This window comes from Dendrobates tinctorius, unplaced genomic scaffold (genome assembly GCF_039654945.1).
Source record: "Dendrobates tinctorius isolate UK_male_01 unplaced genomic scaffold, ASM3965494v1 ptg000028l, whole genome shotgun sequence".
Classification (NCBI taxonomy): domain Eukaryota; kingdom Metazoa; phylum Chordata; class Amphibia; order Anura; family Dendrobatidae; genus Dendrobates; species Dendrobates tinctorius.
The window spans coordinates 41,287,140-41,427,639 of record NW_027361696.1 but is presented as its reverse complement, the minus strand read 5'-3'; the positions used below and the strand labels follow the sequence as shown (position 1 = coordinate 41,427,639).

Below are 140,500 nucleotides of genomic sequence, written 5' to 3'. Positions count from 1 at the left end.
CTGCTAACAATCTTCCACAAGCTGCAGGGATTTATGTGTATCACACTTTTCAGTTCCACTTTGGAACTCGCAGCTCTCTGGCGCCCCCCTTACCCTCAGGTCAGTCAGGGAACTACACCTGGGATAATTGGTCGCCGGCCGGCTGCTTCAATGAGGTCTTGCCACCCGGCACGCTGCAGTGTGGGAATTATAAATGCTCTGGCCGCAGCCACCCAATTATCTTATAAAATCCCTTCCGTCACTCTCAGCAGTACCCAGGGCCCAGATCACACGTTGCAGCCACCAGCTCCAGAGTTTCTCTGATTAAGTTATAAACTTAATAGAGGGGTTCGAAGCCAGCCCAATTCAATAGCATAATTATCTTAAAGGCATGTAAGTTCGTTCTTAAAGCATGAAGACAGACTAATAAAGTTATAATTTATTCCCAAAAAGGTGGGCAGTGATTACACAGATAAAAGATGTTACACAGTTGAGACATTAGATATGTACAATGCAAATATAAAATAACAGGGATGAAAATAGAGGTTAACACTTACAGTTGCTTTGATGGTCTTAGGCTAGCCATGTGGGAAGAAGGTGGAGACACACCTCTCCACACATCTGGGGACCTATTGGCATGAGATCTCTTAGCTGGAATGACCTCCCAACTGAGTGAGTGTACTTTAAAGTTCTGGGTCATGACATCATAAAAGGGGCTGAGTTACCGGGGTCAACCCCTTTTCTCTAAGTTACACTTTTGGTTATGAAACCTTCTCAGCTATGTAACTGGGCTTGAGAACCTAGCATGGTCTCCCCAGACACAGCATTCATCTTCTCTTGAAATTAGCTTTCCAATGAGTCCACACACCAGCTGTCTATTTGCCTCCATCCCCAAGAAATTCATTGCTCAGCTTCTACTGGGGCTAGAACTTAGCAAGAGCCACCGTAGCGAAGCCAGATTGGAGTACGTAACCATATTCCAGTTTCATATTTGTAGCACAGACTACCGTCGCATTATGGCTCCTCTGTTGTGAGTTCATTTTTCCCTTCACCAGTGAGGTCTGATGAACTCCCTCTTCTGGCGAAGGAAGGTAGTGAGGCTGATTACCAAACAGCTGAGCAGGTAGATGATGACTGGGTCACAGGAACTGATGACTGGATATAAGGCAGCCGACGCCCTGCTGCCTTGCTGGTGATCTTCCTGCTGGATTCTTGGAGACCAGTCTGATTTCTGCTTCTCAAAGCTAAGTTTTGCTCTGCCTTTTGAACACTTTAGTTCTGGTTTTGTTTGCCTTGTTTTTTGGAGTTCAGCCATCCCCGGCCGGTGGTGAGCTGAATTCCATTTTTGTCTCTGATCTGTTGATCTCTGGCTCTGTCTTCAGAATATACCTGAGTGCTGATATAGTCTTTTTGAAGCCTAGCGACTTCAGGGCCTGTTTTTCCTATCAGTCTGTTGGTTCATTTTTGGATAGGGTTTTTGCGGATTGCAGACAGCAGCTTTTCTATCCTGTCCTATTTAGTTAGCTTGGGCCCCATCATTTGCTCAACCTATCTTTCTATCTGTGTTAGTGTTTTTCATCTTGCTTCACAGTCATTATATGTTGGGGGCTGCCTATTGCTTTGGGGTCTGCTCTGGGGCAGTTTAGATTTCCCCTTTCTGTCTTCAGGCTAATTTAGTTCTCCGGCTGTGATCGAGGGGTCTAGGGCACCGTAGGAACCCCCCATGGCTACTGCTAGTTGTTGTGGATAGGTTCAGGGGTCTGCAATCTGATAGCTTCCAACTTCTCTGGTTTTCTGGACTAAGCTTTATTTTTGTTTTTTCCTCCTTCGGTGACTCATCCATAACAGAATCACCAGCCATACCGCAGATCCTAGGGTACTCAATTGCAGGAAAGAATTGTTAAAAAAAAAAAAAGTGTCAGAATTTCTGTGTGTATATTTTTTTTTCCTCTATATCTCTGAGGCCGTAGGGGGAATTTCTTTTTCTCTCAATGGAGATTAAGCAATTGTCTGATCGTATGGAGCAGCTCGCTGCGGAAGTGCAGGGAATTTCCGCCTATCTTACTCATTCACATGCTGCTGAACCAAAGATCCCCACTCCTGATGTGTTTTTTGGGGATCGGTCTAAATTTTTGAATTTCAAGAATAATTGTAAATTATTTTTTGCCTTGAAGCCTAACTCGTTGGGGAGCTCCGCGCAGCGGGTTGAAATTGTCATCTCTTTGCTGCGCGGCGATCCCCAGGATTGGGCGTTTTCTTTGAAACCTGATGATCCTATTCTAAATAATGTGGATGCATTTTTTCAAGCCTTGGGGTTGTTGTATGATGAACCTAATGCTATTGATCAGGCTGAAAAGGCCCTGTTGGCATTGAGCCAAGGTCGGGATTCTGCAGAGTTGTACTGTCAAAAATTCCAAAAGTGGGCGGTCCTTACTACCTGGAATGATGATGCCTTGGCAGCTCTCTTTCGGAAAGGTTTGTCAGAAACCGTAAAAGATACTATGGTGGGATTTCCTGTTCCCTCTGGTCTTAACGATTCTATGTCATTAGCCATTCAGCTTGATCGGCGTTTGCGTGAACACAAGACCGCACGAGAGGTGTTGCCACCTGTTGAACAAATGTCTGAACCTATGCAATGTGATAGAGTTTTGTCCAGGGTGCAACATCAGGAGTTCAGAAGGCATAATAAGCTGTGTTTTTTTGTGGAGATGCCTCACATATTATTTCTGTCTGCCCTAAACGAGAGAAACGTTGTGCTCACACGTTTTCTGTGGGTGGTGTTCAACCTAAGTTTCTTCTGGCAATTACTCTGATCTGCTCCCTGTCCACATTTTCCGCCAAGGCTTTTGTGGATTCGGGAGCAGCTCTGAACCTGATGGACTTGGATTTTGCTAAACGTTGTGGATTTCCTATGACGCCTTTGCGGATGCCTATCCCCTTGAGGGGTATTGATGCGACTCCTTTGGCGAAAAATAAACCTCAGTTTTGGACCCAGGTGGTAATGCGGGTCGCCCCAGACCATCAAGAAAATTGCAGATTTTTGGTGTTGCATAATTTGCATGATACCATTGTTCTGGGGTTTCCCTGGTTGCAAATCCATAATCCAGTTTTGGATTGGAAATCTGTGTCTGTGCTGAGTTGGGGTTGTCGGTGTGCCCTTAGTGATGCTCCTGTTTTCTCCACCTCTCCCCAGTCGCATGATGTTCCTGACTATTTGGCTGACTTTTATGATGTATTTAGTGAGAATGAGTCTGTGTCTTTGCCTCCTCATAGGAGTTATGACTATGCAATTGAGCTGAGCCCGGGGTGTAAATTTCCCAAGGGTCGGCTTTTCAATTTATCTGTACCCGAGCACGAGGCTATGCGATCCTATATTAAAGAGTCGTTGGAAAAGGGTCATATTAGACCATCCTCTTCACCCTTAGGTGCTGGGTTTTTTTTTTCGTGGCTAAAAAAGATGGTTCATTAAGGCCTTGTATTGACTATCGTGCCCTCAACAAAATTACTGTTAAATATCAGTATCCGTTACCCCTGATTTCTGTTCCATTCTCCAGAGTTAAAGGTGATTGCTGGTTTACTAAGCTTGACCTCAGGGGGCGTATAATCTTATTCGCATTAAGCATGGCGATGAATGGAAGACGGCGTTTAATACTCCGGAGGGACATTTTGAGTACCTGGTGATGCCTTTTGGGCTCACTAATGCCCCTTCTGTCTTCCAATCCTTCATGAACGATATTTTCCGAGACTTTGTGGATACATTTTTGATTATCTATCTGGATGATATTTTGATCTTTTCCAAGGATTGGGACTCTCATGTGGAACATGTTCGGACTGTGTTCCGCATTGTGAGGGAGAATTCCCTGTATGTCAAGGGATCAAAATGCCTTTTTGGGGTACAGAGGATTTCATTTTTGGGATTCATTTTGTCTCCGTCAACTATTGAAATGGACCCGGCCAAGGTACAGGCCATTTATGATTGGGTTCAGCCCCCTTCTTTGAAGGCCCTCCAGAAGTTTTTGGGTTTTGCTAATTTTTATCGGAAATTTATAGCTAATTTTTCTAGTATTGCCAAGCCATTGACTGATTTGACTAAGAAGGGTGCTGAATTGGTCTCCGGAGGCTGTTTCTTCCTTTCAGGAGCTGAAGCGAAGATTCACTTCTGCTCCGGTTCTGCGGCAACCTGATGTCTCACTCCCATTTCAGGTAGAGGTGGACGCCTCTGAGATTGGTGCAGGAGCTGTTTTGTCCCTAAAAGATCATGTGACATCTAAAATGAATCCCTGTGCTTTCTTTTCCCGAAAGTTCTCCCCATCCGAACGTAACTATGATATGGGGAATCGGGAACTGTTGGCCATGAAATGGGCATTTGAGGAGTGGAGACATTGGTTGGAGGGAGCTAAACACCAGGTCGTGGTCCTTACTGACCACAAGAATTTGATTTACCTGGAGTCGGCCAAACGCTTGAATCCTAGACAGGCTAGGTGGGCCTTGTTTTTCACACGTTTCGATTTTGTGGTCTCTTTTCTTCCTGGCACTAAGAATGTCAAGGCAGGCACCCTCTCTAGGAGTTTCTTTGCCGATTCTCCTGTTGTGACCAAGCCTGCTACCATCTTAGGCGAGGGAGTAGTTCTTTCTGCCATCTCGCCCGATTTGAGACGTGCTCTGTGATCGAGGGGTCTAGGGCACCGTAGGAACCCCCACGGCTACTGCTAGTTGTTGTGGATAGGTTCAGGGGTCTGCAATCCGATAGCTTCCAACTTCTCTGATTTTCTTGACTTAGCTTTATTTTTGTTTTTCCCTCCTTCGGTGACTCATCCATAACAGAATCACCAGCCATACCGCAGATCCTAGGGTACTCAATTGCAGGAAAGAATTGTAAAAAAAAAAAAAAGGTGTCAGAATTTCTGTGTGTATATTTTTTCCTCTATATCTCTGAGGCCGTAGGGGGAATTTCTTTTTCTCTCAGTGGAGATGAAGCAATTGTCTGATCATGTGGAGCAGCTCGCTGCAGAGGTGCAGGTAATTTCCACCTATCTTACTCATTCACATGCTGCTGAACCAAAGATCCCCACTTCTGATGTGTTTTTTGGGGATCAGTCTAAATTTTTGTATTTCAAGAATAATTGTAAATTATTTTTTGCCTTGAAGCCTAACTCATTGGGGAGCTCCGCGCAGCGGGTTAAAATTGTCATCTCTTTGCTGCGCGGCGATCCCCAGGATTGGGCGTTTTCTTTGAAACCTGATGATCCTATTCTAAATAATGTGGATGCATTTTTTCAAGCCTTGGGGTTGTTGTATGATGAACCTAATGCTATTGATCAGGCTGAAAAGGCCCTGTTGGCATTGAGCCAAGGTCGGGATTCTGCAGAGTTGTACTGTCAAAAATTCCGATAACTTTCTAACCTCTCTGGTTTTCTGGACTTAGCTTTATTTTTGTTTTTTCCTCCTTCGATGACTCATCCATAACACTCCTCTAATATCTCCCATTCATATGCTTCCCCGCATGGCTCAAACAAAGAGCATTCCTTAGCAGTGAGGAGAAGAGGAGAGGGACAGGAACGACCTGGTGTAGGGTTACAAGCAGGCAAAGGAGACACACACAGCTGCAGCTGACAGGCTGAGGAGAGGAATGGGGGTCAAATCTACAGAGTGTGTGAGTGTGAATAGAAGCTTGAAGAGAATGGAAGATGCTGGAATGTTCGGGAAAAGTCTTACATTACCATTACATGCAGTGATATGGAAAATTATTTCGGGAGACTGCCCCTGAGGGAATACTTCAATGATACAAAAGATTCATAACCTACTCAGACTGAAGGAGGAGGGATCTTGACAACCAAGAAGTTAGACTGGACACCTCCACCTGTACACAACCCTCGTTTGGATAAAGATATAGACTCCTTCAGACATTTGACAAAAATCCACCATTGTAGACACAAACAGGAGACAAGCATCCAAAATCAGTTCCCAGGAGAGAAAGGCCTTACTGTCTTTGAAAACCAACAAAGAAATCATCATAAAACATGCTGACAAGGGTGGGGTGATAGCCATGATGAACACAGCAGACTACGTGCAGGAAGCAAGCAAACATCAGTTGGACACACGCTACTACAAAAAATTTAAGTCTAACCCTACACAGGACTATTAAGAATAACTAGATAAGTTGGTATCTTGTCCGCCTGACAAATCCAGAAAAGCCGATGACCCGAAAGCAGAGAGTTCAAGAATAGGGATATCATGCTTCCCAAAATCCACAAAACTGAAAATCCAGGAAGATCAATTATTTCATCTGTGGGCACCCTTACTAATAAGGTCTCTGGATGGGTAGAGTACTTTCTAAAACCCAGGCAAAGTATAAACCCAGTTACACTAAGGACTAGATTTGAGCGAATGTGTGCAGAATCGTTCACTGAATCTGAATTTGCCATATTCTTGCCAAATTGATACACTATTTGTTCCTAATTTATGTTTGATGATCGGTTCAGAACATATTCGGTAATTTCTACTTCCATTGACTCCAATGATATTCGGCTGTGTTTGGCAAATAATGCAAATACAATATTCGCCAACGATCGAATTTTGAAAAATTCAGTCAACACTACTCAGGACACAACTGACTTATTGAATAAATTATTAGCAATAGGTCCTCTGTCAGAAGGAACCATCCTGGCCACCATGAATGTGGAATCTTTGCAATAATAATAATAATAATAATAATCTTTATTTATATAGCGCCAACAAATTCCGCAGTGCTTTACAGTTAAACAGTTTCAAACACAACAGTCATAAGTAAACAACGTTAACAATAATATAATGACAAAAGCAAAATAAACTCTCTAAGGCCTCTTTCACACATCAGGTTTTCGCCGTCAGGCGCGATCCGGCGCTTTTCACAGAAACCGGATCCGGCGAAATGCAATGCCGGATCCGGTTTCCCCCCCATTGACTTACATTTGCGCCGGATTGCGCCGGATGGCCATGCGTTTCATCCGGTTTTCGCCGGATCCGGCAATGTGTCGCGATCCGGCGTCTGGAAAAAACGGCTACTGTAACGTTTTTTGTCTCCGGCGAAAAAGCCGGACACGCCGGATCCGGCGCGTCCGGCTTTTTCACACAATGAAAGCCTATGAGCGCCGCAATGCGCCTGATCCGGCAAAAGCCGGATCCGGTGGCCGGATCCGGTTTTTTTGGTCTGAGCATGCTCAGTAGCTCTGCCCACAAGACATATATAAAAGCAAGACAGTGGGACCCACAGCCACACCCAACATGCCACCCAAGAAAGCAACCAAGCGCAGCAGGAGAAGGCAGGAGACCACTGCAGCACCATCAGCACCACCACCACCCCAAATGGAGCAGCAAATGGAACATGCTGAGGAGGGGAGTCCAGCAGCAGATGAGAGACGGTAATTATCAAATCCCCCATTCCTCCAAACTAGGGCCATGGAATATCAAGATATTCATTGGCCCTTTGTTTCTCTTTATTCAACAGCCGCCAAAGAGATGCAGCAGCAGCAGCAGAAATGGCATCACTGGCAGCAGCAACAGCAGCAGCAATACCCACAGCCATGGAGTCTGGCCATCAACAGGACAGCACATCTTCTTCTGGGAGCCCTCCCTCGCATCGTCAGCGTTTGACGGTAAGTTTTTATTTCCAAAATCCATCATCTCTGTAATATATGTCTATTCATTGCCTTTTATTTCAAAACAGGAATCACAAGATGAAGAGGAGCTCCCAGAAGAAGAAGGAAGGGGTGGACAGACACCTGGAGTGGGCTCACAATTGGTAAGTTTTTTGCATCAAACGCAGAAACACAACATCACACTACACACAACACATAGAAAACAATGTTCTGCAGACCACACACAGCAAACAAATGCCTACATCCAAAGACATAACATTTTTTGTTTTCTTCTCTAGTCTTCCCAATCTGGTGCTCGGCCAAGAGGTCCTCGCAGTGCCTCCCAGGGTCGTCGGCGACAGCAACGCGGCGGTCACCAGCGTGTAAGTATAAATATTTTTGCTTTGTTTTTTTGCACTTTTTATTTCATTTCTTTTGTGGAGGCTAATTATGTTATTTTTGTCTTTTTCTTTAACAGCCTTCACAGCGTGCTCCCGACTCTGACGGTGAGGATGGAGGACTCGATGTGGACCACCTCATCGATCTCGTCAGAGAAAGGGAGCCGCTCTGGAATATGGCTGACCGCCGCCACGCTGACCTTATCGTTACCCGACGACTCTGGGAGGAAATCTGTTCGCTCCTTGTGGGCCGCTGGGAGGACCTCGATGTTCGGGCCCAGATTAAAGAGCATAAGTATATACAGTACCGGTTGCTTGATGTAAACCAGTGTTTCCCGAACTCCAGTCCTCGTGGTCCCCACGGATCATGTGTTCAGGATTTCTATTTACTATGGAAATCCTGAAAACATGACCCCTGGGGACCATGAGGACTGGAGTTTGTGAAACACTGATGTTGTATACTAACCACTCCTTTCTCATTTCAGGGAACAGAATTGTGAATCGGTGGCGGTCTGTGAGGGATCGTTTCAAGAAGGAGTTCAATAAAGAGATGCGGGCCCCGAGTGGATCTGGAGGACGCAGGAGCAAGTACAAGTACGCACAAGCCCTGTCGTTCCTCCGGGAGACGATGCTCACCAGAAGGTAAATATTACACACCACATGTGACAAAAAAATGTTTAGATGTAACTTTTTTTTTTCAGCCAGGGCCATACCATGTCACTATTTTAATTGTTTTTTTTTCTCTTTATTCCACAGCACGGTGAGCAGCACTCGGGAGCCTGCACGATTGGACCCTTCTGAGGCGATCCCTGAGGAGACCGGCACCGAGGGACACTTCGACCGCCCCGGTACATCTGCACCTTCCCAACCTTCCCACACATTCGACCCATCTGTCCCATCCACCAGCACAGGAGCATCGTGGCCGCCTACATTACATGAAGCTGCTGGTGAGGAGATCGCTTTCCCTTTACCCCACCCTTCTGCCCCTGCCACCTCTAGTACACCTGCGGGTACTGGGCGACAGCGGCAGAGGGGTCAGGAAAAGAGTTATGCACAAGAGTTGTTGCATCTGAATGCATCTTTCCAGAACTGTCTAAAAGTCTTGTCAGAGCAAATCTCCGCAGGCTTTCAGCAGATCAACTCCAGCATTCTGGAGGTGAAGACACTTCTGCAAACCATGCATTCAGAAGCAAGATCTTCGCCAAACCACACTTTTTTCAGGTCTGTTGTGGAGCGCATGGCAACACTATCTCCAACCCAGCAGATGCATGTAATGCATTCGTGCCACGGTGCTCTACAGCAGGTTACCTCCCAACCTCCACCTCCCACCACTGTAGTTCCTCCACCTGCACCCCCTCCAGCCACTTTCCATCCTCCGCCTCCTATTACATCTGCACCCCCTCCAGCCACTTTCCATCCTCCCCCTCCTATTACATCTGCACCCCCTCCAGCCACTTTCCATCCTCCCCCTCCTATTACATACCAGCAACCTCCCCAGTACCAGACATCTCCCCACTTCCAGCAACCTGCCCCGTACCAAACTCCTTCCCCGTACCAAACTCCTTCCCCGTACCAAACTCCTTCCCCATACAACTTTCCATCAACATCATCTGCTCCTACAGTCCCTGCCCAACCCTCCACTCCACCGCCCACCACCTCTTCTGCCTCCCACATGTCCACCCATTCTGTAGCTTTTTCCACACCTTCACCTCTAACTGTTCCTTCCCCACCACGATCCCAGTCCTCTCTCCACACACCCAGTGTCGAAGTGTCCCGCAGCCCCTCCAGCAGTATTTCCACCCCACACTACACAGATTTGTAATGTGTGTTTTTTAATAAAAATGCCCATTGGGTTTAAAACCTTTATTAAAAAATTTTTTTGCACTTTAAAAACATTTTACAAAAAAAAAAAAATTTTAAATAAAAGTTAAATTATCGTTTCACAATGGTTGTCTGTCATTTCTTTCTGCGGCGAACTATGTTTAAAAAAAAGGTTAAATACAGGGTATTTCAAAGGTAAAAAGGTATTCAAAACCAGGTATATAACTGTGGGTAAATTTTAGCTTTTTGCCACAGTTGTGTTCCTGGTTGTGTTTGAAGCAAAGTATTTCACCTAAAAAATTGTGTTTATTGTTGGTGATTTCCTAACAATGTACACAACTTTTGTTAAAAGGTGAAATACTTTGCATAAAACACAACCAGGTACACACCTGTGGCCTAAAGCTAAAAATAGTAAGACCATGACAAGATAGCCAACTTTGGTTGGCAAAGGTATATACTGTTGGTCCAGAAGGTACACAAGTTTGGTTAGGGCACAAATCTTTCACACTCTGTCATCCTGCCAGTGTACTCTGCCTTGAGGTGACATAAAGTATAGTGCAAAATTGTCCCTCATTACTGAAACCGTCACAGAACTTCTAGTGGTAATGTCATGGTAATCTTGCAAGGTGGTTTCTTCAGAGGTGTCCTCAATGGAAATGGGTTCCTTGCAGATAACAAAATTGTGGAGTACCACGCACGCTTTGATCACCTCGTCCACAGTTTCTGTCTTGAGGTTGATCGCAGTCAATAGGACCCGCCATTTGGCTGTCAGAATACCAAAGGTACATTCAACCATTCTTCTTGCTCTTGTGAGGCGGTAATTAAAAATGCGTTTTGGTCTTGTCAATCCTCTGCTAGAGTACGGTTTCAAAAGGTGTTCTGACAGCTGGAAGGCTTCATCCCCTACACAGACAAATGGCATAGGTGGACCAGATGTTTGCGGCAGCGGTCTAGGTGGTGGGAACTGGAAGGTGTTTCCATACAGTTTACGCCCCATGGCAGACAGTTTGAAAACTTGAGAGTCATTGGAGCGGCCATAGGCCCCAATATCAACCGCAATAAATTTGTATTCCGCGTCAGCGATGGCCATGAGGACAATTGAAAAATATTTCTTGTAATTGAAATATTCCGATCCCGATCCAGCTGGCTTTACAATGCGGATATGTTTCCCGTCCACAGCGCCCAAGCAGTTTGGAAACTGACATATCTGTTGAAACTTGTCAGCAATTTCAATCCACCTCTCTGTTGTGGGCTCTGGTAAAAACTCTTCAGCTAAGGAGTCCCACAGTGCACGGCATGTGTACTTCACAATTCCAGATATGGTGGAAATCCCGAGTCTGTACTGGAAATGCTGTGACGAAAGGGATTCTCCAGTTGCAAGAAATCTGTGGGGAATTAAAAAACAATAAATTAGTTTTAAATCACAGCATTACATACCAAAACTGACCTATAACACTTGGAGATACAAACTACCACCAACAAGATTGCAGTGAAAGTGTGCTCTGATGCGAGCATATCCAATAAATGTGGCTTACCTTAAAGTCACCATCAGACGCTCTGCGGGTGAAACAGAGAAGCGGCAATAGGTGTCCGCTTTTCTTATGAGGTGTGCAATGCGCTCCACCAAGTAATCAAAATTCTCCATTTTCATCCGCACATATCCAAAAAATTTATCCGGGTTTCGTCTAAGGTCCATGCAGAGTGTAGAATAGACCCCACGCGTCATTCTCTTGGCTGTGATGGGGTGGATCCACAAACGTCATCTACGATGCCTGATGCGCTGCTGTCTCGCTCTCTCCTTCTCCAGAACAATCACCCTCAAACGATTCGCCTCCGCTATAAAATCCGCCAAATTCTTCAAAATATTTCCAATGACAACATCCATCTTCGCCAGTAACTTGCTCTTCTCTCCAACCTGCACTTTCTCCTCTACAACCTGTCAAAGAAGGGCTGTAGGAACATGCTATATATAGTTTTCCAGTAGCCAATCCCGTTCGGAAGGCCACAAGGGTCAATTTTAAAAACCGGATCCGGCGTAATCCGTCGAAAAACGGATAGAAAAACGGATGAACCGGATGAGACGGATCCGGTTTTGTCTGTCAAGAAAAAGACGGATCCGGCAGAAAACCGGATCCGTCACATCCGGTTTTACGAAACATTTGCCGGATCCGGCGTTCCGGCACGACGCCGGATCGCGCCTGATGCCGAAAACCTGATGTGTGAAAGTAGCCTAATACTGTATTCTATTGTATTTTGTGCTACTATGCCACACCAGGATGAATTAAATGCCTGTAAAGTCTTCATGGAGATTACAAGAATTAATGCTGATTCTGCGGTGAAACTTACAAAATTCACCCTCACCTACAATTACTTTGATTTTGATGATAAGATATATCTACAGGAGATTGGTACAGCAATGGGAAGTAAACTGGCTCCAAAGGACACAAATCTTTTCATGACCAAGCTTGAAAGTGACTTTTTGTCCTCATGTCCCATCAGGCCTTTGGCCTGCTACCGTTACATTGACGATATTTTAATCATTTGGACGGAGTCTTAGCAACAACTAAAGATGTCCCATGAACAGTTTAATCAATTTCATCCCACCATCAACTTAATGGCCCCGTTACACACATCAATGTCCCAGCGAAACCACCAACGAACCGACATGGATGGGATCGCTGGGACATAGTTAGACAGACTCACCAGCTATCAGGACCAGTGAGTAAACTGGTATCCAAGGTAAACAGCGGGTGTCTAAGAGCCACACGGCTCTTAGACACCTGCTGTTTACCTTGGAAACCAGCTTGACACTGGTTTCCAGCGTCGCTGATCGCTGGCTCCCGCTGACACACGCAGTGAAGCATGCTGGCCAGTGGGAGACCAACGATCAAAAAATGGCCCAGGACCATCAAGCATGATCAGTAGTGTTGAGCATTCCGATACTGCAAATATCGGGTATCGGCTGATATTCGCTGTATCAGAATTCCAATACTGAGTACCGATATTTTTTCAATATCGGATACCGGAATCGGAAGTCCCCATAGTGCAATGAGCCACTGTTGTGGCTGTGATTGGCTGCTGAATTGATGTCATCATGATGCGCGGTCTGTGCGCATCATGATGCGCGGTCTGTGCCGACTGCGGGGGTCTGTGCCGACTGTCGGGGGTCTGTGCCGGCTGCCGGTGGTCTGTACGGGCCTCTCGGGGGCCTGTGTCGGCTGCTGGTGGTCTGTACGGGCCTGTCGGGGGGCCTGTGTCGGCTGCCGGTGGTCTGTACGGGCCTCTCGGGGGTCTGTACAGGCCTGTCGGGGGCCTGTGCCGGCTGCCGGTGGTCTGTACGGGCCTCTCGGGGGCCTGTGCCGGCTGTCGGTGGTCTGTGCCGGCTGCCGGTGGTCTGTGCGGGCCTGCCGGGGGTCTTGTGTGTGTGCAGGCATCGTCCGATGGGACTACAAGTCCCATCAGGCGATGCCTGCTACAATGACAGTGATTGACACATTAGCCAATGATGGGACAGTAGTAGTCCCATAATCCGGCTAATGTGTTGAATGTAAACAAAAAAAAAAAGCTACATACATACTACATATATACTACATTCACACAACATACATACATACTACATACATGCTACATATATACTACATTCATACAACATACATACATACTACATACATGCTACATATATACTACATTCATACAACATACTACATATATACTAAATTCATACAACATACATACATGCTACATATATACTACATTCATACAACATACATACATACTACATACATGCTACATATATACTACATTCATACAACATACATACATACTACATACATACTACATACATACTACATTCATACTACATTCATACTACATTCATACAACATTCATACAACATACTACATCCATGCTACATATATACTACATTCATACAACATACATACTACATACTACATACATGCTTCATATATACTACATTCATACAACATACATACATCGTACATACTACATACATGCTTCATATATACTACATTCATACAACATACATACATAGTACATACTACATATATACAACATGCTTCATATATACTACATTCATACAACATACATACATAGTACATACTACATATATACAACATGCTACAGACATACTACATACATACATACTGCATACATACTACATACAATACATTCATGCAATGCATACATAGACATACAGTACATATAACATAGAGAACATACTCACCATCACTTGTCACTTTGATCCCCGAAGCCAGTGTCATCTATGAAAAAATATGAAAATAACAAACAAGCCATATACTCCCTGATTCGCAGAAATCCACGAGGGTCCCACGCTGATCTCCCGTGGAGAACAGCAGCATCAGCTGATGCGACCGCTCTCTACGGGGCTCCAGGAATCCAATGATGGGAGGTAGGTATCCTTCCGCACTGTATTCTTCCACCACTGTAAAAAAATACAGTGGCGGCAGCCGGCACAGGCCCCCGGTAGCCCGCACAGACCACCGACAGCCGGCACAGGGCCCCGAGAGGCCTGTACAGACCCCCCGAGAGGCCCGTACAGACCACCGGTAGCCGGCACAGGCCCCCGACAGTCGGCACAGACCCCCGAGAGGCCCGTACAGACCACCGGCAGCCGGCACATGCCCCCGACAGTTGGCACAGACCCCCGAGAGGCCCGCACAGACCCCGCCCGCACACACAGACATGCACAGTGTCCACCCACGCACCGCCCACACTCTTCCCCCTCCCGAACAGGATGTACAAGGCAAGAAAGGGGTTTTCTTAATTCCGATATTTCTGTCCCATTGATGTGAAGCAAATGTTCAACTGGGGTTTGTATGTAGGGGAAACAGCGCAAAAACTCTGAACAAGGATGAATTCTCATTGCCAAACAATAACAGAAAAAAGAAGAGGTCTACCTGTGGCCAAACATTTTTGTATCCCTGATAACAGCACCATGGAGATGAAATTACTAGTATTATAAGGAAACTTCAAATCTCAGAGAGGCAGAAGGATCTGGGAGTTCAAACTTATGACAACCTTTGACACACTCAGTGCAGGAATGTGTTGCATGGATTTATATCTTTCTTTATCAACTAAGTAATGTGCTCCTCAGACCTTGTGGGGGCATCACATTCATGGACCAGACCTCAATCACAGGACAATAAAATTTTCACACTCCTTATCTATGAACTGATCCAATATTTACAGCCACAGCTGTTTTTCCCTCTCTTGTAATGATAGTTCTGCTTCACATCACTAATCTTATCTATTGCATTATTTCTGTGTCCCATTGTGCATAAATATATGACTCTTCAGATTTTGTGATATTCTATGCCTGATGAAGAGACCATAGTACTCTCGAAAGCTTGCAATTTGTTACCATCTTTTCAGTTAGCCAGTGAAAGGTATCAACCACTGAATACTCTTAAGTAGAGTTGAGCGAAACGGGTCGAAAAATTTCAAAAGTCGCCGACTTTTGACAAAGTCGGGTTTCATGAAACGAAACCCGACCCTAGGATGAGGTCGGCCACGAGGTCGGCGACTTACGCGCCAAAGTCGCGTTTCAAAAGTTTGTTTTGCGCTCTTTTTCAGCCAATCAGGATCCACGGACACTGTGGGCAACGTGATGACATAGGCAGGGGTCACCACCATCTTTCAGAAGGGCATGCAAGTGATTGGCTTGCTTTGGTGGGCGTCACAGGGGGTATAAAAGGGCGTGCACGCCGACCGCCATCTTACTTCTGCTGATCTCAGTATAGGCAGAGGTTGCTGCTGATTCTGTAGGGAGAGCGTTAGGCAGGGAAGAAGACAAAAAAACTGCTTCTGCTGCTAGCGATTTGGCCTGCACAACACACCAGTCACTGTGTGTGCAGTGCAAGGGGAGGCTATATAGTGGTGTATCAGTGGTGTTGGTTGTTGGGCTGCCTTCTAAGGCTTCCTGACATTCCTGCATTGCTGTTTACCCACTGCTCCGCAAACTGCTTTTTTAAAAGCAATCTCAATTTTTTTTTTGTCCTGCTGAGAAGAAAAAAAAACTGCTTCTGCTGCTAGCAATTTGGCCTGCACAACACGCCAGTCACTGTGTGTGCAGTGCAAGGGGAGGCTATATTGTGGTGTATCAGTGGTGTTGGTTGTTGGGCTGCCTTTTAAGGCTTCCTGACAGGCTGGCATTGCTGTTTACCCACTGCTCTGCAAACTGCTTTTTTAAAAGCAATCCAATCTCCCTTATCCTCTAGTCACTTTTGTCACAGCTGTGCCATCGAGCCTGTGACATAGCGCTCAGATATCAGTGGGCCTCACACAATCCAAAAGTGTCCAGTGTCCAAAAGTGTGTGCAGAGATTCAAAATCTCCCTTATCCTCTAGTCACTTTGGTCACAGCTGTGCCATCGAGCCTGTCACATAGCGCTCAGATATTCATTGGGCCTCACACAATCCAAAAGTGTCCAGTGTCCAAAAGTGTGTGCAGAGATTCAAAATCTCCCTTATCCTCTAGTCACTTTGGTCACAGCTGTGCCATCGAGCCTGTCACATAGCGCTCAGATATTCATTGGGCCTCACACAATCCAAAAGTGTCCAGTGTCCAAAAGTGTGTGCAGAGATTCAAAATCTCCCTTATCCTCTAGTCACTTTGGTCACAGCTGTGCCATCGAGCCTGTCACATAGCGCTCAGATATTCATTGGGCCTCACACAATCCAAAAGTGTCCAGTGTCCAAAAGTGTGTGCAGAGATTCAAAATCTCCCTTATCCTCTAGTCACTTTGGTCACAGCTGTGCCATCGAGCCTGTCACATAGCGCTTAGATATTCATTGGGCCTCACACAATCCAAAAGTGTCCAGTGTCCACAAGTGTCTGCAGAAATTCAAAATCTCCCTTATCCTCTAGTCACTTTGGTCACAGCTGTGCCATCGAGCCTGTCACATAGCGCTCAGATATTCATTGGGCCTCACACAATCCAGAAGTGTCCAGTGTCCACAAGTGTGTGCAGAAATTCAAAATCTCCCTTATCCTCTAGTCACTTTGGTCACAGCTGTGCCATCGAGCCTGTGACATAGCGCTCAGATATCAGTGGGCCTCACACAATCCAAAAGTGTCCAGTGTCCACAAGTGTCTGCAGAAATTCAAAATCCCCCTGTCCTATAGACACCTTGTACCTTGTTTTACATTACTATATAGTTTGTTGGATTTTGTCTACATTTCTACCAAAAATGAGGAAGGTTGGTGGAAGAGGCTGTGGAATTGGGCGGGGGTTGGCAGCTGGTAATGATGGTGTTGGTGGTGGATCTGATGGTAGTGGCAAGAGCAAAATAGGACCGAATGCAGGAGGTGTTGAGCCTGCGTCATCGTCTGGCTACATAAGGCCTCGAACGCTTAGTTTTCTAGGAGTTGGCAAACCACTTTTAAAGCCAGAGCATCAGGAAAAAGTTTTGTCTTACATTGCTGACTCAGCCTCCAGCTCTATCGCCTCCTCTTCTTCAGTTGTAAAAAGTAAAAGCACTGAGTCTTCATTGGAGGCTCATGTTCATGAACCACACCTTTCCTTGTGTCCTTCACCCCAACCAAGATTGAAGGATGACGCAGGCCATACTACTGATTACTCCATGGAGCTGTTTTCACATACCATGCCTGGATTATCAAGTGAAATGGTGAATTACCCAGGCCAAGATGAATCTGACATGGAGTGCACTGATGCACAGCCGCTGATGGATGATTCTGCTGGTACATTCACTCAGAGCACTACATTGTCCTCGCAGTGTACAGAGCCAGATTCTGACCCTGATGAGACTCAGGTGCCCCTTCCCGCACACTATACCACCATACACGGTGACACAGAGGAAGGTGCACATGACATAGAAGAGGAGGTGATGGATGACCCAGTTGTTGACCCAGATTGGCATCCATTGGGGGAAGAGGGTGCTGCTTCCAATAGCTCAGATGAGCAGCATCCACAGCAGACATCGACATCACAACAGCTGTTATCTGGCAGGCCCGGAGCACTCCAAAGACAGGTTCCAAACATCAAGAGAGTTGCTGGACAGCTTGTCCAGAGGGTCAAAAGATCACAGCATGCTAGGCCACAAAATGTCTGCCAAAGTAGGAAGAGTGCAGTGTGGCACTTTTTTGAACAAAATCCTCATGATCAGGCCTAGGTTATCTGTAAGAAGTGAGCAAAGACCTTTAGCTGAGGGAAAAATCTGAAAAATTTGAATACCAGTTGCATGCTTAGACATTTAACCAGCATGCACTTGCAAGCGTGGACACAACACCAAACCTCAAGTGCCACATGTGCAACTGATCACAACGAAGGTAGTCAGCAACGCTACATTGTTTCCCCCACTGTAAGCCCACCGGTTAGCACAGCAGCAAATGTTGAGGTGTCGTTGCAAGGCCACACCAGTCAGGGAATCCCACTGTTATATCAACGAAAGACTGATTCTAGGCCATCAGAAAGAACACCAACTCCATCACCATCATCAACCCTCTCTCAGTCCGCCCTGTCCACCGCTACTTCCACCATATGCAGCTCTCAAGTCCAGCTCACCCTCCCAGACACTATGAGTAGGTCAAGAAAGTACTCAGTCTCTCATCCGCGTACACTGGGTTTGAACGCCCACATTGCCAAACTAATCTCGTTTGAGATGATGCCCTTTCGGTTGGTGGAAAGCACAGCTTTCCGCGAACTCATGGCCTATGCAGTACCACGCTATGACCTACCCAGTCGCCACTTCTTCTCTCGCAAAGCCATCCCAGCCCTCCACCATCATGTGAAAGACCGCATTGTCCATGCACTCAAGCAGTCAGTGAGCGGAAAGGTGCACCTCACAACTGATGCATGGTCCAGTCGGCATGGCCAGGGCCGTTACGTGTCCATCACTGCGCACTGGGTTAATGTGGTGAATGCAGGGTCCACAGGGGACAGCGGTGGTGGGACAGTGCTGCCTAGCCCACGGTATAGGAAACAGTTGGCTGTAGGCGTTCGACCCTCCTCCTCCAGAAGCGAAAGCTCGTCCACAGAGCGCAGTCGTACGAGCACTCCATCTGCAGCTGCCACTGTTGCACACGATGTGTCCCCCTATCGAGCAGCTAGTGGAAAGCGTCAGCAGGCTGTGTTGCAGATGATGTGTTTGGGCAACAGACACACCTCCGAGGTGCTGGCCGAGTACTTGAAGCGACAAACTGAGTCATGGCTGGGCAGTGTACATCTTGAGGCAGGCAAGGTAGTTAGTGATAACGGCCGTAATTTTGTGGCAGCCATAGCCCTTTCAAAACTCAGCCATATACCTTGCTTGGCTCACACCTTGAACCTGGTGGTGCAGTGCTTCCTCAAAAATTATCCGGAGTTAACAGCCCTGCTCCAGAAGGTGCGAAGACTGTGCGCGCACATCCGCCGGTCGCCTGTACACTCCGTTCGTATGCAGAAGCTGCAGCGATTGCTCCACCTTCCCAACCACCGCCTCATTATCGACATTGCAACAAAGTGGAACTCCATCCTGCACATGGTGGAGCGGCTGTGCGAGCAGAGGCAGGCCATAATGCATTTGTGGGAGGATACACGGCCAGGCACTTTGAGAGCAGACATGGAGTTGACAGGTGTGCAGTGGTCGAAGCTGAAAGACCTCTGTAAAGTCCTTCAGTGTTTTGAGGAATGCACACGGCTTGTAAGCGCAGACGACGCCATCCTAAGCATGAGCATCCCACTTATGCGTCTGCTCATGCAAACTTTGACGCACCTTAAGGAGCAGGCGTCTGCAGCCAATGTTGATGAGGAGGAAGAGGAGGAGGGAATCCTTGATGACATTCAGCCATTGTCTGCTCAGGGACCTCTCCTGGACGAGGTGGAGGAAGAAGAGGAGGAGGAGGAGGATGATGGGGATGATTACTTAGGGGAGGAGGATGCATCTCGTGGGGCAAGTGAAAATGTTGGCGTGGCAAGGTCTGGTACAGGGTTTTTGCGTGACTGGAGGGATGTGGATTTGCCAGAAAGTGCTCCTCCAACCAGCACTCGCAGTGCATCATTGACACCGGGAACATTGGCCCACATGTCAGATTATGCCTTGCAGATCCTAAAAAGGGACCCACGCATTGCCAAAATGATGAACGATGACGACTACTGGTTGGCCAGCATCCTGGATCCACGCTATAAAGGCAAATTACAAAACATCATGCCACAGGAGAACCTTGACCTAATATTGGCTAATAAACAAGCAACTCTGGTAAATCGGTTGCTTGAGGCATTCCCAGCACACAGCAGCGGTGATGGTTCTCACACGAGCCGTACGGGCCGGGGGCAGCTTGGCAGAGGTGTTCGTGGTGCACACAGCAGAAGTGGCGTTGGAGACAGGGGTTTCATGACAATGTTGTGGACTGATTTTTCAAGTACCGCTCACACAACTGGTAATACTGCATCGATGGAAAGTGACAGGAGACAGCAGTTGTCAACTATGGTTACAAACTACTTTTCCTCCCATATCGATGTTCTCCCACACAGGTCATTCCCCTTTGACTATTGGGCCGCTAAACTGGACACCTGGCCTGAATTGGCCCAATATGCCTTACAGGAGCTCGCTTGCCCAGCTGCAAGTGTGCTATCGGAAAGAGTCTTCAGTGCAGCTGGATCAATCCTGACAGAAAAAAGGACCCGTCTGTCAACCCAAAATGTGGATGATCTAACCTTCATTAAAATGAACCACGCATGGGTTTCCAAGGATTTTGTCCCACCTTCCTCTGATGACACATAGGGTGACAGAAAAATGGCTTGCTTTGGTCCACCTCTTCCTGGGACTTGACCTACTTCACCTTTTGCATCAGCTAAATGTCCAACATCAACATATGCCACTTTCTAAAACTCCCTAACTGTGCTGCCTCCCCCCCATGGCCGGGGTCACCACCTAGCGCACGACACCGTGCGAGTGCCGTTGCCCTGGACAAGTGGGTAGGCCGACTCTTGGGCGCGGGCACTGGTACAGGGTCCTTCATAGTGCAATCAAGTGTCTCTGACGGTGGTGGTGCACACCCGCCGTCAGACACACCGCCGTACTATGAGGGGCCCAGTGCCAGTACCGACGCCCACGAGTGGGCCCCCTCTTGCTTGGGCAGGGCCCCAGCATTTGCAATCTTTACCTCTCCCTGCTCCTCCGCTGTGTAGTCTGGGCCGTCAAATCCATACTGTGCCTGACACCGTCTGAGCCTGCCTCCTGATGTATAGACATATATTTTGAATGTGTACGCTATCCATACATGTTATCCGGGGATACGGTACCCTTTCTAACCTTTGTGCAATCACGTGCAATCCATACTGGGCCTAACACCGTCTGAGCCTGCCTCCTGAGACATATATTTTGAATGTGTACGCTATCCATACATGTTATCCGGGGATACGGTACCCTTTCTAACCTTTGTGCAATCACGTGCAATCCATACTGGGCCTAACACCGTCTGAGCCTGCCTCCTGAGACATATATTTTGAATGTGTACGCTATCCATACATGTTATCCGGGGAAACGGTACCCTTTCTAACCTTTGTGCAATCACGTGCAATCCATACTGGGCCTAACACCGTCTGAGCCTGCCTCCTGAGACATATATTTTGAATGTGTACGCTATCCATACATGTTATCTGGGGATACGGTACCCTTTCTAACCTTTGTGCAATCACGTGCAATCCATACTGGGCCTAACACCGTCTGAGCCTGCCTCCTGAGACATATATTTTGAATGTGTATGCTATCCATACATGTTATCCGGGGAAACGGTACCTTTTCTAACCATTGTGCAATCACGTGCAATCCATACTGGACCTAACACCGTTTGAGCCTGCCTCCTGAGACATACATTTTGAATATGTACGCTATCCATACATGTTATCCGGGGATACGGTACCCTTTCTAACCTTTGTGCAATCATGTGCAATCCATACTGGGCCTAACACCATCTGAGCCTGCCTCCTGAGAAATATATTTTGAATGTGTACGCTATCCATACATGTTATCCGGGGATACGGTACCCTTTCTAACCTTTGTGCAATCACGTGCAATCCATACTGGGCCTAACACCGTCTGAGCCTGCTTCCTGAGACATATATTTTGAATGTGTACGCTATCCATACATGTTATTCGGGGATACGGTACCCTTTCCCACCTTTGTGCAATCACGTGCAATCCATACTGGGCCTAACACCGTCTGAGCCTGCCTCCTGAGACATATATTATGAATGTGTACGCTATCCATACATGTTATCTGGGGATACGGTACCCTTTCTAACCTTTGTGAAATCACGTGCAATCCATACTGGGCCTAACACCGTCTGAGCCTGCCTCCTGAGACATATATTATGAATGTGTACGCTATCCATACATGTTATCTGGGGATACGGTACCCTTTCTAACCTTTGTGCAATCACGTGCAATCCATACTGGGCTTAACACCGTCTGAGCCTGCCTCCTGAGACATATATTTTGAATGTGTACGCTATCCATACATGTTATCCGGGGATACGGTACCCTTTCTAACCTTTGTGCAATCATGTGCAATCCATACTGGGCCTAACACCGTCTGAGCCTGCCTCCTGAGACATATATTTTGAATGTGTACGCTATCCATACATGTTATCTGGGGATACGGTACCCTTTCTAACCTTTGTGCAATCACGTGCAATCCATACTGGGCCTAACACCGTCTGAGCCTGCCTCCTGAGACATATATTTTGAATGTGTACGCTATCCATACATGTTATCCGGGGAAACGGTACCCTTTCTAACCTTTGTGCAATCACGTGCAATCCATACTGGGCCTAACACCGTCTGAGCCTGCCTCCTGAGACATATATTTTGAATGTGTACGCTATCCATATATGTTATCCGGGGAAACGGTACCTTTTCTAACCTTTGTGCAATCACGTGCAATCCATACTGGGCCTAACACCGTCTGAGCCTGCCTCCTGAGACATATATTTTGAATATGTACGCTATCCATACATGTTATCTGGGGATACGGTACCCTTTCTAACCTTTGTGCAATCATGTGCAATCCATACTGGGCCTAACACCGTCTGAGCCTGCCTCCTGAGACATATATTTTGAATGTGTACGCTATCCATACATGTTATCCGGGGATACGGTACCCTTTCTAACCTTTGTGCAATCACGTGCAATCCATACTGGGCCTAACACCGTCTGAGCCTGCTTCCTGAGACATATATTTTTAATGTGTACGCTATTCATACATGTTATCCGGGGATACGGTACCCTTTCTAACCTTCGTGCAATCACGTGCAATCCATACTGGGCCTAACACCGTCTGAGCCTGCCTCCTGAGACATATATTATGAATGTGTACGCTATCCATACATGTTATCTGGGGATACGGTACCCTTTCTAACCTTTGTGCAATCACGTGCAATCCATACTGGGCCTAACACCGTCTGAGCCTGCCTCCTGAGACATATATTTTGAATGTGTACGCTATCCATACATGTTATCCGGGGAAACGGTACCCTTTCTAACCTTTGTGCAATCACGTGCAATCCACACTGGGCCTAACACCGTCTGAGCCTGCCTCCTGAGACATATATTTTGAATGTGTACGCTATCCATACATGTTATCCGGGGAAACGGTACCTTTTCTAACCTTTGTGCAATCACGTGCAATCCATACTGGGCCTAACACCGTCTGAGCCTGCCTCCTGAGACATATATTTTGAATGTGTACGCTATCCATACATGTTATCCGGGGAAACGGTACCCTTTCTAACCTTTGTGCAATCACGTGCAATCCATACTGGGCCTAACACCGTCTGAGCCTGCCTCCTGAGACATATATTTTGAATGTGTACGCTATCCATACATGTTATCCGGGGAAACGGTACCTTTTCTAACCTTTGTGCAATCACGTGCAATCCATACTGGGCCTAACACCATCTGAGCCTGCCTCCCGAGACATATATTTTGAATATGTACGCTATCCATACATGTTATCCGGGGATATGGTACCCTTTCTAACCTTTGTGCAATCATGTGCAATCCATACTGGGCCTAACACCGTCTGAGCCTGCCTCCTGAGACATATTATGAATGTGTACGCTATCCATACATGTTATCTGGGGATACGGTACCCTTTCTAACCTTTGTGCAATCACGTGCAATCCATACTGGGCCTAACACCGTCTGAGCCTGCCTCCTTAGACATATATTTTGAATGTGTACGCTATCCATACATGTTATCCGGGGAAACGGTACCCTTTCTAACCTTTGTGCAATCACGTGCAATCCATACTGGGCCTAACACCGTCTGAGCCTGCCTCCTGAGACATATATTTTGAATGTGTACGCTATCCATACATGTTATCCGGGGAAACGGTACCTTTTCTAACCTTTGTGCAATCACGTGCAATCCATACTGGGCCTAACACCGTCTGAGCCTGCCTCCTGAGACATATATTTTGAATATGTACGCTATCCATACATGTTATCCGGGGATACGGTACCCTTTCTAACCTTTGTGCAATCACGTGCAATCCATACTGGGCCTAACACCGTCTGAGCCTGCCTCCTGATGTATAGACATATTTTTTGAATGTGTACGCTATCCATACATGTTATCTGGGGATACGGTACCCTTTCTCACCTTTGTGCAATCACGTGCAATCCATACTGGGCCCAACACCGTCTGAGCCTGCCTCCTGAGACATATTTTGAATGTGTACGCTATCCATACATGTTATCCGGGGATACGGTACCCTTTCTAACCTTTGTGCAATCACGTGCAATCCATACTGGGCCTAACACCGTCTGAGCCTGCCTCCTGAGACATATATTTTGAATGTGTACTCTATCCATACATGTTATCCGGGGAAACGGTACCCTTTCTAACCTTTGTGCAATCACGTGCAATCCATACTGGGCCTAACACCGTCTGAGCCTGCCTCCTGAGACATATATTTTGAATGTGTACGCTATCCATACATGTTATCCGGGGATACGGTACCCTTTCTAACCTTTGTGCATTCACGTGCAATCCATACTGGGCCTAACACCGTCTGAGCCTGCCTCCTGAGACATATATTTTGAATGTGTACGCTATCCATACATGTTATCCGGGGATACGGTACCCTTTCTAACCTTTGTGCAATCACGTGCAATCCATACTGGGCCTAACACCGTCTGAGCCTGCCTCCTGAGACATATATTTTGAATGTGTACGCTATCCATACATGTTATCCGGGGAAACGGTACCCTTTCTAACGTTTGTGCAATCACGTGCAATCCATACTGGGCCTAACACTGTCTGAGCCTGCCTCCTGAGACATATATTTTGAATGTGTACGCTATCCATACATGTTATCCGGGGATACGGTACCCTTTCTAACCTTTTGTGCAATCACGTGCAATCCATACTGGGCCTAACACCGTCTGAGCCTGCCTCCTGAGACATATATTTTGAATGTGTACGCTATCCATACATGTTATCCGGGGAAACGGTACCCTTTCTAACCTTTGTGCAATCACGTGCAATCCATACTGGGCCTAACACCGTCTGAGCCTGCCTCCTGAGACATATATTTTGAATGTGTACGCTATCCATACATGTTATCCGGGGAAACGGTACCCTTTCTAACCTTTGTGCAATCACGTGCAATCCATACTGGGCCTAACACCGTCTGAGCCTGCCTCCTGAGACATATATTTTGAATGTGTAAGCTATCCATACATGTTATCTGGGGATACGGTACCCTTTCTAACCTTTGTGCAATCACGTGCAATCCATACTGGGCCTAACACCGTCTGAGCCTGCCTCCTGATATATAGACATATATTTTGAATGTGTACGCTATCCATACATGTTATCTGGGGATACGGTACCCTTTCTCACCTTTGTGCAATCACGTGTAACCCATACTGGGCGTGAGAACGGCTGGCGAGCTGTTAAGCAAGCTACAGCACCTGTGGTTTGCACACGTAAGTTTTTCATTTTTTCAGGAATGACGGTTAGGCCTAATTCCGGAACTGCGGTTGACCTGCACTTACTGGGAAATCATTGTTCGCGGGTAATAATTGTAATCAGTGATCCCCATCACTAACGTTGTTCATCGGGTTATCTGCACCTGTAAGCGACAAACGCTGGCCTTTTCAGTGTAGCGCACATGCAGCCACGGACATGTAAGGGCATGACACACCAGTTATTGGCCAATCTCATGTGCCAGAGCCTCACGTGTCCCTCTAGTAAGCCGGACTCGGACCGCGGGGCATGACGGAGTCTCGTTCGTTAACGGAATTAAGCTTGCAATGTGTGCATCTGTTCTGTAGCTGGCATGGTTGAGGTTTCCCAGGTGGAGTCGAATTTAACCGTAGGCTCCACTCCTGGTGGTGCCCTTCTGGACATTCCTTTAACCCTCCGTCAGGCGCAATATAGATTCTCCTCAGTTCATGCGCAATGTGCCTGACAAGCACAGGTCAGAAAACCACCTATAGTAGCTACATATTTCAATTTCAGGACTATAGAAGTAGTCAGTGACCTTCATAGGAATGTATTAAAAGAGATTACACCAAATCAGATGCAAAAAAAAACATTTATTAACCATAATAATAATAATAATAATCTTTATTTATATAGCGCCAACATATTCCGCAGCGCTTTACAGTTGAACAGTTTCAAACACAACAGTCATAAGTAACAACGTTAGCAATACAATAATTAAAGCGAAATAAGACGACCCTGCTCGTGGAGCTTACAATCTACAATGAGGTGGGGGGGATACAAAGCACAGGTTTGTATTTACAATGATGTATTTACAATGACGGTCCAGCCATCTTCAGGGGGTGGGGGTTAGATGGAGATAGTGAATGGGCTACACACACACAAACATGACTTTGATTACTGAATGTGATAGGCCGCTCTGAACAAATGTGTTTTGAGCGAGCGCCTAAAACTATGCAAATTGTGGATGGTCCTAATATTTTGGGGTAGAGCATTCCAGAGGATTGGCGCAGCACGGGAGAAGTCTTGGAGTCGGGAGTGGGAGGTACGGATTAGGGCAGAGGTTAGTCGAAAGTCATTTGCAGAGCGCAGCGGTCGGTTAGGCCGATAGACAGAAATGAGGGAGGAGATGTAAGGGGGTGCCGCACTGTGGAGAGCTTTGTGGGTGAGAACAAGTACTTTGAATTGTACCCTGTAATGAATTGGCAGCCAGTGTAACGACTGGCGAAGAGCGGACGCGTCTGAGAAACGATTAGCCAGATGGACAACCCTGGCTGCTGCATTAAGGATAGACTGGAGAGGGGAGAGTCGAGTGAGAGGGAGGCCAATTAATAGAGCATTACAGTAGTCTAGGCGGGAGTGGATCAGGGCGACAGTGAGAGTTTTTGTTGTTTCCATGGTGAGAAAAGGGCGGATTCTAGAGATGTTCTTTAGGTGTAAGCGGCATGAGCGGGCAAGAGATTGTATATGGGAGGTGAAGGAGAGATCGGAGTCGAACATAACACCCAGACAGCGCACCTGCTGTCGGGGTGTTATTATGGTGCCACCCACAGAGAGGGAAATGTCAGATTTAGGGAGGTTAGTAGATGGTGGGAGCAGAAGAAGTTCAGTTTTGGAGAGGTTGAGTTTCAGATAGAGAGCAGACATGATGTTGGAGACTGCAGACAGACAGTCAGTGGCGTTCTGTAGTACAGCGGAGGTAAGGTCAGGGGATGATGTGTACAGTTGTGTGTCATCAGCATAAAGATGGTACTGAAAGCCAAATCTGCTGATGGTCTGTCCAATTGGGGCTGTATAGAGAGAGAAGAGAAGGGGGCCAAGGACTGAGCCCTGAGGTACCCCAACAGTGAGAGGAAGAGGAGATGAAGTGGAGCCAGAAAACAGAACACTGAAGGAGCGGTCGGAAAGATAGGAGGAGAACCAGGAAAGAGCAGTGTCCTTAATGCCTAGTGACTGGAGCCTAGAGAGTAGGAGAGGATGGTCAACAGTGTCGAAAGCTGCAGAAAGGTCGAGAAGAATGAGCAGAGAATGGTCACCATTACGTTTTGCTGTCAGAAGGTCATTGGTCACTTTGATGAGTGCAGTTTCTGTCGAATGTAGGGGGCGGAAACCGGACTGTGAAGGGTCTAGGAGGGAGTGAGTGGAGAGGTAACGGGTAAGGCGTGAGTATATCAGGCGCTCCAAGAGTTTAGAGATGAAGGGGAGATTGGAGACTAGTCTGTAGTTGTTTGTGCAGGATGGGTCAAGGGTGGGTTTCTTTAGTAATGGAGTAATGATAGAGTGTTTGAAGGAGGAGGGGAAAATGCCAGAGGAGAGGGAGAGATTAAAGATTGTAGTTATGTGAGTTGTGACGACTGGGGAGAGAGACTGGAGGAGATGTGAGGGAATGGGGTAGGTTGTGCATGTAGTTGGACGAGAAGAGGAGAGGAGCCTGGAGACTTCTTCTTCTGTGATGGGAGCAAATGTGGAGAGTGAGCCAGGGGAAATGCAGGGAGGGATGGGAGTCACTGAACTTGGTTATTGGGAGCGGATTTCCTGACGGATATTGTCTATTTTCTCTATGTAGTGGGAGGCCAGGTCATCAGCGCAAATGTCTGTGATAGGGGCTTGTGCTTTTGGCCTGAGGAGGGAGTGAAAGGTGTCAAAAAGTTTCTTGGGGTTGTTGGATAGTGAGGAGATCAGGGTGGTGAAGTAGGTCTGTTTGGCGAGGTGAAGGGCAGAGTTATATGTCCTTAACATAAATTTGAAGTGTATGAAGTCTTCTGGTGTGCGTGTTTTCCTCCATAAGCGTTCAGCACACCTAGAGCATCGCTGGAGAAATCGTAAACTTATTAAAACTAAAAGTACCACTTTTCGGTAGTACCGCCAAATAGGCTCCAGTTATCTTTACTAAACTATTGCTTAAATATAAAATTATGGAAAAAAACTTAAAGGATATTGCACTTAGATGTTACTTAATTATTTTCTACTCATCTTCAGTGGTTTCAATTGCAGCAGAAGCAGCACAGGTACACTTAGAAAAGCAAGGCTGGCAGACGAAAGTTGCATGGGAAAGGCAGATTGATTCTTTACATATTTTGCAGTCATATTTAGAAAGCCTTCTGAAACCAGATACAAATGAGCAGGTAGTACAACTGCGTCTTTTAGAAGGTGGTAGAGTCGGTGTTTGTTCTGGAACGTCCTTGGGACGTCCTTTGTATTTTTATCTTTGCCCAAATAATAAGCTAGATCTGTGTCTGTTTCCTCTGTATCAGTGTCATCACCATCCTGCTCTGTTCCAGAATCAGTGTTACATTCTTCTACCTCATCTTCAGATGAAATGTCACTAGATTCCTCTAAATCCTCAGTTACTGCTGGTTCTTCCTCATCATCTTCTAACAAAAAAATCTTCATTTCTTCTAAATGAAGGGGTTTAGATGAATCATACTGTTTTCTGGCCATTGCAGCAGAAAATCTGAAGCAAGAGAGAAAGAGTATGTGTTAGGGCGCAATGTGCCTTAGAAGCCACCCTCCTTTTGTCTAAGAAAACAGTACTTATGTACACTAACTTAGCATTAATCCTTCATAAAACAAGCTAAATACACAATCGTGATGAATAAAAAAAGAAAATACTAACCTTTCAATTTGTGTTGAAATCAGGCGCAATGTGCCTGAGAAGCCAAAGTGTTGATATCTGCTCACTAGAAGGTCTGCTGAGTCACTGTGATATCAGGTTTCACAGAGCCTGTAGAGTCAGGAGATAACTAGGAGGGGTGTGGTTTTCTGATAAGTGGGCAAGGAGAGAGAAGTGAAACTAATTACTGTGTGCCTCTCAGATCTATTGCGCCTGACGGAGGGTTCAGCTTTGCAACCATACTGCCCACGTAAAACAAACACTTTGCCTTCATGAACGCTGTTTGGAGGGTCATGACTCGTGGGAATAACGCCGCCCAATCAGTTAACCTGCTAGAGAGATCCTTCGTTGCTCCCAAGCATGACATCACACTTCCTAGGAAGAAGGTAATGCCACTGTGGCGACCGTACTCCTGGGGGCGACACAAGTGCACTGATGCCCAGCCACTGCTCGATGAATCTGCTGGTACATTGACCCAGACCACTATATTCCCCTCGCACGCTACACGACCTGAATCTGACCCTGATGAAACTCAGGTTACCCTTCCCATATACAGTTCCATGCAGAGGAAGCTGCAGATGAAAGTGCAGGTTCGGCCCACCCGCCATCAGACACACCACCGTACTATCAGGGGCCCTGTGCCAGTGCCGTCGCCAACGAGTGGGCCCCCCCTGCTTGCCCAGGATCACAGCACTTGCAAAGTTGAAATACTGTGCAGTGAGATGGAAGATGGGGACGACGAGGAATCCAGACAAGTACAGGGATTCCCTAGCGAGGAGACTTATTTGATTGTTTTCAATGTTGGGACAGCAATTTTTGGGGAGCACTATACTCTGGAGAATGATAGATGGGGCCCACCATACACTGGAACATTCCAAAGGTGGACATCAGACACTGGAGCAGCATTTACAGGGCCCATTATACACTAGAGCATTAGAAATGGGGCCCATTATGTTTGGAGCATTATTTGGGCCCATAAGACAGTGGAGCTTCATCCATGGGGGCCAACATATACTGTAGCATTATGTGGAGCTCATCATATACTGTTTCAAACATTATATGGGACCAATGATTCTGTATGGAGAAATAGATGGGCCTCGTCATGAGATGTAAAAAGTGAGGTATTTTTCATTGTACTATACCGCTATTTCTCTGCCGTATCGGAGCATGATGAGTTGTGGTATGTGTTAAAGGGGCGCTCTTTCGCCCAGGGCACATGAAAACCTGCAGCCAGCCCTCCCCCCCCACAACTTTAGCCAAATAACCCCCATTTTTCAGTGCGTAACTTGTATTATGAAGTTAATTAAGGTTGACAAGCTTAAGTAAGAAGAATTGATGCTTTTGGCATTCAAATGGGCACTGTAGGTGTGTTTCCTGTCCTCCTCTCACTGACGACTTTTATTCCCCATTGACTTACATTGGGTTTCGTGTTTCGGGACGACCCCGACTTTTCCCTATAATCGGACGATCTTGCTCGACCCGACTTTTGGAAAAGTCGGGTTTCACGAAACGAAACGCGACCCTAAAAAACCAAAAGTCGCTCAACTCTACTCTTAAGTCTTAAGATTTTTCTATATAAGTCATGGTGATGAAAGGGATAAGTAAAATGACACTTTTGACTTTCCTCTTGATACTTTTTTAACTGAAGGCAAAAGATATTATTGCTTAAATAAAAAACAAAAAAATTCTGAAAAATGTAGACTATAACCGGAAGGAAATTTACTGAGCATTCAAAAATGTTGTCTGAATATATCAAGGCATAGTCTATATATTTATTTGGATTGATATTTATAATTATTTTCTATAAAAAAATATTATGTTTGTAGAATTACAGTATCAATTTTTTGCAAAGCTTAAGAAAGGGGTATTTTTTAATTAAAATAAATAATTGTCCTAATCTCTATATATAAAATTGAATGTATGTGTGTAAGCGTGTATCACCAACCAATCACGAAGCATCTTTCATTTTAACAGAGCTGTTTAAAAGAAACTGAGCTGTGATTGGTTGCTATAAGCAACAGTTTTCCTTGAAACCAATCACTAAGCATCTTTCATTTCACCAGAGCTGTTTAAAAGAAGGTGAACTGTGATTGATTGCTATGAGCACCAGTTTTCCAACTCCATGACCATACCTCTGCAGACACTGACCAGGTGGGAGAAATCTAGCATCCCCAGGAACATAAGCTCCCAGCCATTGTCTGCCCACAGAAAGGAGCAGAGAGCACATGACAGAAATGAGTCACCCCCTCCCATGCCCATATACCAATCACACATCCTCCATCCCATAGTCCAGTGCCCATATACCCATCACACATCCTCCATTCTATAGACACATCTTCCTTCTTAAAGAGATCTCCAGTATTGCAGTTAGGGCAAATCCCTCAGCGCTCTGATTCTGAACCCAGGCTTCTATTAAAGGGATCATTGGTATGGAAGTTAGGGCAATTCCACTAAACACTCTGGTTCTGACCCCAGGCCCTTCTTAAAGGGATCCCCGGTATGGAAGTTAGGACCGTTCTACTCAGCTCTGTGGTTCTGACCCCAGGCCCCTCTTAAAGGGATCCCCGGTACGGAAGTGAAGGCAAATCCCTCAGCGCTCTGATTCTGATCCCAGGCTTCTATTAAAGGGATCATTGGTATGGAAGTCAGGTCAAATCCATCCAGCGCTTTGGTTCTTATCCCAGGCCTCTCTTAAAGGGATCCCCAGTATGGAAGTTAGGGCACTTCCACTCAGCATTCTGGTTCTGACCTCAGGCTCTCTAAAAGGGATCCCCGGTATGGAAGTCAGGGCAATTGCCTTCAAATCCATCCAGTGCTTTGGTACTGACCCCAGGCTCTTTTAAAGGGATTTCCTGTATGGAAGTTAGGGCAAATCCCTCAGTGCTCTGATTCTGACCCAAGTCTCTCTTAAAGGGTTCATTGGTATGGAAGTCAGGGCAAGTCCACTCAGCACTCTGGTTCTGATGCCAGGCCTCTCTTAAAGTGATCCCCAGTATGGAAGTTAGGACTGTTCCACTCAGCGCTCTGATTCTTACCCCAGGCTGATGTGGGATATTAGGGGTAGTAGTCCGGTGGCTTTGGCTGATGGGATGATGTGGGATATTAGGGGTAGTAGTTCGGTGGCTCTGATGGAATGATGTGGGATATTAGTGGCAGTAGTGCAGCGGCTGTGACGGGATGATGTGGGATACTATTGGTAGTTGTCCGGTGGCTCTGGCTGACGGGATGATGTGGGATATTAGGGGTAGTAGTCCGTTGGCTCTGGCTGACGGGATGATGTGGGATATTAGGGGTAGTAGTCCGGTGGCTCTGACGAGATGATGATGGGATGATGTGGGATATTAGTGGTAGTAGTCCAGCGGCTGTGACGGATGATGTGGGATATTAGAGGTAGTAGTCCGGTGGCTCTGGCTGACGGGATGATGTGGGATATTAGTGGTAGTAGTCCGGTGGCTCTGGCTGACGGGATGATGTGGGATATTAGTGGTATTAGTCCGGTGGCTCTGGCTGACGGGATGATTTGGGATATTAGGGGTAGTAGTCCGGTGGCTCTGACGGGATGATGTGGGATATTAGTGGTAGTAGCCCAGTGGCTCTGGCTGATGGAATGATGTGGGATATTATGGGTAGTAGTCCGGTGGCTCTGGCTGATGGGACAATGTGGGATATTATAGTGAATGTGGCTATGCGGAGTGGGCGGGGCTCTACACTCAGCTTTATATATATATATATATATAATCTTAGTATATTGAAAATAGATACAAGTGTATGAGAACTCTTTGTATAAAAATTCTTACAATGTAATGTCATGGACATTTATATTTTATGCTATCATAGAGGTGTGGTGCCCCCAGGAGTATGGTTGCCACAGTGGCATTACCTTCCTGCTAGGGAGTATGATGTCATGCTTGGAAGCAATGAAGGGTCTCTCTGTCAGTTAATCACAACACACAACACAGTTCCCACTCCAGGCCAGCAGAGGGAGCTCTGAACCAAAACTGGGGGAAGAGCTACTCTCTGGGGGCCAGGAAGGGGAAATTAGGAGTTTGTGAGGAGGGCAATGTGTGTGGACGTGGAGGAGAGGAGCTGGAAGATTAAGCAGAGTTGAGTGCTCACTTCTAGCTATAGCGCATGATCTGGAGCCGGTCTCCAAGGTTGTATGGATACTGATGTTCCTGCAGCAGAAACCGGAGGAATAGGAAGCTGTAAATGCTCTGTTCCCATATAAGACTCAGAGGCACAACAGCAACAGGTGAGCCAGAAGATGAAGGCTACAGCTCTCTGCCATACAAGGGAGTTCTAAATGAGAACAAGCAAGTGGAACTTAAGTGTAACACAGTACTGCAAGTACCTAAGATAAGCGCTAGAAAGGAGACTACACGACCCATCTGATAGAGAGATTCCTAAGTTGCTTCCAGGCCGACCAGCCTCTGTTCCATCTGTAATCTGGAATTCTGGACTGCATTTACCAAGCAAAGTAAAGATAAAAGAAACTGCACCCTTTTGTGTCCTTGCCTTCCTCCTGCAAACTCTCCAGTACTGCTACATCTTTGTGCCAGACACTACACCCTCTTCCTCAACACCTATGCTCTTCATCTACTCTGTTCTGGGACTGCAGCCCTACCTGTGGAGGGCTAAAACATCATTGCTGCACTGCACCATCTGTCCCAGAGGATCTGTTTGCAGCGTCGGCTTAACCCCTTTATTGCCGAGCACCACAGGTGGCGTCACGTATCATCCACTCATAAACTTTAACCAGCCACACTTTGACCCCTTTTTGCATGGACGCCCAGGGCCATGGACCTGGTCACCGCTACTGTAACACTTCCCTCTGAGATACCGGCCCAGTACTGAGTACCCCACTGCCCTGGCGAGCAACCCAGAGGCACTCAAGGGGACAGCTATAGGAGCCATGAACACAAAGGTGACCAAGTCAGTTTGCCCCATAATTTACTTATTTTTAAAAAGAGAGCATGTCAGACACTAAGTAGTCATCACCTTCTTCAAAAGTCATCCGTCACCAACTGATCCTACAGTAAGGGATAAGTGATGCTTAAGTAACACCAATTACCTAGGTATTTAAGAGAACGTGTGATTTATAGAAATAAAAAAAAACAATAAATTGAATTTCCAGCCATAAATTTAAATGATCTCTGTATTTTCCTACAATTTCATGTAATTTGATAAATATCAAACAGACAATCGGCAAATCAAGATTGTGCTTTCCTTTTGTGATGCCAACAGATAGGACACAGAGAATTGACTGGATATTTATTTCCCTACAAGAAGTGGGGACAAATCTTTGTCTTTCTACAGAAAGTGGGAACTGATCTTTATCTCTCTACAGGAAATGTGAATGGATTTTTATCTCCCTGCAGGAAGTGGAAATGGATTTTTATTTCTCTACAGGAAGTGGTGACAGATCTGTAGCTATTCACAGCAAGTGGGGATGGATCTTTATCTCCATACAGGAAGTGGGACGGATCTTCTTATTTCTACAGGAAGTGGAGACAGATCTTTATCTCTCTACAGGAAGTGGGGGCAGGTGTTTCACTCCCTGCAGGATGGGGGGCAGATCTTTTTATCCTTACAAGAAAGTAGGGGTGTACCTTTATCTCTCTACAGGAATTAGGGTCTGATTTGTTTCTTACTCCTGGGAGGGGGCAGATCTTTTTTTCTTTACAAGGAATTGGGATTATATCTTTATCTCTCTACAGGAAGTGGAGATGGATCTTTATCTCTCTCTAGGAATTGGGGACAGAGCTTTCACTCTCTACAGGAAGTGGGAGCAGGTGTTTCACTCCCTACAGGATGAAGGGCAGATCTTTTTATTTTTGCAAGAAAGTGTGGAAGTACCTTTATCTCTCTACGGGAAATCGGGGCTGATATTTATCTTACTATTGGAAGGGGCGGATCTTTTTCTCTTCACAAAGCAGTGGAAGTGTATCTTTATCTCTCTACAGGAAGTGGATCTTTATCTCTCTACAGGAAGTGGGGGCTGATCTTTATGTTACTACAGGAAGTAGAGGCGGATGTTTATCTTTCTGCAGTAAGTGTTGCCTGAGCTTTATCTTACTACATGAAGGTGATGGATCTTTACTTCTCTGCCAGAAAGATGGGTAGTCACTGATTCTTCACAGACAATAAGGGTTGATCTATATCTATCTGCAGTAAGTTGGGGCAGGTCTTTATCTGTCTACAAACAAGGGGTCTGTCTTTACAAACAACGGGTTGGGTTATTATCTCTCCTCAAGCAGTTGGGTGGGTTTTCATCACTGCAGAAAGTGAGGCTTGTTTTTCTGTCCTTATAATAAATGGAGGGTGAGTCTTTATCTCTATACAATAAATTGAGGTGTGTCTATGTCTCTTTACGGGAAGTGAATGTAGTCTTTTTGTCTCTACAGGCAATGGGGGTAGGTTTTTATTTCATAAGAAACAGCAGGGTTGAGTATTTTTCTCTACAGGAAACTTTGTCTGCAAGTATGAATCTGTGTCTCTCTTCCTCTGCTCTCCTATCTATCAAACTGCATGCAGGACTAAAAGAGCTGAAGGTTTTAATTTCATTTCAGGGCAAGCAAACTATTTGGTAATGACAATGATATGTGCAATGCATGCTAGGTAACAATTGAAGGGAAGGTTACAACAATCTTAATTCTGTCAGAATGCTGATAAAGAGAAACTGTTCACTCAAAAATTTTGGATGGCAAGTTAAAGAGCATGTGGATTTGAACTGTTCCTGAACATATTAGATTTGTATGTGCACCAAATGCAAATTTACATTATGGGGTGATGAGAGCAGTAAGTATATGCTTTAATAAAATGGCAGCACAGGGCTGTTTTAACAAAAAAATATGTAAACTTCTGTCTCTACATTACCTTTAATGTAACCTGGCACCACAGATCTACAGTACTTGTCATAGAGGCAGACCAAGTGAAGAAGGTTTGCCCCATCCCTGATTGTATTAGACGGAGTGAACCTTAGATGGTGCACAGGAACTGTAAGGGGTGTGGATGGGGAAGCAAACATCACGTTCTTCTGTCCTGTGCACCGTTATTTGGGGCAGCTTACTCTTGTCTATTAGTCATCCTATCTTCTATGTATGTCACGGTCCAGCACGAAACATTGCTGAAAACTTTGCACAAATCTTCTTGTGTCACATGCTTGTTCTTTGGCCATAACACCTTTATACTCTTTGGTGTGACTGTAACACTTAGCGTATCTCACACGCTATGTTTTAACTATGCTGCTACAGAAAAAAGTTACTTCCTGTTCCATGTGCCATTTCCTTTATACATTTCAGTGGTTCCTCAGTTTAGATAAATGTAGATAACAAGGACATCAAAAGACGGAAACACAAATGAAAAGTAGTCACAAGGTGATAGTTGTCCTTCCTATCAATATTGCTAAATATTGAGAGGACAGAGAAGGGACTGTGCAATTGTCAGCCACTATGCATTAATCAGTCTCATGTAGGCTGGACAACAGTATTACTAGGTATTGGATTTAGAGTGGAAGAGCATGGCTAAAGAAGGTCAGGGTGGCGACATGATTTTGCGCTAACAGGTGGCCATGGCTTAAGAATGGTGATACAAGAACTTGGACCTGGTAGAAGACCATTTTGTCTTGTCTGTCTGAATTTTGCTTGCCAGAGGTAAGCACTGAAGGTAAGTGTCTGTAACTGTCATGGAACAGATTGAGTGCCACCATCTTGACACTTTTTGCATAGTGATCTTATCTCGTCAGTGTCAACCTCACCGAGAAAGACATCCAACTGACCAGAACTCTCGAAAAGAGAGAGGAATTTGAACAGAAAGTCTGTGATAAGTTAGATTGATAGGTGTCTGGTTGGGCTTTGTGATAATGTGGGCTTAGGAGCACAGCCTGTGCCATGAGCATATAATATACTGTTTACCTGCTGCCACAACTGGAATTTACCTGATTAGATTTGACAGTCAATACTGTGATTTGCAGCATCTACCATATTCTCCAAAAATAAAACCTAGCTTGAAAATAGGCCCTTGCTTGATTTTACAGGATTTTTGAAGTATGCTTGAAATACAAGTCCTACTCCAAAAATAAGCACTAGTTACAGACTGGACTGGTATTTTTTTAGGGGGGGTTAGGCAGATTAGTCAATTGCCCAGGTCCCCCACTGTCTTAGGGATCCCTGGAATTTCTATTGTGAGGTTAAGACTGCTTAAAGAAGATGTTCACTACTTAGGTAACTTCTTCTCATACCCCTCGTTTGACCCTGATAACATAATAAAGCCTATACTCACCTCCCGTGACGCCGCTGATCCTGGTAGTCAATCGCTCTCCCCAATGCGGTTTTGAGTTGTTGTGACACATTACGCCGGCGCCCATTCAGTGCTGACGTCAACGTCTCAGCCTTTGGATGTTTTGAGCATGACATTGAAGTCAGAGATCAGCTGCAGCCCGGATTTCCTCTTCATGTTCAAAATGTCCGAAGGCAAAGACAGTAACGCCAGCTCTGATTAGGCGTCGCATCACATGTCACAACACCGCATGAGAGCCCCAGGGAGAGCAAGTGTCAACAGTGCAGGAATGGCACTAGGAATAAGATTTATTATTTTATGGGAGCAACTTCGGACTGGAGTAGTTTGGGCCCACCATGCTTAAGCGGTACTAACTGCAGAGTCTTCTCTTAGCTTCCATCTTGTCAAGCTGATAATCAGGGAATTTTTTCCAACCAAACAAGCACGCAAAGTGCTCATTGTTGGGTGCAATGCTTTTTATGCTTGATATAAAAACATCCTTATCGGCAGCAGATATTTTTGTGTAAACAAGTCAAGTGCTGCTGAAAACAATTATATTTTATAAGCACAGAAATATTGTATTAATTAGACATGGGCCACTGCCACATATACACACCAAACACATGCCATAGAAAATAGGGAAGTGCTACATTATGTACATATGTAATTTTGAAAAATTGTAAATGCAATATTGCTATAGGAAAATAAACACACCAGTCACACGCTAAACGCAGGACAGACGCACACCAGTCACACGCTAGACACAGGATTAGAGATAGGCAGACCTCTGTATATTTGGGTCCGGCCAAACAGTTAAAACAAAAGTTTGGGTTTGGGTACCAGAACAGTACCCAGACTTCATTCACTTGAAAGGGGGCCCAAACATCCAGTGTTTGCCATGCTGTCATCTGCATGACAACGCAGAAAACACTGCTTCTGGTCAGTGGTAAAATTGTAAATGACAGCTTGAGCCCGCAGTTGTGTTCATAAAGTTTAAAATTTACCTCCAGTCACTGGGGTGGGCTGATGGGACTACTGCAGTACCACGCTGTAAAATGACAGTGTGAGCCTGCAGCAGTGGTCATATGTACAAAGTTTACCTTTGGTCACTGGCGTCGGCTAATGGAACTACTGCTTCCATCATCCAATACCTGCTGCTGTTAATAACGGCGAGAGCAGGAGCAACTGATGGGAGTAATCATTAGCCTGCGCTCTAAATAAACAATTATGAAAAAAATGGCGTGGGTTCTTCTGTATTTTTGATAACCAGCCAGGCAAAATTGACAGCTGGGGGATGCAACCCTTTGCTGTCTGTGTTAGCAAGGCTGGTTATCAAGAATAGAGGGGTCACCGTGCTGTTTTTTTTAAATTATTTAAATAAATAATTGTAAAAAATGATGAGAACCCCAATCATTTTTGACATCCAGCCTTGTCAAATCAGACAGCTGGGGGTTGGTATTCTCAGGCTGGTAAGGGGCCATTGATATTGCCCCTTAACCTAAAAACAGCAAGTTACAGCCACCAAGAAAAGGTGCATCTATTATAATTGGCACTTTGCCCAGCTCTTCCCACTTGCCCTGTAGCGGTGGCAAGTGGGTTTCATATTAGTGGGGTTGATGTCACCTTTGTATTGTCCGGTGACATCAAGCCCATGTATTAGTAATGGAGAAGCGTCTATTAGACACCTATCCATTACTAATCCTATAATTGTATGGTAAATAAACACACAGCCAGAACAAAGTCTTTAAACTAAAAGAATGACACAGACTCCTTTAATGAATCTAAATTAAACCATACTCAAGTCATCGCCCATTCCACTGAAGCCACTGTCTCCTGTACTAAAACAAAAATAAAAAACAACCATATCCCTCACCTGTACATCATTCTGTCCCATCCTATAATTCATGTCTCGGGGATAAACAGCTTTCAACCTGGATGGTGCCAAGATGCGACCGTCCAGGCTGAGAGCCACTGATGAATGAGCTACTGTGAGCGCAGCATCAGTAACTGGCGGTGATGTCATCAAGGTTACCACAACTCACTGAGGCTGTGTTCTCAGTCGGGCTGAACTGCAGTGACCTCAGTGAGATCACAGGCAGCACCGTGAGAAAGTCTCATGGTGCAACACAGAGCTCAGAGAGTTCATTGCAGTTCAGTTTGAGAAATTTCTCCAGGTGAACTCAACACTGCACCTAAAGGCTTTTTCTCACTCTCCCCATTCTCCACACAGTCACTCATCATCACCCTGTTCTCCATACAGCCCCTCATCATCATCTTCCCTATGCAGCCCCAATCAAGTTACATCTACCCTTTCCAAAACACATCTTTAGAGTACTCACACTGAGTCCTGGGTCCTCATTCCTTTCTGTATGCTGGTCCAATATGCAGCTCCTCAGTCCTTTTCTCACACGGCTCCATGGTGCAGCCTGTCATTTCCCTCCTCTCCTCTCCAGCAGCCTAGCACATAACTGCTTCCTGCTATCAGGTCTTCACTGGACTGGAGAAGGCCCCGCCCATTCTGATGACATCAATCCCTCAAAAAATCAATTCCATTCTAGATGCTCCCGTGCTGTGTGTGTGCAGTCTCACTGATTGTGATTGAGCCGGCTTTGCTGTGTGCTCATTATTCCATATGCAGTGCCGACGGCCTCCTGCACTGCTCAGCAACAAGTGATGTGAAATGAGAGCTTTCTCATCACCTGGTGCTGAAGATTTCTATTGATCTCATTGAGCACTCTGCATCTGAGAGAGCGGTGAGTGCAATGAGATCAAGAGAAGCTGGCAGCAGAGGGTGATGAGCACTGACTTCACATCACTTGTTGCTGAGCAGTGCAGATGGCCCACCGGCATTAGGATACAATAATGCACTCACCGCTCGGTGCACCCAATCAGAATGTAGGCAGAGCAGGCAAATGAAGGAGGCAGGAGTTGTGGTGCTGGCCAGGGGGCGGGCCCACCGGAGGATTCTCCGGTTTCCCAATGGGCTTGTTCAAGCCTGTATGGGAGCCAAATATTTCAAGCAAGAAGGGGTTGTCCTAGTAATGGACAACCCCTTTAAGGACATTTGGGTAACATCACGGTCATGTACCATGAAATCACCAAAGATCCTTTAACTGCCAGAGTCTAAAGGAACTGAAGATGAGACAGGCTGTATGTACCATATGTGCAGTTTGTGTATATCTACATGTGTATATGCAGTGTGTATGTGTTTATACATGTGTATGTGAAGTGTGTATGTGTATATACATGGGGCAGCATGATGGTTCAGCATTGCAGCCTTGCAGCGCTGGAATCCTGGGTTTGAATCCCACCAAGGACAACATCTGCAAGGAGTTTGTATGTTCTCCCCGTATTTGCGTGGGTTTCCTCTGGGTACTCCGGTTTCCGCCCACATTCCAAAGACATACTGATAGGGGGAATTTAGATTGTGAGCCCCATCGGGGACAGTGATGATAATGTGTGCAAGAACTGTAAAGCGCTGCAGAATATGTTAGCGCTATATAAAAATAAAGCTTTATTTAATGATAATAATCTTTATTTTTATATAGCGCTAACTAGTGTTGAGCATTCCGATACCGCAAGTATCGGGTATCGGCCGATACTTGCTGTATCGGAATTCCGATACCGACTTCAGATATTTTTTCAATATCGGAAGTCGGCATCGGAATCGGAAGTTCAAAGTTGATTGACAGCCGAAATGACGTCATCATGATGCGCGGTGTGTGCGCATCATGATGCGCCGTCATTTCGGGCCTTCCGGGGGTCTCTGCCGGCCTGCCGGGGGGCTGTGTGGACTACCCGGGGTCTGTACCGGCCTGCCGGGGGGCTGTGCCGGCCTGCCGGTGGTCTGTGCACCCTGTGGGGGTCTGTACCGGCCTGCCGGGGGGCTGTGCCGGCCTGCCGGGGGGCTGTGCTGATGTCCGGGGGTCTGTGCAAGCATCGTCCGATGGGACTATAAGTCCCATCTGGCGATGCCTGCTACCATGACAGTGATTGACACATTAGCCAATGATGGGACAGTAGTAGTCCCATCATCCGGCTAATGTGTTAAATGTTAAAAAAAAAAAAAAAATACTACATACATACTACATGCATGCTACATACATACTACATGCTACATACATACTACATATATACTACATGCATGCTACATACATACTACATGCTACATACATACTACATATATACTACATACATACTACATACATACTACATACATGCTACATACATACTACATACATACTACATACATACCACATATATACTACATACATACTACATACATACTACATGCATGCTACATACAAACTACATACATGCTACATACATAACACATATATACTACATGCATGCTACATACATACTACATGCTACATACATACCACATACATACTACATACATACTACATGCATGCTACATACATACTACATGCTACATACATACTACATATATACTACATGCATGCTACATACATACTACATGCTACATACATACTACATATATACTACATACATACTACATACATACTACATGCATGCTACATACATACTACATGCTACATACATACCACATACATACTACATACATGCTACATGCTACATACATACTACATAAATACTACATGCATGCTACATACATACTACATGCTACATACATACCACATACATACTACATATATACTACATGCATGCTACATACATACTGCATGCTACATGCATGCTACATACATACTACATACATACTACATGCTACATACATACCACATATATACTACATACATACTACATACAATACATTCATACAATACATACATAGACATACAGTACATATAACATAGAGTAACATACTTACCAATACTGGCAGGCCGGCACAGCCCACCGGAGCCTGCACAGACCACCGGCAGGCCGGCACAGCCCCCCGGCAGGCCGGCACAGCCCACCGGAGCCTGCACAGACCACCGGCAGGCCGGCACAGCCCCCCGGCAGGCCGGCACAGCCCACCGGAGCCTGCACAGACCACCGGCAGGCCGGCACAGCCCCCCGGCAGGCCGGCACAGACCACCGGAGCCTGCACAGACCCCCTGGCAGGCCGGCACAGCCCCCCAAAAGGCCCGTACAGACCCCAGAGAGGCTGTACAAGGCAAAAACAGGGTTTTTCTTATTCCGATACCGGAAGTCCCATAGACTTGAATGGGACTTCCGGTATCGGAATCGGCGATACCGATACTTTTTTTTAAGATTGGCCGATCCATTCCGATCCGATACTTTGAAGTATCGGACGGTATCGCTCAACTCTAGCGCTAACATATTCCACAGCACTTTACAGTTTTGCACACATTTTTTCATCACTGTCCCCGATGGGGCTCACAATCTAAATTCCCTATCAGTATGTCTTTGGAGTGTGGGAGGAAACCCACGCAAACACCGGGAGAACATACAAACTCCTTGCAGATGTTGTCCTTGGTGGGATTTGAACCCAGGACCCCAAGGCTGCAGCGCTAACCACTGTGCAGTGTGTGTATATACTTGTGTATGTGCATGTACATATATATGTGAAGAGTGTATGTCATGACACATGACAATTATATTTGAATAAATATTTTTTTTTTCTTCAAGAATAAATGTGGATTGTTGTTAAAGGAAAAAAATAAGACATCCTCTGAAAATAAGTCCTAACCCATTTTTTCAGAGCAAAAAAAAACAATATAAAACCTTCTTTTCATTTCAGAGATACACAGTAAGTGGTGCCTCTGGGTTCTCCCAGCTATGGAGGTGTGAAGGCAATCACAGGAGCAGGATCCAATACCCTGCATGTTAGTATAAAACGGTCTTATAAAATAAATTACAGTCCCATAATGTAAGTAAAGAAAAAAGAAAAAAATGGAGTAGTATATTAGTGGTTTTGAACATGCGCTTTGGAAACCAGAAAATAATTCCAGTAAAAGTTGGGAGTCAATTGGCGCTTCCTACCTTTTGTGTCCTGCTGTGTGCCCATAGAATAGTGTAACACCACCCCCCTTTTCACCCCATTCAAAATAAAACAATAAAATAAACAAAATTCATATTGCTGCTTTCAGTATCGCCCAATCTATCAACATAACAAACAATTAACCCGACCGCTAAATGGTGCAACGAGAAAAATATTAAAAACAACAGAATTACGTTTTTTTATTCTTCGCTACATTGCAATAAAATGCAATAATGAGTGATCAAAACATTGTATCTACACCAAAATTGTATCAATGATTAAAACGTCAATTTGGCGCATAAAAAATAAGCCCTAATCCAGCTGTAAGAGGGTATGCTATATTACGGTTATACCTTTGCCTTTCTCATTTGTTCCCGTGTCGTATATTATCAGTGAATGTATATTTGTTAAATGTATAATGGTACTGCTACATGATTAAGTGTATTACCATTTCTCTACAATGGTACTGCTACACTGTTTAGTGCATTACCATTTCTTGCTAAAGATATTTATGTGTATAATGTTATACTGTTGTAATACTGCTATGTTTAATAGGGTAAGTGCAGTTATAGGATTGGCCACAAGATGGGGCACGTCATAGTTGCAGATTGAGTACTGTATATAGCAGCGATGGAGAACCTATGGCACGTGTGCCAGAGAGGGCAAGCAGAGCCCTCTCAGCTGGCATGCGGCATCGCCTCATCCTTGTTCTGGAGCTGCAGCTTCCTGCCTCACACATTGAGCGACGCGGCTGCGGCTGGATCACATCATCATTCAGCTCCGCGGCCGCTGTGCCAGTGAGAGGAAGGAAGCTGCCGGCACGCAGAGAGGTGAGTGTGGCCGCTGTCCCAGTGAAGCTGCTGTGGTGTGTGGGTGTGTGTGTGTGTGTGTCAATGATGGGGAGAGGGCCAATGAAGGGGAGTGATGGGGAGAGGGCCAGTGATGGGGAGAGGGGCAATGATTCGAGTGATGGGGAGAGGACCATTGATGGGAGTGATGGGGAGAGGGCCAATGAAGGGGAGTGATGGGGAGAGGGCCAGTGATGGGGAGAGGGCCAATGATGGGAGTGATGGGGAGAGGGCCAGTGATGGGAGTGATGGGGAGAGGGCCAATGATGGGAGTGATGGGGAGAGGGCCAATCATGGGAGTGATGGGGAGAGGGTGAATGAAGGGAGTGATGGGGAGAGGGCAAGTGATGGGGAGAGGGCCAATGATGGGAATGAAGGGGAGAGGGCCAATGATGGGAGTGATGGGGAGAGGGCCAATGATGGGAGTGATGGGGAGAGGGCCAATGATGGGAGTGATGGGGAGAGGGTGAATGAAGGGAGTGATGGGGAGAGGGCCAGTGATGGGGAGAGGGCCAATGATGGCGGTGATGGGGAGAGGGCCAATGATGGGAGTGATGGGGAGAGGGTGAATGAAGGGAGTGATGGGGAGAGGGCCAGTGATGGGTAGAAGGCCAATGATGGCGGTGATGGGGAGAGGAACAATGATGGGAGTGATGGGGAGAGGGCCAATGATAGGGAGAGGGCCAGTGATGGGGAGAAGGCCAATTAATGGAGTGATGGGGAGAGGTCCAATGATGGTGGTGATGGGGAGAGTGCTAATGATGGGAGTGATGGGGAGAGGGCCAATGATGGGAGTGATGGGGAGAGGGCCAATGATGGGAGTGATGGGGAGAGGGCCAATGAAGGGAGTGATGGGGAGAGGGCCAGTGATGGGGAGAGGGCCAATGATGGAGGTGATGGGGAGAGGGTCAATGATGGGAGTGATGGGGAGAGGGCAGCAATGGGGTGAGGGGGAGGAAGAAATGATGGAGGTGGTGGAATGGGTAATTTCTTCATTTCTACATGAAGGGGATCATGATGAGGCATATTTCTGCATGAAGGGGATCATGATGGGGCATATTTCTACATGAATGGGTTCATGATGGGGCATATTTCTGCATGAATGGGATAATGATGGGGCATATTTCTACATGAAGGGGATCATGATGGGGCATTTCTACAAAGGGGATCATGATGGGGCATATTTCTACATAAAGGGGATCATGATTGGGGCATATTTCTACATGAAGGGGATCATGATGGGGCATTTGGCACCTGGTGGCACTTTGTCATAAATAATTGTGTTTTAGGTTGCAGTTTGGGCACTCGGTCTCAGAAAGGTTCGCCATCACAGGTACTGTATATAGGATAGTAAGGAATAAGAAACCAGTATGTGAACAGTGAAACTGTAGCAGGGTCTCCTTTGTGGTAAGCAAGGAGAGATGCTACATTCAGGCCCCTGTCACACCCCTTTTCTGGCGTCAGTCACAATCCGTCGGATCGACGGATAAGTCTCAGATTGTGAAAAACTGATGCGATGGATCCATTTTTTCAACGGATTCGACTCACGGATCCGTCAAAAAAAGGATCCGTTTTGTCCATTTTTTAAGGATATATAGATAGATAGATAGATAGATAGATAGAATAGAATAGATGCATTACCTGCGGTAACCTCTTCCTTTGGATTTTCCCACGCTTCAGAGTTAACTCCAGGTCAGGCTGTGGGGGGGCGGAGCTTCAGTGATGTCAGCACTACTGAACCTCCACTCCCAGCATCTCATTTCTCAGTGCTTAGCAGCTGGGGTGGTTGCATTAGCACCACTCCTGGTTGTAGATATTTACCCCCCAGATATGGATTATGCCATAGGACTTGACTGTTTGCTGGACAGGTATGGGTATATTGTTGTTTTTTTATTTTTTATTTCTTTCAGGAGATCAAGGGCTTGGATGGGATTAGGAGAACAATAAAGATGGAAAACCTGTGTGTTTATTTATTTCATTAAAAGACTTTATTCTTATTGTGTGTGTTTATTTAACCCTTCAATAACTCTAGGATTAGTAAAAGAGAGGTATCTTATTGACACCTCTCCATTACTAACCCAGGCTTAATGTCATCTTACAATAGCAAGGTGACATTAACCCCTTATTACCCCTCTTGCCACCGCTACAGGGCAAATGGGAAGAGTCGGACAAAGCGCCAGAACTGGAGCATCTAATAGATGTGCCTTTTCTGGGTAGCTGCGGGCTGATATTTTTAGGCTGGCTCCCAAGATCAATGGCCCCTTACCAGCCTGAGAATATCAGCCGCCAGCTGTCTGCTTTAGCAAGGCTGGTTGTCAAAAATGGTGGGACCTCATGCCATTTTTTAAAATTATTTATTTAAATAATTTTAAAAAAAGCATGGGAACCCCTCTATTCTTGATAGCTAGCCTTGCTGAAGCTGACAGCTTAGGGTTGGAGCCCCCAGCTATGAGTTTCTTCTGGCTAGTTATCAAAAATAGGAGGAGATCCACGCCATTTTTTTTCCTCATTTATTTATATTCAGCGCAGGAGCGGCAGATGAATACTCCCATCTGCCGCTCCTGCTTTCACTGCAATTCGTGGTAGTAGGTGTCGGATGATGGGATCAGTTGTCCCATCAGCTGACACCTGTGACTAGAGATAAACTGGGCATGCTGTTAAAAAAACAGAATCCGTCACCAGATTCTGTTATGTGACGGGCTACGACAGATCCATCGTTCATAGGTGTCCATTCTAGCAGACGGCGACGGATCTGTCGCTGTCCGAATTTTCGACGGAGACGAAAAACGCTCCTTTGCACGTAGTCTCCGGCCGACGGTCAAAGAATTTCTGACAGATCTATCGAATGACGGACGAAACATGTGACAATCCTTTGCAATCCATCGTTAATACAAGTCAATGAGAAAAAAAATGGATCCAGCGGCATCAGTCGCTGGATCCGTTTTTTTCAAAATTCGACGGATTGTGACTGATGGCAAAAAACTGATGTGCGAAAGGGGCCTTAGTCAGAAGGGCCTGGGCACCCGAACCGTCCACAAGGGTCATAGGCCCAAGATGCCACAGCAGGCCCACAACATTAACCCTCCGTCAGGAAAAATATTTGCACTAACTCATAATGGAACAATGTGCCTGTCAAGCGCAGGCTAGAAAAATGCCTAGAATATCTAATTTTCTCAATTTCAGTTATCTAAAAGTGATCAGAGACCTTCATAGGGATGTAATAAGAGACTACACATTATCAGGTGCAAAACAAACCCATTTACTCAACATAAAAGTAATAACTTTGATATACACAAATTTCAAAACTCCCACCAAATAGCCCCCAATGATATCAAGTAACGGTTATTAAAAAGAGAAAATTTTGGCACAAAAACATTTTCTAGGCACCTAGAATAATATTACACACAGAATTAATCTGAATTAGATCCTGAAGGTTCCCCAGAAAAACACATTTGCAAAGCAAAGAGCAAGAATTGCAATACATTTTTGCATGTGTCAGGCAGATTGCATGATGACATATGAGACATTCATAATTAGAAAGCCTTCTGTTCCCGCTTTCCATGGTGCAGGTGGTGCATCTCCTTCTTTTGGGAGGTGGTACAGGTGTTGGATTTTCAGTATCAATATCTGGGCGGAATCTTTTGAGCCTAACTTGAAGGCCAGAGGGGATACCGATGGTTTTCATACTTCTCCTGCGTAGCTCTCCAAGCATTAGTTCATGGGCCAATTTTTTCAGGTATAATCGTCTACGGAGTGGTTCAAGCTGGTTTTCAAGGTAAATGATTCGTGAGTTTATACCACCCAAATTTAGCATAGCGAAAAATATGACCATTGACCAGCGCTTGGTGTTTCTGCTGACGCTGAAAGTTGAGCACATCTGATCAGCTGTATCAACACCCCCTTTGGTTTCATTATAAAATGTAGAAAAATATTCAGGATTGAGAGTCCTCAGTAGTTGATACCTTTTAATGGCTAACTGAAAAGATGGTAACACATTGCAAATTGCACATTGCATTACAAAATGTAATAATCTCTGGTTTTTGTTGTGCTTCAGATTTAGGATCGATGGCATCATCATTATGAAGCGTTGAGAGAAGAAGTACATTTTTTTTTTCGTGTGGTACATAGGAAACCAAAACCTTTCCATCATGGAATGCAAACATACTGCTGTACTGTTTTCTCCCTGTCACAGTAACAAGCTGTGGCGGCAATTCTTTTTTATTTTTTCTTACAGTTCCGACATATGAAAGCTTCTGCGTTTTTAGATAATCAATAAGATCACAATTTGAAAACCAATTATCAGCAGTTATATTGCGACCTGATCCAAATAAGGGCTCAGACATTCTTTTCACAACATCAGTGGGTTTGTTGCTGACACAGTAAGGACCATCTGGCTGTTTTCCAGCATAAATTTCAATGTTGTATGTGTAGGTCTTACTGGCATCAACAAGGGCATACATTTTTATTCCATATTTGCTAGGTTTTGATGGTATGTATTGACGAAATGCGCATCTGCCACGAAAACCAGGGAGCATTCCATCAATTGTGACATTTGCCCCAGAGCGATAGTTTATCTTACAGTTTTCCACAAATTTTTGGAATACATCGCGAATTGGAGCAAGCCGGTCATATGTTTTACGTTCGGTTCGGGTAGTTCTGTCATCAAACCGAAGGCAACGAATTAGAATCTTGAATCTTTTTAGAGACATAACAAGGCTAAATTTTTCAATTCCATCACTTTCTATACCCCAAAGTTCCTCCAAACTTTGCCGATTTGCCCTATAAGCTCCTGCAAGGTATAATAATCCAAAAAATGCACGCAGTTCGATTTCATCCGTGGGCTTCAGGATTCTGTCACAGATGAACACTTGTGCTTTATATTGTCTATATATTGATTAGTGTATATGACAATAGAGTCCAGAATGTCATCTGTGAAAAAAGTATTCCAGCATTCAGCTGCATTTTTTGCATTACGTGCTGTTCCCACAACTGCAGCATGGTGAGTGATAATGTTACGAGGTTCCATACGTTTTTTTATGGGTGGATTCTTGTTCCATTTTTTTTTTTTAATCTTTTCCCATATAATAAGATTCTATATCTTCTTCCTCCTCATCACTGTCACCATCTTTCTCTGTTTCAGAATTTAGTTCACAGACTTCCACCTTGTAATATCCACACGTTATGAAGAATTCAAGGTATTAAACTTTAGATATGTTTTATTCTTCGTCCTCCAGCACACAGCATAACACTTGCATTCCCATGCTACCAGAAGTGAAACTGAAACTTCCCTTCTCATCCCTCTTGTCTCCACCCTCCAAGTCCCATAAGTCTGGCTTGCTTAAAGAGACAGATCTAATTATTATACATTACATCATCCCCTTTTTTTTTTTTTTTTTTTTATAAATAATCTATATTACTGATAAATGCAACAACATGAAAACGTCCAAAGAAATCATATGTCCGTTTTGTCTTATTTGTTCAATTCTAAAACCAGAGAAACAAACAACAAAAAAAAAACAAAAAAAAAAAAACTGTAGTTACTAGTGTTGAGCATTCCGATACCGCAAGTATCGGGTATCGGCCGATACTTGCTGTATCGGAATTCCGATACCGACTTCCGATATTTTATCAATATCGGAAGTCGGCATCGGAATCGGAAGTTCAAAGTTGATTGACAGCCTGACGTCATCATGATGCGCGGTGTGTGCGCATCATGATGCGCCGTCATTTCGGGCCTTCCGGGGGTCTCTGCCGGCCTGCCGGGGGGCTGTGTGGACTGCCCGGGGTCTGTACCGGCCTGCCGGGTGGCTGTGCCGGCCTGCCGGTGGTCTGTGCACCCTGTGGGGGTCTGTACCGGCCTGCCAGGGGGCTGTGCCGGCCTGCTGGTGGTCTGTGCACCCTGTGGGGGTCTGTACCGGCCTGCCGGGGGGCTGTGCCGGCCTGCCGGGGGGCTGTGCTGATGTCCGGGGGTCTGTGCAAGCATCGTCCGATGGGACTATAAGTCCCATCTGGCGATGCCTGCTACCATGACAGTGATTGACACATTAGCCAATGATAGGACAGTAGTAGTCCCATCATCCGGCTAATGTGTTAAATGTTAAAAAAAAAAAAAAAAAAAATACTACATACATACTACATGCATGCTACATACATACTACATACATACTACATATATACTACATGCATGCTACATACATACTACATGCTACATACTTACTACATATATACTACATGCATGCTACATACATACTGCATGCTACATACATACTACATACATACTACATACATACCACATATATACTACATACATACTACATGCATGCTACATACATACTACATACATACTACATACATACTACATGCATGCTACATACATACTACATACATACTACATGCATGCTACATACATACTGCATGCTACATACATACTACATACATACTACATACATACTACATACATACCACATATATACTACATACATACTACATGCATGCTACATACATACTACATACATACTACATACATACTACATGCATGCTACATACATACTACATACATACTACATGCATGCTACATACATACTACATGCTACATACATACTACATATATACTACATACATACTACATACATACTACATGCATGCTACATACATACTACATGCTACATACATACTACATATATACTACATGCATGCTACATACATACTACATGCTACATACATACTACATATATACTACATACATACTACATACATACATACATACTACATACATACTGCATGCTACATACATACTACATACATACCACATATATACTACATACATACTACATGCATGCTACATACATACCACATACATACTACATGCATGCTACATACATAACACATATATACTACATGCATGCTACATACATACTACATACATACCACATACATACTACATACATACTACATACATACTACATGCATGCTACATACATACTACATGCTACATACATACTACATATATACTACATGCATGCTACATACATACTACATGCTACATACATACTACATATATACTACATACATACTACATACATACTACATGCTACATACATACCACATACATACTACATACATGCTACATGCTACATACATACTACATATATACTACATGCATGCTACATACATACTGCATGCTACATGCATGCTACATACATACTACATACATACTACATGCTACATACATACCACATATATACTACATACATACTACATACATACTACATACAATACATTCATACAATACATACATAGACATACAGTACATATAACATAGAGTAACATACTTACCAATACTTGTCACATTGTTCCCCGAAGCCATTGTCTTTTACGGAATAATTATTAACATAACAAACCACAAAAATACTCACCCACGATCCGAAGCAGTCCACGAGTGTGTCCCACGACGATCTTGGGTAGAGAACTGCAGCATCAGCTGATGCTGCCGTTCTCTACGGGCTGCAGGAATCCAATGACGGAAGGTAGGTATCCTTCCGCGCTGTATTCCTCCGCCACTTAAAAAAAAAAAGTCCTTAGTCTCACTTTATGCCATTGTTGCGTGGGAAATTCCCACACAGCAATGGCATAAAGTGAGACTAGGGACTTTTTTTTTTTAAGTGGCGGAGGAATACAGTGCGGAAGGATACCTACCTTCCGTCATTGGATTCCTGCAGCCCGTAGAGAACGGCAGCCATCAGCTGATGCTGCAGTTCTCTACCCAAGATCGTCGTGGGACACACTCGTGAACTGCTTCGGATCGTGGGTGAGTATTTTTGTGGTTTGTTATGTTAATATTTATTCCGTAAAAGACAATGGCTTCGGGGAACAATGTGAAAAGTATTGGTAAGTATGTTACTCTATGTTATATGTACTGTATGTCTATGTATGTATTGTATGAATGTATTGTATGTAGTATGTATGTAGTATATATGTGGTATGTATGTAGCATGTAGTATGTATGTAGTATGTATGTAGCATGCATGTAGCATGCAGTATGTATGTAGCATGCATGTAGTATATATGTAGTATGTATGTGGTATGTATGTAGCATGTAGTATGTATGTAGCATGCATGTAGTATATATGTAGTATGTATGTAGCATGTAGTATGTATGTAGCATGCATGTAGTATATATGTAGTATGTATGTAGCATGTAGTATGTATGTAGCATGCATGTAGTATGTATGTAGTATGTATGTAGTATGTATGTGGTATGTATGTGGCATGTAGTATGTATGTAGCATGCATGTAGTATATATGTGTTATGTATGTAGCATGTAGCATGCATGTAGTATGTATGTAGTATGTATGTAGTATGCATGTGGTATGTATGTAGCATGTAGCATGCATGTAGTATGTATGTAGTATATATGTGGTATGTATGTAGCATGTAGTATGTATGTAGCATGCAGTATGTATGTAGCATGCATGTAGTATATATGTAGTATGTATGTAGCATATATGTAGTATGTATGTAGCATATATGTAGTATGTATGTAGCATGCAGTATGTATGTAGCATGCATGTAGTATATATGTAGTATGTATGTAGCATATATGTAGTATGTATGTAGCATGTAGTATATATGTAGTATGCATGTTGCATGCATGTAGTATATATGTAGTATGTATGTTGCATGTAGTATATATGTAGTATGAATGTAGCATGTAGCATGTATGTAGTATGTAGTATGAATGTAGCATGTATGTAGTATGCATGTTGTATGTATGTAGCATGTATGTAGCATGTAATTTTTTTTTTTTTTTTACATTCAACACATTAGCCGGATGATGGGACTACTACTGTCTCATCATTGGCTAATGTGTCAATCACTGTCATGGTAGCAGGCATCGCCCGATGGGACTTGTAGTCCCATCGGACGATGCCTGCACAGACCCCCGAAGCCTGCACAGCCCCCCGGCAGGCCGGCACAGACCACCGGAGCCTGCACAGACCACCGGCAGGCCGGCACAGCCCCCCGGCAGGCCGGCACAGACCACCGGCAGGCCGGCACAGCCCCCCGGCAGGCCGGCACAGACCACCGGAGCCTGCACAGACCCCCTGGCAGGCCGGCACAGCCCCCCGAAAGGCCCGTACAGACCCCAGAGAGGCTGTACAAGGCAAAAACAGGGTTTTTCTTATTCCGATACCGGAAGTCCCGTAGACTTGAATGGGACTTCCGGTATCGGAATCGGCGATACCGATACTTTTTTTTTAAGATCGGCCGATCCATTCCGATCCGATACTTTGAAGTATCGGATGGTATCGCTCAACTCTAGTAGTTACACTTCTTCAATAAGCCTCAATGGAGCTCTTCTCTCTCGTGTAGGATAACGTCTGGGCTCATTGAGAGAGTCCATTGTTGATGGACCAGCTACCTCTTGTTGGTCCTCTCCACCATCGGATACCAAATCTTCCACCAAAGAGAGTTCATTGTCATCATTCTGCGGTATGACTTTAAAATATGAAGAATTTCGCGTTATGGAGTGTCCATCTCGTTCAGCTGTGATCATGCTGCCTTTCCTTTTGGTAACATAATATTTTGCAGGACCATATACAGGTGAGGTCTTGTTGGTTGGTCTTTGACGTACCACCACGACATCCCCTCTTTCGATGGCACTTGACTGTGTCCTTCGCCTTCTGTCTGCATAACGTTTCATGGCTTGTTTTTCATGGCAAGGTGTGATTTTCCTGTGATTGAATCCCAAGTATTCAGAAAATTGTGTAAACACATGTCCATTGAATGGAGGTCCATTGTCTGTTTTGACTACTTTTGGAATACCATATGCTGAGAAAATGTCGTCCAGCTCTGGTATGACATTATTAGCAGATGTTGAAGAGATAAATGAAATGACAGGGTATCGAGAATATTCATCAATTGTTACGAGAATGTATTGGCCATTTGGCAATGGTCCATATATATCGACTGCCACTTCCTCCCATACAGCAGTGGGTAACGGAGACATTTGTAATGGCTCTAAGTTTGATGATGGAGTGATTAATTGACAAGTAGAACAGCGTCTAATCTTTTCTTCCACCAAGTGATCCATATTTGGGAACCACACTTTTTCTCTGAGTAACTTCTTTGTGCCAACAATTCCTAAATGACCTTCATGTGCTATCTGTATGACTAAGTTACGCAAAGTCTTAGGTACGACTAGTTTGGTACCTCGAAGAATGAGGTGTTCTTCAGTGACTGATAATTCCTCACGTACGTTTGAGAATAGTTTTAACTCTTTCAGATCAATCTCAGAATCAGGAAATTTTTCTTTTTGAATTTCATGCCACCTTCGATTTTGGATGATTTGTATTAGGGCACAGAGTGTCTTGTCTTTTGTTGTTTCATTTATAAATTGATCAAGAGAAAGTGCTTTTGGCACGGCATGATCTGTAACAAAACATAGGTATTCTTCAATGGAGGAATGCACAGGTATATCATCATTAGTAGGATGTCTTGAAAGATAATCAGCCGGATTGCTGTATTTTCCAGGTTTGTGAACAATTTTATAGTTGTAGTCCTGTAGACGTAGGCCCCATCGTTCAATTCGTGCAGGCATTTTAGCTCTGGGATTTCCAAAAATTGTAAGAAGTGCTTGATGATCTGTGACAATGGTGAAGGGAGCTCCATAGAGAAATAAGTGAAAATGTTCACATCCCCAGACAACTGCCAAGCTTTCTTTTTCAGGTTGAGAATATTTTCTTTCAGTGTTTGTTAAGCTCTTACTTGCATAAGAAATGATGTGAGGATTTTGATTGTTATCCTTGTATTGCGCTAGAATAGCACCCAGTCCCACGGGACTGGCGTCCACAATCAGTTCAGTTCGAAGAGCTGGATCAAAATAAGCCATAGTGGTTGTCGAGCAGAGTTCATTTTTAATTGTTTCAAAAGAGGCCTGACAGCCTTGAGACCATTGAAAAATACAACTTTGTTTTGTAAGTTCCCGTAGTGGATTGCTGATTGTTGAAAAATTCGGAATATATCTAGCACAGTAACTTGCCATTCCAAGGAAAGAACGCACTTCACTAGCATCCTGTGGAATTGAGGCTGTTCTGATAGCTTCCACTTTCTTGGGGTCTGGTTGTACTCCTTTTGCCGAGAAAATGTGACCATAGAATTCTAATGAGCCCTTGTCAAACTCGCACTTTTCTTTGTTTAAAGTGAGTCCAGCAGAAAGCAGGCATTCGAAGATAGCATATAGAGCACGATTATGCTCAGCTTGAGTTTTACCAAAAACCAATATGTCATCACTGTAGTTAAAGGCATTTGGGATGTGTTGAATGACACTCCTTATTGCATCCTGAAAAATTTCTGCTGCTGAGCAGACTCCAAAAGTCAATCTTTTGTATCTTCTGAGGCCCACATGGGTGGAAAATGTGGTCAAATATCGGGACTCTGGACTCAGTTCTAATTGATGATATCCCTTATTGAGGTCGAGCTTTGAAAAGACGGTGGCTCCATTTAATAAATGAATAATGTCATCAATCGTAGGTGAGATATGTCTTTCCCTCTGGATAGCGGTGTTGGGCAGGCGCATGTCAACACACAGTCTCATTTGATCAGGAGTCTTTGGTTTTGGAACTACCACAAGTGGAGAGACCCACGGAGTGGGACCAGTAACAGTTTCAATAACGTCCTCATCCATGAGCAATTGGAGTTCCTTTTCTACCTTCTGTCTCAGGTGAAATGGAATACGCCTGTGAGGCTGGGCTACTGGACGAACATTGTCATCCACATGAAGGTGTACTTGAGAGTCCTTTAGTTTTCCCAAACCACTAAATAGGGAGGGAAAGCTGTTCACCATAGTTTGTACATCCATATCCGCAGGGTCAGTTATGGTATGAATAATCTGGATGAGCCCTAGCTCCAAGGCAGTGTGATAGCTGAGAAGACATCCTCCCGATCCTTGTAATGTGTGGAAAGTGGTTTTCTGCCTGTTTTCTTTATATTTAATTTCAGCATCAAATTGTCCCATTATAGCTAGAGGTGTTTTAGATCCATAAGGAAAGATTTTAGTCTGCACTTGTTGTAAGACTGGCCTTGTTTTCAATTGTTCATATGTAGTGCCATCTATGATATTCACTGAAGCTCCTGTATCTATTGTAAAGGTAATGTCAGTGTTGCAGATTGAGAGTGTAACACAGGGAGACTGTACTGAACCAGTGACAGAGGTAGTGAACACATAGTTCTCAGTCGCAGACATTTCTTCTGTGTCCTGATTTATCACTTTTACATCTGCAGATTTTGTCATAGGCAGCGGAGGCTTGTAGTGCGCTGATTTGCAAACAGCTGCAAAATGATTCCCTTTTCCACATTTACTGCAGGTTTGTCCCATAGCTGGACATTTGTTCTGGTGGTGAGGGAAATCCTGTCCACATCTATAACATTTCTTCTGTTTCTGGGCTTGTTTGTCTGGTAAATTTTTCTGTTTGAGATTATGCACATGTAATTTATCCCCATTCTCCATTACGGTAGCCTGATGATCTGCTATTTCTATAGCACGGGCCATTTTGAGCAAGTCATGTAGAGAGATATCCTGCAGCAGAGCCTTACGCCTTAGGTTATTAGACGAGCAGGTGACAATTATTTGAGTTAGGATTTCATCATCTACATCTGTAAAGGCACATCCATGTGTGACATAAGTGTCTATGGACTCTTCTGGAAGCTGCTTGGCAATCCTGAATTTATATCTTTCATATCTGATATTCTGTTTGGGGTTGAAATAGCCAGTGAGAGCTTTAGTGCAGTTGCTGTATGTGTCTGTTTCTGCTGCAGGTAACGTACTGTATATGTCATAGACTCCTGTGCCTGCACAATGCAGGAGCAAAGCTCTCTTTCTTTTCTCCTCCTTTATGTCCATGGCTTCTAGGAAATTCTCAAATCTGTTTAGCCATTTTCTCCAGTTATGGGAGAGATTAATGACATCAGTCATATCAAACTATGGGAATGTGTGCAAGTAGTCAGCCATGATATAGTCTCTCAGTGGTGCTGGCGTGTGAAGCGGTAAAATAGAGTCCGTACTCACAGCAGTAGGTGATTATATCCCATCCTCATCGCCAGTTGTAATATCCACACGTTATGAAGAATTCAAGGTATTAAACTTTAGATATGTTTTATTCTTCATCCTCCAGCACACAGCATAACACTTGCATTCCCATGCTACCAGAAGTGAATCTGAAACTTCCCTTCTCATCACTCTTGTCTCCACCCTCCAAGTCCCATAAGTCTGGCTTGCTTAAAGAGACAGATCTAATTATTATACATTACACACCTCATCATGAGAATCAATCTCACTTTCTTCAAAATCCTCATTCATTGTGGGGTCTGCATTATCATCATCATCTAACAGCATGTTTCCCACTTCCTCAACATGATGGGGTTTTGAAAGATCATACATTTTCTTCTCCATTTCAGAAGATAATCTGAAGCAAGAGAGAGAGTATGCGTTAGGGAGCAATGTGCCTGAAAAGCACACTTTCATTTGTAAGAAAATCTGCCTTATTTATATGAAATATCCACAAACCTTTCTCTATCCATTCATAAAACAAGCTAAATAAGCAATAGCAATGACTAAAACATTACATACCCACCTTATAAAGTGTGATGTGTTCGGGACCAATGAGCCTGAGAAGCCAGTACAGCTATATCTTCCTTCCTGAAGCTCTGCAGACCAACTGTGGTATCAGGTTTCACACAGCAGCTAGAGCCAGGAGACTATCTAGAGGGAGGGGGTTTCCTGAAAATCTGGTGAGAAGGGAGAAATGAAAGTAGAAAAGCTGCGCCTGTCAGATCCATTGTTCCTGACGGAGTGTTAACAAAGCAGTGAAGCCCAGACATCGGGGGATCCTTAGGACAGAAGCACAATATTGAGTATCAGTAAGCGGTCCAGGAAGAGTACAGGGCGCAGATTGTCCAAGATATGGCAGGTCATTGTGTGGGCTGATGCCTTTTGTTCCAGGGCAAAACAGACAAAGGGATCCCCAAATACAGTGAGTCTGGACAAGGAGGACACTGCAGTACCGCAAAAGGCGCCATTACCCCGTAATGTTCTGGAGGATGTGGAAAGTAGTGCAGGGAAAGATGAAGGAACATGTGATGTGCAACCTGTGGTTAATACTGTGAAATACTTGAATGTGCTGAGAAATAGAAACAGTAAAGATTTTCAGTTTCAAGTTGAAATGGACTGTGTCTCAATTCTTGTGAAATCATCTGCAGACAGCCTTCAGTGGCACAGAAAAGAACCTGACGATGCTGGACCTGGAGACACAGGTATGCTGACTAAGGGACAAAATTTTCATGTGAGGGGAAGCCATGGTGTGCTGGAGCAGAAGTCCTCAGCCATGACTACCACCCTGGCCGAACTTTACACAGCCCCAGATCTTGAAAAATGGAGATGCTAAAGGTCTTGGAAAATGGCACCTTTTTTTTCACTTTTTTGAACAAATCTTGGATTTAAATAAAAAAGACCTATAAATGTTTGGTGTCTGTGAACTTGCAATGCCATGTAAACTCATAATGGCATGTCACTATTAGCATTTTATGAACATGGTAAAAAAAAGCCAAAAAACAACTGTGGAGTTGCACTTTTTTGCAGTTTCACCACACTCGGAATTTTTTTTCCAGATTTCTAATGCATGATATGTTAAAATCAATGGTGTTTTTCAAAAGTATAAAATATTGGCCAAAAATTAAAAATGTTATGGCTCTGGGAAAAAGGGGAGTAAAAAGCAAAAATGCAAAAATGGAAAATGGCCCGGGGGTTAAGGGGTTAATAATGGCAGTAGATATCAAGTACAGTAGTTAGTAAAGGAGATGCGTCTATAAGACAGGTCCCATTACTTACCCCATAGTTAAAATTAAATAAAACCACACATAGAAAAAAGTCCTTTAATTGAAATAAACACAGAGAAAAACTCCTTTGTTTGAAATAAACACTTCCACCCTCTTTTACACATTTATTACTGTAGAATTCAAAATAATAAAACAACATATTCCTCACCTATCCGACAACAATCCATATGTTCCACAAGGAGGCCAACTCTGCTTCATCTTGATTGCATAGCTGAGCAACTGCATGATGCGACTGCTCAGTCCTTCATACAGGATACACTGAGCTGAGCGTGAGAACTTGTTTGCATGTGACCAGCAGTGACATCATTGAGGGTTCTATCGGTCACATGGAGCCGTATTCCCATGCTCTGCTCAATGTTTCATTGGATGATTCTCTTTCTTTGCAAGTGCCAGTGATGGACTGATTAACGACCGCAAATCCGACACTTGACATTTTGGAAGTCATCAGTCCGGCACTCAAGCTACCATGAGACCCGGTAGCTTTGAACTCAGGTAAACTTCATGGAATACTTTGAGAAACATTTTAAGGTTGCTGGAGTTTCCAGCTGCTGGAACACCTGGGGGCCCGTGAGCTAAGATTACATTGGGTGTGTATTTTACTGTATTTGTTAATAAAAAAAAAAAATCAATGAAAAAAATGGCTTAGGGTCCCCCACAATTTTCATAATCAGCTGAGGGAAAGTCAATGGCTGGGGGTTGATGTTAATATTCAAGGAAATGGCCAATAGCCCTAAAGGTTCCCAGGCTATCAATATCAGCTGACAGCTGTTTACTGGCTATGTTAGGGGAGTCCCCCCTATATTTACCCCTTCATGACAGAGTCTTTTTTGTTTTTGCATTTCTTATTTTCGCTCCCCTTCTTCCCAGAGCCATAACTTTTTTAAGTGTCCGCAAATATGGCTATGTGAGGGCTTGTTTTTTGCGGGACGACCAACGCTCATAGCAATCCGTCATTGACAACCATAGAGGTCTTCTGGAGACCTCTGGTTGTCATGCTGACCCATCAGTGACCTGCAATCACGTGACGGGCTCACTGCCAGAAGCATGTGTTAAATGCCACTGTCAGAGTTTGACAGTGGCATTTAATGGGTTAATAGCTGCGGGTGGATCGCGATTCCATGCACGGCTGTTCCGGGCACATGTCAGCTGTTCAAAACAGCTGAAATGTGCCCGGGAAAGATGTTGGCTCCTCGCCGGAGCCCACATCAAAGGGAGGGGCACGACATGTGCCGTACATGTACGGCGCATGTCGTGAAGGGGTTAATAACTAGCAAAGGCTTAAAAGACAGCAGAAGTCTGATATTAATAGGCTAGGAAGGGGCCATGAATATTGACCTCCTCTCAGACTGAGAACATCAGCTCTCAGCCACCTCAGAAATGGCGCATCCATAAGATGCGCCAAATCTGGTGCTTAGTCTCCGCTCTTCCCAGTTGCCCTGGTGAGGTAATAGGTTTGGGATTGATGTCAGCTATTTTATGGCCCTGATATCAAGTCCACAGGTTGCTAATGGAGAGGCATCTATAAGACACCCCCATTACTAACCCCATAAGTTTAAGATAAAAACATACACAAAAATGTTCTTTAATTAAAGTAAACACACAGAGAAACTTCTTAGTTTGAAGTAAACACTGCCCACCCACTTTTACCCATTTATTATTGCAAAATTAAAAATAATTAAGCACGATATTCCTCACCTGTCCGACGACAATCCGTTTGTGCCCCTTAAAAGTGAACTCTGCTATAGCTGGACTGCATAGCTGAGCGGTAGCATGATGCAACCACTCACCTGTGAAACTAGGAGACGCTGGTGCTTTATTATTTTAAATTTTACAGTAATACATGGGTAAAAGAAGGTGGGAGTGTTTATTTCAAATAAAGGAGTTTTTCTGTGTATTTATTTAAACTAAAGTACTTTTTATGTGTGTGCCTTTCTTTACGTTTCACTACGGAGAGAGTAATGAGATGTCTGATAGACACCTCTGCCTTTCTAACCCCTGGGCTATTTTTCATCTGAGGAGGGCCAATATCCATTGCCCTTTCCAAGCCTGTGGACACCAGCCCCCAGCTGTCAGTTTTAGCTTGGCTAGTTGTCAAAAATGGAGGGGACCCACGCCAGTTTTTTAAATTATTTATTGAACTAATTAAAAAAAAACATGTGAGGGCCCTATATTTTTTGTAAATCAGCTAATATAAAGCTGACAGCTGAGAGTCGCAGCTGGGCTCCTGAACTGCGGTGACCTGGTTGAGATCCCCGCTTGCACAGTAAGGCCGAGGTCACACTAAACGTATGAAAAATCAGTCCAAGTCTCCCTGCAGAGAGTCGCAGGAGTGTAATGCGAGTGTCATGTGAGTACAAGCCAATTTCTCACACCTAGCATCTGATTGACATCTGAATGCAGTGCGATTGCTCTCCGATTGCAATGTGTTTTTGACATGAGCTTTTACATACAGCAATTCTCTATGTCATTTACACATCGTTTTCAAAGGAAATATTCTTTAAAACACACACACACACATTTATACAGCTGTGGCAAAAATTAAGAGACCACCACATCAAAACCCTTTCATGGGCAGCCCATTCTCCAGACCTGAACCTCATTGAAAACCTCTGGAATGTAATCAAGAGGATGATGGCTAGTCACAAGTCATCAAACAAAGAAGAACTGCTTACATTTTTGCGCCAGAAGCAGTGTGAAAGACTGGTGGTAAGCATGCCAAGACACATGAACGCTGTGATTATAAATCATGGTTATTCCACAAAATATTGATTTCCGAATTCTTCCTGAGTTAAAACATTAATATTATGGTTTCTAAATGATTATGGACTTGTTTTCTTTGCATTATTTGAGGTCTGAAAGCACTGGAGTTTATTTTTTTCAATTTTGACCATTTCTCCTCTTCAGAAAAAAAAATATTGCTTGGAAATTTGAAGACATGTTGTCGGTAGTTTATAGAATAAAAGAGCAATTTATATTTTACTCAAAAATATAGAAAAAAAAACAAAAAAATGACCAGCACCTCCTAATGTGAACACGTGCAAGCTGCAAAAACTGCACAATATAGACAAAAAGAATACAGCAGCACATGTGCATGAATCTAGGCCATGTGAAAACACAGAAACACATAAAAACCTTACTTACAGTAAGATGAAAATGCAGGTTCTTAGTGCACAAATTGGCCAATTCATGTAAGCCCATCAACCACGGCAAGGTGACTTCCCCCTGATGGGTCCCTGCTCTACCGTACATAAGCCACTTCTGGGCCACCAGCCTACAATTTTGGACAAACATGTCACTACCAGGCTAAGCCTACAATTTATGGGCAGGTTGAGCTGATTGCGGCCACCTGCAAGGCCAATGGGAGGGGTGCAAGATCAGACTGGAGGCAGCTACCATCCAGCAACTAAATAGAATAAAAAAATAATAAATATATTTTGAGAAAAATATTTTTGAGGATCATTATCCAAATTGAATGGTTTTAATGTGTTTCTGTGTTTTCACATGGCCTAGATTCATGCACATGTGCTGCTATATTCTTTTTGTCTATATTGTGCAGTTTTTGCAGCTTGCATGTGTTCACATTAGGACATGCTGGTCGTTTTTTTTTGTTCTCTGTTTAGTTGCTGGATGCTAGCTGCCTCCAGTCTGATCTTGCACCCTTCCCATTGACCTTGCAGGTGGCCGCAATCAGCTCTACCTGCCCATAAATTGTAGGCTTAGCCCGGTAGTGACGTTTGTCCAAAATTGTAGGCTGGTGGCCCAGAAGTGGCTTATGTACGGTAGAGCAGGGACCCATCAGGGGGAGGTCACCTTGCTGTGGTTGATGGGCTTACATGAATTGGCCAATTTGTGCACTAAGAACCTTAATTTTTATCTTACTGTAAGTTTTAAAAAAATGTTTTGTAAAATTTTTTTTTGAGGATTATTATCCAAATTGAATGGTTTTAATGTGTTTCTGTGTTTTCACATGCCCTAGATTCATGCCCATGTGCTGCTGTATTCTTTTTGTCTACATTACTCAAAAATATAGCTGTAAAGAGAAAAATCAGACAAACTGAACATTTGGAAGTGGTCTCTTAATTTTTGCCAGAGCTGATTATGTGTGTCTCATTGATATCTATATATCTATCTATTTATATAATTGCCTTGTAATGTTTTCATTTCCTGTTCTGTCCAGATGTCACCATATCCCAGAATTCCAAGCAGAGGAAGTTCACCGACTGCCATATTGGGACTCCCAAGTGATGGGAGTGATGGGTGTCTCAATATGGAAACTGCTACTGGTACCAACCTATTGCACAGTATCACCAGTGGAACACCGATGCACCACACACACACATACACACACACACACACTCTATATGCCGTACGCACTACACACACACACACACTCATGCAGCCTCTTGTGCGGTACCACCAGTGGAACACCGTCTCGAATTCCACGTAGTGAATCATTCGGCTGATCCTGGCGGCAGATGCGCGTCATGTCTACAGGCAGAGGAAGCCTTTCACATTAAGGCTACTTTCACACATCAGGTTTTCGGCGTCAGGCGCGATCCGGCGTCGTGCTGGAACGCCGGATCCGGCAAATGTTTCGTAAAACCGGATGTGACGGATCCGGTTTTCTGCCGGATCCGTCTTTTTCTTGACAGACAAAACCGGATCCGTCTCATCCGGTTCATCCGTTTTTCTATCCGTTTTTCGACGGATTACGCCAGATCCGGTTTATAAAATTGACCCTTGTGGCCTTCCGAACGGGATTGGCTACTGGAAAACTATATATAGCATGTTCCTACAGCCCTTCTTTGACAGGTTGTAGAGGAGAAAGTGCAGGTTGGAGAGAAGAGCAAGTTACTGGCGAAGATGGATGTTGTCATTGGAAATATTTTGAAGAATTTGGCGGATTTTATAGCGGAGGCGAATCGTTTGAGGGTGATTGTTCTGGAGAAGGAGAGAGCGAGACAGCAGCGCATCAGGCATCGTAGACGACGTTTGTGGATCCACCCCATCACAGCCAAGAGAATGACGCGTGGGGTCTATTCTACACTCTGCATGGACCTTAGACGAAACCCGGATAAATTTTTTGGATATGTGCGGATGAAAATGGAGAATTTTGATTACTTGGTGGAGCGCATTGCACACCTCATAAGAAAAGCGGACACCTATTGCCGCTTCTCTGTTTCACCCGCAGAGCGTCTGATGGTGACTTTAAGGTAAGCCACATTTATTGGATATGCTCGCATCAGAGCACACTTTCACTGCAATCTTGTTGGTGGTAGTTTGTATCTCCAAGAGTTATAGGTCAGTTTTGGTATGTAATGCTGTGATTTAAAACTAATTTATTGTTTTTTAATTCCCCACAGATTTCTTGCAACTGGAGAATCCCTTTCATCACTGCATTTCCAGTACAGACTCGGGATTTCCACCATATCTGGAATTGTGAAGTACACATGCCGTGCACTGTGGGACTCCTTAGCTGAAGAGTTTTTACCAGAGCCCACAACAGAGAGGTGGATTGAAATTGCTGACAAGTTTCAACAGATATGTCAGTTTCCCAACTGCTTGGGCGCTGTGGACCGGAAACATATCCGCATTGCAAAGCCAGCTGGATCGGGATCGGAATATTTCAATTACAAGAAATATTTTTCAATTGTCCTCATGGCCATCGCTGACGCGGAATACAAATTTATTGCGGTTGATATTGGGGCCTATGGCCGCTCCAATGACTCTCAAGTTTTCAAACTGTCTGCCATGGGGCGTAAACTGTATGGAAACACCTTCCAGTTCCCACCACCTAGACCGCTGCCGCAAACATCTGGTCCACCTATGCCATTTGTCTGTGTAGGGGATGAAGCCTTCCAGCTGTCAGAACACCTTTTGAAACAATACTCTAGCAGAGGATTGACAAGACCAAAACGCATTTTTAATTACCGCCTCACAAGAGCAAGAAGAATGGTTGAATGTACCTTTGGTATTCTGACAGCCAAATGGCGGGTCCTATTGACTGCGATCAACCTCAAGACAGAAACTGTGGACGAGGTGATCAAAGCGTGCGTGGTACTCCACAATTTTGTTATCTGCAAGGAACCCATTTCCATTGAGGACACCTCTGAAGAAACCACCTTGCAAGATTACCATGACATTACCACTAGAAGTTCTGTGACGGTTTCAGTAATGAGGGACAATTTTGCACTATACTTTATGTCACCTCAAGGCAGAGTACACTGGCAGAATGACAGAGTGTGAAAGATTTGTGCCCAACCAAACTTGTGTACCTTCTGTACCAACAGTATATACCTTTGCCAACCAAAGTTGGCTATCTTGTCATGGTCTCTATTTTTAGCTTTAGGCCACAGGTGTGTACCTGGTTGTGTTTTATGCAAAGTATTTCACCTTTTAACAAAAGTTGTGTACATTGTTAGGAAATCACCAACAATAAACACAACTTTTTAGTTGAAATACTTTGCTTCAAACACAACCAGGAACACAACTGTGGCAAAAAGCTAAAATTTACCCACAGTTATATACCTAGTTTTGAATACCATTTCACCTTTTAAATACCCTGTATTTAACCTTTTTCGCCGCAGAAAGAAATGACAGACAACCAGTGTAAAATAATTTAACTTTTATTGAAAAATGTTTTTTTTAGTAAACTTTTTTAAAATTTTACTAAACTTGTTTGAAACTATAAAACTGAAACCATAAAACTGGTCATTTTTATTTAAATACACACATTATAAATCTGTGTAGTGTGTGGTGGAAATACTGCTGTAGGGGCTGCGGGACACTTCGACACTGGGAGTGTGGAGAGAGGACTGGGATCGTGGTGGGGAAGGAACAGTTAGAGGTGAAGGTGTGGAAAAAACTACAGAATGGGTGGACATGTGGGAAGCAGAAGAGGTGGTGGGTGGTGGAGTGGAGGGTTGGGCAGGGACTGTAGGAGCAGATGATGTTGATGGCAAGTTGTATGGGGAAGGAGTTTGGTACGGGGCAGGTTGCTGGAAGTGGGGAGATGTCTGGTACGGGGCAGGTTGCTGGAAGTGGGGAGATGTCTGGTACGGGGCAGGTTGCTGGAAGTGGGGAGATGTCTGGTACTGGGGAGGTTGCTGGTACTGGGGAGTTTGCAGGTACTGGGGAGGTTGCTGGTACTGGGGAGGTTGCTGGTACTGGGGAGGTTGCTGGTGCTGGGGAGGTTGCTGGTGCTGGGGAGGTGGATGGTGCTGGGGAGGTGGATGGTATGTAATAGGAGGGGGAGGATGGAAAGTGGCTGGAGGGGGTGTAGATGTAATAGGAGGGGGAGGATGGAAAGTGGCTGGAGGGGGTGTAGATGTAATAGGAGGGGGAGGATGGAAAGTGGCTGGAGGGGGTGCAGGTGGAGGAACTACTGTTGTGGGAGGAGGAGGTTGGGAGGTAACTTGCTGGAGAGCAGCGTGGCATGAATGCATTACATGCATCTGCTGGGCAGGAGAGAGCGTTTCCATGCGCTCCACAACAGACCTGAAAAAGGTGTGGTTTGGCGAAGATCTTGCTTCTGAATGCATGGTTTGCAGAAGTGTCTTCACCTCCAGAATGCTGGAGTTGATCTGATGATAGCCTGCGGAGATTTGCTCTGACAAGACTTTTAGACAGTTCTGGAAAGATGCATTCAGATGCAAGAACTCTGGCGCATAAGTCTTTTCCTGACCCCTCTGCCTCTGCCGCCCAGTACCCGCAGGTGTACTAGAGGTGGCAGGGGCAGAAGGGTGGGGTAAAGGGAAAGCGATCTCCTCACCAGCAGCTTCATGTAATGTAGGCGGCCACGATGCTCCTGTGCTGGTGGATGGGACAGATGGGTCGAATGTGTGGGAAGGCTGGGAAGGTGCAGATGTACCGGGGCGGTCGAAGTGTCCCTCGGTGCCGGTCTCCTCAGGGATCGCCTCAGAAGGGTCCAATCGTGCAGGCTCCCGAGTGCTGCTCACCGTGCTGTGGAATAAAGAGAAAAAAAAAAAACAATTAAAATACTGACATGGTATGGCCCTGGCTGAAAAAAAAAATTTACATCTAACATTTTTTTTCACATGTGGTGTGTAATATTTACCTTCTAGTGACCATTGTTTCCCGGAGGAACGACAGGGCTTCTGCGTACTTGTACTTGCTCCTGCGTCCTCCAGATCCACTCGGGGCCCACATCTCTTTATTGAACTCCTTCTTGAAACAATCCCTCACAGACCGCCACCGATTCACAATTCTGTTCCCTGAAACGAGAAAGGACAAAGTGGTTAGTATACAACATCAGTGTTTCCCAAACTCCAGTCCTCATGGTCCCCAGGGGTCATGTTTTCAGGATTTCCATAGTAAATAGAAATCCTGAACACATGATCCGTGGGGACCACGAGGACTGGAGTTCGGGAAACACTGGTTTACATCAAGCAACCGGTACTGTATATACTTACGCTCTTTAATCTGGTCCCGAACATCGAGGTCCTCCCAGCGGCCCACAAGGAGCGAACAGATTTCCTCCCAGAGTTGTCGGGTAATGATAAGGTCAGCGTGGCGGCGGTCAGCCATATTCCAGAGCGGCTCCCTTTCTCTGACGAGATCGATGAGGTGGTCCACATCGAGTCCTCCATCCTCACCGTCAGAGTCGGGAGTACGGTGTGAAGGCTGTTAAAGAAAAAGACAAAAATAACATAATTAGCCTCCACAAAAGAAATGAAATAAAAAGTGCAAAAAAACAAAGCAAAAATATTTATACTTACACGCTGTTGACCGCCGCGTTGGTGTCGCCGACGACCCTGGGAGGCACTGCGAGGACCTCTTGGCCGAGCACCAGATTGGGAAGACTAGAGAAGAAAACAAAAAATGTTATGTCTTTGGATGTAGGCATTTGTTTGCTGTGTGTGGTCTGCAGAACATTGTTTTCTATGTGTTGTGTGTAGTGTGATGTTGTGTTTCTGCGTTTGATGCAAAAAACTTACCAATTGTGAGCCCACTCCAGGTGTCTGTCCACCCCTTCCTTCTTCTTCTGGGAGCTCCTCTTCATCTTGGGAATCCTGTTTTGAAATAAAAGGCAATGAATAGACATATATTACAGAGATGATGGATTTTGGAAATAAAAACTTACCGTCAAACGCTGACGATGCGAGGGAGGGCTCCCAGAAGATGATGTGCTGTCTTCCTGGTGGCCACACTCCATGCCTGTGGGTGGTGTTCCAGCTGCTGCCATTGCTGCTGCTGCTGCTGCATCTATTGGGCGGCTGTTGAATAAAGAGAAACAAAGGGCCAATGAATATCTTGATATTCAATAGCCCTAGTTTGGAGGAATGGGGGATTTGATAATTACCGTCTCTCATCTGCTGCTGGCCTCCCCTCCTCAGCATGTTCCATTTGCTGCTCCATTTGGGGTGGTGGTGGTGCTGATGGTGCTGCAGTGGTCTCCTGCCTTCTCCTGCTTCGCTTGGTTGCTTTCTTGGGTGGCATGTTGGGTGTGGCTGTGGGTCCCACTGTCTTGCTTTTATATATGTCTTGTGGGCAGAGCTACTGAGCATGCTCAGACCAAAGAAACCGGATCCGGCTGTCGCCGGATCCGGCGCATTGCGGCGCTCATAGGCTTTCATTGTATGAAAAAGCCGGACACGCCGGATCCGGCGTGTCCGGCTTTTTCGCCGGAGACAAAAAACGTTACAGTAGCCGCTTTTTCCAGACGCCGGATCGCGACACATTGCCGGATCCGGCGAAAACTGGATGAAACGCATGGCCATACGGCGCGATCCGGCGCAAATGCAAGTCAATGGGGGGGAAACCGGATCCGGCATTGCATTTCGCCGGATCCGGTTTCTGTCAAAAGCTCCGGATCGCGCCTGACGGCGAAAACCTGATGTGTGAAAGAGGCCTAAAGGGGTTTTCCTACGAACGAAAGTTCATTTTAAAAGTTGTCTGTGTCTGACCATGTAGGGAGCATACCACATCTCCTGGACAGGTGAGGAAGCAAAAGACAATACTGACATTTCAGCAGGGGATCACAGAGGATTCATTTTGTGAGCTAAAATATTTCACTGACTGTTTTTAAACAATATTTTACCTCATAAAATGTATCATCTGCGATCTCCTGCTGTAATGTCAGTTTTGTCTTTTGCTTCCTCCCCTGCCCAGGAGCTGTGGTATGTTCTGTACACAATCAGACACAAGGGTGACAGAGTAAAGGGGGGAGACAGCTCAAACGGGATAGCAGATGAGGGGAGAACACAGCACAGGAAGGAGAGAGACAGCAGACAAGGGGGATAGCACATGGGGTAGACAGGTCAAAGAAGAGAGCACAGACAGGAGAAGTCAGCACATGGGGAAAGAGAGAGTGGATAGGTGGGTGAGCACATGGGGGGAGAGATTCTCAATGCTGCAAAGCCTGCCCCCATTGTGACATTACCGCCCTCCTGATGCCAGAGCATCGGGCCTCTATCTAGTGTATTCTATATGCATATATCAATTCTATCTATTCTATTCTAACCTGTCAGTGTGATTTTACCGTATGCGGCACATGAATTGCTGGCTTTTCAAAGGACACTGGTGTGTAAAAATGGGACAGCACTTGCATGGTCCGAGTGCTGTGCGATTTTTTTCCTCACATCCATGGGCTTGTATTGGCGAGTCTCAGCCAAGTCTTGGTGCCAATCGCAGCATGCTGCAATTTTGCACACACGTTGAATACGCCCGAGAAAATAAACATTGATGTGAGCTGCCCCATAGATGTTTTCTCGCATAGCACTCATCCGTATTCTATGGTAGTGTGACCCCGAAGTAAGAAAAAGCCTCATGGTGCAGCCGTGAGTTCACAGCAGTTCACTGGGAGACATTTTTCACGGTGAACTCTCTGGGCTCAGCGCTGCACCGTGAGACTTTTTCACTGTGCTAGTGAGGATCTCACTGAAGTCACCGCAGTTCAGAGGCCCAACTGGGAACGTGGTAACCTTGATTATGCCATCGCTAGTCACTGATGCTGCTCCTGCAGCAGCTCATTCTCCCAGTGCTTCTCATCCTGGACGGTCACATCTTGGCAACATCCAGGTTGAAAACTGTTTATCCCCAGACATGGATTATGGCATGGCACAGAACGAGGGACAGGTGAGGGATATGATTGCTTTTTATTGTTTTATTACAGTAGATAATGGCTTCAATGGAATGGGCGATGACATGAGTATGGTTTAATTTAGAATCATTAAAGGAGTCTCTGTCATTTTTTCAATTAAAGGACTTTATTCTGGCTGTGTATTTATTTGAAATACAACTATAGGATTAGTAATGGATAGGTGTCTTATAGACGCCTCTCTATTGTTAAGCCATGGGCTTGATGTCAGCTGACAATACAAAGGTGACATAAATCCCGCAAATATGAACCCCATTTGCCACTGCTACAGGGCAAGTGGGAAGAGCAGGGCAAAGCACCAGAATTTGTACAACTAATAGATGCAACTTTTCTGGGTGGCTGCGGGCTGCTGTCTTTATGCTTGGGGGGGGCTAATATCAATGGCCCCTTACAATCTTGAGAATACCAGCCCCCCAGCTGCCTGCTTTTGCAAGGCTTGTTGTCAAAAATGGAAGTGACCCAGTATTGAATTTTTAATTATTTTTTTAAGTAATTGAAAAAAACAGAGTGGTGACCTCTATATTCTGGATAACCAGCCGTGCTAATGCTGACAGTTGAGGGTTGCAGCCCCCAGCTGTCAGTTTTGCTTGTCTAGTTATCAAAAATACAGGGGAACCTATAGTGTTTTTTTATTATTTATTTGGAGCGCAGTTGCCAGCTGATGAATGCTTCCATCAGCCGCTCCTGCTCTCGCTCTTATTAGCGGGAGCAGTGCAGGCTGATGGGAGCAGTAGTCCCATCAGCCCACCCCAGTGACTGGAGGTAAACTTTAAACTTTATGATCACAACTGCAGGCTCACGCTGTCATTTACGATTTTACCACTTACCAGAAGCAGTGTCTTCTGCGTTGTCATGCACATGACAGCATGGCAAACTCTGGATGTTCAGGCCCCCCATTCAAGTGAATGAGGTCTGGGTTCGGTTCTGGTACCCAAACTTTCTTTCACCTGTTTAGCTGAACCCGCCGGAATTGAACATCCAGGGGTCCACCCATTTCTACACACAATGTGATCAAATTGCAGTTTGCGACAACTTGAGAATGCAAACTTAATGTGCCAGAAAGATGTTAACCACCTTGATTCACAAACTTGGAATATCACATCCTTGTGGACTTGGACTACTAAATAGACAAATGTCAAAAAGGAAAAAATAAGCAACTTGAGAAAGATATTTTAACAAATCTGTGAATTGTAGCTAAGATTAAATCAAGAAATGTCGATTCAAAATATAAGTTCATTGCCCAATTCTTTTGTACAGTAGTACGAATATGATTATTCAGCTGATTTTCTCTACAGTACTTCTACAATGAGCTCATGACTTCTGCTTTTCCGAAGAATTAAATATATTATAAAATTTGAAAAAGGAAAGATATGATGCAGAAACAAAACGCAAATCACAGGGGTAAGGTTCTGTAATCTTTCAGCAGATAGCTTTATTAGTCCAGCACTGTATATATGTATTTAGATTCTTAAAATCCCATTTTAACATTCTATTTTCAATGTAGTCTTTATTGGGGTTTTGGGGCTGATATCTTTCACCACTTTTTTCCTTGACTCTGGGCATAGACATCTGTCATTATAATTACCCTCTTGATTTTTTTTATTGGTATTAGAATTTATTTTCACAGCATTATTTTTTTAACCTATTTTACACCAGTGATGGGACAATGGTGGCCCACTGGCGTTATTGTTGCGAGCCCTTGCTCCTCACTTTTATCTCTCAGCTACATATCATATTTATCTATGTAGTGAAGTATTTATCATCTTCAATCATGTTGGTATTGATTTAAGGCTTAATATCACTGGTGAGAGTCCAACTGCTGGAACCCTGAGTGATTCTGAGAACAGGAATCCAATTCTCTTTTGTAAAAAAATATATGGCCGCCCTTCATTATAGTTATTATTTTTGCAAATAGAATAAATGCTCTAAATTGTGAGTGAAGATCCCATTTGATGCGACCATAATGTTTCTGGTTGACTGCCTAAATTTTGTATTGTGCCATTAAAATTCATGGCCTAGCATTGTTTGTGTTGGTGTTTTCGAGCCTTTGAAATTTGTAAGCCATGCCAAGGGTTTTGGCCAATTTACCATTAATTATGAGAATCTATGGGGGTCTCAAATTATATTTCCCAGAAACATTAACTTTCATCATTTCTTAATGGCATATCAAAACTAAAGCTAAGGTGGAGTTCTCCTTCATAGGGTATTTGGACCTTCTCATATTTTGTAGTAAGAAGGTGCCGTTGGCCATTTTACAACTGTAAGGACCCCCTAATACATTAGACTAACGACACCCTAATCCGCTCAAATTGACTGGGTCAGACATCAGACTATTATGTATATGGGTTTCTCAACTATCTCCTGACAGATAATGTCGTGGAAGAGAAGGGTCGTGGAAGAAAAGGGTCAAGTGAGTCAAAGTTACGAAAGCTAATCCTTTTTTTCTTTAAGAGATAAGCCACAATCAGTAGAGTCTGGCAGAGGCTCTCTCATAGAGGTCACAGGAGTGCTCGGTTGAGATCTGTGTAAGGGGGACTTGGAAAAGTTAGTTATCTTCTTGATGGTCATAGAATGGGCTTTACATTGAAAGATCAATGAAAGTTTTTGTTTAATAGGAACTAACTTTTTATCTGAGTAATGTAAATCTCAGCTTTATAGTTAAGGATCGTTACCGAACCCCTTCATTTGTCTGATTGGTGGGATTCCAAACTCATGAACAAACACAACCTTCTTTTAAGAAATTTCTGAGATTTTTCGAGTTTCTCTTTTACATGTTATGAATTTGTTATGAACTCACAGTATGGAAATAAAAAGTGAATTATATAAGGTAGAATGAGGAAGATATTGGCTCTTGGAAAACCCCTCAATTTCTAAAATCAGTCTTCCAAAGAAAGGCCCCCAGCTTGTAACATGAAGTTTACTTATTGGAGGTCTTGCTTTCTGATGATCCTTAACTGTGTCCCTCAACCAGTGACTCTCCAACTGTTGCAAATCTACAACTCTCAGCCTGCACAGTATGCTAAGTGCTGTCATTTTACCATCGTTTTAGTATCACCTATTGCACACTACTGATCCTATTCGGCCATTTCATTCTTTGGGATAGCGCTCTTTCTGCATCATGCAAATGACCTGAGTTAAGACATGACAGAAGATTTACTTGCAGTCCTATGTAAAACCAGGATTGCAGTAAAAATCAATGCACATTTACATACTTACTGTAGATCTACTGTAACAATGCTTGGCAAAGAGTTTGAATGCATCACCCATTATGACTGCAATTCTTACCACTTCTTTTGAGTAAAATGTATATAAAGTAGACCATAATATACTACAGCGGTGGGGCAGGCATAAATAATGTTTTCATTAAACCCTTTAGAGATGTGGCTGCTCAACCAGAGGAAAGCTGATGGACAAATAATTTGGATTTAGAAAACTTCCGCTAAATACCCTCCCGATATGTTCTGACATAGACTAACAGTAACAATGTTGATAAAAACAGAACTCATCAATCTATACTTCAAAAAATGGAAAAATAATGTAAAAGGAAGAAATGATTTCTGCGTTGTTTTTGGGGGATCACGTAGTCAATCAGTGTAATATGGAGTGTACTCTCTTAGATCCAGGAGAATCGATGTTATTAATCCCTCTTAGATGCATGTTGGTACTGTTTCTCACGGTCACTATGTTCGTCCTGTTTATTTAGAAGCACTCGATTGGTTATGCCTGGGGCTATTTGTTGTCATTTGTGGAGACAATGTATTGGTGCCCTTTATGAGATAGCATACTGCTGGCACTGCTTATTAGGTGTTTTCTTAAGCAGCACTCTGTTGTTACATTTCACGAGGAAGACTCTACTCTTACAGTTTAAAGGAAATCTATCATCAGGTATTTCCAATATACAGTATGGCCACCACCTTTAAGGCTTTCTACTATGCTGTATGAATGTCTCCAAACTCCTCTACAAAGCATAGCAAAGACCTTTTATTATGCCAACAGAAGGCATGGTCCGGTCAGATGGACATCTTTGGTCTTGAGATCCGGTGCCTACTCTCTTCCTACAATCGCCATCTTTCTTCCCTGCTTTATATGGCTGACACACAGTACAGTATATCCCAATTGCACTTCTGCGCAGGTGTAGATTTTTCTGCCCGTAGTGCACATGCGCCGGCCTTACTTCCGAGTCATTGGTGCTCTTTCACCTTCCCTGGCACGTGTGCATTACAATATATTACTCTGCTCTTGGCGGGTCATAGAGAGGTGCACCTTCGCAGGTGTGCAATTTGGTTCCTTTTATTGGTACTGTTTATTACTGAGCACTCTGCTAACACTGTTCCTCAGGGGCACTATTTATCAGCGACTCTGTTGGTTTTATTTGCCAGGGAGCACTCGGTTGGGACTGTTATTGAGAGGACACTCAGTTTATAATGATCATAAGGGAACACTTTGTTGATTATTTATTGTAGGGACACTCTACTGGTACTGTTTATAGAGGAATACTGTTGATTTTGCTAATCAGGGAGAACTCTAGTGTTACAGTTTATTGGGAGGCATTTGTTTGGCACTGTCTATTGTGGGCGCAATCCGTTGGCGCCATTGATTAGGGGGGACTCTGTTGGCATGGCTTATCAGGAGGGTATTCTGTTACGATTGATTCTTGGGTACATTCTGTAGCCACCTTTTATTAGAGAGCATTCTGATGGTACTGTTTATTAGAGCCATACTTTTGCATTGTTAATCATGGAGCACACGCTTGGTACTGTTTATTAGGGAGTACTCAGTTGACACTCTCTATCGGGAACAGCCTGTTGGTTCAATTTAAAAGGGAGAACTCTGTCAGCACTGCCTATTGGGTTACCCTTTTGTTACCACTATTTACTGGGGGGCACTCTGTCGGCACTGCGTATTGGGTAACATTATGTTAGCACTATTTATTAGGGAGCACTTTGTCAGTACTGCTTATTGGGTTATGTGGCGACCCTGAAGCTCAGTCACCACAGAGGTACTGCACCTCCTCCTGAGGTGTGGTACCCCACCATCCAGGTAAGGTGGAGACTCCCGACCACACTCCAACACCTGCATCCCACACCACAAAGTAGTGTAGCAAAGCACCTTCGGCAGCTCCCTGCTTGGAGTGTAGCATAGCACCCCTTGGTGGCTCCCTGCTTGGAACACGAAACGTGCTGGGAGTTGGGTGGAGTCTAGTTTACATTAAAGAGAGCAGGAAGAGTTTAGGAGTCAGTCAGTTGTTGAGTAAGGAGAGAGAGAAGAAGATCCCCGGAGAGAGGGATAGATGGATGGAACTGCTGCAGCAGATCCCAGTGACCTGGGTCTGCTGGCATGGGAAAGGAAGAGAGAGAGAGCAACATAGGCTGAGAGCCTGATTTTCCATAGAAAGAAAGATTAGTACGGAACGTGAGGAGTAAAAGGGAACAGAGAACGTGGGTTAGAAGAGAACCCTTCCTAGAAGTTCTAAGCGCAAGGCCGGGGCCCAGTCCCCGAGGTTGTATGGATACTAATGGTCCTGCAGCAGACACCGGACAAAAAGAACTAGTGACCACTTTATTCCCACACAAGACTTGGGGGCACAACAGCATCTGGATAGTGAGCCGGGACTTAGTAGCAAGGAGTCCCCGAAGCAGGCTACAGCTGTCTGCCGTACAAGTAGAGTTCATAAGAACATTGGACAGGAGGAACTCCAGTGTAACTCAGTACTAGGAGTACTTCATTTAAAGGCGCTATAAGAGGAGACATTCAGAAAAGCACATGTTGGCGGAGTGTTGGAAAGGAATATTCCATCTGGCCTGGAGATTGACTGAGTCCCTGACCCGGAGGACACGGCACGGAGGCAGGCACTTGTTTGTACAACAGACTGTGACTAAAGCTTTGGAACTACATGCCCTGGTGTGCTACACTCATTCCTGCGCCAACCTGCTTAGCACTGCTACATCCTTTGCGCCTGACACTACACCATCTACGTGTCACTTCACCTACACTGCCCTGGGACTACAACCCTGCCTGTGGAGGGCTATAACATCATCTCTGCACCACACCATCTGTCCCAGAGGATCTGTCTGCAGCATCGGCTTAACACCTCCCTTGCCGAACACCACAGGTGGTGTCACGAATCACTTATAGATTTTCGTCATCATAAGCACACTGCAACAACTCCATTTACCATGGGCGCCCAGGGCCACGGGCCGGGTCCCAGCTGCCGTGACATCTCCCATTGAAGCTCATCGGGCCCGGTACCGGGTACCCCATGGCCCTGGGAGGGCGACCCAGTTACCCTTCTGTTACCACTATTTATTAGGGAGCAGTCTGTCAGCACTGCCTATTGGGTTACCCTTTTGTTACCACTATTTATTAGGGAGCACTCTGTCGGCACTGCTTATTGGGTTACCCTTCTGTTACCACTATTTATTAGGGAGCACTCTGTCAGCATTGCCTATTGGATTACCCTTCTGTTACCACTATTTATTAGGGAGCACTCTGTCAGCACTACTCATTGGGTAACATTATGTTACCACTATTTATTAGGGAGTACTCTGTCAGCACTACTCATTGGGTAACATTATGTTACCACTATTTATTAGGGAGTACTCTGTCAGCACTGCTCATTGGGTAACATTATGTTAGCACTATTTATTAGGGAACACTCTGTCAGTACTGCTCATTGGGTAGCAGTAGCATTATGTTAGCATTATTTATTAGGGAGCACTCTGTTGGCATTGGGTACTTCTTTGTAGGCATGGTTTATCAGGGAGCACTTTATTTGTACAATTTTGGGGAGTGATCTGTTGGTACTGTTCATTGATGAGCGCTCTATTAGAGAGCACTCTATTAGCATACTTTATCAAGGAACTATCTATCTGTTGGCACTGTTTATGTGGGACTCAGTATTAAATATGGACATTTTCTGTTACTGTTTATTACTGGTCGATCTGTACTGTTTATAAGGGAGTGCTCTGTTAGCACTGTTTCTTTAAAAAGAACACTGTTGGTACTGTTTATTGGGGGCACTTTGATTGTACTGTATAAATGGGACTCTTGTGACAATATTGTTTTTTTGGGCACTTTGCTGGTACGGTTTCTATGGGACTCTCTTGTGGCAAAATCATTTGTTCAGGACACTTTGTTGGTACTGTTTTATGTTTACTTGAGGAATTTTTGGGGATATATTTCTTTCTTGGAACTGATTATATGGAACATTCTACATTAGTAGTATCCAATATTTTTTTACGTTGATCACTTTACTGGTGGTGTTTTTGTGTACATCATGTATTATTATTAATAATGGAAGGAGGGTAATCTGCTGGCATTGCTAATAAAGCCTCTATGGGTGTCACTATAGTTTGTAACCAATATGGGTGGGACATAAAAAAAAATCACTTTTTACTTTAAAAAGCGACCTGCAAGAGCAGGTCTTTTTTTCCACGCAAATTACTGTTTGAAAGGATCTATACAAATACATGATATCCTGCAAAAACACTCTTTCTGAAGGAGTAAGAGAATGCTCTGAAGAGCCACCTAGTGGAAATACCATGAATAACTCTTGTTTATTTTTTCTACTTTTTCATAGTCTGAAAAAACAATAAATATTTGAATTAATTGTGTCATAACTTCAACAGTTAGGAAGTGAGAAATACAATATTGCTTTATATATTTTCTGTCTGATACAAGAATGTACGATCATGAATGGAACAGGCTAACAAAAGAATGTCTATATCTACAGTAATCCACATATTCATCATGTGCCTTTGTTTCCTTCTTAGCTCTACCATGGACCAGAGGCATACTATATTGATCGCCTTCTTATTGAAAGGTATCCAACTTTACATATTTTACCTACATAAAGAAAGTGAAATTTCTTAAAGGGGATGGCTCTTCTTTTTAAATGGGAAAAAGTGCAAAGTGCTTATAGACATAAGCAAGTTTGCAATTTAATAATTAAAAAAATAGATTTATCAACAGTGACTGGTTTGCTTGGTGATCTGTGCATTGCTTATAAGCACTGTACTGTAGAGATTGTATGTGCCGCTATGAACTTGGATGTGGATAGTTTGAGTGCTAACGCACTGCTCCGATGCTGGAGAGTCAAACTTGACTCTGCTTGCATCATGGAAAATAGCACAATTCTGGCAAGCAATGCAATAATGCCTCTTGTCTGAAAAGTCAATCATCAGGAATGAACCCTGCACCTGTACCCAGGCAAGCAGAAGCCAAGAAGCAGATGTGCCCTTTCAAGCAGAAGCCGGGAAGCAGATGTGCCCTTTCAAGCAGAAGCCGGGAAGTTGTGAGACAGAGAAGTTGTTCACTCCTAAAGATAGAATATCTGATGACCCTTTTATACCAGTTGTCTTATAAAGGAAATCCCTTTTCTCATGTGCTATAATTCACATATATTGTATGGCTTCCCATTCTAAAAACAAAGATCAGCTATGTGAGTGATGGAGGTTCCAGGGCTAATCAGGGATTGAGCTCCTACCAAATTTGCAACAGAAAGTTTTTTACCAAACTTTCTTTTGCTTTGGAGTAGGAAAAGAACTTAGTTATGCTGCAACATAAGAACTATTGATGTATCTCAGCTCCAGAAGTTGTCATTTGTCCATGGAGGATCAGAGCCAACACCATGCTATTTTTATGATCAATGACATTATCACTCACAAGAGCATCATAAATTAATGTTTCACGAGATATTCTGGGATGTTTGTAATCCTCAACAATCTCCTTTTTAACAACTTGATGATCGAAAAAATGAGTAGTGATATAGGATAACCAAATGTAAAATATAATTAATTTTTGTAATTTTTTGCTTCTTCTTTTCAAGGTCTTCAGTACAGTTCTGCGCAGTATAACCTTGATGTTCCCACAAAACTTTGGGCAATGAAACACTCATGTGTTGTTATCCCCTGCAGTTATAGTTACTCAGATCCTAAACTACCAAGCGAAAGAATTACAGGAATATGGTTCAGCTCCATTGCTGAAAACCAAAAGGGTCCACAATTTATTAATAGTCGAACTCCTGAGCGCCACACGTCTTTCATAGGAGATTTAAGCAGTGGTAACTGCTCCATAAAAATCCATAACGTCCAGCCTGAAAACTCAAGGATCTACAAGTTCCGGGTAGAAATGGAACATTTTAAGTACTCATACTGGCCTTCTGTCTGGCTGAATATTTCAGGTAAATTATGGTTATTATGGGATTTTCAAGATGCTCTAATTTAAAGGGACTTTAAATTCTGCTATGTAATCTGAGAGTTGCAAAATGAGAGAATCTGATTCCATCAATGTATCACTGACTGGACTGGCTGTTTTGATAGAATCCCTGTTTTATCTCTTTTAGATGTAGCAGTGATCAGAATGCTGAGCTGTGCATAACCCTGCCCCCAGCACTGATTGGCAGCTTCTTGTGTACACTGTGCATAGTCAGCAAGCTGCCAATCAGTGTTAGAGGGTGGGGTTACACAGATTAACTGGACTGGATTCACAGGACACCTAGTCCAGCAGTGATAATCTTCTGCTAATAAAACACTGACTGTATTGAAACTGCAGCAAACTACTGAACAAGTGACACATTCCTGGAATCAAGCTTTCTGCCACTACATTATGCTGTAGGATCTTTAATGACTAAGTTTAGGGAATCCTCCTTAATCAGCAAGAAAATCTTAGCATTAGACAACTTGTTGATATCGCTTTGCTGTTGAAACTCAATGTTCAGTTATTTAAATCATTAGACACCTTCCAAGTTTCCAAGATAATTTCATCTTGGACTTCCATGATCTCCATACATCTATGTGTGCTCCAACCTAAATAGCGGTTTGTCAATCCAATAAACCCTTTTAATTCTCAATAGGACTTTGCAGTTTCTGCATTTATTTCCACAGTATAGTACTGCAAGAGTCACAAGTGTGCCACATCCTCCTTGGAGAATTGGGGTTAGGCGATTTTTTGTACTGTGTTTTGCAGATCTTCCTTTTAGCCTGTCTGCTTTGTTCCTCATATTGAATCGACTTCATTTCCTTTGGTGCTGAAGAGGTTAACAACTCTTTGTATGCTGGTTAGAGACATTCAGTTCCATGTCACAGCTGCTCCTGACCTGCTTGTTTCCTTTCTCTATAAAACCTGACCATACCTTCTCATCCCTGCCTGTGAAAGTTTTGCTTTCTGGCTTGCTGGAGTTGATGTGCTGAAGTTGGAGTCCGTAGTTGCTGCTGGAGATTGTTGTGTGCTGTTTTGGGGTGTATGATTTCTTCATTATCTTATTGACATTTGGTTTGTACCTTTTGTATGTAAGTTGCTTTTTGTTATCCTTGCTTGTCTTACATATATACACTAACATACCTGTCCCAGGCCTTCTGGGGAGTGACAGATTAAGACATTAGTAGGAGCCTAGTATGTTCAACAAGTCAGGCCTCTCTACCTTTAAGAGTACCCCAAGGACAGGGATTGTAAGGGTCTCAGTTCCAAGAACAGTTTGATGTCCTCCTTGCTTACTGAAAACCGTTGCAGCGTGACATAATAAAAAATTAGATTAATATATAAAAATTATATAGGTAAGATTCTCTTCTATTTAGTTATTCTGAGACCATAACTCTTCTTTAGACTTTGGCTTCAGAATACATCAACACAAGAGGTCTTCACTAGTGATGAGCAAGTATACTGATTGCTCGGATTTATCCGAGCATGCTTGGGTGATCTCCGAGTGCTTTGGCGTTCTCGGATATTTAGTATTTGTCGACACAGCTGGATGATTTGCAGCTGCTGGACAGCCTGAATATATGTGTGGAATTCCTATCAAACAGGCATTTCCCACATGTATTCAGCCTGTCTAGCAGCCGCAAATCATGCAGCTACATCGACAAACACTAAATCTCCAAGCAACCAAAATACTCGGAGATCACCCGAGCATGCTCAGGAAAACCCGAGCAACGAGTAAACTCGCTCATCACTAGTCTTTACTACACTTCTTCTCCCAAACAAGGAATAAAACGGCCAAGCCACCTTAAATAAGCTGTTCCAATGCCAGAGCAGAGACATGGGAACAGCCAGTCCTGCCCATCTCTGCTCAAAGCTTCTAAAAACCTGTACCAATGCTGCTCTATTAAAAGGCCTCTCAGCACTATCTGTGCTGGTGTCTTCTTTCCAGATTTCATATTACCGAGATTGGCCACCACAGTGATATGTCTCCCGTCCGGGACATTACTACCTGCACTTTTACATTATTTATGTGGTAAAAGGACCTATAATTATACCATACAATACAAAGTTCTCCAGAAAAACTTATAAAACAAACCCAATAACAGGAGCGAAACAGCCAAAGCGAGATAAAATTTAATTTCATAGGAAGCACATAATGCAAAAATATGACAAAAGATTTAAAAAATGTTAAAACAAATGTGGACTCCACTAGGGGTGCTTAAATGGTAGGTTCAATGAGAATCATGCAAACATAAATGTACGGTGCCAAAACCTATGAAATAAATATTAAAGTCGTGATGTCTGTATAAAGATATGTTTATGGGGAATGTCCCATATTGCATGTAATGAGGACACACGATATACCCAGGAGTAGAGTTGAGCGAAACGGGTCGAAAAATTTCAAAAGTCGCCGACTTTTGGCAAAGTCGGGTTTCATGAAACGAAACCCGACCCTAGGATGAGGTCGGCCGCGAGGTCGGCGACTTACGCGCCAAAGTCGCGTTTCAAAAGTTTGTTTTGCGCTCTTTTTCAGCCAATCAGGATCCACGGACACTGTGGGCAACGTGATGACATAGGCAGGGGTCACCACTATCTTTCAGAAGGGCATGCAAGTGATTGGCTTGCTTTGGTGGGCGTCACAGGGGGTATAAAAGGGCGTGCATGCCGACCGCCATCTTACTTCTGCCGATCTTAGCATAGGGAGAGGTTGCTGCTGATTCTGTAGGGAGAGTGTTAGGCAGGGAAGAAGAAAAAAAAACTGCTTCTGCTGCTAGCGATTGTGCCTGTACAAGACACCAGTCACTGTGTGTGCAGTGCAAGGGGAGGCTATATTGTGGTGTATCAGTGGTGTTGGTTGTTGGGCTGCCTTCTAAGGCTTCCTGACAGCTGCATTGCTGTTTACCCACTGCTCTGCAAACTGCTTTTTTAAAAGCAATCCCAATTTTTTTTTTTTGTCCTGCTGAGGTGCTGAGCTGCAAATTGCTTTTTTAAAAGCAATCCCAATTTTATTTTTTTGTCCTGCTGAGGTACTGAGCGTGCATTTTTTCACACCATACAGCGGTGTACGCTCCTCACACAGTACCGTGTAACGGCTGTTATCACAGCCACAGTGAAGCTATCTGTGTCACTCTGTGAGAATAAGTCGAGGACATGTTCCGTTCTTACAGACCTGCACTCTAGGGAGATTCCTACTCTGCCCAATTCTACATACACCTTGTATTTTGTGATACACTAGCCAATTTCTGCCTGTGACATAGCGCTGTGATATTCAGTGGGCCTCACACAATCCAAAAGTGTCCAGTGTCCACAAGTGTCTGCAGAAATTCAAAATCTCCTTTATCCTCTAGTTACTTTGGTCACAGCTGTGCCATCGAGCCTGTGACATAGCGCTCAGATATTCAGTGGGCCACACACAATCCAAAAGTGTCCAGTGTCTGCAGAAATTCAAAATCTCACTTATCCTCTAGTCACTTTGGTCACAGCTGTGCCATCGAGCCTGTGACATAGCGCTCAGATATTCAGTGGGCCTCACACAATCCAAAAGTGTCCAGTGTCCACAAGTGTCTGCAGAAATTCAAAATCTCACTTATCCTCTAGTCACTTTGGTCACAGCTGTGCCATCGAGCCTGTGACATAGCGCTCAGATATTCAGTGGGCCTCACACAATCCAAAAGTGTCCAGTGTCCACAAGTGTCTGCAGAAATTCAAAATCTCACTTATCCTCTAGTCACTTTGGTCACAGCTGTGCCATCGAGCCTGTGACATAGCGCTCAGATATTCAGTGGGCCTCACACAATCCAAAAGTGTCCAGTGTCCACTAGTGTGAGCAGAAATTCAAAATCTCCCCTGTCCTATAGACACCTTGTACCTTGTTTTACATTACTATATAGTTTGTTGGATTTTGTCTACATTTCTACCAAAAATGAGGAAGGCTGGTGGAAGAGGCCGTGGAATTGGGCGGGGGTTGGCAGCTGGTAATGATGGTGTTGGTGGTGGATCTGATGGTAGTGGCAAGAGCAAAATAGGACCGAATGCAGGAGGTGTTGAGCCTGCGTCATCATCTGGCTCCATAAGGCTTCGAAGGCTTAGTTTTCTAGGAGTTGGCAAACCGCTTTTAAAGCCAGAGCATCAGGAAAAAGTTTTGTCTTACATTGCTGACTCAGCCTCCAGCTCTATCGCCTCCTCTTCTTCAGTTGTAAAAAGTAAAAGCACTGAGTCGTCATTGGAGGCTCATGTTCATGAACCACACCTTTCCTTATGTCCTTCACCCCAACCAAGATTGAAGGATGACGCAGGCCATACTACTGATTACTCCATGGAGCTGTTTTCACATACCATGCCTGGATTATCAAGTCAAATGGTGAATTACCCAGGCCAAGATGAATCTGACATGGAGTGCACTGATGCAAACCACTGATGGATGATTCTGCTGGTACATTCACTCAGAGCACTACATTGTCCTCGCAGTGTACAGAGCCAGATTCTGACCCTGATGAGACTCAGGTGCCCCTTCCCGCACACTATACCACCATACACGGTGACACAGAGGAAGGTGCACATGACATTGAAGAGGAGGTGATGGATGACCCAGTTGTTGACCCAGATTGGCATCCATTGGGGGAAGAGGGTGCTGCTTCCAATAGCTCAGATGAGGAGCATCCACAGCAGACATCGACATCGCAACAGCTGTTATCTGGCAGGCCCGGAGCACTCCAAAGACAGGTTCCAAAAATCAAAAGAGTTGTTGGACAGCTTGTCCAGAGGGTCAAAAGATCACAGCGTGCTAGGCCGCAAAATGTCTGCCAAAGTAGGAAGAGTGCAGTGTGGCACTTTTTTGAACAAAATCCTCATGATCAGGCCAAGGTTATCTGTAAGAAGTGCTCAAAGACCTTTAGCCGAGGGAAAAATCTGAAAAATTTGAATACCAGTTGCATGCTTAGACATTTAAACACCATGCACTTGCAAGCATGGACACAACACCAAACCTCAAGTGCCACATGTGCAACTGATCACAACGAAGGTAGTCAGCAACGCTACATTGTTTCCCCCACTGTAAGCCCACCGGTTAGCACAGCAGCAAATGTTGAGGTGTCGTTGCAAGGCCACAGCAGTCAGGGAATCCCACTGTTATATCAACGAAAGACTGATTCTAGGCCATCAGAAAGAACACCAACTCCATCACCATCATCAACCCTCTCTCAGTCCGCCCTGTCCACCGCTACTTCCACCATATGCAGCTATCAAGTCCAGCTCACCCTCCCAGACACTATGAGTAGGTCAAGAAAGTACTCAGTCTCTCATCCGCGTACACTGGGTTTGAACGCCCACATTGCCAAACTAATCTCGTTTGAGATGATGCCCTTTCGGTTGGTGGAAAGCGCAGCTTTCCGCGAACTCATGGCCTATGCAGTACCACGCTATGACCTACCCAGTCGCCACTTCTTCTCTCGCAAAGCCATCCAAGCCCTCCACCATCATGTGAAAGACCGCATTGTCCATGCACTCAAGCAGTCAGTGAGCGGAAAGGTGCACCTCACAACTGATGCATGGTCCAGTCGGCATGGCCAGGGCCGTTACATGTCCATCACTGCGCACTGGGTTAATGTGGTGGATGCAGGGTCCACAGGGGACAGCGGTGGTGGGACAGTGCTGCCTAGCCCACGGTATAGGAAACAGTTGGCTGTAGGCGTTCGACCCTCCTCCTCCAGAAGCGAAAGCTCGTCCACAGAGCGCAGTCGTACGAGCACTCCATCTGCAGCTGCCACTGTTGCACACGAGGTGTCCCCCTATCGAGCAGCTAGTGGAAAGCGTCAGCAGGCTGTGTTGCAGATGATGTGTTTGGGCGACAGACACACCGCCGAGGTGCTGGCCGAGTACTTGAAGCGACAAACTGAGTCATGGCTGGGCAGTGTACATCTTGAGGCAGGCAAGGTAGTTAGTGATAACGGCCGTAATTTTGTGGCAGCCATAGCCCTTTCAAAACTCAGCCACATACCTTGCTTGGCTCACACCTTGAACCTGGTGGTGCAGTGCTTCCTCAAAAATTATCCGGAGTTAACAGCCCTGCTCCATAAGGTGCGAAGGCTGTGCGCGCACATCCGCCGGTCGCCTGTACACTCCGTTGGTATGCAGAAACTGCAGCGATTGCTCCACCTTCCCAACCACCGCCTCATTATCGACATTGCAACAAGGTGGAGCTCCACCCTGCACATGGTGGAGCGGCTGTGCGAGCAGAGGCAGGTCATAATGCATTTGTGGGAGGATACACGGCCAGGCACTTTGAGAGCAGACATGGAGTTGACAGGTGTGCAGTGGTCGAAGCTAAAAGACCTCTGTAAAGTCCTTCAGTGTTTTGAGGAATGCACACGGCTGGTAAGCGCAGACGACGCCATCCTAAGCATGAGCATCCCAGTTATGCGTCTGCTCATGCAAACTTTGACGCACCTTAAGGAGCAGGCGTCTGCAGCCAATGTTGATGAGGAGGAAGAGGAGGAGGGAATCCTTGATGACATTCAGCCATTGTCTGCTCAGGGACCTCTCCTGGACGAGTTGGAGGAAGAAGAGGAGGAGGAGGAGGAGGATGATGGGGATGATTACTTAGGGGAGGAGGATGCATCTCGTGGGGCAAGTGAAAATGTTGGCGTGGCAAGGTCTGATACAGGGTTTGTGCGTGACTGGAGGGATGTGGATTTGCCAGAAAGTGCTCCTCCAACCAGCACTCACAGTGCATCATTGACACCGGGAACATTGGCCCACATGTCAGATTATGCCTTGCAGATCCTAAAAAGGGACCCCCGCATTGCCAAAATGATGAACGATGACGACTACTGGTTGGCCAGCATCCTGGATCCACGCTATAAAGGCAAATTACAAAACATCATGCCACAGGAGAACCTTGACCTAATATTGGCTAATAAACAAGCAACTCTGGTAAATCGGTTGCTTGAGGCATTCCCAGCACACAGCAGCGGTGATGGTTCTCACACGAGCCATACGGGCCGGGGTCAGCTTGGCAGAGGTGTTCGTGGTGCACACAGCAGAAGTGGCGTTGGAGACAGGGGTTTCATGACAATGTTGTGGACTGATTTTTCAAGTACCGCTCACAAAACTGGTAATACTGCATCGATGGAAAGTGACAGGAGACAGCAGTTGTCAACTATGGTTACAAACTACTTTTCCTCCCATATCGATGTTCTCCCACACAGGTCATTCCCCTTTGGCTTTTGGGCCGCTAAACTGGACACCTGGCCTGAATTGGCACAATATGCCTTACAGGAGCTCGCTTGCCCAGCTGCAAGTGTGCTATCGGAAAGAGTCTTCAGTGCAGCTGGATCAATCCTGACAGAAAAAAGGACCCGTCTGTCAACCCAAAATGTGGATGATCTAACCTTCATAAAAATGAACCATGCATGGGTTTCCAAGGATTTTGTCCCACCTTCCCCTGATGACACATAGGGTGACAGAAAAATGGCTTGCTTTGGTCCAACTCTTCCTGGGACTTGACCTATTTCACCTTTTGCATCAGCTGAATGTCCAACATCAACATATGCCACTTTCTAAAACTCCCTAACTGTGCTGCCTCCCCCCCATGGCCGGGGTCACCACCTAGCGCACGACACCGTGCGAGTGCCGTTGCCCTGGACAGGTGGGTAGGCCGACTCTTGGGCGCGAGCACTGGCACAGGGTCCCTCATAGTGCAATCAAGTGTCTCTGATGGTGGTGGTGCACACCCGCCGTCAGACACACCGCCGTACTATGAGGGGCCCAGTGCCAGTACCGACGCCCATGAGTGGGCCCCCCTTGCTTGGGCAGGGCCCCAGCATTTGCAATCTTTACCTCTCCCTGCTCCTCCGCTGTGTAGTCTGGGCCGTCAAATCCATACTGTGCCTGACACTGTTTGAGCCTGCCTCCTGATGTATAGACATATATTTTGAATGTGTACGCTATCCATACATGTTATCTGGGGATACGGTACCCTTTCTCACCTTTGTGCAATCACGTGCAATCCATACTGGGCCTAACACCGTCTGAGCCTGCCTCCTGATGTATAGACATATATTTTGAATGTGTACACTATCCATACATGTTATCTGGGGATACGGTACCCTTTCTAACCTTTGTGCAATCACGTGCAATCCATACTGGGCCTAACACCGTCTGAGCCTGCCTCCTGATGTATAGACATATATTTTGAATGTGTATGCTATCCATACATGTTATCTGGGGATACGGTACCCTTTCTAACCTTTGTGCAATCACGTGCAATCCATACTGGGCCTAACACCGTCTGAGCCTGCCTCCTGATGTATAGACATATATTTTGAATGTGTACGCTATCCATACATGTTATCTGGGGATACGGTACCCTTTCTCACCTTTGTGCAATCACGTGTAATCCATACTGGGCGTGAGAACGGCTGGCGAGCTGTTAAGCAAGTGTGGCAGGGCTAAGGGTCGTGTAATCGATGGGAGATATGTGTCTCATAAATGGCTTGTCTCTATAATGTAAGGCAGAAGTAAAGCATAACAGATATTGTTATTGTTTTTGTTTGAAGGACCTGTGGTGAGGTCACAGTCAGGTGACCAGTCAGCTGCTGGGAACGTGGGTGTGGCTACAGCCTTATAATGTGGCCTGCTCCTGAACCAAGGAGTTGTGTGTGGGGAGGACTAAACCTCCCATGTGTGCTGAGACTCCTGCTCTGAGTCTACAACTACGGACATTGTGTTATTTTGCCTGAGCTAAAAGGCTATTTGTTTGCTGTTACGTTGCCTTGTGCGTTTATGCCGTGAATAAACTGCAAGCACTGTGGAAGAACCTGTCTCACATTTGTCTCCCGCTGCACCTAAGCGAGCCACATCCCCACAATTGGTGGAGAATGCGGGCAGCGGTCCCAGCAGAGACTTGAGACAGTTGCTGCATGTCCTGGGTGAAGTGTGCAGCGGGGCAACAAGCATTGCCTGGAATCATGGAGGACCTCATGAAACACCTGGTCCAGTCCCAGGCACTGCAGCAGGAAACCAACAAGCTGTTGTTACAGCAGATCCAGCAAAGCCAGCAGGAGCAGCGGCAGCAGTTCCAGCAAAGCCAGCAGGAACAACGGCAGCAGATGCAGCTTCTGGCAACCGCCATCCAGGAGGGCAGGACGAGCGCCCCAACCCCAGGTCGGGCTGATGCCACCGACGTCGAGAAGGCGGTAAGACGCGCATTACAAAAAATGACCCCTGAGGATGATGTCGAGGCCTTCCTGACGGTGTTTGAGAGGGTGGCTGAGAGGGAAAAACTTCAGCCAGAGTGGTGGGCGGAGGTACTGGCCCCTTACCTAACGGGGGAGCCCCAGAAGGCGTACTTTGACCTGACGGTACAAGATGCCAGAGAGTATCCCAAATTAAAAGCGGAAATTCTCGCCCGCTTGGGGGTAACAATGGTTACCAGGGCACAGAGAGTGCATCGTTGGGCCTATCACCGGGACAAACCCCCGCGCTCCCAAATGTTTGACCTGTTGCACCTGGTCCAGAAATGGCTGCAGCCAGAGTCGGCTTCCCCTGCACAGATGGTAGAGCGAGTTGTGATGGATCGGTTTGTGCATTCTCTGCCGAGACCTCTACAGACTTGGGTTGCCCAGGGTGATCCCCAAAATGCTGATGAACTGGTTGGGCTGGTCGAGAGATACCAGGGGATGGAAGGTTCCTTGGGGAAGCAGCCCATTCCATATTGGGGGTCCCAGCAGGGGGCGGAGTCACAAAAAGGGGTGGTGCGTCCAAGGTCAAAAGGGGCGGGGGAGGCGGTGCCCAAGGTCCCCTCGGGTGTTATTTGCTGGAAGTGTCATGGGCCAGGACATATAGCGGCCCGTTGTCCCCAGACCACCGAGCAGATGGACTGCAGCATGGGACGCCGTAGTTCATACTACGCATATCCAGCTTGCAGTGTGAACTCGCTACCTAACAAGGGGCCACAAGCGTGTCCCGTGAAGGTGAACGGTCGAACAGTAATGGCGCTTCTGGACTCCGGGAGCTTGGTGACACTTGTGAGGGCCAGTTTTCCTCTAAACATACTCCCGGGTAAAAAGATTGGTGTTCGGTGCATACATGGCGATGCAAAGGACTACCCTATGGCTAGGGTGAAGATTGAAACGACGCATGGCACCGAGTCGCATGAAGTTGGCGTTGTTCGAGACTTGTTGCATCCCATAATTATTGGCCGGGATTTCTGTCTGTTTTGGGATCTGTGGGGGATGGGTTCTGAGTGTGCTAGCAAGAGCAGGGAACCAATCCACCCCACTGAGGTATCGCCACCACCAGAGGCAGACGAGTTCCCTTTATGTGTCCTTGTTGGGGATGAAGAGGAAGGGTCCCCTGTACCTGACATCCCGGAGTTAGGGGTGGCCGGGGAGAATTTTGGGACTGCCCAACATAGGGACCCCACACTAAGGGAAGCCTTTAACAATGTCACCGTCATTAATGGGGTTGCACAAGAGCCGGGAGCAGACACAAGGTTTCCCCATTTTATGTTGAGTGGGGAATTGTTGTACCGGGTCACGAAAATAAGGGAGGAGGTGGCAGAGCAGTTAATAGTACCAGGCCCCTATAGACGAAAAGTGTTGGACATGGCCCATTCACATATCTTGGGGGGACACCTGGGGGTGGAAAAAACCCAGGAACGGATTGTACAGAGGTTCTATTGGCCTGGGTGTCACCGGGAAATAGTAAACTATTGCAGGTCCTGCCCGACATGTCAGTTAACTGCCCCCACATCTCATTTTCGGAACCCTCTTGTGCCACTGCCCATTATTGAGGTGCCATTTGAGAGAATTGCCATGGACTTGGTCGGTCCCTTAGTTAAATCAGCTCGGGGCCATCAGTATATATTAGTCATCCTGGACTATGCCACACGCTATCCTGAGGCCATTCCCCTGAGAAACTCCTCTGCGAAGAGTATAGCCCGTGAGCTGGTCCATGTGTTTTCCCGGACGGGTTTGCCGAAGGAGATCCTGACCGACCAGGGGACACCTTTTATGAGCAAGGTGATGAGAGAATTGTGCAGAGTCTTGCAAATTTCCCAGCTGAGGACTTCAGTGTACCATCCACAGTCAGATGGCCTTGTTGAGAGGTTTAACAAGACCCTGAAGAGCATGCTGAGAAAAGTCATAGAGGAAGATGGTAGAGACTGGGATTGTCTCTTACCGTATTTACTGTTTTCTATCCGTGAAGTTCCCCAGGCCTCCACGGGGTTCTCCCCCTTCGAGCTTCTGTACGGCCGGCATCCGCGAGGTCTCCTAGATATAGCCAAGGAAACCTGGGAAGCCGAAGTCACGCCCCACAGAAGCGTCATTGAGCATGTGGCACTGATGGAGCAGAGGGTTGCAAAGGTGATGCCCATTGTTAAAGAACATCTCCGCCAGGCACAAGAGGCTCAGGCCAGGGTCTACAACCGGTCAGCCAGAGTGAGGCAGTTCAATCCGGGAGACCGAGTTCTCGTGCTAATCCCGACGGTGGAAAGTAAGTTCTTGGCCAAGTGGCAAGGGCCATATGAGGTGGTGGAGAAACTGGGAGACGTAAACTACAAGATCCACCAACCCGGAAGACGGAAGCCATACCAGGTTTACCATGTTAACCTTATCAAGCCGTGGCAAGATAGAGAGCCAGCGGTAACTCCGTGCTTGCTGGGCAACCTAGAAGGGGAGGTTGGAGCCGTTACCATAGCGGAGACTCTATCGAAGGCCCAGAAGCAGCAGTGCCGGGAGTTACTCCAGAAAAACCGGGACCTGTTCTCAGAGTTGCCGGGGTGCACGAAGGTGGTGGAGCACGAAATTCTGACCGAGCCACATGTGCGGGTGAACGTGAAACCATATCGTATTCCTGAGGCCCGGCGAGAGGTAATCTCCAAGGAGGTGCAGCGTATGTTGAAGCTCGGGGTCATTGAGGAATCCAAGAGCGGCTGGTCGAGCCCGATTGTCCTGGTCCCAAAACCTGATGGTGAATGGAGGTTCTGCAACGATTACCGGAAGCTGAATGAGGTCTCCAAGTTCGACGCTTATCCCATGCCACGCGTTGATGAGCTCATCGAGAGACTTGGACCTGCCAGGTACATAACCACTTTGGATCTGACCAAGGGATATTGGCAGATCCCCATGGCACAGGAAGCCAAGGAGAAGACGGCATTCTCCACACCAGACGGGTGCTTCCAGTATGTCCGGATGCCGTTTGGCCTACAGGGAGCTCCAGCAACCTTCCAGAGGGCGATGGATAGAATCCTTGCACCTCATAAGCTATACGCTGCTGCATACCTGGATGATATCGTCATCTTTACCCCGGACTGGGAGACTCACCTGGAAAAGGTCCAAGCAGTGTTTGACGCTCTAAGAGAGGCAGGGTTTACAATAAACCCGAAGAAGTGTGCCTTGGGGAGAGAAGAAGCCAAGTACCTCGGATATGTAGTGGGGCGTGGCAAGATCAAACCCCAAATCAATAAAGTGGAGGCAATTCAAACATGGCCGAGACCTCTGTCAAAGAAGCAAGTTAAAGCCTTCCTGGGGATTGTGGGATATTACAGGAGGTTTATCCCAAACTTCGCCACAATGGCTGCACCTCTAACTGATCTGCTTAAAGGGACAAAGTCAGTGATGGTCAGCTGGTCCGAAGAAGCAGAGTCAGCCTTCCAAGAAATGAAGGGAGCGCTTTGTAAGCAACCCGTTTTGGTGGCCCCAGACTTTAAACGTGAATTTGTCCTCCAGACAGATGCCTCAGATGTCGGGGTAGGAGCTGTCCTTTCCCAAGAGATACGTGGGGAGGAGCATCCTGTTCTCTACTTGAGTAGGAAGTTGACTTCTTGTGAGAGAAATTACTCAGTTGTAGAGAAGGAGTGTTTGGCCATAAAATGGGCAGTGGACACATTACGGTACTACCTGGTGGGACGGAAGTTTAGGTTAATATCCGACCATGCCCCACTCAGGTGGATGAGGGAAACCAAGGGCAAGAATGCTAGGGTCACCCGCTGGTTCTTAGCCCTACAAGACTTCAGCTTCCATGTAGAGCATAGGGCCGGGAAGCTACATGGGAATGCCGATGCCCTCTCCAGAATCCCTTGCCTGGTAGGTGAAAGTGCCAAGCCCCACGGCTTTAGGCAGAGGGGGGAGGTATGTGGCAGGGCTAAGGGTCGTGTAATCGATGGGAGATATGTGTCTCATAAATGGCTTGTCTCTATAATGTAAGGCAGAAGTAAAGCATAACAGATATTGTTATTGTTTTTGTTTGAAGGACCTGTGGTGAGGTCACAGTCAGGTGACCAGTCAGCTGCTGGGAACGTGGGTGTGGCTACAGCCTTATAATGTGGCCTGCTCCTGAACCAAGGAGTTGTGTGTGGGGAGGACTAAACCTCCCATGTGTGCTGAGACTCCTGCTCTGAGTCTACAACTACGGACATTGTGTTATTTTGCCTGAGCTAAAAGGCTATTTGTTTGCTGTTACGTTGCCTTGTGCGTTTATGCCGTGAATAAACTGCAAGCACTGTGGAAGAACCTGTCTCACATTTGTCTCCCGCTGCACCTAAGCGAGCCACATCCCCACACAAGCTACAGCACCTGTGGTTTGCACACGTAAGTTTTTCATTTTTTCAGGAATGACGGTTAGGCCTAATTTCGGAACTGCGGTTGACCTGCACTTACTGGGAAATCATTGTTCGCGGGTAATAATTGTAATCAGTGATCCCATCACTAACGTTGTTCAGCGGGTTATCTGCACCTGTAAGCGACAAACGCTGGCCTTTGCAGTGTAGCGCACATGCAGCCACGGACATGTAAGGGCATGACACACCAGTTATTGGCCAATCTCATGTGCAAGAGCCTCATGTGTCCCTCTAGTAAGCCGGACTTGGACCGCGGGGCATGACGGAGTCTCGTTCGTTAACGGAATTAAGCTTGCAATGTGTGCATCTGTTCTGTAGCTGGCATGGTTGAGGTTTCCCAGGTGGAGTCGAATTTAACCGTAGGCTCCACTCTAGGTGGTGCCCTTCTGGACATTCCTTTAAGGTTCAGCTTTGCAACCATACTGCCCACGTAAAACAAACACTTTGCCTTCATGAACGCTGTTTGGAGGGTCATGACTCGTGGGAATAACGCCGCCCAGTCAGTTAACCTGCTAGAGAGATCGTTCGTTGCTCCCAAGCATGACATCACACTCCCTTGGAAGAATGTAATGCCACTGTGGCGACCGTACTCCTGGGGGCGACACAAGTGCACTGATGCCCAGCCACTGCTCGATGAATCTGCTGGTACATTGACCCAGACCACTACATTCCCCTCGCATGCTACACGGCCTGAATCTGACCCTGATGAAACTCAGGTTACCCTTCCCATATACAGTTCCATCTTACACGGTGACAAAGAGGAAGCTGCAGATGAAAGTGCAGGTTCGGCCCACCCGCCATCAGACACACCACCGTACTATCAGGGGCCCTGTGCCAGTGCCGTCGCCAACGAGTGGGCCCCCCCTGCTTTCTCAGGATCACAGCACTTGCAAAGTTGAAATACTGTGCAGTGAGATGGAAGATGGGGACGACGAGGAGTCCAGACAAGTACAGGGAATTCCCTAGCGAGGAGACTTATTTGATTGTTTTCAATGTTGGGACAGCAATTTTTGGGGAGCACTATACTCTGGAGAATGATAGATGGGGCCCACCATACACTGGAACATTCCAAAGGTGGACATCAGACACTGGAGCAGCATTTACAGGGCCCATTATACACTAGAGCATTAGAAATGGGGCCCATTATGTTTGGAGCATTATTTGGGCCCATAAGACAGTGGAGCTTCATCCATGGGGACCAACATATACTGTAGCATTATGTGGAGCTCATCATATACTGTTTCAAACATTATATGGGACCAATGATTCTGTATGGAGAAATAGATGGGCCTCGTCATGAGATGTAAAAAGTGAGGTATTTTTCATTGTACTATACCGCTATTTCTCTGCCGTATCGGAGCATGATGAGTTGTGGTATGTGTTAAAGGGGCGCTCTTTTGCCCAGGGCACATGAAAACCTGGAGCCAGCCCTCCCCCCCCCACAACTGTAGCCAAATAACCCCCAGTTTTCAGTGCGTAACTTGTATTATGAAGTTAATTAAGGTTGACAATCTTAAGTAAGAAGAATTGATGCTTTTGGCATTCAAATGGGCACTGTTGGTGTGTTTCCTGTCCTCCTCTCACTGCCGACTTTTATTCCCCATTGACTTACATTGGGTTTCGTGTTTCGGGACGACCCCGACTTTTCCCTATAATCGGACGATCTTGCTCGACCCGACTTTTGGAAAAGTCGGGTTTCACGAAACGAAACGCGACCCTAAAAAACCAAAAGTCGCTCAACTCTACCCAGGAGTATAAATAAATTCAGATGGTTATATGGAGAAGTACTAGCTAGGATAAAGCAGAAGTAAAAGAGGCACATCCAATGTGGAAGTGCAGCCAGAATAACATTTGCCATTTCGAGTGCCGGATTCATTATTTTACATTCCACAAGAGGAGCTTGTTAAAGTGTTAATCTTTTAGAAGAGGGTGTAGGTACTTTTGTAAAATGTTAGTCCGAGTCTCCCACTATATACACACAGACAGACACCAAGAGTGAGTAGAAGCTTTTACACATGTACCTTTGATGTTTCTCTTTCTAACCTCCTCCTTCTGTTCCTGCTACTCCACAATACACAGGAATCCATCTGCTGATGTAGGTCTGTGGCGCCCCTGAGGGTTCAGTCGCCACAGAGGTACTGCACCTCAATCAGAGGTGTGGTTTCCCACTTCCCAGGCACCTGACAGTACTCTAACACCTGCACCCAACACACACCCTATAGTAGCAGGGCACCCAGGATGGACCCCATGGGAGGAGGATCTCAACCCTGCCTGGGTAATAAAGGGTGTTGGGAGGTGGGTGGAGCAAAAAGGGTTCAGAGTGGGAGAGAAGAGTTAGAATTAGGAGGAGTCTTCCCATAGGAGAAGAAGGGAACAGACGTGTGTGGAGCAGCTCCTGGTCTGGAGGAGCTGCTGGAAGAGAAAGAGACAGAAGGATGCTCCCTGTAGTGGGAAAGGATCCTAGAGGCACGGTATAGCGACCATACTGTTTGTGCGGCTCGTTTCACGCTGACGACGTCAGGTGGAGGGATCAGGACGCAGAAGGGTATCAGTCCCTAGCCTAGTGAAGCTATCTGACTCAACTAGCAAGGCAGAGGCACCTTTAGGTACCTTAGCTACAAGCCACAGTTATCTTCTCCGGAAAGGCAGCCATAAGGGAGCAAGGAAACGCAGAGTACGTTATCCGACAAGGTCCGCGGTCTGGGACACTGACTGTGAGGTGTTGGGAAGTAAGAGGAGTAGAAAAGCCAGCACAGTGAGATGGCCAGGAAAGGCACATACTGAAGGGAGTGCTGGAAAGGTGTTCTCCATCTGCTTGGGAGTTGACTGAGCCCCTCACCTGAAGGACACAGCACCAAGCAGGCATCTGTGTGCACCAGAACTGTGAGTAAAGCTTTGGAACTGCACCCAGCTGTGTCCTCTGAATTCTTTCTACAACACTTACTCAGCACTGCTCCATCTAATATCATCATCAAACACAAAATCCTTATTTCAACTACTGCCCTGGGACAACAGCTCTGCCTGTGTGGAGAGCTATTCCAACTCTGCTGCATCACACCATCAGTCCCAGAGGACCTGCATTGCAGCGCTGGTCACCTCTGATGAGAAACCACAGGTGGCGTCACGAACACTTTACAAACGCTTTATATTTCCCTTGTAAATATCCCTTTTTATTGGATGCCCAGGGCCACGGACCAGGTCACTGCTGCCATGACACTGTCGATTTAAGAAGCGGCTCGATACAGAGTTCCCCACTGCCCTGGCGGGTGCTCCAGGTCCACTGTGTTTTATCAAGTCCAAAGTCAGCACAGCCGTCTACCAGGAAATTTAAGAAGAGCACTTCATGCTTCCCTCTGCCGACAAACTTTTTGGAGATGAAATGTCATTCTCCAGCAGGACTTGGCGCCTGTCCACACTGCCAAAAGTACCAATACCTGGTTTACAAACAACAGTATCACTGTGCTTGATTGGCCAGCAAACTCGCCTGACCTTAGCCCCATAGAGAATCTATGGTGTATTGTAAAGAGGAAGATGAGAGACACCAGACCCAACAATGCAGACAAGCTGAATGCTGCTATCAAAGCAACCTAGGCTTCCATAACCCCTCAGCAGTGCCACAGGCTGATCGCCTCCATGCCACGCCGTATTGATGCAGTAATTGATTAAAAAGATCCCCGACCAAGTATTGAGTGCATTTACTGAACATACATTTCAGTAGGCTAACATTTCAGATTTTAAAATTATTTTTTCAAGCTGGTGTTATAAAGTATTCTAATTTACTGGGATAATGACTTTTGGGTTTTCATTGTAAGCCATAATCATCAAAATTAACAGAAATAAACACTTGAAATAGATCACTCTGTTTGTAATGACTCTATATATGAGTTTCACTTTTTCTATTGAAGAACTGAAAGAAATTAACTGTTTGATGATATTCTAATTTTGAGAGATGCACCTGTACCTTTGGTGCTTCTCTTTCTAACCTTATCCTTCCTTCCACACTACACAGGAATCCATTCTACATCTCCTTATACATAACTACCAAAATCATCATCGGCATAGATCTTACCTGTGTTTACATGCTGTATTTTCATTACCCATCCCAACACAATGGTTTTTTAGAAGCAGGAAGTCCCACACAGCTGTCAAATAGTGAGACATCAGTCTCCCAATCTTAAAGGGCCAGATTTTACATCACTAAGACAGAGAGGGTTTTCTTTCAATGTTCCTAATTATCCATACTTTAGAATGGTTGTATATTTCAGTCTCTATTTACTTCAGGAAGTTTTCACAAAAGTGATAGCTTTTCTTTAAGACTTTCCACTGTTTAGCTAACTTCACATTTGATATTTTGCAGGTAGGAGGACATTTATTGGGATTGTTTTTTTTAAAGCAATAAACTAATGATTTCTTTTTTTGTTATTTGACTTCAGATAAACCTCCACAGCCCATTGTGATCTTTCCCAATCAGATCATCCCCGAGGCTACAGAAGTTGCTCTGAAATGTTCAACAGTCTGCACATGTCCATCAGATCCTCCATATCTGGTGTGGTCTTTGCTTGTGGGACAAATCAATGTCACATACAGTTATGAGGGTGCAGGAGTGTGGAAAGTGGAATCTAAGCAAGTCATTAATACGTCCAGAAAACATGATGGGATGTCCATAAGCTGCCATGCAAACTATTCTTCAGGAGCAAAGTCACAAATCATCAGAGGGAACCTGAGCATCATCTGTAAGTCTAAATTGTAAAACATGTTGAAAGTGCTTTGCACTCGGTGTACCAATGAAGCAGATATTGCAGCAGTTATGGAGCCACTTGAGAGAGGAGGGCCAATCGTATTGACTGAATCCCCTTTCTTAATGAGCTCTTGAATGGCATGAGAACCTCTAGTTAAAGTCATTGGGTGCTCATTGGAAAAATTTCAAGTTGGGCAGTTGTATAATTGCTGAATTAGTCAATGCTCTGATTCTTTAAACAATACTGAAGTCTCTGTGTCATGATAACTGAGTGGCTTTATAACATTTGTACATCGACACAAAGTTTAGCCTTAACCCCTTCACAACATGTGCCATACTAGCATGGTGCATTTCGTGTCTCCCCCTTTGATGTGGGCTGAGCCCACAACTTTTCCGGCACGTCAGCTGTTTTGAACAGCTGACAGATACCCGGAACAGCAGTGGGTAGGTTCTAGTCTCCCATGAGGACTATTGAAGCATGCCAAAAGTAAAAAAAATGTTTTTAAAAAAATATAAATGTTCAAATCACCCCCCCGTTTTGCCCCATTCAAAATTAAATAATACAAAAAAAATCAAGTATACACATATTTGGTATCACCACGTTCACAATTTCCCAATCTATCAATATAAAAAAAAATAACCCAATTGCTAAATGGGGTAATGAGAAAAAAGTCAAAACTCCAGAATTACGTTTTTTTGGTCTCCGCAACATTGCATTAAAATGCAGTAACGGGCGGTCAAAAAATCATATGTGCACCAATATGGTATGATTTAAAAACATCAGCACGGCATGCAAAAAATAAGCTCTCACCCAACCCGAGATCACGAAAAAAACGGAGACTCTACGGGTCTCGGAAAATGAAGGAATTTTTTTTTAAATCAAACTTTGCATTTTTTTCATCACTTACTGTATTTTTTGGACTATAAGACACAGTGGCGTAGCAGACTCCCTTCCTCAGGGTACAGGAGGTGGCAGAATTGTGGCGATGCTGAAGCTTGGTGTCAGTGGTGAGCAGTGCGGAGTGCATCATTGGTTTCCTTGCGGCCATATTCCTGAAGCCGCCAGAGGCAGCACGTGTGTGGATTGAGATCTTGGCTGGGCCTCTCGCACTCCATTTTCCTGAAGCTGTGGCTACAGGAAAATGGCCACCGGAGGCCGTGTGTGCACAGATTGAGATCTCGGCGGCACTCAGCTTCAGGAAAATGGATGCCGGAGGCCGCGCGTGCACAGGTTGAGATCTCAGCGGCCCTCGGCTTCAGGAAAATGGCTACCGAAAAACCAATGATGTACTTGTCTCTGCTCACTGTGGACACCAGTCTGCAGCATCACCACATTTCTGCTGCTGGCATCCTGAGGAAGCCACCCTGCTCCATGCAACGCACTCTGCTCTGCGACACTACCAACACCGTACCTGCAGCATCGCACCGCTGGGATACCTTGTGACTGCAGCATTGCCCCGCTTCTGCCGCCACCAGCCTCCTGTGACCCCGCTCTACCACCACCGGCCCTCATGTAAGATACCTTAAATTCGTATGATAAGACGGACTTCCATCTTATAAAAATCTTTTTTTTTTGTTGCTATTTTCCACCCCTTTTTTTGCTACTCTCCGCGTCTTATAGTCTGAAAAATACGGTAAATAAGAAAAAACCTAGACATGTATGGTGTCTATGAACTTGTAACGACCTGGAGAATCATAATGGCAGGCCAGTTTTAGCATTTGGTGAACATGGTTAACAAAAAATCCAAAAAACAGTTGTGGAATTGCACTTTTATTGCAATCTTACTCCACTTGGAATTTTTTTCCCATTTTTGAGTACACGATATGGCTAAAGCAATGGTGTCATTCAAAATTACAACTTGTTCCGCAAAAAACAAGCTCTCACATGGCCATATTGACGGAAAAATAAAAAAGTTATAGCTCTGGGAAGAAGGGGAGTGAAAAGCAGAAACGCAAAAACGAAAAAGGGCTCCGTCATGAAGGGGTTAAAGGGCACCTGTCCTATAAAAGTTTTGTTAAGTAGCAGAAATAGAATGTAAATATTTGGGGAAAATTACCAGTATTGTTTAGTAGTCCAGTAGGCGGGTCACTCAATGACTGACACACTTCCTGAGCATGCATACATTTTTTTTGGCTCCTGGTTTTAATAAAAGCTGGGATTTAAAAAGAAAATGAAAGACAATTATACTAAATCTGTTTTTCATATAACTATTTATAAATCTGCTCATCTCCTCCTACTCTCACATGTGTCCCTCAGATCAGATTAAGAGCACAACATGAGAGGTTCCTTTTAAATGGTTTTTAAAATCAGAGAATGTACTTTTTGTACAGAAGCTGGTGGATCTAGGTGGATGGTTGAGGTGCTGGTGGAACTTTTAGTCTGCCAGATGTTATCCCAGCTGTGGCCAGTGCTGGTGGCAAAATGCAGTATTACATGGTAATAGTAATACAAGTTAAAGAGGACTTGTCATCAAGTCAAAAATTTACAATTTTTCCTATAATTTTATGCATCATTACTCTGCCCCTTTGATAAAGGCCATAAAAAGCCACCTCCTGAATTTATAATTGATCCTAAAAAACTATTAAAATATTTTGCTTATATGGTACTGTTACAATTATCTCCCATTGGCCTTTCACTGTGCCATCGTTTGGTACCGATGGATTACCATGGCACACGAGGTCTGTCCAAGGACCCTGTTTGCTACCATCTTGGTTCTTCTGTGAAGCCAAGCCAAAAATTATGTTTTATAAGAGACAGTGATTTTCCCTATATACTGTGGTATTGCAGCATGTGGTTTAAGCAATGAAGATATCACAGGTAGTGAAGAGCGCAAGCGCTCGCTACTCTGCAATCCCCGCATGTATTGTGGCTGTTTAACAGCCATGAAAAATGATGCCACAGGGACTAGAACATGTCATTTGAGCACCTGCGATATTCGGTGCATCCCCAAGCACCCTAGGTAAATTTGAGAAATGAGCACTTGCACTCATCACTAATCACAGGTTCAAGTCCCCAAAATGGACTAAAAGTATATAAAAAATGTAAAAATCACTCTCCATTTAAAAAGAAATAATTATTATAAATTATTTTTACCAAAATATAAAATGAATCAACCCATATCTTAGATGCTGTATAGAGGAAAAAAAAAAATCAAAATGCCAGAAATGTGCTTTGTTCTTCGCCACAACTCCTTAAAAACATGCACAAAAAGCCATCAAAGCATCATGTGTGCCCCAAATTGTTATCATTAAGCCCATCAGCTCGGCATACAAAAAAAATCCATCACTCAATAGAAAAATATAAAGTAACAGATTTTGAAAAGTGGCAATAGAATCCCCAATTTTTATTTTTTGGGGGGAAATTTTCTTTTGTTCACTACCTATACAAGAAAAATATATGCAACTTTGGTATTGCCATAATCCTACTGACCTGGTCCTTTTTTTACCATATGATGAATGTCATCATAACAAAAAATAATTGTCAGTGTAAAATAAAAAAATATGTTTTTCACAAGAAGAAAAATGCAAACGTAAAAACTAAAATTTGCTTCAAATGTTAAAGGGAATGTGTGTGATATAACGTGGACGGCCCATCCTTCGTTGAAGATCACACAGTGTAATATGATTATTTGTATGATTTTAGATAAACCAGAAATCCTCCAGAAATCTCACTGCAAAAAGAACCTGAGTGCAATAATCTGTGAATGTGCAGCAGTGTCGAATCCTCTGGCAAATATTACCTGGCACCACACAGAGATTAATGTCACACAGACAAGTGGATTCTCCATAAATTCATCATTGAATGGCTCCACCATGGTGTCCAGCCTGGAAGGAGTGATGATGCCACCAGGAGGTCTATGGTGTATAGCCAGCAATATACAAGGCTCCGTGACCCACATCATACCAATTTATGGTAATGACGATGGTGTAATATGACACGGCACACTACCATATGTGGAGTCGGGGAGGATTCCTTCACCTAATATGGGGCAATTATCACCTGCTTCATGGGGCTTTGCCTTCCTCTGGATCAACACGTTAAGTCACAGGCTGAACTCGATAAACTCAGGCATTAACGTTAAAACCTATATATTATTTATCTATGAATTGTCAAGTTTTGCAGCCTCTTACAAATGTCCACACAGCTGTGGATATAGTCAGCAAGGAAAGTACAGAATGTGGCCATACATGTATATTAGTGTACATACTGGGCAAAAGATAAAATACAATGATACTGGATTTGGATCTGAAGCAGCATAGCTGAGTTTGTCCTATATGGCAGAGCTGAGATCGTACGTGTGAAGAATATTGGAGATATCATTTCATGCCAATCGTCTGCATCCTATGTGGCATGGGATTGTAAAACCCCATTCAGTGTGCAGTTGTACCAGAACACCTTGACCCCCTTCAGTGTGCAGCTAGCAACAGCAGGGGAGTCAAGCCTCAAAGGCTGTGAGTGACAGATTTCACAACTTGAGCAGCTCAGAGCAAAACAAATGTTGGCTTGCAATGCAGGGTCATGCTGAAGCAGCTAAAAAAGCATTCTAGAAACATGACTCCATAAGGATTTATGGAGTTACTATACGTCCTAGCTGTATGTTGTGTTTTATTTAGAGATCCCCAGAGCATATAAGGCTAGTGGAAGGCTATGTGGTCGCGCTCTCTGTTATGAATGTGGTCCACTTCGACAGTAGAGGCAGTCGAGTAACATGCTGTGAAGGACCTAGCCCATGCTCCCTTGCAGCCTCACGCACCCGTGATCTAACATCTCCCATTAATAGACATATATTCTGCTTATATACAGTATTTTGTCCTACTGTAGGAAGATGGATCGAGCTAGTGGCGTCTCTCGCGTGTCTGGGCTGCAACTCTCGGGGCTGTCACCATTGTTGCCAGGGCAAGGACTTTCTGATCGGGGCAGACCTTTGCACCTGACTGAAGGGGGCGGGTCTGATAAACAAGAGGACTGTGCATGGGAAAACGGGGCTTTTGGCAGGGACACAGCCTGTGCTCCATGAGAAGGTTGACTCCTTCTCCGCTGACCGACACCAATCTACAGGCCCGAGTCAAACCCTTCCATCTCCCGTGCTGACAGACCGGGTACCTCCAGAGACTGTTTCCTCACCGTCCTCTGACTTCAACACACCAACCGATCCATACCACTGACAATTGCCGAACCACTGCACAGTACTAATCCTCCGGTGTGTGTTGTCTGCAATAGTGAGACTGTGGCCTTCACCCCGGGATTTTGTACACCTATTGTGGAGCTACAGCCCTCCTCTCAGCTAGCAGCTTGTTCCAGGACCACAAGACCACCTGTGAGGGAGCCAGGATACTTCGCCGCTACACAATGACTATGCAACACTTTCCTCCGGGATCGAATCAAAGACTCCTCGCGTCATCTACGGCGCCATCGTGGGATCTTCCAGCCTTCGCCATCCAGGAACCAGTGACTGATAAGTTAACTCATTACTTGACCCTCTGTTGTTGCTCTGTCCCCGTTTACCATGTGGGTTGTTAGATTCCTTTTCCCCCTCACCCCATGCGTGGAGTATTCACTGCTGCTATTTTTCTGCATAAAAATACCCGTTAAAGGGAATCTGTCACCTATTTTTTTGTACATAAGCTGCAGCCACCACCAGCAGGGTCTTATCTACAGCATTCTGTAATGTAACTTGAAAGAGAAGAAAAACGAGTTATATTATACTCACCCAGGGGCAGTCCGGGTCCAGTCCGGGTCCGATGGGTGTCACAGTCCGGTCCGGCACCTCCCATCTTCTAGCAATGATATCTTCTTCTTTGCTTCCTGTCGCGGCTCAGGCGCAGACGCACTGTTAAGGGCAGAGCAGAGTACTGCAGTGTGCAGAGCCGGACTTCTCTGACCTTTCCTGGTGCCTGTGCACTGCAGTACTCTGCTCTGCCCTCAACAGAGCAGAGCAGTGTGCCTGCATCTGAGTTGCGACGGGAAGCAAAGAACAGGACGTCATCGCTAGAAGATGAGAGGCGCCGGACCAGACCGCGACACCCATCGGACCCGGACCGGACCCGGACCTCGCCTGTGTGAGTTTTTCTTCTCTTTCAGGTTACATTGGGGGCTTATCTACAGCATTACAGAATGCTGTAGATAAGCCCCTGATGGCGGTGTCCGCATCTTATATGCGAAAAAATAGGAGACAGATTCCCTTTAACTCTTGCTCTGCCTCCTGCTCATCACTGCATCCCGCATTCCTGCTAGTTCCTTACACTACCACTGTTGGATTTGCATATCAGACCACTGTGTATGTGTGACCATCATGTATATAGTGTATTGTCTAGTGTCCCCTTAAGGTGATTAAATATATAATTCAGCCTTGGGCTGCTCTCGATCCACAAATCCACACATCTGTTTCTCGGTTTAACTTTGCATGCTACCAGGGCTGTTTTATGGCCTGATATAATCCCATTAACGAGCCAAGCTTATATCCAATGAAGAACTAGTTGCAGTCTAACAAGGCTGACCAGGTGCTGTTTCACACTGGTGCTAGTGAAAGGAGCAACTCAGTCTGTCAGGGTTGTGGGCGAGTATGGTGCCAGGTCAGTACGCCAGATACTCTTACTCTTGATGTGGACAGGGTGTGTGTGTGTAAAACTGCAGCAAGTTGACCTTACATGTCCTCAGCCAGTGCGGCAAGTCACGTTAGTGCAACTGAGGCGACCATACCATGTGAAATCATGGTCATAATAGTGAAGTCACGCAAAACAGAAGCCACGGAGACACCATCACATGTTTCTCAACGCAAGCAATGACTAGCCAGGTCTTTCACCGGGAAGGAACAACCACGGGAAGGGCAGTCTCCAATGAAGGAAACCACCTATGCCAAAACATGGTATCCATCCACAGACAGCTGTTTCGGGGTATTTTCCCCGAAAACAGCTGTGGATGGATACCATGTTTTGGCATAGGTGGTTTCCTTCATTGGAGACTGCCCTTCCCGTGGTTGTTCCTTCCCGGTGAAAGACCTGGCTAGTCATTGCTTGCGTTGAGAAACATGTGATGGTGTCTCCGCGGCTTCTGTTTTGCATGTTTTACATATTTCCCATAAGGGATGGGGGCAGTGCTCTAGAATCACTGCATTGAGAAACACGTGATGGTGTCTCCGCAGTGTTAGATGTTGATCTCCATGAGGTCAATCATCCTCATTTTTCACAGTCTTCCACTAGGCATTGCTCCTACTAGCCAGTTTCCTACTCCACACTGATGAGGGGCAAATACCCCGAAACAGCTGTCTGTGGATGGATACCATGTTTTGGCATAGGTGGTTTCCTTCATTGGAGACTGCCCTTCCCGTGGTTGTTCCTTCCCGGTGAAAGACCTGGCTAGTCATTGCTTGTGTTGAGAAACATGTGATGGTGTCTCCGCGACTTCTGTTTTGCATGTTTTACATATTTCCCATAAGGGATGGGGGCAGTGCTCTAGAATCACTGCGTTGAGAAACACGTGATGGTGTCTCCGCAGTGTTGGATGTTGATCTCCATGAGGTCAATCATCCTCATTTTTCACAGTCTTCCACTAGGCATTGCTCCTACTAGCCAGTTTCTTACTCCACACTGATGAGGGGCAAATACCCCGAAACAGCTGTCTGTGGATGGATACCATGTTTTGGCATAGGTGGTTTCCTTCATTGGAGACTGCCCTTCCCGTGGTTGTTCCTTCCCGGTGAAAGACCTGGCTAGTCATTGCTTGCGTTGAGAAACATGTGATGGTGTCTCCGCGGCTTCTGTTTTGCATGTTTTACATATTTCCCATAAGGGATGGGGGCAGTGCTCTAGAATCACTGCATTGAGAAACACGTGATGGTGTCTCCGCAGTGTTAGATGTTGATCTCCATGAGGTCAATCATCCTCATTTTTCAGTCTTCCACTAGGCATTGCTCCTACTAGCCAGTTTCCTACTCCACACTGATGAGGGGCAAATACCCCGAAACAGCTGTCTGTGGATGGATACCATGTTTTGGCATAGGTGGTTTCCTTCATTGGAGACTGCCCTTCCCGTGGTTGTTCCTTCCCGGTGAAAGACCTGGCTAGTCATTGCTTGTGTTGAGAAACATGTGATGGTGTCTCCGCGACTTCTGTTTTGCATGTTTTACATATTTCCCATAAGGGATGGGGGCAGTGCTCTAGAATCACTGCGTTGAGAAACACGTGATGGTGTCTCCGCAGTGTTGGATGTTGATCTCCATGAGGTCAATCATCCTCATTTTTCAGAATAGTGAAGTCAGGCGGGGTGGTGAGGTAAGGGTTCATCACATGTCGTGGCAGTGGAGGGATTCTGCATGATCTCTCTTGTGTCATACTTCACAGTCTGATATGGCAGATCTTAGTTTGTTTGATGCGGCAATGATCAGTTGTCCGATTCAGCAAAGTTGAATCTTTTCAATCATGTGGAGGTGAATGTGTCTGATATGGCAAAACTTCTCAATAGTGTGATTTTCAAGTAGATATTTTGTGATTTATATTACTTAATAAATTGTACAATTTTATCCTGTTGTGACAAAGAATGATTTAGCTTAATTGCCCATAAATTTCTTTGAGCCTTTTGGTATTCTTTACAGACTTTTTTTTTTTTTTTTGGGGGGGGGGGGGTTAGTTGCGGGATTGTCTTTTTTTTCCACTTAATGACAACTTATTTAATATTTTATAATTTTAGAAAAGCCACAGATTCTCCAGGAATCTCAATGCAATAAGAGGCTGGGTGCAATAGACTGTGACTGTGTGGTGATCGCTAATCCTCCAGCAATAATTACCTGGAGCAGTACAGACGGCAACGTCACTGACATCTCTGGATTCTCCATAATTTCATCCTCTCGTGGTCCCAAGATGGTGTCCAGGCTGGAAGGAGCAGTGATACCCCCAGGTGGTCTACAGTGTACAGCAAGCAATAGGGAAGGCTCTGTGACCCAGAAGCTACCTATTTATGGTAAATCATGGCTAATGATTTAAATATGTGGCAAAATGCCATTTTTATGCTAAGTGGGGGCCCGATTAAATGCAGTCAAATTGCTTGCAGTTCCATGTAAAAGTACAGAAAATGCACAACCTCTGGGAAATGATAAGCTGTTACAATATTACATGTAGCACTTCAGAATAAGCTGTTGTATAACTACATGAGGAATAAAACTATAACTGACAATTATATGACTTGCAGTGTGCAGTTATAATTAGTTTTCCACTTAACTTTATCTCTAATTTCAGTTGTCTCTGAGGCTAGCTGTTATGATATCTTCTATACACTGCCTATTTAGTAGAGAGGAGATCGTGCTTTTCTTATCTCCACAGCACACTCCCAGAAGCATCAGCATCAGCATGGAGGACATTATACATCAATACTGTGCAGTGTGGCTGTGAATCCAGCACTGGGGTGAAATAAAATGCTCACTGGAAAGCAGCAACAACCTCCATAGCCAGTGTTTTTTTTCATGAAGCTGCTTTGTCTTGCCACTCAAGATGGACTTTAGCAGTCTTTGTGGGTGAACGATCAGTTTAGGAGGCTGATGATGGCGGTGGGTGAAGTTTAGAAGGAAAAGAGGTGAAGTATAAAGCCGTCTGATGTTATTTTCCTTTTTTAATTAAGCAAGACAGAAATTCTGCTGGAATCCCATTTGCAGACGCAATCTGAATGTTATACACTGCCAATATATGGTGGTGACCTGTATCTCCTCTGTGGCTATTGTTCGGGGCATTAGTCATCAATCTATAAGTCAATCAGTAGATGGGTTACGATAATGACATCTACAAGTGGAAACAAAACTGCCACCAGTGAAGGAATTGAAATTTTCCCAGGCAAATTCTGGTGTTCTGCGAAGAATGATGGAAACACCGTGTTACTTAATTTTCTTCTACAGGGTAATAGAAATTGTTCTTTTAATTAAGGGTAAGCCACTTTTACACAAACCCTATTTGTTGCATAGGTCCCCGATAATAAGCTGCAGAGATCTTCAGAAAAAGTAAGAATTACACTGTTCTCATTTATTTCAAGGGGACATCTTTAAAATGGATCGCTGCACTGAGGCCTGCAGACTGGAGGCACTCTTTGTTGCTGCTCTTTTTTATGTATTTAAGGTACAAAAAGTAGTATAAAAGAAACAAAAATGGTTGAACACAACAGCACAAAAATTAAAAGGCCAGAAAATAAATATCCGCTGCACTCCCAGGCAACATGTTTCAGACCTACATGGTCCTTTGCTTGACAAAGGACCATGCAGGTCTGAAACATGGTGCCTGGGAGCACAGTGAATACTTCTTTTCTGCCTTTTTAATTTTTCTGCTTTTGTGTTCAACCATTTTTGTGCTTTTTATGCTATTGGATAAAAAAAAAACAATTATTTTAAGAAGATGTGAGTTCCGGCTATCATTCGGACTTTTGCTATTATTGGAATACTTTGCTGTTCACTTGGAAATGATAGCTGATTGCTTATTTCTTTATATTTTCTTTGTTTATGTGGTCTTCTTCTTAGATTACAAGCTAAATTGGAATATCCACCTCTTCTTCCTCTGCTTTGCTTAAATCCCAGTGGGCCAGTAGGAGCAGCCTCCCATTACAAGACCACTTCTGAAAATCAGAACTGATTGACTGCACTCATTGATAATTGTAATTTAATGGATTTCAAGAGTTAAATGTGTTCATTTTATCACCATGTCCACCAGGGGACATAATATGAATGTAAATGTAATACCTCTACTGAACACCAGGAGGGCGATCATGACAATTCTTTACGTAAAATTCACTGGTGTCTTCAGTATTACAATGTACATGATTTTGATGCAGAAATGATGCGGCGCGGATGCACAGTGGGAAAATCCACATCAAATCCACATGTGTGCAGGAATCTTATTTATTGCAAAAGTGAAAATAATAATAATAATTTATGTGCAGAAAATGCTTGCTACATGCAGAGGAGATTTTTAAAAGCTTAACTTTTTTAGATTTGTTACTACAATGCTGCAGATTATCTGAGAGCAAATTTACGCCAAATTTGCATTTAGCTTAAAGCTTGTGAGATGCAGAATGTATAACAAGTGTATCAAGAAAAGCTGTGTATTAGGTGATCCCATATGTTTATGTTACATCTTGTGGAATTGTATAATCTATAAGGATTGTAATCATTCCATTGTGTATCACTTTTTATTTGTTAGTGGATTGGACAGTGCCCATTCTGATTGGTGGAGGGATTTTCGTTTTCCTTGTAATGTGTATTACCAGTGCAGTCTGTGGAAAGAGAAAATGCAGGTATGTAATAAAAAAGTATATAAAAGAGATTGCAGGTTCATGTATTATATGTTTACAAATCAGTATGCTTAGTAGAGTACAGGAATATGAAGAGCAGTCATGTATTATACAGAGACCTCCCAGGCCATAGTGGCACATTTAGGCCACGCAGGTTCCTCACAATAGCACCAGCTGGTTTTATGTTTAAAATTTGCTCCAGGCCATGGCAACATGTTTAAGTCACTTTGGCTGCTCACAGCAGCACGAGCCAACATTCGGCCTGGTGCCGTTGCATTGAAAACCAGCTTTTGGGACCTGTTCAAGAAATGGCCGTGCCACTGGTTCCATGATTGATCCACTCTTCACAATAAGTGTACTTGAACATGACATACAAAGACTAAAGTCTCAATAAGTGTCAATATAAACCATAAGAAGGCATTTGGGCTACGAGTCAACTGTCCAGCTACAGGCGTTACACTGAACTCATGCCACTGCTGTGAAAGGCTATCATGGTGCAGAGCAGATGACATTGGAAGCTGGAACGGAGGTCTGTCCTCATCAGTGATGAGTCTCCCTTCTGTCTTGAATGCTAGGATAGCTGGATGTTAGTCTGGAGACCACATGGGCAACCACATAAATAGGCCTTCTCACAGGAACATCACACCAGTTCCACTTCTAGGATTATAGTTTGGGGTGACAAAATGTTCAGTGTCTGGACCCCTCTAGTATTCATCCCAGGTACACTAACATCTCAGTTTTTCATTGATTTTGTCATGTATCCAGTGATACGGCCATTTCTCCAAAATGTCCCAAAAGCCAATTTTCAACTCAATGGCACCAGGCTGCATGTTGGCTCATGCCACTGAGAGCAGCCTATGTTGCCTAAACATGCTGCCGTGGCCTGCTTTGTCTCTGGACTTGTCTACCATAAATAATGATCTCTGATAATGTTTGGCCTTATACTCTGGCAATGTTTATGGGGGCATTCTGACACTATTTATCTAGGCATTTAGCACCATTTTTAGGATACTTTTTCATTATAACAACTTATATAAGTATTAATTATACCTGCCAATTCCTTATTTCTACCTTCTTTCTGCATCAAGGAAAAATACAATTTCAAAATCAAACAGTTACATAATGGAAGACACACCATTTAACAGTGATATCAGCACCAAGGATGGGAAGAAGAGGCATCATTCAAGGAGAGACTCCAAGGACAATAACCATTGTGTTATATATGAGGTATAATCATAGAATCCTAGAATGTTAGTTGGAGGGACCTCCAGGGTCCAACCCCCTGCTCAAGGCAATGCAGTATTCACTAAACCATCTCAGACAGGTGTCTGTCCAGCCTCTGTATGAAGACTTCCATTGAAGGAGAACTCACCACCTCTCGTGGAAGCTTGTTCCTCTCATTGATCACCCTCACTGTCAAAAAAGTTTTTTCTAATATCTAATGTGTATCTTCTCCCTTTCAGTTTCATTCCATTGCTTCTCTTGCTTCCATATGAAAATGAGAACAAGGATGATCACTCTACACTGTGACAGCCCATGGAATATTTTGGAAGAGCATTTGTCCCATATAAAACAAACTGGGTTATATTACAGTCTATACTTTTCCCACCACCATCTTGCCTTGACATGATGCATTTTGAGTAGTTATAGATGATTCATGAATGCTTATAATTCTTGTGAGATGGGAATCAGATGTGAATAGGGCACAAAAAAGGATGTGTTTATCAAACTGATCTGAATGGCTACTATCAATGTGGCCCACTGAGCTTCACCCTCTTGGCTTCTTCTGGTGCATATGCTCTTTTCAGATCTATTTTTAAACCTACACGTGTTCCTGCAGTTGCCAAAACTGGGAAAAAGTCTAACAAAGTAGAAACTCTTGTTTAGTGACTCTATGATCTGACTCATAGAGGGGGAGTCCTGATTGGGAAACCATCCTCTATGATGTCTATATGCCGTAATCATCGCTTCAAGTTGATATGTTGCATTGGTTTTTGGAAAACCATGGCCCGTGACCAGTTTTAATTCATAACACATTGGAGTAAATTGCCAGATTTTTTAGGATACCCACTGTCACCCTGCGTTATTAGTCCTCTCTCACTTTTATCGTACACTAAAAAGATGGTGGTAGGAAAAAAAACACAGAAAAAAGTCACGTATTTTAGTACAAGGTAGATTGAGGATTTTTTTTACACCAGGAAATCAGAGCAAATCACTTAATTTTTTCCCCTTTACAAGATTGAAGAAATCTGTTTTTTTCATGTTTGCAAAGTGTACTTCTAATCTTCTATCATTGTTTCCTGCTTTACAGAATTCAGGAAAAATTTACATGAATTCTATTTCCCAGGTAATGTATTACTATAATTTTTCACCATTATATTTTGGGAATACATTTTCCCGATGCACATTTTTTCTACATAGGGAAAAGTAAATTTGTGAGCAGTTTTCTCTTCAGACACTCAAAGTACCTATTGCACAGACAATATCCAGAGCTGTAATCATAATTCTGCTGATTGTTATTGAAAACGGTCCAACAAGCTTGTGGATGAGACATTCTAATAGCTTAGCTGAACTCATAAAGAAGGAGGATATTTTTGGCAATTATTTTACCTTCCCTTGTGTAAAATCAACAGCAGACCCAAGGTGACCATACATCACAGATAGCATCCAGTTGACCGCTCGTTTGTCTGACAGCTATCGCTCCTCACTCCCTTAAGCACCACATTACCAACAAATAGCTCTTGGCCTAATGATTGCTTGGCCTACAGCTATTCCATGAGTCCATTACACATAGGTACACTCAGCTCGGCAGTCCTGAGAAAGCCGCTGGCAGGCTCCTCTGGCAGTTACTTATTTTGTGGAGAACAAAGGATCATCTGTCGAAAATATTGGATGGTATTCCAGATCCTTTGCTTCCCCCAACATCACTCGTCAGAGTATGGAATCCCTCATTTATATCAAACAATCCTGCCGATATCGGTAGGTTTGGCTGACGATAGTCGTATGTATACGGGGGTCTTTACACAAGTTGTCCTTTCTTGGCCAAGTTAAGCAGAAGCAATTGTGAAAGGCAAATAAAATGATGATATTTTAGATACCATGACACTCATATGGAATTTTTCAATGTCAATGTCTGTACTTAGCAGAATGTTAAAGAAGAAATTTATGTCAATACGGAAGAAGCAAAAGGAAAGAAAGAGGGCAAAGCAGTAGAAGAAGACATTTATATCAACTGCTATTCATATTAATTACTGAACCTCTGAAGAATCCTTGATTGGTGGTGATACGTTTGGAATCGCTTTCATTTTTCATCTTAGCTTTTGAGACAAGTCCACATTGGTTGATCTAGTTAGGGTGGATGAATGATGATTACTGTATAGTGTACTGAGCGAGTGAAACACTTTTGTGGTAGGATTTTGGTGATAATTCTAATCATGGTATTCATGCCCATGTTTTTGCTAGTTTTTGTACTTTTCGCTTTTAACAATTTTCTTTTTGGGCAGATTAATAAAAGTTGGATTTGTATAAACTGTTTCAAACAAATTTATTACATTTATTGTATTAATCATATTTCATCTGTTTTCTCCTTTTGGATGATTGCTACTATTTATAGAATTTAAATCTGGAGTGGTGTCAGCCATGTTTATTTCCTTGTCTCTACAAGCACCACTACCAAAGACATCATGTTCTACATTGCACAGCACAAAAGCAGAGGTGCCAGGTAAGTATTTACTCCTAAGGAAGCTACATTATCAAAAGTACCCAGGTCTCTTACAATGTTCACAACATATGGCGTCTTCTATAATGACCACTACAAATATGACTAGAGATGAGCTGACCTACTGAAGTTTGGATTTTGGTACTCAACTCCAACTGTAAGTTTGGTTCAAGTTTCAGAACTGTGCCCGAACTTGAACCAGAACTCGAATGTCATTGAAAACATCAAGGACCCGGACTTTTGAGCCAGAAAACTCTTTCTCTTGGAAAAATTCCATTTTCAGCATTTAGCACCGGACGCTAAATGTCAAGTATGAACGCCGAACGTTTAAGCTCGGGTTCCCTCAGCTCTATATATGACATCTCTATATATAAAACTGAATGTATGTGTGTGTATCATATCACAAGATATGGCCTTCCCAAAACCCTGTCTGATGACAAATGCACATATAGCAGGATGCAGCAGGCCTCCATTAATAAAGGCAAGGGGCAGCTCAGGTGCAAACTACTGATAAAAACAACCACCCCACACCTACCAAACCATGGAGGGGTTGGCCGCCTAGTAGAAAAAATGCACATAGATAAGGCTTGCCAAGGATGTCAGCCACACATGTATGTGTGATGCAAAGTGTCTGGCTTGCAACCTATTAGTGATGCCCATAGTATTATCAGGCGGGCTGCTCCAGCACTATAATATGCAACACACAGTGACAGACGCCCAATAGACCAAGCCAACAAAAAGAGGCTCGGCCACATCCTGCAAAAAATGATATGATATGTGCAAAAAATTAATGCATACAATGAGTACATTAAATGAGGTATTGATTAATATTAACACTTATCATATTTTTTGCAGGATGCGTCCGGGCCTCTCGGTCTATTGGGGTCTGTCACTGGGTGTTGCATATTACAGTGCTGGAGCAGCCCGCCTGAGAATACTATGGGCGTCACTAATAGGTTACAAGCCAGACACTTTGCATCACACTTACATGTGTGACTGATGTCCTATGCAAGCCTTATCTATGTGCATTTTTTCTACTAGGCAGCCAACCTCTCCATGGTTTGGTAGGTGTGGGGTGGTTGTTTTTATCAGTAGTTTGCACCTGAGCTGCCCCTTGCCTTTATTAGTGCAGGCCTGCTGCATCCTGCTATATGTGCATTTGTCATCAGACAGGGTTTTGGGAAGGCCATATCTTGTGGTATGAGTTTTTTTGAATTTTTTCCATGTTAGCTGTTTTGATACTAGTGTTAGGGACCTGCAACTTATGAGGAGCCTTGACATGGCTTGCAGGCTTTATCTATTTTGGCCAAAATATTAACCGATACCTCATTTAATGTACTCATTGTATGCATTAATTTTTTGCACTTATCATATCATTTTTTGCAGGATGCAGCCGGGCCTCTTTTTGTTGGCTTCGTCTATTGGGGCATCTGTCACTGGGTGTTGCATATTATAGTGCTGGAGCGGCCCGCCTGAGAATACTATGGGCGTCACTAATAGGTTGCAAGCCAGACACTTTGCATCACACATACATGTGTGGCTGACATCCTTGGCAAGCCTTATCTATGTGCATTTTTTCTACTAGGCAGCCAACCCCTCCATGGTTTGGTAGGTGTGGGGTGGTTGTTTTTATCAGTAGTTTGCACCTGAGCTGCCCCTTGCCTTTATTAATGGAGGCCTGCTGCATCCTGCTATATGTGCATTTGTCATCAGACAGGGTTTTGGGAAGGCTATATCTTGTGGTATGAGTTTTTTTTAATTTTTTTCTATGTTAGCTGTGTGTGTGTATCACCAACCAATCAAGAAGCATCTTTCATTTCACCAGAGCTGTTCAAAAGAAGCTGAGCTGTGATTGGTTGCTATGAGCAACAGTTTTCCTTGCAACCGATCATTAAGCATCTCTCATTTCCCCAGAGCTGGTTAAAAAAAGCTGAGCTGTGATTGGTTGCTATGAGCAAGTTTTCCCACTTGACAACACCTCAGCAGACACTGACATGGTGGGAAAAATCTAGCTTCCCCGGGAACATAAGCTCCCAGCCATTGTCTGCCCCCTTGAAAGTAGCAGAGAGCACATGACAGAAATGAATCCCCCCACCTCCCATGCCTATATACCCATCACACATCCTCCATCCATAGGCACATCTTCACTCTTAAAGGGATCATTGGTATGGAAGTCAGGGCAAATCCATCTAGTGCTTTAGTTTTGACCCCAGGCTTCTCTTAAAGGGATCCCCGGTATGGAAGTTAGGACTGTTCCACAGCTCTGCGGTTCTGACTCCAGGGTATCTTAAAGGGATCATTGGTATGGAAGTTAGGGCAAGCCCATCCAGCACTTTGGTTCTGACCCCAGGCCTCTCTTAAAGGGATCCCTGGTATGGAAGTCAGGGCAATTGCCTTCAAATGCTCTGGTACTGACCCCAGGCTCTCTTAAAGGGATCTCCTGTTCAGAAGTTAGGGCAAATCCCTCAGCGCTCTGATTCTGACCCCAGGGTTCTATTAAAGGGATCATTGGTATGCAAGTCAGGGTAAATCCACTCAGTGCTCTGGTTCTGATCCCAGGCTCTCTTAAAGGGATCCCTGGTATGGAAGTAAGGGCAAATCCACTCAGTGCTCTGGTTCTGACCCAAGGCCCCTCTTAAAGGGATCCCCAGTATTGAAGTGAGGGCAAATCCTCTCTGCACTTTGGTACTGACCCCAGGCCTCTCATAAAGGGATCTCCGGTATGGAAGTTAGGGTAAATCCTTCAGCACTCTGATTCTCACCCCAGGCTTCTATTAAAGGGATCCTCAGAATGGAAGTTAGGACCATTCCACTTAGCGCTCTGGTTCTGACCCCAGGCTGACGGGATGATGTGGGATATTAGGGGTAGTAGTCCGGTGGCTCTAGCTGACGGGATGATGTGAGATATAAGGGGGAGTAGTCTGGTGGCTCTGTATGATGGGATGATGTGGGATATTAGGGGTAGTAGTCCGGTGGCTCTGGCTGATGGGATGTTGTGGGATATTAGGGGTAGGAGTCCGTTGACTCTGGCTGACGGGATGATGTGGGATATTAGAGGTAGTAGTCCTGAGGCTCTGGCTGATGGGACGATGTGGGATATTAGGGGTAGTAGATCGGTAGCTCTGTCTGACGGGATGATGTGAGATATTTGGGGTAGTAGTCCAGTGGCTCTGGCTGACGGGAAGATGACCCATATATTATAGTGAATGTGGCTATGCGGAGTGGGCAGAGCTCTACACTCAGCTTTATATATATAGATATAATCATTTTAATTTGTTATAACTAACCGTAGTTAGTTACTATGCCCAGGCAGCGCCGGGCTCTTCAGCTAGTCTCTTTCAGTAACCAGTACAGATGATGTCTCCTATAACGGCCACTACAGGTGATATGATATCCTTTAATTTCCACTATCCATGTTATGCATAACTACATATCCTACATAACTACACAATGACCACTGCAGATGACATTTCCTATGTCATCCCCTATATATCATGTCTCCTGTAGAGGTAAGATAAAAAAAATGAGTAGAATTGAATTCTACTCAAACTTAGGAAAATTCCGTCTTCATTAAAATGTGGATTTTTTGTCATTCGATTCTGCGCAGATTCGGCAAAATGTTGGCTGCTACTGCCTTTTTTCTAAACCGTAAAAGATCATCTAAATATAAAAAAACAAAAAAACATTATGCTCACATTACCACTCACCTCTCCGATCTCTCCGCTCCTCATCATCACCCTTTCGATCCTCACAGCATCTTCAGATCATTGCAGCTCATCCTGAAATCCCAGGACCTCTCACAAGGAATAAAACTTCTGGCTTTTATAGGTAGGTGTGCCGACTGGGGGGTGGTCCTCTACTTGCCGCAAACAGACTTGAGACGGAGACAGAGTTGTGTCCAACAGGTACTCTTTTATTGGCCGTCCTCACGACGACCGCAGCAACATACAACAGCAGCTTGACACTCTCCGCACACAGGCCCGGGTACCTTCGCTTCCTTCTTACTTCTGTATGACGGTCCTCATGGCTCTTTCACTGCAGCTGCCCTAGGCCTACCACTACAGCGCTTCGCCTGCCTGAGTCTGTCCGACTTGTGGTACCCCCGGGTTCTCTCCGTCTGCAGCTTCTCTTGTAAGTCCACCCCCCTAACTGTCTCAGCTGTCAGTCCCCTCTGTAGCTTCTCCACTGTGCTTCTCCTCCTTGGGTCTTCTCTACTTCTGAGCTCCTCTCCCTGGACTGACAGCTTCTAGAACTCTCTGTCTTCCTTTTACCCCCCTCCTTGGGAAATCCCCCTAGAGTTCTTGTAACCTCGCCCCCATGACTGTGCGATTTCGTAGCCATAAGCTGATGTTAAGTCCTTTTTTTTTCACAGCTCTCTATACTGCTATCTTGTTGTCAAACTTTAGTATTACACCCATCTCCCCTATCTCCAGCTGTCTCCCTTCTTTCAATACAACAGTCCACCTAAAGCACACTATCCATTACCTTCCCACTGCAGGCAGGTCCGTATGTCAGTCCCCTTCCCCTACACTTTGATGAGGTCTTGGGGTATTCTGCACAAAAGGTCACAGAGTCTTGCCTTCTCAGCATGCCTGGTGATTTCAGTGTTCAGAGAGGCAATCTGAAGATGCAGGTAGAACTAAATGGGTGACGGTGAGGAGCGGAGGGGTTGGAAAGGTGATCTGTAAGTATAAGGATTCTTCTTATTTTTTTACATCCTACTATTATTAAGCTCTGGGGTCTGAAGAGACCTCAGAGTATAACAATAGACATTAAATTTGTGGAGAATAATTTAAAATTTCCCAGAAAAAAATTGTATGACCAAGGAAAGTAGGAATCTTGCCTGATTTGCTCATCTCTAGTTTCCTATAATGATGACTATATGTGCCATCTTTTACAATGATCTCTACACATGGTGGCTCCAATAATGACTGATAGGTATGATGTTTTATTATTGATGTCTTATAAGAATACTACACATGGTGACTCCTATAATAATCAATACACATGACATCTACATGGTGTCTCCTATAATAACCACTATTCATGATGTTTTCCATCCTGTTTTACAAAGAAAATCAACATTGTTTCACTTGCCTCATGCATTAATCACTCCTTATGACTAAATCACTCATGCTGCAATCACAGATGGGGCTGAGGACTCGACCACTTCTGCTTTCCACTTAACGCCCAGAGTGTGCAATTATATCAGGAGAAGTCAGGAGAGCGGCAGAGAGAGGGAGAACTGTAAAAGCTTAAAGTGAAGATATCCTTTATCCAAGATTAAAAGCAAGATTTCTAGTTTCATTTTCTGCAAGACATACAGGTAAGAAATCTCCTACAGGACTCAGGAGAGTAAGAAATGGGCTCATTGGGAGGGTAATGCACAGGATCATCGGGATGGTAATAACGGGTTCATTTGGATGGTAAGGCACAGGCTCATTGAGAGGGTAATAACGGGCTCATTGGGAGGGTAAAAATGAGTTTAATGGGAGTGTAAGAAGCGGGCTCATCGAGAGGGTAAGTAATGGGCTCATTGGGAGGGTAATAAAGGGTTCATCGGGAGGGTAAGAACTGGCTTATCGAGAGTATAAGAAATGGGCTCAAGGGTCAAGTAAATTGAATAAAGGAACAAACTAACTCCAAATGTTCATGTCTTGTTTGAACTCATTAGAAAATAATTTTTAAAATATCAATTGATTATTTTATATAAAGGAAAAGTTCTACAAATTTCCATGGACTTTCCGTTGTAAGTCATGGGTCTTCAATATAAAAGTAGTGGACAAATCTTTAATACCTAACTGATATGAAAACATCTGGCTAACATTCTCACACAATAAACTTGAACATAATGTATCCTATTTCCAGCTGAAAAGTGCATACAATGACTTCTTATCTAGCCCATGCTCTGTGTGCTAATAACTTTAGTCTTTAGTAGTTTGCTACAATATATCAATCTGAAGGTCACAGATAATTGTCTAGTCTGGATACAATTATACAGTTGGGAAAAAAAAGTATTTTGTCACCAATTGTGCAAGCTCTTCCACTTTAAAAGATGAGAGAGGCCTTTCATTGACATCATAGGTAGACCACAACTATGAGAGTCAAAATGAGAAAACAAATCCAAAAAATCGCCTGATTTGGCAACATTTATTTAGCAAATTATGGTGGAAAATAAGTATTTTTTCATTAACAAAAGTTCATCTCAATATTTTGTTATATATCCTTTTTTGGCAATGACAGAGGTCAAACGTTTTCTCTAAGTCTTCACAAGGTTGGCACACACTGTTGGAGGTATGTTGGTCCATTCCTCCATGCAGATCTCCTCTAGAGCAGTGATGTTTTGGGCCTGTCGCTGGGCAACACAGACTTTCAAATCCCTCCAAAGGTTTTCTATGGGGTTGAGATCTGGAGACTGGCTAGGCCACTCCTGGACCTTCATATGCTTCTTACAAAGCCTCTCCTTCATTGCCCTGGCAGTGTACTTGGGATCATTATCATGCTGAAAGACCCATCCACATTTTATCTTCAATGCCCTTGCTGATGGAAGGAAGTTTGCACTCAAAATCTCATGATACATGGCCCCATTCATTCTTTCATGTACACGGATCAGTCGTACTGGTCCCTTTGCAAAGAAACAGCCCCAAAGCATGATTTTGCCACCCCATGCTTCACAGTAGGTATGGTTTTCTTTGGATGAAACTCAGCATGCTGTCTCCTCCAAACACGATGTATTTTGTTTCTACCAAACAGTTCTACTTTGGTTTCATGAGACCATATTACATTCTCTGAATACTCTTCTGGATAATCCAAATGCTCTCTAGCAAACTTCATACGGACCTGGACATGTACTGGCTTAAGCAGGCGGACACGTCTGGTACTGCAGGATCTGAGTCCCTGGCGGCATAGTGTGTTACTGTTGGTAGCTTTTGTTACAGTGGTCTCAGCTCTGTGCAGGTCATTCACTAGGTCCCCCCATGTGGTTCTGGGATTTTTGTTCACCGGTCTGGTGATCATTTTGACCCCATGGGGTGAGATTTTGCATGGAGCCCCAGATCGAGGGAGATTATCAGTGGTCTTTTATGTCTTCCATTTTCTTATTATTGCTCCCACAGCTGATTTCATCACACCAAGCTGCTTTCCTATTGCAGATTCAATCTTCCCAACCTGGTGCAGGGCTACAATTTTGTTTCTGGTGTCCTCCGACAGCTCTTTGGTCTTCACCATAGTGGAGTTTGGAGTGTGACTGTTTGAGAATGTGGTCAGGTGTCTTGAATACTGATAACAAGTTCGAACAGGTGCCATTACTACAGGTAATGAATGAAGAACAGAGGAGCCTCTTAAAGAAGTAGTTACAGGTCTGTGAGAGCCAGAAATCTTGCATGTTTTTAGGTGACCAAATACTTATTTTCCACCATAATTTGAAAAATAAAGCTTGCCAAATCAGACAAGGTAATTTTCTGGATTTGTTTTCTCATTTTGACTCTCATAGTTGTGGTCTACCTATGATGTCAATTACAGGCCTCTCTCATCTTTTTAAGTGGGATAACTTGCACAATTGGTGGCCATGTAAAACCACTGCCGCCAGGGGGTAGCTTGTGCGGCCGCTCCAGTGCTCACTGTGCTGGAGGCCGTTTCATCACCTGTATGCTGTTCACTTTGGGGATCCAATTGACTGCAGACAGAGGCTGGAATCAACTTTAACAACTCAGCTTTATTCTCTTCAGGGCACAGCACATTCAATACAGCAACAGGACTCTTTACTTGGTAACAGCAATACATCTTCATCTACAGCAGTATGTCACTTCTTCCTTCACTTCACACATATGCACCACACAGGCAAGCTGACACATCATACGGAGCACGATGAACACGGAACACTTCCCTTCTTTCAGAGCCCGACTTCAGCCCACGAAGGTACCCGACTTTTCCGTTACAGCTCACCCCCTAAAGGCACTGTTGCTCCTGTTCGTATCCTAGTTTCACAGCTCACTAAACTCTCCTCAGTGCTTCTGTACTCCAGCTGCTGCTCCCACAGGGATCCTTCCATGAAACTCCCTGGCTTGCAATTCTCCAGACATGGGCTGTACTCAATTAGACTGGCTTGGGTTGTCACTTCAGCTTTTCCTTGCTAGCTGACTTGACCGACGAGACTCCTTCTTCTGTCTCACTAGCTTTACAGTCCCCAGTCCCTGACTGCAAGGCCTCCAACACCACAACATGCTGGCTACTACTGTAGGCACTTCGCTGTTCTTCACTTCTGTCCTGTGCTGTTTGCTTCTGTCCTGTTTGCTACCCCCAGCTCAACTCACTTTGGAGGGAAAGCTATCTCCTTTCTCCTTGTCTAGCCACTCCTCTAAGTTAACCCTTTTAACGTCTTCTCACTAGTTGAGCTCAGTGCCCCCATCTAGTGGCCCTTTTCTAATATAACACCTAACTCTGACTAAGTATTGTCATGCAGCCACACACACGACATATAAACTCTATACAGACATATAAGGAACCCAGTTAATAAGCAGTAACAATATTTACAGGGCTATGCCCTCACCTCCTTACAGCCAACTAAATACTTTTTTCCCCACTGTATCTACTTCTAAGAATAAAAGCGGACTAGATCAAAGTAGGGATTGGTGGCTCTGAATTAAAACAAGACTGCCCACATTCATTGATGGCAAAAAAAATTTTGAAATAGTAAGGGTGCTTTCACATTGCATTCAGACACCTCTTTCTTGTCCCCATCATGGCTTGCGTAGAACCTCCCGCAAAACAGGATTCGAATGTGTGCATGTGCACTGACTGGGCCATAGACTGTAATGGTGCTTGGAGAGCGAACATGCACTCTGTCATGCATCCTTTTTGGGGAGTCTACGCCTACTGAACGCGGACACTCATATGTAGTAAACTGTAGTAAACTTTAGTTGCTCATACACACTTTTTAATAAGCTTTGGATATCTAGATTTTTTTTCTCAAATTCAATATTTTAATAATATGATAAGATGTCAGTGAGTTTTTGCAACAGTGTAAACCGTGAAATACCGGAATTTATAATGTTACAGTAAAAAAAGGAAGAAAGTGAGGAAGTCATGCAATATTTTTGGAAATTTACGTCTGAATCACTTCCAGATTTTTTTTTAGAGAGACAGTGACATACAAAAAAGACATGACAACCAATATAAACATTGTTTCTGTCCAGCTAAAATATTTTAGTTGTTTTTTACTTTTTTTCAATACTCTGTCAGGAGTTGTTTATTCTGTAAGTGTCCATCTCCATATGTACGAACCTTTTTTTTTAACAGTGCATTGGTTTCTATTTTAATCCATTTTTGGTTGACTTGACTAATAAATTTTTATCAGCACATCTTAAGAAATGGACATAACTGATGAGCAAAAGCACTCGAATAAGGTGTTATCCAAGCACGCTCGCGAGCCAACCTTTTGTCATCGGCGTGCTCGAAAAATATGTTCGAGTCCCCGCAGCTGCATGTCTTGCGGCTGTTTGACAGCTGTAACACAGCCAGTGATTGCATAACAAACAGTTAATCCTTGCATGTGTTGCGGCTGCCTAACACCAGTGGAGACTTGAACAAATTTTTTGAGCATGCCAAAAAGACACTCTGTTAGAACATGAGCATGGATAACACGTTATCCGAGCATGTTCTCTCATTATTGGGCATGTTTCTATTTGTCTGCACCCCCATAAAACATGCCCAAATATAAACTAGGATTATAATCAGTACATATACATGGGGACTATGATGTGTACATGTTCATGAAGACTGCATGTTCCTGGGAACTATAATGGGTACATGTGAAACACATGGATGGATTAAATGTGTGAATAATGGCCTTAAGATGAAAAACATGGAAACCTATCATCTCCATCGACCAGAACCACTACAGCAAAATTGTTGACAAAACTATTCCAAATCTATGTGACAGTTCTTTTACTTGCACGCTAAAAACGGACTAATTTTCATCAGTGTGCCGGATCCGATTTTCATCCATTATTAGTCCATGTGTCCATTTTTGTCATCTTTTCTTTCTCACATGACCAAAAAGCAACTGGTGGAGGCTTCTCAAGCTTTTTCAAGCATTATTCAGTGAAAAACAGACAGCTCACGTATGACATCCATGTTTTTTTAAGAACCTATTCATTGAATTCTGCTACAATGGTCCTCCAATTGGATCAAAATCAGCCATGTGTCCAATGGTCTGCAAACAAAGAGAAAAACAATTTGCATTTGAAAAATCTCAGTCTATGTACAAATGTGACGTTTCCAATTTTGTCATTCTAATTGGAATCTAACGTTAGTGACTGTGTATTGTCAATGCATCTCAAATTCCTTGATAAAGATGGCCTCAGTCATGGGTTTCCCATTTCAAGTTTTACAGTAGCAATCCACTCCGGTAGGCTAAAAATATCAGGAACTCCTTTGGCACTTACATGTCTACCCACTACATTTTTCAATTTGTCCCATTACTTAGAAAATCTGAGGTTTGATATTATTTTGTGTTGACATGGCATTGTCAGTGCATGACTTTAGTAGGTGACTAGTCCAAGTCTTCGGCTTCTTCATCACTGCTTACAAATCTAAAGGAAAACCGTAAAGATCTGCTTAATCCATAACCAAGACTGGTGCATAATGTATACAGCCTACACTTACAGTACTGCTCATTATTTTTAGAGAATATTTGATTTGCACAACTTGGGACCAATGACGGACTGGAGTCTACATTTCCATGCAATAATACTGATTAGTCCTCTATTATGGAAAGGTGAGTACGAAGGTTCTCCTATTTGTTGCACATGGTCCATTCTGTAATGTTGTGATGCATGTAGTCAATGAATTATTTCTGGAGCTACTTTTATCGTCCGTTTAGACTACTGTAACTGACCGAGGGCATGATACAACCACTGAATGGTAAATGCTTTTTTATACAGGCAGAAAATAATTCCCACTGAGCATTTCTATACCAGGTTGCTCAGTGTACATACGCTGCCATTGTCAGCCAAGAATAATGACTTTTTCATGCTGCCTAAAAGATCAACGGGTGATCCACAGTCCATTTCATTTACATGGCAAAATAATTGTTTGCTCACGAATATTGTGCAGTTTAAATGCCCCTTTAGTCATGCTCATGGTACTGTACAGTGAAATGATGAGTAATATAGTAAAGGAAGTCTAGAAACACTTTCTTAGTCAAGTTCTTAGTACTGAGGCTTACCTTACAATACAAGGAAGAGAATTTTACAAAATAAGATCTAAAGATACCATCCTAGTAACTTTCATAGTAATGACTGAAACCTTACATTAGGAAGGTGAGTAGTTTATTAAATACCTGATACTCCGAATTTTCCTTTTAAAAAAGTTTGAACATTACAAAATAGAGTTGACCCTGGTTCAGCGGCCACGTCAGTAGACCTTTGTCACCGGACCTGAGCCTTGAGAACCGCCTCATAAAATGCAAACGTCCTCTTATGAAGGCTTCATTTCTGCTTAGTATCCCCAGTGCATCCTCAAGCATGCATTACGCAACAACAATGACTTACTAATCAAAACAGGGGCCAAGCAGGTAGGAGCCGATGAAGTTTGCAGAGCTCTGGTTTCTGAATTTTTTTTTTGCTCAACTATAAAAATAGTAACTATAATAGTTATTATCAGGGGGGCAGTATCTAATTTTGATAAGCAAAAAAATTGGAAAGTTGCTTTTTTAACAAGCCCTTTCCAACTATACCTTTGAAGACCCTGTAAAGTTAAGCAGTGAGTCGGTTACAAAGTAGGGCCTAGAGACACTCTCTGAAGTCTTCCCAAAAGTATAGAAAATTGAATAAAATATAAAGTTTACTCTAAAAAAAAATCTGTTTGAACTTAGTTATGTTTGTGTGGCACCCCAGAGTCCGGTTGCCACTGTGACAGTGCCTCCCTCTGGGGGGGTGATGTCATGCCTGGGGGCAGGGGGGGATCTCCATGTCAGGTAACACAGAGTACATGACAATTCCTGCTGCAGGCCAGAAAGGGGAGCATCCTTGTAAATTGTGGCCAGCAGGTGGGGTTAGTGAGTCAGTAAGAAGACAGCTGAGGGAGTAAACAAGAGAGTTGTCATGGAAATGGGAGCAGTTGGAGCTCATGACAAGACAGTTAGAGACAGTGGGAGTTGGTCTGTGGAGAGGGAAGGGACAGGAGCAGAGACGAGGGCTCTGGGGAACTAAAATTGCGGATAGTTGACCCCAGAGCGAAGCGCTGATTAAAGGGACACCAGAGTCTTTGGCTGGGCAGGAGCTGTACACCTTGACAGCTGAATCTGGAGTGCAGGGGACTGCAAGTTCCTTGGCCACACTGAACACCTGAAGGCAAGGCAGCAGACTAAGAGCCCGGGGCTGACAGTGAAAAGGACAGTGCCCTTGATATAGGCTCACGCTGTCTGCCATACAAGTTAGCAATCATCACGCAGGAGATGGCCGCAGATTAGCTACAAGCAGCAGGGACCCAAAAACAGAGCGCAGAAGGATGGTCCCCAACCCCACCTGGCAGGGTGGATCCCCTGAATGCCTCCAGGTAAGCCAGACTCAATCCATCATCTGTAATTGGTATCCAAGATTGCAACTACTTTCAAGTAAGAGGTAAAGAAAACTGCACCTCTCTGTGTCCTTCACTTATTCGCTGCACCCCAGCGTTCACCACCATCTGAACAATCAAATATATTTGCCCTGGGGTCCCGCTTTACCCATGGGGAGCTGAACCATCTTTGCTGTGTCACCATCAGCACCAGTGGACCAAAGCTGCAGCGTCGGCTGCCCATTGCCGAACACCACGGGTGGCGTCATGATTAAACACCACATAACTTTCCTCTATTTTTAGTTACTGAACGCCCAGGGCCACGGACCGGGTGACTGCCACCGTGACATCCCCTTTAAAGAACCTGACCGGCCCAGTACCGAGTAACCTAAGGCTCTGTGGGGCGCTCCATTTGCTGTAAAGATACCTATGACCACAGTGTAATCAATGGGGGAAATTAACATTTGCAGAGTTGGCACGCAAAGGAGTGTTTAGGAAATTCAAAATATTTTGTCTAGAACTTTTATTTTTAGGGAAGCCACTATATGATACATTTTTGTCTATTGACTTTAAAAAAAATCAGCATAAAATCTCTTGGTCATCTTTATGGCTGAAAAAGTGAAAATGTTGGGCATTTTATGGGTCACCTCTTGAAATTTTTGTCTATGTTCTTATCTTGCTTCAGATATAGGATCACAGTATTTTTCAGGATTTGGCATAACGGCTCCAAGAAACGTCGTTGTCCAGACAGGACTCTGTGTGCATATTCCATGCTCGTTTAAATTGCCATCAATCAGCACCATCTCCAGGCACGTTCGAGGTATATGGTTCAGAGGAAATTTCTTGTCCTCCCAAACTGTGGCTGGTAAAAGTAGTTTTGAACTTCCGAATAAAAGAGACAGGTTCTTTCTTACCGGGGATCTCTTGAGAGGGGATTGTTCTCTGATGATCAACAATGCAAGGGAGCAGGATACTGATTATTACAGTTTTAGAATTGAGGATGGAAGCAGCGTTATTCCTTTCCATGACTTCAGAACCTTACTGAGAGTGATAGGTAAGATTATCCAAATTTTACCATTACTATTGTTCAAAGTTATCTTTTCATAGTTTTCACTAATCAGTACACACAAGCCACTGCTTTTACCGAGGTTACTTATTGTGTCACTTGGTTAGTGCTTGGAAAATGTTAGAACTACCAATAAGATTGGGACCAGGTGTTCAGAGAGGAACCAAACAAGGTGATTGAATGTCAGACAAACTGAGGCTCATGTTCAATCTATGGTGGCAAGAGGGGAAGACATACCATTAGTGCAACCTGTGCAGCTGCACAGGGACCCAGCGAGTAAAGGGGATCACTTATATGGCCAAAGTAGGTTGGGTCGTGCAATGTGATAAGGTATTGGACTTCAAAAGGACTATATTGTTCTTGCACAGGGGCCCTCAACTGTCTGTTTCCAACAGTGGCGAGTAGAGGTGTCAATTAAAGGGCCGTTTACACTGATTTTGTGATGCAGCAGCAATATCGCTAGTGACATGTGATACTCGCCTCCGACTGACTCGCCCGCTGGCTATCGCTCATCGCGCGAGATCAGCCTGGTCCATTTCTCATTGTCGGCTTCCTGCTGGCGCCGATGAGCGAACCATGGACGCAGGCGGAAGACGGTCACCCTCACCGCATCTGAAAGGTAAGAGCGACCGCCGACCGCTGCTGCATCGCTAGTGAGATTGGCCTGTTTGGCAGCTCACTAGCGACCATTTAGCGATGCACCAGCGATCCTGACCGGGTCGTATCGTGGTCGGGATCGCTGGTGCATTGCTAAATGTAAAGGGGCCTTAAGTCTGGACTTCTGATTATCAAACTTTTTCGTATACTTTACGTGTAAAACAAATATTTACTACAACAGAATTCAGGATACTCGACATCTCCTCTATATGTCAAGTAACTCCCATGTGAAGTCTTCTATGATTGGAGTAATTCCCTCTCTTCTAAATTCGACCAAGACTATCAGATTGGTTTGTCTTGATGACCACAAAGTTTATTGCCCTTTATTTTCATAGCCATGTCTAGCCTATATAGCGATATCATTAAATTCAGATTCCAAAACTCAGCATGAAATATATCCAGACACCAGATCTCAAAAAATTTGATTCAGACCCAAGTCTAGACCTCTACATTAATTCATACCCCACAGCTGACATTCTCTATTAATTCAGACCCCATACCAGAACGGTTAATCAAATCCATTGCCAGACATATCCACTCCATAAGTTCAGACCCCAGACCACACCACTCAATCAACTCAATTCCCAGACATAACAACTGAATCAAATCAGACCCAGACCACTCAATCAACTCAGACCCCAAACCAGACCACTTAATAACCTCAGACTCAAGACCAGAACATTCGGTCAACTCAGAATCCAGACCACTTAATCAACTCAGACTCCAGACCACTGATGAACTCAAATCCCTGACCAGACCAGTCAATCAACTCAGACACCAAACTAGACCACTCAATCAACTCAGACCCCAGATCACTCAATCAATTCAAATTCAAGACCACACCCATAAATAAATTCAGACTCAAGATCATATTATTCAATAAACTCAAACTCCAGACCAGACCACTCAATGAACTCAGACACCAGACTACACCCAAAACTAAATTCAGACCCCAGACCACTCAATCAACTCAGATCTCAGACCAGACTCATAAATAAATTCAGACCCTATCTCAGGCCACTCGATGATATTAGATGACAGACCAGTCTCTTCAATTAATTAGAGACTTTAGAAAATACTGCTCAATTATTTTAGACAGCAGACCAGACCCTTCAATTAACTCTGACACCCAGACCAGACCCCTATTTAAATTCAGATCCTAGTACAGACCACTAACTTCATGTAAAATCTTTCTCTTGTTTGGTAGAATTATCAGATAAACCAGAGATATCTCCGGCAGGAAGGATTATTGTTGGCCAGGAGATAACCCTGAGTTGTACAAGTCCTGGAATATGTTCTGGATTACCTCCGTCCTTCACATGGGAAGGAAAAGTTGAAATGAAGTCAGAGAAAATCTATGTAATAAATAATGAAGATGGCACCACAATACATCGTTCTAATATTACCTTTGTTCCGTCGGCTGAAGACAATCAACTTTCCCTCACCTGTAAAGTCACCTTCGAAAGTAATGTTACCACAAGTAGTACCATCTCTCTGAATGTAGAAGGTGAGTTTTCCTGGAGAAGAAGGGGGCTTATTTGAAATACAGCATTTCCTTCTGAAACTAGGCGGTATATACATAATCTCATTTACGAAAACATTGGTGTACACAGGATCTGTGTACAGAAAATGGTGGGAGATTAATTGTCAAGATTGCCTCTAAAGTAGTGTTTTTTATTGGCAGACATATTAGTGTAAGAGCAGTATAGTGAAGAATGATAGTTTTCTGTTTTATGGAGGAGAATAAAGCAGGAAACTTTCCCCAAAAAAAGCTTGACCTGTAAGAACCCCTCTGTAAAGAGCTACATTCCAATGCTTGTCTCTAGCTTGGATGATTTCTTTCATTTTTTGTTGCTTTTTTAATTGGAAATTGACTTACAGTGACATTACCTTTAGGTGGCACTTGAGTGATGTCTTCTTCTGTAAGGAGACTCAGTACTTGCTGAGACTTACAATAATAAAAGAAGTAGCTGTAAAACTAAATTGCAATAGTTCTAGGTGAGTGAATCGCTTCAAGGTGAATTACATTTGCCTTGAACTTTACCAAAAACGTGGATTCTCCGGGATCTGAATTCATTGTAATATTCCAGATGCTAAAACGTAATGGGCCAGAAAAAGGATGAAAACAGAAAAAAAAATCACCACTCACCTTTCTTGCTGCAGCGGCTGCTTCCAGTCTTCTCTTTATTTTACAGCATGCACCATCCTCTTCCTACATCTGCATTTTGCATGATGGCTTTCAGCTGTTGCCATCTCATTGCATTGTCTAGCTAGCTCCTAGGTGACTTACATCATGACTTGAGTGGCCAGAGACAAAGAACAAAGATGCAGGAAGAGGGTGTCGCATGATGTAAAGAAGCAAAAAAAGCCTGGAGAGCTGCATGGAGGACCGATCCTGCGGTGGCAAGAGAGGTGAGGCAAGGTGAGTATTTTTTTCATGCTAAATAAATCACGCTATGTGGAGAGCATAATAATATCTTGAGAGCATAATAATGCAAATTTAATTCACATCAAATAATTTTGATGCGCTTTGAATTTCCTGGCAAAATGTGAAGAACTGGCAAAATCAATTGTCTGCAGACTCCGTAATCTCTACTTATATTCTAATAGTAGAAATAATGTGTTAATAGTGTAGTCATTGTCGTATCTTAGTTCGATATAGATAACAATTAATGCGTGTTTATTCCACAGGTGATCTTCAGAAGGTTATTCCTATGCCTGGTGAGTTTACAGCTAACAGTTGTTGATGCATTAATGTTATAGTCATAGTGACTAGTAGCAATAATAGAGGAAATAGTAAAATAATAGTACTATATTATTAGCAGTGATAGTCTATAAACAGTAGTAATCCAGCAGTTAAATTAGTAGTCTAGTAGTAATAGTCTAATAAGAATTGTGTCACTACTCACAGACAAGTCGAGAGGTTGGGTAGTCAAGAGGTCTGGGGTAAGATACCAAGTGAGCTCATCATATACAAAGGGGTAAGGCAAAAAGAGTAGTCAGGTCACAATTCAAAAGTCAAGACAAAAAAGAGGTAATAAAAACAGTTAGTTAATAGGCAAATGCAAGGTCCGGCAATAAAAGATCAGAATGTCAGAATTGACAGCACAAGGCACAAAGTACAAGCCACACAGAGCTGAAAGCTATGACTGACAGCTATCTGAAACAGACAGCTTAATTAAGTAATTATTTGGAACAGGGAACACCAGGAGGAAGCACAGAACCTCCCAAGTCAAAGATTGGACCCCTGAGCTGTCACTCAAAATACTGACAGCTCCGCATGCTCTTTCTTTAGATTGGATGACTAAGGCCTCTTTCACACTTCAGTTTTTTGCATCAGTTCAAATCCGCCAAAGGCAGACAAGCGGATCCGTTCTCAACTGATGTGAACGAAAATGAGGACATTTAAAGGAACCACTGGCCGGGAAGGAGAGAGAGAGAGAGAGAGAGAGAGAGAGAGAGAGAGAGAGAGAATTTTTTTTTTTGTCTGGCACCCGGAAAGAATTTCGGGTTAAATGAGTGTCTGGAGGATCCGCCAGAGAAAAAAACGTTGCAAGCTCCGTTTTGAAATCTTTGAGGATGGTGACGGACAGCAACTTTTGGCGGATCCTCAAAAAAAACGGATGCAACGGACAGCAATCCGTTACAATCCGCCATTAATGGAAGTCAATGGGGGAAAAAAACGGATCCTCAAAAGAAAATTGAGGATCCTTTTTTTCAAAACCTGGCGGATTGTGACTGATTGTAAAAAACTGAAGTGTGAAAGAGGCCTAAGGCTACTTTCAGACTTGCATTAGGAGGCACAGTGCAGGGCCGCCGCTAAGCTCTGCCCCCGGCCACACCTCCTCCAGTCAGCTCCTCCTATGTGCGCATGATGCTGCATGCGACCGGCGTACCCTATATTTAGCGTTGGGTACTCTGGCTGTGCGCTGGTATGTTTTTGCCGGCTTTTTGCGCTGCGCAGACGTGCGCCAAACGCACCGTGTTGCATTTTTGTGCGCTCTTTTGTGCACTCTTTTTCACTGCTCCCGTGAGTATTCCTGTTTCATTTTTTTAAAATCCTTTATAAGTAGTGTTGAACATTCCGATACTGCAAATATCGGGTATCGGCCGATATTCGCTGTATCGGAATTCCGATACCGAGTACCGATATTTTTACAATATCGGATACCGGAATCGGAAGTTCCCATAATGCAATGAGCCAGCGTTGTGGCTGTGATTGGCTGCTGAAATGATGTCATCATGATGCGCGGTCTGTGCGCATCATGATGCGCGGTCTGTGCGGGCCTGCCGGGGCTCTGTGCGGGCAGGTCGGGCCTCTATGCGGGCTGCTGGGGCTCTGTGCAGGCCTGCCGAGGCTCTGTGTGGGCTGCCGGGGCTCTGTGCGGGCTCCCGGGGCTCTGTGCGGGCTTGCCGGGGATCTGTGCGGGCTGCCGGGGCTCTGTGCGGGCCTGCCGGGGCTCTGTGCGGGCTGCCGGGGCTCTGTGCGGGGCTGCCGGGGCTCTGTGCGGGCCTGCCGGGGCTCTGTGCGGGCTGCCATTGCTCTGTGCAGGCATCGTCCGATGGGACTACAAGTCCCATCGGGCGATGCCTGCTACAATGACAGTGATTGGCACATCAGCCAATGATGGGACAGTAGTTGTCCCATCATCCGGCTAATGTGTTGAATGTAAAAAAAAAAACACATACATACTACATACATACTGCATTCATACAACATACATACAACATGCTACATACATACAACATACATGCAACATACATACTACATAAATACTACATATATACAACATTCATACAAAATACATACTACATATATACTGCATTCATACAACATACATACAACATGCTACATACATACAACATACATGCAACATACATACTACATACATACTACATATATACAACATTCATACAACATACATACTACATATATACTACATTCATACAACATACATACATACTACATACATACTTCATATATACTACACTCATACTACATATATACTACATTCATACAACATACATACATACATACTACATACATACTACATATATACTACATTCATACAAAGACCTGCAGCATCATCTTGCTGCAGATGTTGTCACTGTGCATCGGTCAACAATACAGCGCATGCATAACGCCTTTTTATATGACCAAACAACTCAATGTTTGTTTCATCAGTCCACAGGACCTTCTTCCAAAATGTAACTGGCTTGTCCAAATGTGCTTTTGCATACCTCAGGCGACTCTGTTTGTGGCGTGCTTGCAGAAACGGCTTCTTTCGCATCACTCTCCGATACAGCTTCTCCTTGTGCAAAGTGCGCTGTATTGTTGACCGATGCACAGTGACACCATCTGCAGCAAGATGATGCTGCAGGTCTTTGGAGGTGGTCTGTGGATTGTCCTTGACTGTTCTCACCATTCTTCTTCTCTGCCTTTCTGATATTTTTCTTGGCCTGCCACTTCTGGGCTTAACAAGAACTGTACCTGTGTTCTTCCATTTCCTTACTATGTTCCTCACAGTGGAAACTGACAGGTTAAATCTCTGAGACAACTTTTTGTATCCTTCCCCTGAAAAGCTATGTTGAATAATCTTTGTTTTCAGATCATTTGAGAGTTGTTTTGAGGAGCCCATGATGCCACTCTTCATAGGAGAATCAAATAGGAGAACTACTTGCAAGTGGCCACTTTAAATACCTTTTCTCATGATTTGATACACCTGGCTATGAAGATCAAAGCTCAATGAGGTTACAAAACCAATTTAGTGCTTCAGGAAGTCAGTAAAAAGTAGTTAGGAGTGTTCAAATCAAGAAAATGATAAGGGTGCCCATACTTTTGCACCTGTGAAATTTTGTTTAAATGCAGATTGCACATTTTCTGTTAGTACAATAAACCTCATTTGAATCCAGAAATATAACGGAGTCCATCAGTTATTAGATATATGAAACTGAAATACCTGTTGCAAAAACCAAAATTGTTATAAAGAAAAAAGGTTAACATTAATAGGGGTGCCCAAACTTTTACATATGACTGTACATACTACATACATGCTACATACATACAACATACATGCAACATACATGCAACATACATGCTACATACATACTACATACATACAACATGCTACATACATACAACATACATACTACATACATACTACATATATACAACATTCATACAACATACATACATACTACATACATACTACATACAATACATTCATACAGTCATACAATACATACATATAGACATACAGTACATATAACATAGAGTACATACTCACCATCACTTGTCACTTTGTTCCCCGAAGCCAGTGTCATCTATGAAAAATATGAAAATAACAAACAAGCAATATACTCCCTGATCCGCAGAAATCCATGAGTGTCCCACGATGATCTCCTGCACTGCAAGGTTACTATAGTTCACTGGTATCACTTTATGGCAAAAGCTGCTTGGGAACTTTCTCACACAGCAATGCCAAAAGTGAGACTAGGGACTATTTTTTTTTACAGTGGCGGAGGAATACTGTGCGGAAGGATATCTTTCTCCCGTCATTGTATTCCTGGAGCCCCCTGGAGAGCGATCGCATCAGCTGATGCTGCTGTTCTCCACGGGAGATCGTCGTGGGACACTCGTGGATTTTGGCAGATCAGGGAGTATATTGGTTGTTTGTTATTTTAATATTTTTTATAGATGACACTGGCTTCGGGGAACAAAGTGACAAGTGATGGTGAGTATGTACTCTATGTTACATGTACTGTATGTCTATATGTATGTATTGTATGAATGTATGAATGTATTGTATGTAGCATGTATGTAGTATGTATGTAGTATGTATGTAGTATGTATGTAGCATGTTGTATGTATGTTGTATGAATGTAGTATGTATGTAGTATGTATGTATGTTGTATGAATGTAGTATGTATGTAGTATGTACGTTATGTATGTTGTATGAATGTAGTATGTATGTATGTTGTATGAATGTAGTATATATGTAGTATGTATGTAGTATGTAGTATGTATGTATGTTGTATTAATGTAGTATATATGAAGTATGCATGTAGTATGTATGTATGTTGTATGAATGTAGTATACTGTATATGTAGTATGTATGTAGTATGTATGTATGTTGTATGAAAGTAGTATATACGAAGTATGTATGTAGTATGTATGTTGTATGAATGTTGTATATATGTAGTATGTATGTATGTTGTATGAATGTAGTATATATGAAGTATGTATGTAGTATGTAGCATGTATGTATGTTGTATGAATGTTGTATATATGTAGTATGTATGTAGTACATATATACACAGTGCCCCAGAGCCCCGGCAGCCCGCAGAGAGCCCCAGCAGGCCCGCACAGAGCCCCGGCAGTCCGCACAGAGCCCCGGCAGGCCAGCACAGAGCCCCGGCAGGCCCGCACAGAGCCCCGGCAGGCCCGCACAGACCCCCGAGAGGCCCGTACAGACCCCGCACGCACACACAGACATGCACAGTGTCCGCCCACGCACCACCCACACTCTTCCCCCATCCCGAACTGGATGTACAAGGAAAGAAAGGTTTTTTTTTTACTTCCGATATTTCTGTCCCGGTATCGGAATCGGCAATACCCGATACTTTTTGGGTATCGGTCTGATCCAATCCGATCCGATATTTCTCAATATCGGATGGTATTGCTCAACACTATTCATAAGGTTCCAGAGATATGGCCCTTTTACGTTAGTGCTAATTTTTCAAGTCTTTACAAGGGGGCATGTCTCAAAGTATCCTCTGGGGCATGTCTTTAGGCTGCATGTTTACCCTGTGATCACTGCCCATTGATAAAGAACATAAAAATTAGTACTAAATAAAAAGGTCCATATCTCTGGAACTGTATGGGAGATTTTAAAACAAAGAAAAAAAATAAGGGGAACAGAAATTAAAATAACAGCAAAAACTTGATACTTTTTCACCTGGGGGCAGGCTCATATAAGGTATCACTGTTCAAGCAGCTCAGGATATTGTATCAAATTAACTGTGAAATTATTACTTGTAGGCTGAAGTCACACTGCCGAATTTCTCATGCGATAATTGCAAGCACCTCTCCTGACCTGAGCATGACAGCGTGATGGATTGCTATGCAGCTGTCAAGCTCAGGTCAGGAGAGCAGACAGCTAGTGCGAGTTTTACAATGCGATTCTCAGACGAAAAATACGCCAGTGTGACTCTGTCCGTACCATAATTGTCAAGGTTTTACTTCCTTTTGTATAAAACTATAATAAGTTGTTCAAGATAAGTAGTAATATTTTTTTGTAACCTATAGATCTACTGCTGCTGTAACTCAAAAGTTTCTCTAAAGTTTGCAGGTCTATAGATTCTGGCATAATTGCTGCAATTGCCGTTGGTAACGTTGTGATCCTGATTTTGATTTTTGTGGGAACCTACTACTTTTTGAAGAGAAACATGGAGAAACAATCAATAGGTAATTACACATTCTCCAGCCATCTGGAAAACACCATAACTGATGGTAAAGGGTCAACTGGCCAACATTGCTTGGGAGACTAGACCACTCTTTTTAATGTCATTACGTGGCATCAATGGTGCTGTCACTTTAAGTATCTGCCACAGCACTAGCCATAATTTCCCCAAAAAAGTACTAGCCACAATGGCCCCAGAGTTTTTTTTTGTTAGAGTGTACAACTAAGTTGATATTTTATTATGTTCTCTAGGAAAGGAGTCTCAAAGTCAATCACAAGGAAGAGAAAGCAATTACCAGGTATTTTTATGGTAATAGTAGTAGAAGACATTACATACAATGTGGTTTTGCTCCACTTCCTATTCTCACACTTCCACTTTTTATGTGACCTTGGAAACTAAATGTTAAAGAAATTGAATCAGCCATCAAGTTCCTTTAACAGCTGCAGGATAAACCCGCAACTTATAACAAGTTAAATGCCACTGTCAATCACTGACATCAGCATTGAACAACGCCGCCAGCGGAAGCACATCAGAAATACGGCCCATCGGCGACCCTGTCAAGTAATAGCGGGGTGCTTATAGGTTGTCATGACAGTCTGAGGTCTGCAGAACAACCTTATGCCTTTCATTCCGATAATTCTGTGAAGGCCGGCTTGTGGCTGATGTTCATAGGAGATTGTGATTTTTGCTGTACATAGCAGAACTGAAGCTCTACTATATATAGAAAAAAAATCAGATGATTGCTTCTTTAAGTCTACAAAGGGGACTATTAAATAAAGCAAAAAGTGAAAAACATGTTTTTAAAAATATTTAAAAAATACATAAGTTCAAATTACCCTACTTTTGCCCCATTAAAAATAAACCCGTGAAAAAAAGTCTTTAAAAAATCCACAAATTTGGTATTGCTGCATTCAGAAATGCCCAATCTATCAAAATATAAAGTAAATTAATCCAATAGATAAACGGTGTAACAAGAAAAAAAATGACAAAGCCAGAATTACGTTTTTTTTGTTGCTTCAACATTGTAATAAAATGCAAGAAGAGGCAATCTAAAAATTGTATCTACCACAAAATTGTATCAGTCCCAGATCATGAAAAATAAGAATGCTATGGGTCTCAGAAAATGGCGACAAACACAAAAACTTTTTTTCATATAAATTTTGGATTTCTTTCCCCCACTTAAGTGAAAAATAAACTATATGTGTTTGGTATCTGCATACTTGTACTGACCTGTGGATTTGGGGTAACAAGTCAGATTTACCATATAATTAACATGGAAAATAACCCTCCCCCCAAAAAAAAAATTGGAATTGCACTATTTTTTTGCTATTTCACCGCATTTGGATTTCTTTTTTCATTTTCCAGTATACTATATAGTAAAATCAATGGTGTCATTCAAAAGTACAACTCGTCTAGAAAAAAACAAACCCTCTCATGACCATATTGATGAAAAAATAAAAAAAACCCTATGGCTCTTAGAAGAAGGGAAAGAAAAAACAAAAATGAGCAACAGAAAATTGCTCGGGGGCAGAGGGGTTAATATTATGTCTATTCTTGCTCCAAGTCCCCTGTATAATTAAACAATAAAATTTTGTCTACCTTTAGCCACTTTTATAGGCACCTACAGAGCTTGCTGCATACTGCTTATACATTGATCTTAGGACTGACACTGTATGCAGTGAGCTCCTGATCTCCCCCTGGAGGTGGCTGAAAGTAATAAAATTTGTAATCTACAAATTAACTGCACCAGTTCGTCAACAATGGCATTTTGCCTGCCATTCTTGGTGAAGGTTCCATTAAAATAAGATGCATTAAATTATTCAGTGAGGTATGCCCTTTTTAATGAATTCAGGGCATCTGTCAGCTTCTGTGCACCTCTGCAGGAGATATACATTAATCATTAACTGCAGAATATTTATGTCTCAATTTGCACCAGTTTTTTGGTGTAAAATTTGTTGGCCAAGCTCAGCCATGATCCTCCAACCAAGACTTAAAATTTTTTTTTCAGATGTTGGGCAAAATTGGTGTAAAAATATGATAAGTCGCAAGAATTCAAGCAGTTATAAGAAAGAAAGCCAATGGTCTTATGTTTGTACGAGAGATTTAGAATAGAAAACCATTATGGGTACAATTCAGTTAGTTAATGTGCATGTTCACTACTTTGATAATGCTTTCCTATCTTCAGAAAGGGTCATTAATATCAGATTGGGGTAAATAGGCTCCAGACACTCCCACCGATCAGCTGTTTCGAGTGCCAATATAAACAGTATACGGATCTGTCCCAGAACTGATTTATAGACTGCTTAGTGGTCATTTTTGAGTCCTACAACCTAGCTTCTAGTGAAGTGGATGTGATCTGAGCTGCAGTTCCTCAGGTTGTCCACTATTGTTTACATCCAGCCATTACTGGTGTGAAAAACACTCCATCGATGGTGGTTCCGGTTGTCTGTCTTTCACCAATAGGATTTCAATGTCAAAGCATTTGAAGACCACTTTATTTTGGATATTATTCAGCAGAGAATTTCAGGCCTAACATTTGCTGTAAGCATCATTGGAGGTTTACGATTGAGCATCTCCCATACTTCAAGGAGAGCTATGGAGTTTCACCAGTCTAATAATGACTATTTTTCTTATCTTTTTTTCTGAAGAATTTAAATGGTCAGGAGAGTGATGTTTACTACAGCTTAAGGATGCACTAAAGACATTCGAAGGGCCTCATGTTATACAAGAGAGACCGCCCTAAAGACATTCGAAGAGCCTCATGTTGTAGAAGAGAGACCAATGATTGGAAATGGCAGTTATTTCAGAATCAACTATTTTGTTAACATCAACTTCATTATTTGTCCAATAAACTATGTGTATTTTTATATGTTACCTACATGGTCCTATATATGTACCAGTCCCAGGTAATAATCAATTTCAATATGTAAGATTTGGGATCCAATTCTCAAATGCAGTTACCACCATTGCTTTCTTTAGCTTCATGATTCTTTTGCTACTGCAAGGTTTTCTCCTATAGTATTCCCATGCTTGACAGAAAGCTTCCAATGTCTTTCACAGCCACTATACAATGTGTGAAGCTCTGGAACTTTTAGTCTTCTGGGATGCTGAGGGTGTCTGCAGTTGGACCCACACGAATGCCATTAAAATATATTGAGGATAGGTTAAGGTAGAGAAAAGGGTGGAGGTTGGTGCTTACCATGTTTATAAGATTAGAGTTCATGGGAGGCAAAACCGGTGGGTGCCATGTCTCCAGCTTGTGTAGCACAGCAACAATAGAGGGAAGTAAGAGAGAGAGTGGCACTTCCAGCTCCTCAATAAGACAAGGATTTTATTTAGCAAGCCATAAAAAAGACAAACAGGGTTAAAAAATTAATGTGCTTTTGGCAACCATGACACCCTTAATCATAGTGTGATATTATGACTAAAATACTTGTTTTATTGAGCCACTGGAAGTGTCGTTCTCCCTTTTTTCTTCTAACGATAGGTAATCAATATTGAAGTACTAGAAAACCACTTCAACGTCCTCCATTCACTTGCAGTACTGCTTATGGCCACTGTACGATGTGCATAGCTGTGTCACTTCTAGGGTGCTGTGGGACATTTAATCAGCTGATTTTTGGGGGTGACTGGTGTTGGATCCAGAACATTGGATGAAGGATAGCTAATTGATTTATAAGTACTGGAAAACCTCTTTATCTTCCCTCTTCCCTCACTCCCTCAAGATGGCTGGACCATCATTGTAAATACACCACTGTAAATACACACCTGTACTTTGCATCTCCCCCAACTCATGTAGATTGTAAGCTCTCACGAGTAGGGTTGTCTTATTTTGCTTTAATTATTGTATTGTCAACGTTGTTACCTATGACTTGTTTTGAAACTGTTAAACTGTAAAGCACTGCAGAATATGTTGGCGCTATATAAATAAAGATTATTATTATTATTATTATTATTATTATTATTATTATGGAAAATCAAAACCCATTATATCTCAGTAATAAGTACTAAAGGGGTATTTCAAAAGAAGTTTGTGAAGGATGTGTCATAAATGTATAATAAGTGGATCTCCAATCTATGGGACGCCATCCTATAAGGGTACAGGTGAATTGTGATTTTTCTAGATGGATGCCACTGAAAGGATTTTCTTGACACTTTTTCTTAGCTGTTCCTCAAAATCCAAGATTATAATATAGAGGACTCCATTAAAGATGAGCAAACCTGAATGTAAAAATTTGGGGTTCTTACTGAACAGTTAGTATCTGGTGTTAAACACCAAGCATGAACTTCTCCAGAAAGTTTTAACCCATTTCTGACATCAGGCCAAATGGTACGCCAACTTCGGACACTATCCCTTTGATGTGGGCTCCGGCGGTGAGCCCACCTCTTTCCCAGGACATGTCAGCTGTCTTGAACAGCTGACATGTGCCTGGAATAGCTGTGGGTGGAATCGTTATACACCCACGGCTATTAACCCGTTATATGCCACTATCAAACTCTGATAGTGGCATTTAACATGAGCTTCTGGCAATCGTGCCAGAAATCTGCCCACCAGTGACCCCCGTAATGTCATCGTGGGTCACCAATGGGTTGGCATGATAACCAGAGGTCTCAGAGAGACCTCTATGGTTATCACAGCCGGCTTGCTGTGAGCGCTGCCCAGTGGTCAGCGCTCATAGCAAGTGCGTAATTC

At 44.1% G+C, this 140,500-nt stretch overlaps 2 protein-coding genes across 5 annotated transcripts; both read left to right on the top strand.

Moving 5' to 3' along the window:
* Positions 1-71,816: 71,816 nt before the first annotated feature.
* LOC141085322 (myelin-associated glycoprotein-like) lies at positions 71,817-112,874 on the top strand. 2 transcript variants are annotated; one of them, XM_073570603.1, is made up of 10 exons: positions 71,817-71,926; positions 78,298-78,347; positions 79,353-79,706; positions 97,778-98,077; positions 101,726-101,995; positions 106,769-107,038; positions 109,255-109,348; positions 110,434-110,572; positions 111,657-111,692; positions 112,492-112,874. In XM_073570603.1, exons 2-10 carry the CDS (start codon positions 78,305-78,307, stop codon positions 112,591-112,593), a joined length of 1,608 nt encoding a protein of 535 aa, XP_073426704.1. In that variant the 5' UTR covers positions 71,817-71,926; positions 78,298-78,304; the 3' UTR covers positions 112,594-112,874. The 2 variants fall into 2 exon arrangements, with proteins under 2 accessions (XP_073426704.1, XP_073426703.1); XM_073570602.1 differs by having other exon boundaries at positions 112,489-112,874.
* Positions 112,875-112,939: 65 nt separating this feature from the next.
* On the top strand, positions 112,940-139,756 carry LOC141085323 (sialic acid-binding Ig-like lectin 9). 3 transcript variants are annotated; one of them, XM_073570606.1, is made up of 9 exons: positions 112,940-113,066; positions 118,212-118,389; positions 123,750-123,840; positions 126,307-126,441; positions 128,552-128,851; positions 130,036-130,065; positions 135,689-135,811; positions 136,059-136,105; positions 138,456-139,756. In XM_073570606.1, exons 3-9 carry the CDS (start codon positions 123,780-123,782, stop codon positions 138,504-138,506), a joined length of 747 nt encoding a protein of 248 aa, XP_073426707.1. In that variant the 5' UTR covers positions 112,940-113,066; positions 118,212-118,389; positions 123,750-123,779; the 3' UTR covers positions 138,507-139,756. The 3 variants fall into 3 exon arrangements, with proteins under 3 accessions (XP_073426707.1, XP_073426705.1, XP_073426706.1); XM_073570604.1 differs by having other exon boundaries at positions 126,307-126,675; XM_073570605.1 differs by lacking the exon at positions 112,940-113,066 and having other exon boundaries at positions 116,305-118,389; positions 126,307-126,675.
* The last annotated feature ends 744 nt before the right edge of the window (positions 139,757-140,500 follow it).

Excerpts from the sequence above, each read along its gene's own strand:
- LOC141085322 (XM_073570602.1), top strand. The coding sequence starts at position 78,305 with ATGGACCAGAGGCATACTATATTGATCGCCTTCTTATTGAAAG. Across the intron at positions 79,707-97,777 it reads TGTCTGGCTGAATATTTCAG|ATAAACCTCCACAGCCCATT; the intron begins GTAAATTATGGT and ends ATTTGACTTCAG. Across the intron at positions 110,573-111,656 it reads ACCATTGTGTTATATATGAG|AATTCAGGAAAAATTTACAT; the intron begins GTATAATCATAG and ends CCTGCTTTACAG.
- LOC141085323 (XM_073570604.1), top strand. The coding sequence starts at position 123,780 with ATGACGGACTGGAGTCTACATTTCCATGCAATAATACTGATTAGTCCT. Across the intron at positions 126,676-128,551 it reads AACCTTACTGAGAGTGATAG|AATTATCAGATAAACCAGAG; the intron begins GTAAGATTATCC and ends CTTGTTTGGTAG. Across the intron at positions 128,852-130,035 it reads CATCTCTCTGAATGTAGAAG|GTGATCTTCAGAAGGTTATT; the intron begins GTGAGTTTTCCT and ends TTTATTCCACAG.